The sequence below is a fragment of the Lissotriton vulgaris genome, chromosome 9, assembly GCF_964263255.1.
Source record: "Lissotriton vulgaris chromosome 9, aLisVul1.2, whole genome shotgun sequence".
Lineage (NCBI taxonomy): Eukaryota > Metazoa > Chordata > Amphibia > Caudata > Salamandridae > Lissotriton > Lissotriton vulgaris.
The window spans coordinates 1235930916-1236050854 of NC_141697.1; the positions used below are offsets into that span (position 1 = coordinate 1235930916).

At 47.4% G+C, this 119939-nt stretch overlaps 1 protein-coding gene and 1 pseudogene across 2 annotated transcripts; both read right to left on the reverse strand.

The window, feature by feature from the left end:
• Positions 1-14949: 14949 nt before the first annotated feature.
• LOC147693145 (putative peptidyl-tRNA hydrolase 2) lies at positions 14950-86799 on the reverse strand. Its single transcript, XM_086939393.1, has 7 exons — positions 86721-86799; positions 39187-39309; positions 27231-27308; positions 26947-27024; positions 23786-23883; positions 19453-19567; positions 14950-15973 (listed from the first exon to the last, which is right to left on the reverse strand). The coding sequence occupies exons 2-7, from the start codon at positions 39298-39300 to the stop codon at positions 15884-15886; spliced, it is 573 nt and encodes a 190-aa protein (XP_086795519.1). The 5' UTR covers positions 39301-39309; positions 86721-86799; the 3' UTR covers positions 14950-15883.
• Positions 86800-87773: 974 nt separating this feature from the next.
• LOC147693146 (U2 snRNP-associated SURP motif-containing protein pseudogene) lies at positions 87774-90946 on the reverse strand (annotated as a pseudogene). Its single transcript, XR_015300106.1, has one exon. The product of XR_015300106.1 is annotated as a U2 snRNP-associated SURP motif-containing protein pseudogene (transcript).
• Positions 90947-119939: the final 28993 nt, after the last annotated feature.

Here is a 119939-nt window from a genome sequence, read left to right on the forward strand (position 1 = left end):
CGGGCCAGCCCACTCTGCTCACGCTTACAGGGGGGACGTAACAAGCTACATTTCCGCGAATTTCCCCACTGCCTGGGGTAACATGGTTGCGTCCACTGTTCACTACACTCCAAACACCAGCAGTATGTGTCAACAAGGGCATGTCTGTGGTCTGCATACTGCAGTGTGGCCAGCACATCCACACCACACTTGGCATTGTGTACATTCTCATTCATGTGTCACTTGTCTCCTTCGCACATGCCTGGTTCCCACGTCTCCCCACATTCTGCTATTGTGTGGCTGAGGTGCCATGCCGTTGATGGCTTGTGTACATGGCTGGCCCAGGTTATCACAGTAAGTTGTGCTGCCATGTCTGGTAGGTGGGCATGGTTTTTGGCATGTTGTATGTGAGTTTCTAATGTGTGCATTCCCAGAGTTGTGAGTTGCATGAATGTGGAGTTGAGGAGTGACGTGTGTTCATTTGGTACTTACCAACGAGCAATGCAGTCCCATAGATGCCAGCCTCAAACCGCTGGTTGATGATGGACTGTCAGAAGATGAAGGAATCATGCACACTGCCTGGGTAGTTGTCGACGACATTGGTGAAGAGTCCTAGGTGGTCCACTCTTGCCCGCATAATGATGGAATGCGTCTGCTTTCTGTTGCGGTATGTGTGTGCGGTTTCCACAGGAGGCGTGAAGAGTACATGTGTGCAGTCGATTGCCCCAAACATGTGCGGGAATCAAGCTATAGCGTAGAAGCCTTGCTTGGTCTCCAGCTGTTCCTGCGCAGTGTTAGGGAAGTGAAGGTACTGGGGTACCAGACTGATTATGGCATCCAAGACAGGTGTGGGGAACTTGGCTAGGGCTGGCTGTGAGACTCCTCCGACTCTGGCAGTTGTTGGTTGGAAGGTATCAGAGGGCAACAGGTGCAGCACAGCCAGCAGCTCTGTCTCCGGTGGGATGTTGGTTGTCCGCATTGTTGGTACCGTCAGCCTGTGGGCAATGATGGTCAGGATGTGGAGGAAGGTTGTCCTTTTGAGCCTGTAGTGGGCAATGACATCCTCTGGTGTTCAGTCTGTGAGGCTGGTGCATTTTCTGAAGGTCCGCTGTCTTTGTCTGCGCTGCCTCTGTGGTAGTCCAGGAGGGTCGGGGGAGTGGCGGGCCTGTGGGTGGTGGTGGTGGGTGTTGTGGCCCTCTTGGGTGTCCAAGCGGCATGATCAGTAGCTCCTTGGCATCTGTTGCCTTTCAGGTGTGGCTCTGGGCTGGGCTCCCTTTTCTGGTGCAGGTTTTCGTCCAACTTAACACCAGGTAAGAGCAGGTGTTAAATGCCTGCTGCTAACACGCCTTATCACATGTTTTGTGATCTTATCGCCGATCTGGCTGGTCGTTGAGAATGTTGCGAAGTGGTGTTGTTGCGGCTTTTTGCACTGGAATGCCTACTCTGCATCTCATTAGTGTCAGTTGCCGGTGTCATCCGTAGCAATGTTTTTTGCGGTTGCTATCGCAGGGAAACTGATGATATCGGCTGTTGGCACCTGCTTGTGAATAGGGCGATAGATTTATCGCCACTTTGGCTGTGATGAAGTAACGATAACTCAGCGATAAGTCCTTGAGAATATGGCTCATAGTGCATCGTGCTGCTTGCAGATAAATCTTCGAAGCACCTGACCTGCTTCGCATAAGTGTTTTTTCTCCTCCTTCTACCCCCGCTCTTTCCCCTGGGTTGGTGCCAAACCTTCTCCAGCCCATAACCTGTGGGGATAAGAGGTGCACATCCTGCTTGTTTGTCTGTCCAAGATAGACAGTATGTATAGGTTTGGTACGGCAGCAAGGCAGGCTGTCCAGGGCTGGGCTCATGGGAGGACTGTTGGACGTCTCCTATATTGTCATGAGTTTGCTTCTGTGCCGGGTTTCACAGCCCTCTGGTTTGGGAAGCAGATCCACAGGCTTCACCCTGGCCTCAGGGTCTCCCAGGTGCATCTTCACTGTGCATTCATCCGTCAGCAGCTGCACAAGATTCAGAGGGCGCCAGCGGCAGTGATTGTGTTCCAGCCTTGCGGATCGGCAGTGAAGGGTTTTCCATGGTTTGCACTTGCAGGAGATCTCATTCTGGAGGCTCCGGGTGGTTCGTTTAACTTTAAACTCACCTGCTTGCCCAGCCTTCGCTGATCCGACCTGATGTTGGGACTTTGAAGCCAGAAAAATTTGGGCTGTGGCTGCAGGCTCTTTCTGAAGGCCCAGGCAGTCGTCGAATCTGACCCCTAGGTGCTTCTACACCCACCACGGGGTTTTCTTCATCTCCTGGCAGTTAGCTGCGGGAGTCCTGTTCCTTTCCAGCCCTAGGCCCAGAGTACTGAATCTCTTGCTTGAGGGGTCCCATACAGGCTGGGAGATGGTTACTTTAAAGCAGACTTCTCTAACTAGTCACTCATAGATCTTCAACTACTTGTTAGTAGCTCTCCAGTGTTCAACCCATCCTACTAAATTATGAATTTGTGCTTAGTCTAGTTAATATGTGCATATCAAAATTGAGTATTAAGAGATGAAAATGTATGTATTTTTAGAACGCATGGGTTAATATTTTAGTGATAAAGCATCTGGCATAGGGGAGAAGTATAAATAAGATCACTGTGGTGTCAGTGGCGCTGCAGCATTGCTCTTATGCTTTACCGCCATTGTGGCTTTGTACTTTGACACATCCTTTTTAGGTCTCGGACCGGAAATGCTGGCTTGCCAGCTTCCGGTAGGAGATCTTATGTTTCTTTGCAATGTGGTTTAACCCGCCTCTCTCCTCCATTGGCTGGCTTCCTAAACGGAGGCCAGCCATTGGAGGAGAGAGCCGTCACTCCGATTTAGCCCCGTCTCTTTCGGATTCGGGGGCGTACATTTTGCTGTTCTTTAGCTCGTGACGTCGTCCGTCACTCAGGACAGCAAAACACGCCCCGAATGCGAAAATTACCATGCTTTCTCCGAGGCATTTCTGCTTTGCCTCGGAGAAAGACGGTGGTGGTTTCCAGAGCTGCTCTGCTCGTCCCCCTCCCTCTGCCCGCAGCTCTCCTTCGTCCCGCTCCCCCCCCTCCCTCCGCCCACCCACAGCTCTCCTTAGTCCCGCTCCCCCCCTCCCTCCGCCCGCCCGCAGCTCTCCTTAGTCCCACTCCCCCCCTCCCTCTGCCCGCCGGCAGCTCTCCTTAGTCCCGCTCCGCCCACCCGCAGCTCTCCTGGGACATGTAGTTTTTTGAGGAGATGCTTTGGCTACACAGGCCAAGCGGACCCTTTGAAAGGGCTGTAGCAGTCTGAGGGGCATTGGGGTCATTGCGTAGGCAGCGTGTGGTGCGTACACTACAAAGGAGGCCAGTATCCTCAATATACTTTATTCTGCTAAGCTCATTAAGGCAGAGTGGAGGAAACAACACCCTTCAAGGTCCCACAAGACGAGTAATAGCGCCGATTAGACGCTAAAGCCCGGTTTTTGCAAGGCTAGCAGCGGGAGCGCCCCTCAGCGTCGCCCATAAACGTGCGCCGCCGTGCGCCATTCAGTGTTGTCTACACAGGGGAGGCCCACAAACAGCAGGCACCAGCGGTGCCCCCATCTGTACTGGGAGATGGGGGCATGGGTTGGCGGAGAGCGCCAGGAGCAGGAAGGGGCGATGTAAATAACAGATTAAAAACAATAACTAGCAATTACTAGAATCCCGCACTGGCAATAAACACCGCTCCTGAGTGGGGCGTTCGCTTTAATGCTGGTATTTAGCAGCACGGATCGCTCCCTGCTGATACCTCCATTTTCTGATGTTTTAACACAACGTCAACATTCTCTCTTTGCAGATACAATAGGGTCACTGTGCTGAGCCGTGGCGTCCGCTCCCGCTGCATTCCACGGTTCCTACTCACAGCTCCACCAAGTTACCTCCACCCGGATCCGCGAACCCTTCGCGGACACCAGGGGTCATTGTGTGCTGCGGCGCCCACCCCAGCTGCACTGCGCTGATTCGACACAATACTCTGCCAATCCACCTCAACCCTGGCCTGCGACCCTGCTCCAGCCCACACTGAGACACAGAGAGCAAGAGCACCCACTCCGGCCGCATTCCACTGCCCGACAAAGCTCTGCCAATTCACCCCTACCCTGACCTGCGAACCCCTCTTTCCTCAACACCCAGGGTCAATGTGCAAAGACAATGAGCTCGTTCTGCATTCTGCTGACTTATACCAGGGCCATTGAGATTATGAAATTTTGGGGCAGCAGCTTTGTCCGCATAATGATGGACTTGCCGATGGACAGGAGGCACAGGAAAGCATGGAGAGCCACAAGGAAACAGAGTGTGATAGAAAGCACATGGAGGCACACGGAAGCATGGAGAGTCTGCGTTACGCCCCTGGTGCTACAAGGAAACGCAAGGTGGGCGTGTGCACAGGGCGGCAGTGTGACCAATAATAGTTCACAGAGGCACAGAGAACTACAAGGAAGTCGCGAGAGGTACAAGGACACACGTACAGCGACGAGGTTTTTACTGTCGCCACTCCTAGTATGACTCGCCCCCCCCCGTTCACTTGCCCCATCCCATTGCACCCCCAATGCCCTGTTTATGTACCTCGGGTTATGGTATGCACCACTGAATGAATGAACTGGAGGCTGTGTATGTCCACTCCGGGGGTTCCAAACACTCTGAGCCCTCAGTGCGCATGCGCAGGTTTTCTAGGCGCTCGACGCTCCCGGCTGCGGGTGAGCGGCTGCTCCCAGCCGGGCCAGGCATCAGCTGCCCCCCTCCGCTGGGATGTTTGATTTAATCAACCTCACCCCGGTACACGAGGATTATCCGCTCAGCCTCCTGAGCCATCCGAGGAAACCCCACGCCGCATTAATCGCAGCCGGGGGGGTCTGCCAGGCGCCCGCTGGGGGGCAGCAAGGAGGGCTCTGCTGACGATGAAGTTTAAAGAGTTTCTTTCTTTATTTTTATTGCCATTTATTTTTGTTTATTCACGAGAGGGTGTTAGGCCAGCTGTTCACTGTAGTAACTTCACTCCTTAGTTTCACTAGGGGGTTCCATGGCGCCCCACCCCGTTCAGCCAGTGTGACGGTGGCAGAGCGTGCATTCACGGCTTAATTTGTGAAACACTAAGTGCCGGGGCACAAAGTATTTCTCAGAAGCGCAGTGGTTCTGGTCAAGATATTAAAGGTAATTACCAGCAACCTGACAACGTCACTAGAACCTGTCCCCAGCGCCTCCATCTCACCCTTAGAAACGTTTGGGAAGGGGCACTTTTAGGACAATTCCCTGAATGACCTAGAATAATCTTTACACTGATTACTATCTGTTATTCTTTCTGTCTATTCCCATGTAGCTTCCACTATCCGTGTTTTATCTGAGCTATTGTACTAATTGATTGCAAACTCTACAACCTTGAACTTTATCAAGTACATTGACTTGAACCATCGACTCGGGTAGGAGGTTTTGGGGTTACTACTCTGACAACTGCCTGTAAGTTGTAATCAAACTATCATATGGATTATTGTTTGTGACCCATTTTCTCTGTTTCCCTGCAGCCTGTCATTTTTCTTATTACAACTGAGTTATTTTACTGCCTGAACGAGAACTTTTCAACGTGTGACCCTATTGAACATTTTTACTCGGATAGGAAATTCTTTCTGGTCTCGTGAACTTAGGATTTGGGTCCGGCTTTCTGTAACTGCTCTCTTATTGCTTTTCGCACACAAGGGTGTGTGAAGACTGGTTTTCTCAATTGCGGGGTTCTGTATTTTTATGCTATTTAGCTAAACGGCCTCCTAACTTTGCTATTACAATATTCTATTGTGTTTTATGACAACAGACTCAACTGGGGAACTGGGTGAAGCCTGCTCTTCCCAGAATTTTTGTTGTTGCGCATATCCGACGATTAATTTGAGCCGGGGATGCAGGTGGGTGATGTGAGAGACACAAATCAGTTTGGGGCCTCTTCGCCAGTTACGCCCTCTGTTGTTGATATGATAATATAATGAAATATTTCTAATTATGATATGTTTTCTCTCTGTTTATTTGGTGTTTTTGGAGCATAGAACTAGAAACTCTCTATCAGGTGGTCGTTGATATCATCTGTGTGTGTGTGCGTGGCTCTGTCTGTATGTGTGCGTGGCTCTGTCTGTGAGTGTGTGTGTCTCTGTGTCCGCAAATACTCTCTACTACTCTCTAATGCTCACCTATTGCCATTGTAAATGACAATACCATTTATTTATGTTTTTTAAAATAAAAAATGTCTTGAGCAATGCCAATAGCTCTACCTTTAATAATGCCGAGACCATTGCATTGTAAATGCTTGTTACATTACTGCTGGCAGCCTTGCCTAGTACACTACGGTGATCACTGCTACTAATCTGGCATATATTTGGGCAACCTGGCCACAGCTGGGGGTGGAGAGAGGGGGTGCTAGGATAACGTCTGATGTCCTGTCACACAACTGCTTTGTAAACTGGGTGGTGTACGTCTCTTCCACACTTTACTCTCACGGTAGCGACGGTGAATAAGCAAATGCTTCTCGAGGAGGTACCGTAGTGGGAAAAAACTCAAAAGTAAACAGTCAACCAACAGATCTAATAACATGCGGTCCAGCCCAGAGCTTTTCTTGTAACATGAGAAGTACTTTAATACAACAACGCAACATAATTCTACAACAGGACAGGGGTTCAGTGTCAGGATGCGTAAGGCTCAAGCACCCACCTCTGTCTGGGATTGTAACTCAGAGGCACTAATGCTCATCCCGTTACAGAGACCCGGTACTGTGGCTGTAGCTCTCACTGGTCTAGCGGGACCTCTAACGGTTGAGACAGCTCTATGCGAATACATCATTTGGTTATGCAGGTGATTGTGCAATGCAGGGGACCATAGGCCAGTTCAAACTGCATCTTGCCACAGAGTTTGTAGTGCCGCTCGGGCTGCATTGCAAGATACCATTCTAGGGTAAGACAGAGGACCTCATTTAGATCTCGGCAAAAGGGTTACTCCATCATAACTAAGGCTCCCAGTTTTCAGTTTTTACTGATTTATACAGATAATTACGGACAGAAAACAAAGTGTTTCCTGTCTCTATTTATTTTTGAAAGCGGAAAAATACAGAAAAGTGTGATTCTTGTGGGTGACTCTCCATGCTGTTTTTTCGTGATTACTAAGACAACAACTGAGCAGCTAGGCAGCATGGGAAGTTAAAAATAGGTTGAGATTTCCCTAAATGCAGGAGTATGGTAACATATATGTGTATTATAATGCTCATATTTACATTAAGGTGTAGTGTTTTGCTATATTTGGCTGCTTAATTTGCTAAAACGAGACAGCCAGCCAAGTATGAGTGCAAAATAAATATGGATAAATACCAATAAGATGGACAAAAAATAAAAATGGATAAATACAGACGGAAATGCAAAAAAATATATATACCATACAACCGGGAGCCCTAGTCATAACCGTGACAGATACCCTGTTCACCTAAATATAAATCCCATTATATCCTGTGAGATTTATATTTCAGCGGACGGGATACCTGTCACTGTAGTGAGGGAGTAACATGTCTGCCGAGATCTAAATCAGGCCCAGAGTCTTTCGGACAAGGCCCTGTTTTACCAGTCTGTGCGGTGCGATGCTAAGCAATGCTGTGCTCCTGGGGGTCACACAACAGAGACTCCATTAGTGGATACAGGGCCGCAGGAGAAGCTCCTCCTCTCAGTTCGCGTTGGAGTTGTGGCACAGCAGACCAGAAGGCAGCGGTCATCGTTTCCTTGGCAGCTGTGGCCCGTGGGCCATCTTGGAAGCCCTCTGCTGCCGCGCAGCGGTCTGGATGCACAGCTCAGCGGCAGCAGGCAGGCTACAGTGACATGGCATGTCTGGCAAGGGAAGATGTAGTGACCCAATATGTACGTTTGTGCTAGTAGGATGGTGCCGAACAGTGGTTCTTAACCTGTGGTCCAGGGACCCCTGGGGGTGGTGAGGCCTACTCAAGGGGTCTACGTATGCTTATACAATCAAATAATATTAACAGATTAATAAAGTGTGCATATATAAAGAAGCATACTGTAAACTTTAAAAACCTTAAGTAAATGTGAAGGAATTTGCAACTGAATAATAATAATTAATTTAGCATCCTCGGAATGAGTCTTGGAACAGTGCAAGTGCATCGAACAGAATATAGTATGGATAATCGGCAGACTCCGTTGAATTTAGAAAAGCCCCAACCGTCCTACTGAAAGGAATTTTGTTTTTTGAATATTTGTAAATGAAATAAAATATTCAATTATTTGTATGTTTATTTCATGAACACTTGTTTTTGTATTTTTGTGCATTGTTTTGAGGTTCAAGTCCTCCACATTGCTTAAGCCAAGGCCCCCAGCTTCTAGTGGGGGCCTCCGGAATCAATATTGATTCAGTGCTGGTCCCCAAATTCCAGTAATGATTAAGTGGCGCTCCACAGACGTCAAAAGGTTACGAACCATTGGTGTAGAATGTTGAGTGTGATTGTTGTTAGAATGTGAGTGTGCTGGGGGAAGTCTGGGATTGGAGGAAGGAAGGAGCCCAACAGGACCTCTCAGGCTGAGACTGTAACCTAGGTGTCTCACTGCTGCATCTGATTCTTTGCATGCGAAGACTAGCGCTTCTACTCTTAAATGCATTTGTTGGTTTTTGATATGGAGAGTGAGTGGTATGGTGGAGAGGAAGGAAGAGCTGCTTTCCAGGGTCCTTGTGAATAAAACTGAAATCAACCTGAGTTGCCTTCAGACCTTGATTGAACCTAACACAACACTAACCTGAAATAAAGAACTTACCTCAAATCTAAAAGGCTCCATAATCTTGTGTCCACAGACACGCCGTGGAACTATGGAACCTGCTCGACACCACATCTCCGGACGTCGCCTTCCTCACGGAGACCTGGATGAACGCCTCCTCAGCACCCGACATCGCCATAGCCATCCCGGACGGCTACAAGATCATCCGGAGGGACCGCGTCAACCAGACCGGAGGAGGCATTGCCATCGTCCACAAGAACACCATGAGGATCACGACCAACTCTGACGTCACCCCCACAGCCGCTGAATATCTCCATTTCCAGATACACACGGACCCCAAGACCACACTCAGAGGCACCCTCATCTACCGACCCCCAGGACCCCGCACACAATTCAGCGAAGACATTGCAGACTTCATCAGCCCACACGCCCTCCCCTCTGCCGACTACATCCTCCTAGCGGACCTCAACTTCCACCTGGAGAACAACAACGACAACAACACCACCACCCTTCTGGACAACCTCGCCAACCTCGGACTCACGTAACTGGTGAACACCCCCACCCACTACGCCGGACACACGCTTGACCCAATCTTCTCCTCCAGCAAGCACATCTCCTTCAGCCATTCCACCGGACTCCACTGGTCAGACCACAGCTGCGTCCACTTCAGCTTCAGAAAGACCACAAGTCACCACCTCCCGCAACAGGCTCCCCGCAGGAACTGGAACAAGATCACCACCGAGCAGCTCACCGCATCACTGAATCAGAACCCTCCCACCAGATCAACAGACCCCAACCAAGCAGCCCTCAACCTCGCACAGTGGATCACCAACTGCGCCGACAACCTCGCACCCCTGAAAACCCATCCCAGCAGGCCCGGAAGCAAGAAAGCCCTGTGGTTCAACGACGACCTCTAAAACTCCAAGAAGAACTGCCGCACCCTCGAGAATGCCTGGTGAAAGAACCCGACCACAGACAACATGACCACCCTCAAGCACGCCACCCGCAAACACCACCAGCTGATCCACACCCCCAAGAAGACAGCATTCAAGGAACGACTAGACAACAACGCACACAACAGCAAGGAGCTCTTCAGCATCGTCAAAGAGCTCTCCAACCCCAGCGCTGGAAACAACTACATCACTCCCTCACAAGACCTCTGCTACTCACTCACCACGTTCTTCCACAGCAAGATCGCAGACATACACAACAGCTTCGGCGAACAGACCACGCACCCCACCACGGATCCGACGCCCCCCACCACCACCCTCCGCGACTGGACCCCGGTCAGCACTGAAGACACCACCCGCATGATGAACACCATCCACTCCGGATCACCAACCGACTCATGCCCCCACCACGTCTTCAACAAGGCCGAATCTGTCATCGCACTCCAACTCCGGGACATCATCAACTGCTCCTTCAACACCGCCACCTTCCTGGAGAGCTGGAAACACGCCAAACTCACTGCCCTTCTGAAGAAACCATCAGCAGACCCTACCGACCTCAAGAACTACCGCCCCATCTCGCTCCTCTCGTTTCCTGCCAAAGTCATCGAGAAGACCGTCAACAAACAGCTGGCCGCCTTCCTCGAGACGAACGGATCCCTCAACCACTCACAGTCCGGCTTCCGAGCCAATCACAGCACGGAGACCGCCCTCATTGCAGCCACCGACGACATCCGAACCCTGCTCGACAACGGGGAAACAGCGGCCCTCATCCTCCTGGACCTCTCCGCAGCGTTCGATACTGTCTGCCACCACACCCTAGTACAACGCCTCAGCAACGTCGGAATCCAAGAGAAGGCACTGGAGTGGATCATTTTGTTCCTCACCGGAAGAACCCAGAGAGTCCGCCTCCCCCCGTTCAGATCAGAGGCCACCGAAGTCATCTGCGGCGTACCACAAGGATCATCACTCAGCCCCACCCTCTTCAACGTGTACATGAGCCCGCTCGCAGCCATCGCAACGCCAACACAGCCTCAACATAATATCCTACGCCGACGACACCCAGCTGATCCTCTCCCTCACCAACGACCCCGCCACCACCAGACCCAACCTGCACGAAGGGATGAAAGAAGTAGCAAAGTGGACGAAGAACAGCCGTCTGAAACTGAACTCAGACAAGACGGAAGTCCTCATCCTTGGACCATCACCATCTGCCTGGGACAACTCCAGGTGGCCCCCGGCACTAGGCAGCGCACCAATACCAACGGACCACGCACGCAACCTGGGATTCATCCTGGACTCCTCCCTGTCGATGACCAGACAAGTCAACGCCGTCTCGTCCTCGTGTTTCAACATTCTACGCATGCTCCGAAAGATCTTCCGTTGGATCCCCACCGAAACCAGGAAGACGGTCACCCAGGCACTTGTCACCAGCCGGAAGGACTACGGAAACACCCTCTACACCGGAACCACTGCCAAACTGCAGAAAAGACTCCAACGCATCCAGAACGCCTCCGCACGACTCATTCTGGACATCTCCCGCCACATCTCCGGACACCTGAAAGACCTGCACTGGCTCCCCGTCAGCAAAAGAATCACGTTCCGCCTCCTCACCCACGCACACAAAGCCCTCCACGACCTAGGCCCCAGGTACCTCAACGACCGCCTGACCTTCTACACTCCCACCCGCCAACTATGATCGACCAGCCACGCTCTCGCCGCCTTGCCACGCATCCGAAAAGCCACCATGGGAGGAAGATCCTTTTCCTACCTGGCAGCCAAGACCTGGAACTCCCTCCCCATCAATCTCTGTCTTACTCAAGACCACCTCTCCTTCAGGAAGCAACTCAAGACCTGGCTATTCGAGCAATAACGGACCCCCCGCACCCCCCCAAGCGCCTTGAGACCCTCTGGGTGAGTAGTGCGCTATACAAATTTCTTGATTGATTGATTGATTGTTTGCTAATCCATCCCTTCAATTCCACAGCTTCTCAGGTTACGGTTGTGATGCCCGGTGATACACTGGTACATACATTTGATATTACTCCGGGTGACCACCTCTCAGCTTGGGTTCACACCGGGCACACTCCCAAACACAAATCTGCTTCTCCTGGGTCTTCCACACTCCAGGAACATAGTTGAATTTCCCCTCCCTGATGGTAAATGTAAATCCAGTATTTGTAAAGCGCAAACAGTTACCCGCAGGCATCCGGGCGCTGGGGGCCGTTGGAAAGATTAAGCAAGCTATTGCCCAAAGTCATATGGTGCTGGGCTGACCTGCCGCCGGTGCCGGGGATCGAACCCAGATTCCAGCGTCAGTCGCCCTGGCCGCGGCGCCACACCTCCTCCCCACAGCATGGCAAGGCTCCTCCTGCAGGGTCTTGCCCTTCTGGGCAGGCAGACTAGCAGGCTGCTAAACTCCAGGTAAACCCACAGCTATTCTAGCAATTTGCATAGACTTCAGGTGAGTAGTCATCTCCTGAAGTCTGTGCCGCTGGCTGTAGTCGTAAAACAGCCTTTGAGGAAGGTGATGGCTCACTTAACAGGTAGTGATAATTCTGACTCCAAGCAGAAGTTCCAAGAAAGATGTGCACAGTGAAGGCTGACGTCTCTGAGCCTGGCTGTCAACAGTCTTACTGAAGTATTAATCAGAAGGGGGCTCTACCTAAAGTTCTCCAAACGGCAGTGCTCAGGCAGGACTAATCTGCAATCCCTCATGAAAACGGTCCTTGTAGAACTTCTTAAGGTAGCCCTGTCTCCATCACTTCAGTTCTGGAACTACTGCCCGCAGTCGGGAATGTCGGCACAGCACTTCTTCGGTCTGGGGAAGCTGTATTCATCCTCCCTCTTGTACCGTGCCAAAACAGGGGGGATCTAAAAGGGATCCCACTGGCCCCAGCAATCATACTCTCACGAAACACGCAGTCTTGTTTCCACATGTGTACCGCAGATCACCAAGCAGAGGCGCACTTGACATGTACACAAAATGCCAGCAGAATGGGCTGGGTGTTACATCTCAGAGGAAAGTTATATGAGTAGAGCCGCAAACCCTGTCAAGGAGAATAAAAGTTAGGTTTCTCAGGACTTTGAATCACCAAAGGTGGTATAGTTATCATACTGACTTCACTGCTGTATGCCAACAACTCAGGACGTGGACGATGGTCCCATGTTGTTCCAGAGAGCAAGCTTGGTGTGCCCCTCTGGGTCAAAGAACAGTTTTTGGAACTTGGCTTTACCACGGAGAGGCCGGAGCTTCAACACACTCTGGATCAGTGTACCAGCTGGACTAGAAGCAATTAGGTATATCAGTTTCACAAGCAGTTTGGTCACTAAGGGCAGAGGTACACATTGTTTACCATTTGAGGGACATTCCCTGCGCATCACCTATGCTTTGTTCAGAGAATAGGAGAGCAATGATGTATTTTCTCCCACAGATGTGTGTGCACAAACACACAGCATTACCTGGCAGCACCTGCATGAACTCCACACTGGGCTATGGTTGCAAAGGTCTGTTTCTTTGAAACATTGCCTGCCGTCACCTCTGCCTGTCGCCTCACAGCTAGTATTATGGAGGCAGCCAACTGCAGGGGCTCCTTTTGTATTCGGGTCCTTTTGGCAGACCTGAGCTCTGCTGAAGAGAGCCTGTTGATGAAACAAGGAGCCTCCGCAGTGGGATCACAGACTGCGGACTCCACTAGAAGAAAAACATAATGCCAAGCGGGCGGGCGGCACAGCATCGCCGCACCACGCAGAGGGGCGGTGCGCCTCTAAAGTTAGTCTGAGTCTTTGAGATCTGGTGGCAATGTCCCAACTCTGCTCTTTCTCTGCAAAACTTGATGGTGGGAGAACAATATGAAGGTAACGCCGACTCGTGTGGCGCTGTGGAGCTAGTAAGCATCATAGGGGAGTCCTATTGTGAAACACCCAGGGTTGGAGCTTACAATGTTACAGCCTCTGATAAAGACAAATGATCTTGCAGAGTTAATCAGTAAATAGTAGCCTTCAAAACATCTCTCCCAAAAAAGTACTTATTAAGTCAAATGCTCACTCATCACATTCCAAATAAACAGTTAACTAGCTAACAAGGGGTCCAACAGAACTTGCTAATGTCATCTAATTACCAGTCATCTATTTGTATCTGGCATTGGGCATTGGACCAACCAACAAAATAAGAAATCAATCTGGTACAACCCTTTGGTTTCACCCCACATAACTGAAAATTCCTTAAAACCAGTGCACTCACCCAACAGCTCCACAAAATCAAATTAGACTCAGGTTTGTGATGGAAAGTCTGAAAAGTTTTATCCCAGGACTACTGACATGGGTTGCATTGCCTTTTTAAAGGTGAACTGTGCACTAAAAAAATTCTAATTATGAATAACAATTATGCACATGAATCTAAACAGGTTCATGCTGCAGAGTTTACTGAATGGTACAAAGAGAATTATCTAGCACAAGGTGCATCCTAGATATAACAGTACCTCTCACAGTGGAGGCAGCCGGGACCTTCAATGCACAGGTGCAACTCTCCACATAGCTCTCCCATGCTTCTCTGTTCGCCCTTCAGTGAAGTTCGCAACACCACAAATTCTTTACTGAGCCACTCACAATGTACTTAAAGCAGCGCCCTGTCCACCAAGTACCAATACACAATAATTCTCCATCCTAGGAATCGATTGAGTGGAGAAAAGACCAAAGTAAAAACATTTTAACTTTCTGTTTTTAACACCCATGGTATGAGATAAACTCTCAGAGCTTCATTAGACAGCCACAGTACCTTTTCCTAAACACAAATCATTGGTTGAGGAATACTCAAAAAGCAGGATGGCGCACACACGTTTTTCTTTGGAATATAAAACGATCCAAGCTGACGCCATTGCAAACCCCTTGCTTATTGGATTTTTAAGGAGATCAATTTTTATGTAGCTTCTGTTGAAATATGATAAAAAAGATAGTGAGTGGAGTGAAAAATACAAGAGGAGAGAGAGAGTGAGAGAGTGTGTGTGAGTGTGTGTGTGTGCGCGCGTGTGCTATGCATCAACGTATCATGAGCTTTACGCTTAACACCCGTATGTGAGCAAGGGCCATCTCCCCAGCCATACCACAAAGGGAAGGAACCCTTCAGTTAACTAGTAGGAACTCCACTTTTTAAGTAGCGACTCTAAAGCACAACAGAAAGATTGCATTTTGGGAAGATGAAAATACTGACAAGCACTGAAGTGAAAAGGATATAAAGGAGAAAACGTACATCAAGGCTAAAATATTGACCATGTAATAAAAATGTAATCATCCATCAAAAGTTATATTGTTCACTCTGGCTGCTGAACTCATTTTACAACCATGCATTATTATACAAAAAGAAATACTAGCAACACAGCAGCAGTGAATTCAGTTTAACTCTTTGCCTCAACACAACTGTTCTGTTCCTCGTCCACTCATAAACGACAAGCCGCTGAGCGCCTGGTGAAGATACACAGCAGAAGTGCCGTTAGGACCCCGTACTTTTTTATGCAGGAAACAAACCAAGCGAGGCTCAGGTAGGACTTCCTTTCTGAGGATGTACAAAAGGAAACATTTTATGGAACAAAATGCAGCTCAAACCACCATATTACAATGGGTGATACGTTGGCACTGCTTGGGAAATTTGGGCAAAGTGCCACATCGCTCTTCGAAGATGAAAGTTCCTCGGCTATTTTTTGCACGATACTCCTCCGTGGTCAAGTCACATGAACTGCTGTGTTCTTTAAAATACAACATTTTGTCATTTCTTGGATCTGTGCCTTTTCTTCAGGGTATAATATGGCATATCTACTGAGCAGCTGTTGACACTTCAGGTCCAAGGTTATATGACTTTTGCTCTACAGCTGGGAGACATTTTGGCTTTAAATTCAGAGCTGATTTGTCCCACTATACTTGCAAGGAGTGATGCTCTCCTGCTCACCTGTGCTGAGAGTTCTGCACAAACAAAGGAGCTAGGTATCATTCTGCGCAGGCCACGTCACGTGAAACTGCAAGAATAAGGTCCACGCACTGCCTCCTGTCCAGGATTTGTACACTTGGCTTTGCTTGTCCTTCAGCAGCTCTTGGATCTGGAGGTGGGAGAGTGATGATGGTGCACATACAGTATTAGATGTCAGCACAGAGCTCCTCACAGATGAGAAGAGATGCTTCCCAACGGATGGCTCCCCTCAGTTCAGAAGCTTCAGTCTTCCTGTCACTTTGTTCACCTCTTCTTCTTCTCCCATGATGGAAAGTACAGTCTGCGATCCAGCAGCGATCTGTCATGGAGGGATGCACACGGACATTTATTTGGGCAGCACATTACAAATGTACATTTGCAGATATTTGTACCAATCACGTACAACTAGTACAAACGACTAAACCTTGATTTACAAATACTGCACAGACTACGGAACAATACGATACAGGAATTACACAGGCGTGCTAGAGGTGATCCTTCGACAGACGACTTTGAAAGGCATGGCATCCCAGCCATCAAGCTATTCTGTGCAAAAAAGACTTAACTCTTCACCAGTTGCTAAACATAAGATTTTTGCAGTACTGTTAGTAAAGTAACTGCAACAATTAATTCAGAAACGAAAGCTAATTACATCACCAAAGAAAACCTAAAAGATAAAGAACCTAAAAATAATTCCATAATCAAGCGGTTTAATTTTTAACATTTGATGTACAGTGACATGAATCTCGGATGAGAGCCAGTGCATATCGTGCATTTTCTCCTGCCATTTGTATATTGCGATTTAGTATTTTTGCCACGTCTATCACTGCTTTTGCTTTTTATGGGAAACTGAGCGCAATTCATTGAATCTAGGCTGTGAAGAAGGCCAGTTTGGGTTGAAACGCGTTGCCATTAAAATCCTTTGAAACTGCCATGCTGTGAGTGGGCTGCTTATCTTGTAAATCTGAAGAACCCCCTTTTTTGCATAATTTACACGCCATTCTATGCCTGAAAGGGTTTTGTTTTGACTTATACTGGGTGTTCCCTTGTGTCTGGACAAAGCTATACCTCTCTGAAGAGCTCTAATTAGAGCGAAACACTGTGTCAGGGGTTGCTTTTATTCATTTCAGGTTGGCTTGAGTTGGTATTTTACCAATTCAAAGCTGTAATACTGTGCCTGGAGTGATAAATGGCTTTTGTCATTTTACAGCTCGGCAAGGACAGCACTGTGCTAATCGTATGCTTAAACACTTTGCTGTGGAAATGGCAAAAGACGTTGTACTTTTCTATCTCGTCATGGATGGCACTGTGCTAATCCTATGCTTAAAAACTTTGATAGAAAAACAGACATTTGAGGTGAGCAGGTCTAGAGTGTCGCTGGTGTTGAGAGTGCTCTAACAGGAGCTGCTTTCCACCTAAGCTTGAGAACTACCCAGAGTTCTCTCCTTCTTTTTTGCATAATTTATGCTTCACTCTACGCCTGAAAGGGTTTTGTTTTGACTTATACTGGGTGCTCCCTTGTGTCTGGACAAAGCTATACCTCTCTGAAGAGCTCTAATTCGAGCGAACCACTGTGACAGGGGTTGCTTTTACTCATTTCAGGTTGGCTTGAGTTGGTATTTTACCAATTCAAAGCTGTAATATTGTCCATTGAGTGATAAATGGCTTTTGTCATTTTACAGCTCGGCAAGGGCAGCATTGTGCTAGTCCTATGCTTAAAGACTTTGCTGTATAAATGGCAAAAGACTTTGTCCCTTTCTATCTCGGCGTAGATGGCACTGTGCTAATCCTATGCTTAAAGACTTTGCAGTGGAAATGGCAAAAGACTTTGGGCCATATTATCAAGAAAGGGCGATACATTATCGCCACTTTTATCGGCAGGAAACTCCCGCTAAAGCGGCGAGAATGGGCTTGATAATAGGCCCTTGTGAATTCCCATAGAAGCCCAGGGTATGTGTTAACCTGAGCTTCTATAGGTATATTTTCTCTACTGTTGTTGAGCCTGAAGTGGGAATAGTGAATTCAACTCTTCTGAAGTCCACTGCTTTTCCTACTATTGATTTGACAGGAATGGGAATAGTAAATCTAACTCATCCGAAATTCAACACTGTCCCTACTCATGCTAAGACTGGAGTGAGAATAGTAAATGTACCTCCTGCGAAGTCCAAAACGTTTCGTACTGTAGCTTAAACTGGAGTGGCAATAGTATAGCTAATATTCCTGGAGTCCAACACTTACCTAATATTGGTGAAATAGAACTCCTATTATAATTTGTTTCATTTTTAGCTTTAATATGGTTTGTTTTTATTTTTTCATTTTTTTAACCCCTATAGTGTGTAGTAACCTTCTCCTTTAGCCACTTGGACCTGTGTATATGAAGGACGGTTCTTCCTGCAATACATATTCATTCATAGATGTCCCAGCCGGTTGTTTTAGCAATGCCCACTAATATTGGTTCCTAACCTGGCACAATGTCCACTCATGTCTTTGCCAACACCTATTCCACACCTTCCCCCAGGCAATAGCCTTTAATATTTATTAATTTTAAAAATCTACCCTCAGTTATATCCACCCATGTCTTTGCAAATGCTGCTGCTCTCCAACTAACACAACTCATGCCTGTATATATATAAATTTCTTTATTCGGCTTTTCACATAGGAAAACCATAAAAGGAACATTTAAAAATACATTTACACATATTTACACAAGCATACAATTTACAGTTCATTGTTCCAAAGAAATTCATACAAAGACATTCATAATGATCATTTCAGTTAATGAAGTTAAAACTAATTCCAGGTTCTTTTTTTAAAGATTTCTTCTATGTTTCCTAATACATTTCAGGAAATGTAAAACGATGAAACAGACAGATTCAGAGTCAAGCATTTGGAGGCGGAGCATTGCAGGGCGATATTGCCTAAGACCCCATCGCCTCAATGTTGGTAAAATCCAGATTCTCCTGTGTGGGTGATGAAATTTACAAAACATGATGACATGTATGTTGGATTGTTTCGATTCCCCATCACAAGGACATACAGGGAGAATTTGGTCCCAACTATTACTTTCGGGCAATGTCACCAGTCTAAAAAAATTCTCCAATCTGAATCTTGTTAGTAACATCCTCTCGTATGTAGAGAGCTGGAGAGTTAGGTACGGCTGGATGCCTGTACCAACCCCTGGTATTCACACTAGCAACAGCCACTCATGTTTCAAACTGTTCCTCCCCAGAGTTACTCAGTCATGTTGTTACTAACCATTGTCAGTCTACAGCAAAGCGTGTCTTGAAAGGCTGAATCTATGGCAGATTTCCAGCATAATCCCTGACTTTGTACATGATTTCCATTTAAATTCACTGACCGTAAATTTGTTTTATGTGGAGATCCTGGAACGCCGGCATGGATCCAGTACCACTGGACCTATGTTTGATATCTTCATTACAACTGCAAGGATCTACCCCGACCCTTACAACAACAATGCTCACTCACTCTAGACCAAACCAGTCCCTTTCACAACGAAACCTATTCATGGCTGCGTCTGACAAAATCATGTCAACAATGTCTGGATGCAAGCTTGCTCGATCCACTCCCAACAGACGTGTGTAACACATCCTGTCCTTCCCACAGCAATACCAACTTATGGCTCCCTAAAACCATACCACCCTTTAATTCGCACTCATGCCTGTGCTAAACGCTAATCTTCCTCCAGCACCTTCTACAGATGCCTTGACCAGGCAACCCCTCATCCAAGGCAACAGAGGCCGAAGGAGTGGGTAAGTGGAGTGTTAAGGATGTGCTCACCTGCGTTCTCCCAGCATCCTGGACCATATAACATGGCAGCGCCAGACTCAAGGCGAGGGCGTGTAGCTCCAGTAGATGAGCGGTGCTGGATCCCTGAAGCACAACCTTCTTGGCACTTTAAAACAAAAACACAGCGGGTTAGCAACTGTACAGATCAAGGCTTGCTTTACTTAAGGTAGTCGGCATAAACACCTGACGCTGTTGCTGGAAACCAGGGTTCGAGTCTCAAGGTCGAGTCCACATCCTGTGATTCTGGGCAAATCACTTAATCTCCCCGTGCCTGAATGTGTAATGTAAATACGGTGCTCCAATACCTTCGGGTCGAGTTCGCACTATATAAAATATGCACACAAAAAAACAAGACTGGCTACACATTGAGTCCTGCCACAACATATGGTAAGATGTGATTGGATTCTAACAAAGTAAACACCCTTCAAAATAAGAGTGGCTCTAACGAGTCGCAAAGCAGACTAACGCAGCTCTCCCTTCATTGAAGTTGTGATGTCAGAGTTCCTAGGAATGGGGGTCTCCAGCTGGCTGCTACAATCCGAAAAGTCTGAGCATGCAGAGGCACAAAGAATGCGCTGCATCGTCGCTATATAAGACTCCTCTGTTCCATGTTACAGCCCTGTGGCAGTGCAGTCGAAGATTAGCTTCCCATGAGTAAGGTTTTTTCTCTGAATCCCAGCAACACATCTGTCTGAGTCAAGACACCTGTCAGGCAGCCATGGTGGTTCTTGCAAGCACAACACACCCAGCTATTCTATGAGGTGTGGAATGTGGATCTGCATTATGAATTCAACATTCCTGAATATCAGAGAGACACGCAGCATAATGTCAAAAACAGAATTGTTATTTGCCCTTGCACAATAGGAAAAAACAAGATTAATTTGAATAGAACTGTAGTTGGGCATACTACAACAAATCACACATATGAATACTACAGAAATATCTGTGACAAAGTAGGATTTGAAAATGTAGTGGCGTTTTGGTTTTAGCAGAAGGAAGGTTCCTGCTGGAGTGCCCCAGGGGTGTCCTGCTTTTGGGCCTCACCTTCGTTGATGCTAAACCCTGGACCGCCACTTGATCAGCATACAGTGAAAATCAGGGTAACTCATGGGCACCCAGGGTCCACTTGGCCCCCTTAGGAGTGTTCTGAGCCCTTTCAAATATGAAAAGACCATAAACCATTCTGTAGTGGTCATCTGTTCCTACGCTTGTTGCTGCATTACACTATGAGACAGAGGGGGCTTGATGCTTGGCCCCATGTCCAAGGTCAGCCCTGAAACCCTTGGTCCTAGAAGCCTGTCTGCCTCATGCTCCTTTCCACAATTATCTGGTATTTCTTGTGCCTCTGTCCTGCTGTCTTTTATGCTCGCATGCTCTTTTCAAGAGTGTTGTGAGAGGTCTACTGCCCACACACAGAAGAATTACACACAAATAAATGAATAAATCAGCCCTACAGAAACCAATGGTGTGTGGCACCAATTTGTTTATGTGTTGAGCGATGTCGTAAATAACTCAATGAAGCTTTGTGGACGATATCAATAAACATACACAAGTTGTTACCAATCACGAGTAACAAAACAACTTTGGTGATAATTCATTTTTTCAGCTCTTTCAAGCGGTGTGAATGTCTATCGCAGGCTGCACAAAGAAAAAACACTACAACGTGTCAGATACACTCGCAGTTCAGTATATTTATAAGTGTCTGACGTGGGAAGCTGCCCGAGATGTATTAGGGGTGAGTAATCCTTGTTTTGGGGGAGATTATGTCGGTGTTGATTAGGCCAAGGAAGGAAAGGAAGGAGGGGGAAGCTGCAATCTGCACATGTAGGAAAGGATGATTCTTTTCCTTCTGTTGTTTATCTATGGAAAAAAATGGGCAAAGAAAGTAATAAATGATGGAGGTCAGTAGGTAGGATGAAGTAACGTGAGTGACTTTGGGGTCATCCAGACGTGCGGTCAGGGGCTGAGATACATGCTACTCCCTCAAGTGGGAGGTTTAACGGGGCCCTCATATGAGCAGGTTCTAAGTTTAATGTTAATTGGAGCGAATACAGTAGTAAAGTATCTGGTGTAACTATAGCTGAGGAAACACAGTCAGTTGTAAGGACTGCTCTGGAGCAGGACAAGAGGCACCCCAGAGAGAACCAGCCCACTGGATTAAGGGAACTGACTTTTTTTTATAATTTATTTTTTGACTGAACTTAAAAAAAGATGGATCTAGATGAAAGTCAGAGCACGATTGAAGAGAAAACAAAAAGCAAGATTGTGCCAGTATTACAAAGGCTTTTGTGGTGCAGGTTGAGTAGGCTAATGAAGGCGCGCTAGAGAATGAACCAGGGAACCTGACATCAGCTCGTATTTTTTCTCGGCTGCCTTACATATGAACCATATGTTCTTTTTTTCTTACATGTCAAGGCGTGCAGCCTAGCTGGTGACAAGAAACAGGCATAGAGGAATGCTATAGCTAGTCACTGGATAGAGACCCCAGTGGATGCGCCCGCATTATAAGACAGTGAGGGGGGCTGTGTATCTTCTGGGAGCTCTGCTCCAAAGTTACACAAAATCCGGCCTGTAAAATAACACACTAGATCACCACAACTGATCCCCCATTAGACACACAAGTCCATACAACTCCGTGTATATAAGAGTGAGCGCATTTGTGTGTGCTTGTGCATGTCTGTGCTTGTGATGGCGTTTGCGTGTGCATGTATTTGGGTGTTTTTGCATTAGAGCATGGGATTTTATGTGTGTTTGTGTTCTTGGATGTTTCTGGCTATGTGCTTGTCTATGTGCGTCAGTGCGCATTTGAGAGTGTGTGCTCACATTGGTGTGTGCTTGTGCATGTCTGTGCGTGTGATGGTGTATGCACCCTGGATTTGTTATTTTCTGGCGGCCGCTGTCCTGGATTTTGACTTTAACTGCCTGATGCCTAACCTTAGGATGGCCACCAGAGTACCAGTGTACAGTACAGTCCCCTGCCTGACCCCAAGATCGCTTCCATAGTTTTCCCCTACACGTTGTTTTACTTCCCTGGGTCAACAATTGGACATTGACCAGACCGTGAACCTATCTCCTAACCTGCCTACACATCAGGACTTGGAACCTGCGGAACTTACCCCAGACTATGGAGACCTAGCGATTTAGCTGATACCCGGTAGAGCTACCATATAGCTAAAGAGGAGATGGGTGGTTGACTCCCCCTCCCTGACGTCACCTACCCAGCCGGAACTTGGGCAGATTTTCCCCTCGTCTCTACGTCCTGTCTTCCTCCTACCCCTTTACCCTATCCCCTTACCCTTCCTTGCTCCATTCACCTTGTCCCCTATGTTCTTTAAATGCTTTTCTTGATACTTATGTACTTTTTAACTGATGTAAATTGCAACATTATTGTCCCTCATGTAACGTGCTCTGATTCCATCGGGTCTAGCCAGTGCTATATAATAACTCAATAATTAAATCTGTTCCCATTTAGTACGCTTTCTCTCTTTATCTTCCTCCCTCGCTCCTATCCACTCTCCCCTGAATCTCTCACCTTGCCTGCTAGTCCGCCTAGCCCCCTGTCCTTTGTGCCCTTAGACTAAGCACTCCTTTTCCCCTTGTTGGGGAAAGATCCAATATGTATACTCTGGAGTCTCAGCGTACCCGCTGAGAGTCCACTGCGCCAAGGGAGCCACTCACAGCTGAGGTAGGGTATGGCACCCCTTGCCAAAGCACTCCCTCTCCCCTTTTTGGGGAAGGATCCAGTATGTAGGCATTGGAGTCTCAGAGACCCCTCTGAGAGAGTCCTCTGCGTAAAGGGAGCCTCCCACAACAGAGATAGGGAAGGGATACCGCTTCCCCTGGGATCACAGCTTACTGGACTTTGGACGTTGCTTTGACTCGTCTACCGGTTTGTGTCCCCATCACCCTTCCCCTCCTCTTTCCAAGCAATGACCTTTACCCTCCCCTTCTCTTTCCCGCCTTCATTACCTGTCTACTTTCCCAGCTCCTTCCCCCTCCCCTGAATCTTTCCCCTTTCCTGCCTTTCCCCTTACGTATTTCTGCTTATTGTTTTATCTCGACCTTACAATATTCCTATGTTGCCATGCTCTAATAACTGTGTAACCTTTGTAACGATGTAACCTGTAACTATATTATGATGCTCATGTAAAGCGCTCTGATACCTCCGGGTCTAGCCAGCGCTATATAAAACCGTTAAAATAAAATAAATAAATAAATAAAATCAGCCAGTAGACCTTTTTCCAAAGGCCTAATTCTACCCCCTCTCAGAGATGCGTGCAAGACATGGGCTCCGTTCCTGATAGTAGCTCTGACCTCAACTTACCCGTGTTCGTCCCATCTGCACACTATCTCTCGATGCTTGGCTTCTCCCTGCATTAGCTGGTACAGGCCGACGGCAGCGTGCCCCACCTGAGCTGCTATCTGAAACAGAGTACAGAAAGGAAGTCAGCTAAGCTTGGCATGAAGTGGCCTGAAGAATGAAGATGGGCTGCAACACGTGACTCAGATACTGTGCCCAGTACATAATGTCTATCATCTTAGCTCAATAGTTTCGGCTTTGTCACATAGCACAATAACTTTTTTGGTAATGGACCCTTTGTGGAAATATACTACAGGCAGTGTCTCAGAAGCCTCAGAAAAATTCCAACCTAGAAGGCTAAGATGCCAGTTCAAAAGACCTAGGTCTTGAGTGGAAAGCAGCCAAGAACTGCTTGCCACATCTCAATACTGCTTGTTGCATCCCAATACTGCTTGCAGTATCGCAATACTTCTTGCCTCATTGCAATACTGCTTGCAGCATCGCAATACTGCTTGCAGTATCGCAATACTTCTTGCCGCATTGCAATACTGCTTGCAGCATCGCAATACTGCTTGCAGTATCGCAATACTTCTTGCCGCATTGCAATACTGCTTGCAGTATCGCAATACTTCTTGCCGCATTGCAATACTGCTTGCAGTATCGCAATACTTCTTGCCGCATTGCAATACTGCTTGCAGTATCGCGATACTTCTTGCCGCATTGCAATACTGCTTGCAGTATCGCAATACTTCTTGCCGCATTGCAATACTGCTTGCAGTATCGTAATACTTCTTGCAGCATTGCAATACTGCTTGCCACATCTCAATACTGCTTGTTGCATCGCAATACTGCTTGCAGTATCGCAATACTTCTTGCCGCATTGCAATACTGCTTGCAGTATCGCAATACTTCTTGCAGCATTGCAATACTGCTTGCCACATCTCAATACTGCTTGTTGCATCGCAATACTGCTTGCAGTATCGCAATACTTCTTGCCGCATTGCAATACTGCTTGCAGTATCGCAATACTTCTTGCCGCATTGCAATACTGCTTGCAGTATCGCAATACTTCTTGCCGCATTGCAATACTGCTTGCAGTATCGCAATACTTCTTGCCGCATTGCAATACTGCTTGCAGTATCGCAATACTTCTTGCAGCATTGCAATACTGCTTGCCACATCTCAATACTGCTTGTTGCATCGCAATACTGCTTGCAGTATCGCAATACTTCTTGCCGCATTGCAATACTGCTTGCAGTCTTGCAATGCTGCTTGCAATATCGAAATACTGCTTGCAGTATCACAATACTGCTTGCCGCACCGCAACACTGCTTGCCGCACCGCAACACTGCTTGCCGCACCGCAACACTGCTTGCCGCACCGCAACACTGCTTGCCGCACCGCAACACTGCTTGCCGCACCGCAATACTGCTTGCCGCACCGCAATACTGCTTGCCGCACCGCAACACTGCTTGCCGCACCGCAACACTGCTTGCCGCACCGCAATACTGCTTGCCGCACCGCAATACTGCTTGCAGAATCACAATACTGCTTGCCGCACGGCAATACTGCTTGCAGAATCACAATACTGCTTGCCGCACGGCAATACTGCTTGCAGAATCACAATACTGCTTGCAGAATCACGATACTGCTTGCAGCATCGCAAAACTGCTTGCAGCATTGAAGTGCTGCTTGCATTATCACAATACTGCTTGCTGCACCGCAACACTGCTTGCAGAATCACAATACTGCTTGTAGTTATTAGCCATGGGATCACTGGAGGGCAGGATGGAAGAGAAATGACATGATTTGACTTGTCATTAATCAAAAAGAACCAAGGGGAATACAATAAAAAGAACAATGTAGAAAAAATCTATTTAAAGGCAAGTTTACACTAGAAAATACACATCCCAGATGAACCACCACGATTAAAGCTATCTAGGCGCAGCAACACAGCCTCTGGACTGCACATTCAAAGTAAGCTTCTGCTGGAGATTTAGGGGCTCATCTATGGGATTTTGGCATAGGGCAGGACAGCAACGCACCTTGCAGCGCTGCCCTATGCCAAAGTGAAAGGGCAGGAATAAACAGTATTTAAACAATACAGTGCATTCCTGTCCATTCTCACGGTGCCTCTGCCGTTTCGCCAGCCTACAGTGAACGTAGGCACCCTTGCACCATGGCTGCCTCTGTTGCATGCAGGATTGGTTTTGTGCAGGAAGGGACACATTCCTACACAAAACCAATCCTGAGAGGCTTTTTCCTCTTTCTATGTGTGCTGCAGAATGCAACACACATAGAAAGAGGAAACAACAAGGAGATATAAACACATTCCTCGGGAGGCGTACGGATTTGGCCCTTCGACAGGTTTATATCACTTTGTAAATCTGGGACATTTCAAATTCCATAGTTGTTAAGTGGGAAAACCAACCGCAACGCCCATGGAGTGCCACCCGGGCTCAAAGGAAGGTGACGCATCGATGTTGCCCTCAGTCGCTTTACTTGTGATTCATGAGGCCACTCAAAGGCACACAGGGGGGCTTTGCATGGCTTCATAAATCAAAATGAGACGCCTGCGACACGCATATACCATCCTACCTGGAGCAAAAGCGACGCAGAGCTCTCCTAAATAAGCCCCTTAGTTCTTTGTTGGTGAATTTCAAAATTTGTTTAGCCATGTTGCATGCAAATATAGAGCGCAGCTGTAATGGGCGAGAACCCTGCTCCTCAGCACAGACGTGTGCTAGCACTGTGGGTTAGAACTTGTGATGAATTACTTTCTTAAGTGATGTGTTCCTAAGTAGCCCCATGGTAACTTGCAGTTACAGGATATGCTATCTAAGCAGCTTTTCCACAAAGACACAGATGCAAGTTCTGCAGGGACACCAACCCTCTCCAAAGCCCCTGGGGCTCAGGCAGTGCTAGGAAAGAGTCACTGACAAGTCAGAACACAGAAAGGGCGTGCAGAACAGCAAAGCAGTGGGCAGAGTCAGCCAGATATGTCTATGTGTGTTTAAATCTCAGAAAGCTACTTTTATTTCATGAAGTCTTTGACCAGCCTTTGGGGAATACAAATGTGTAACTTTTCCAGCAACAGCTTTGCCATTCCGGTACGCTTCCTAGGAAGGCTCAATCTGGAAGATTAGCTATTTGTGTCAACCTTTCAGACAGACAAACACTCTTACCTTGCCAACCCCCATCGAGAGCTCCATGTTCACCACAAACACCATTTTGTAATAGCGTTCATCCTCCTCCTCGTCTTCCTGCAAAGACACACGAAAGGTGAAAGAATGAGCTGTGGAGCTTCTGACCTCAGAGGCTTGCATGCACAAGAAACCTTTAAGCATCCTATTGACAATGACACCCTGAGGTCAGCAGTGCAGATACACAGTTGACACAAAGAGGGGACGTGGAGGGTTCATGTGCCTTATAATCTGTGGCAAGATCTTCTCAGCAGGAGTTGTCTTACCACATTCTGGTTTTCTAAGCTGTCGAAGTAGAATATAGCGGCCTCCTCTGCAGACACGTTTCCTGTCAGAATCAAGGCCTGTGGGGCAAACAAAGCAAAAACGACTGATCAGCGAAATGAAAGAGAGGCTGAGCAGACAATCTACTTCTTCCATGTCTTTCAAACACACTAAAAGAAGTTTACTCTATGGTCACTCTTGGCCCCAGGCTGGCCCCTACTGCTGTGTGTGGCCATCATCAGTACAGTGGTGAAATTGTAACCTTAATGTAAAAGATGTTGGGGTGCCGCTCGCAGGCTTGGACTTTGTGCTGTGTGCCCTTCCCTCCCTTCACGGAGCAGCTGACAGGGGAAAGGACTCTCTAACGCAAGACGGAGGAAAGCAATTTCAAGGGGATACTCGGCTCGTGACTGCGAGGTCCAGCGGGCCTTGTGCTGAGATCATTGGCCGCAGCTGGGGCCTCTTCCCGATCCCTCCCACGACCGCACATTACGCCTCGCGGCCCCCGCTTCGCCGAAGCCGCTCGCAGGCTTGGACTTTGTGCTGTGTGCCCTTCCTTCCCTTCACGGAGCAGCTGACAGGGGAAAGGACTCTCTAACGCAAGACGGAGGAAAGCAATTTCAAGGGGATACTCGGCTCGGGACTGCGAGGTCCAGCGGGCCTTGCACTTAGATCATTGGCCGTAGCTGGGGCCTCTTCCTGTATCCCTCCCACCAACTATTTTAGAGACGCCCTTCGACGTGCTAGCGGAACGCAAGCAGGACGAAGCCCGGGCCAAGGGCGGGCCCGTTTGAGCCCATTCGAGCACGGGCGAGACCGACCGGGCCACCCCTCTTGGTCTGTGCCTAGTTCACCTGGAGGATTCTTAACCTCTTTTACAGACCCGGCTGGGATTTCCGTAACGAATAAGGACAATGCCTTCGAGGGAAACGAGAAGTAAAGCCATGGCAACAACTTCCATGGTTGCAGGTACTTTGGACAGTTTCCTCATTAGAGCGAACAACTATTTAACTGTTTTGGAAAGACGGCTCTCAGATGGCATTGAAAGCGCTAGACGATCCCCTTTGGGTCTAATCGCGAATGCTAGAACCCCTGAAAAGGTTGACGATTCGCATACAGCTCTTTTGGACAGTATTGACCAAACGATTGAGTCTGTTTTGCAAGAGCTAAGGTCTACCTCATCCTCACACCGAGACTCACTCCAGACCATACCTGAGGTTGCATCTGCTTTGATAACTGAGGCAGTACAGATCTCCGATGAGGGGAGTGACCCAAATATATCTCATTTACGAGGACTGAGGGGCTGTCCCGAAAAGGAAAAGAGGGAGGCAGTTTAATGGAGGAAAGAGGGCCAAATTAGATCCACCACTTAATAACTCTGAGAATACAATCCATACAGTGGAGTGTGCCCCCCCTCCTACTGTTAATGCTAATGACACTTTTATCAAGCTATCACAAATATAGGCGTCAGCGCTGCCTACCTCTTTTATCTTCGGGGAGGGATCTTCTGTTGGTGGAGAACAGCTTACCCATGCTCTCACTAATGTTTTGAAGAACTTATTAGATCCCCTGTTGGCCAGACTCGACCGTATTGAAACAAGGTTACAAGTAATAGAAACGGTCACCGGGGGTATTGAGGACCATCTGAGAAGTATGGGTAGTACCCAAAGAGTGCCTCTGACGAATGGAGGGGCCCCCTCTTCTAGCTAATTCATCTATTCTGCCAACCGCCAAAAAAATCAATCCCCCCATTCCAGCAACTGTACCTCCATCCAATTTACCTACTCCTATCTTAGTACCTTCCCCCAGGCAATTAGTCCCTCTGCCCTTAGCACAGAAATCCAACTTGGCAGTCACAAAGAACTCAACTAGGCCGGTAAGGATCCCCACTGAGATGGGTGACCGTTCTACCCAGGTCTCAAGTAATTTAAGTTGGAAAAATGTAGTTAATCTACCCCCAGAGGCGGCACCCCACGTAGTAATTCTAAGTGGTGTGCCCGAGCTTACCAACTCTGCACTAGAAACTTTTGATTCCTTAAAAAATAAAGTGATCAGTTGGTTGAACATCCTCAGGCCCCTTCCCCCCCAACATGAGAAGTGAACTGCTGATGGCTGGGAGGGTTACATGAGTGGGAAGCACCACGAAGAAAATCAAAGGTGATTGCATCCTGGTAAACTTTAGGAATCCACAGATCGTTTCTCATATCTGCAATTGGCTGGATAGTTCGGGTAACACAACCATTCAACCGTTGCCATTATCCTTCTTCTATCCACCTTCAAATACCAGATTGCATCCAGGGATTGATGAAGGATGGACAAGGGTGGGAACAGGTTTTCAAGGTAGAAGGCACAGGCCTATCTGTTATGATGCACCTACCCCAGGGGATTATTCGTATATTAACAGGTATAGCTGCCTTGATCAGGTAGATTGACCACAATGGGACGCAGGCTCAGGGGGAAGAGAAGGTGGGCGGGCCCAAATAAATCTCTGTAATAACCATGAAATAGTCCGGGCTGTCCCAGCTTCACTGGGGACAGTGGCGGATATTCCTGATATTGGTCACCTCTCCCGAGAACACTCTCTACCTGGCCCGGTGAGCACTATCATTATCAACGATGAACCCGTTGCGCAACCTCCTGGCGGTCCCTCTAGCTCTTCTGTATTAAAAATCCTTTCCTGGAATGTAGCGGGCCTTTGTAACAAACTGGCCTGCCCTGACTGGGGAACATTTATAGACCTGAAGGACATCGGTCTGTTCCAGGAAACATGGGCGGGGGAGGAGCAATTCGGCTTGGGATACGCCTCATTTTCAGTCCCCGCAAGGTGGGCGGGAAAAAGCAGACCCTCGGGGGGTTTAACAATCTGGATAGCAACCCATCTGGGCTTGCAGTGCTAGAATTATGGACACAGCATCAGAGGACGTGCAATGTGTGATTCTAGAGTGGCAGTATGGCTACAGACTCGCACTAGTCAATATCTATTCGAGACCTGTGAGTCCCACTTCTGTGTCGGGAGCCATTGAAGACTTATCCTCCTTCTTAACTAAGATTCCTGAGGGAGCCATGCTTGTGGTGGGAGGAGATCTTAACTCCCACTTCGAACCACTTGAGGGTTTGCTGGATAGTGTAAATCAGGAGGAGGATGATGCCTGGAAAATTCCTCAAGTGGCAGGCCCTTCGGCAAGGTCATGGGCTCCCCTGGCCGTCCAAATTACCTCCCTGACATTGACACATTCTATCAGGGCATGTAATGGCCGTATGAAGTCTGACATCCCGCCTATGCCCACCTTTAACAAACCAGGGAGGGAGGCTCGACTCGATTATATTTTTGTTGAGTGCAGCGCTTGGGGAGAGAGTGATCACAACCCTTTGATTCTGGATTTCTCCGTGCCGGGCACCTACGAGGACAGTTCATCTTTACAGCCCGGCACACCTAACAAGGCCATCCTGACAAGTAACAGACGTAGGATAAGATGGGACAAGCTGGTCAATACTTCAGATGGAGTAGGTGAATTGTATGCCCAGGTTTACCCAGTATTAGTGGACGTAGCTGCTCTTATCGAACAGCAACTTACCCATGATTTCTACGAAAGGCTAGAAGATCTTAACAAGGTATTACTTAACAGTCTTTCAGATATTTTAAACCCCCCGGGTTTGAGTGGGAGAAGGGTCGGAAGGAAGCCAACCTGGTATAATAGGGCCTGCAGATTGGCAAAAAGAGAACTCCTTGACGCATTGAAACAGAATAACAACAGGGAACTTATAAAGCGCAGGAGACAAGAATACCGGCAGCTAATCCACCATGCTAAGATCGAGTGGGGGAATGAAAACTGGGCGAAGTTAACATCTGCCCTAGTGGTTAAAGATGCACGGAGGTTCTGGCAGATTGTGACCACTGGTTCGGTGGAACCAGAGCTTGCAGTAGGGCCGAACATCGCAGCTGAGGTATCGGAGGAACACTTTAGTACCCTCTATAAGGGGGACAATTCCCAAACGGGGCTCCTCCAAGGTGACATATTGAACAGTTCTGTCCCTGGCCCATCCGAGATTAGGTTCACCCTAGGCGAGGTCCGGGCTGCTATATCTAAGCTCCCCGGGGGTAAAGCTCCTGGGTTGGATAAGGTTCCGGTCGACCTTTATAAACATGAACCCGGGATCTGGGCTCCCTATCTACTAATGATTTTTAATGCAATCCTTGGAGGTATGACAGTCCCAAGTACTTGGCTGGGAGCAGAGTTGGTCCCTATATTCAAGAAGGGGTCGCCTCTGCTCCCAGCCAACTACAGGCCAATCAGCCTAATAGATGTATCGCACAAACTTTTTTCAAGGCTGATTTTGGACCGCCTTTTGGACTGGATAGAGGACTTTGACATTTTAAGCCCGTATCAGGCAGGCTTTAGGAAGAACGTATCCACCACAGACCAGATTTTCAGACTAACTATGTGTAGGAAGGTAGATCCTGACTATGGTTGCCCCCAACTTTTTGCCCTGTGTTTTAGCTGGTTTTTGACATAGTTGGCCTGGGACCCTGCCAATCAGGACCCCAGGCCTACTGCTCTCTCTGTAAAATGGATTCCATGTACCTTAGGTGCATTTACCAATTGGTACTGGGCCACCTTATCAGACCCCGTAACTCAGGGCATAGGTGTACCCAGGGCCTACCAGGGGCTGCAGCATGTATTATGCCACCCCTGGCTGGCCATCTAAATCTGGCACAACTGGCTGCACGACAGCTGGGGCAAGGTGGTGTAATCACCCTTTGCTGTAGATATAGTATTCCTATATCTAACCCTAAAATGGACACATGTATTCCTATCAGTCACTCCTATGGCAGGCCTTAACAATCCTGAAGGCAGAGTGCTTGGAATTATGTGAGATGGTGCTCTGGCATGAGCTGAGCCCGTCTGCAGCTTGCGGATCCAAGTCCTAATAGCTGTTCTATGATAATGCGTACCATATACTCTTAAGTGCATTATAATCCTCGCGGTTATTTGCCAACTTTGGCATCGCTTTATCAAAACATGTCGAGTAAGGTGTCATACGAATTGGAATACTAACCCCTCGCCAATTCTGGCGACGGGGTTAGCATTCCACCCTTCTAGAGGGACACGACATGTATGTAACTGTGAACCCCGGTTAAAGTTAACTCAAGCCTCAGCATCACAAAATGGATGCTGCCACCACAGACACAAGTCTGACCTCCTGCTGCTGGGAGTCCTTCCAGCGAGGGAGGCTTGGACAAAGGGTTTCCTGTCAGGGGCGGTGCTAGCACCATCCCAGACAGGGTTTTGTGTATCCTAGGTAGGCAGGGCTGAATAGGAAGGTGACTGCGAGTGGCACCCCGGTGCTCACTGTGCATCTGCCAGTTTGAACCAGTTCCAGGGGCACACCAGCCCCTGAGCTGGGGAAAGTCCGGCATGGGAGAGGGGTGTAACCACCCCCCTTCCTGGTCCCACCCATGGGCAGGACCTAGTCCCGCACCAGCCCCTTTCTTTAGTATAAAGGTGGGAGCGGGGACCCTTCCAAATTAGATCATCTTTGAATCCTGAAACTACTTTCTACGAAAGGAACTCAAGACTTCTTCTCAAGATTTCTCCCTTGTGACTAAGGAGTAGTCACCCTGCATCTGCGGGCACCAACTAAGAACACTGCGGTTTGCTGCACGTCCTTCCTCCGGAATCCGACTAACCAGCACGACGAGACCCGGCTTCCCTGGCACCTCTGACCTCTACCTACATCATCAGCTCAGCAGAGATCCGTGGGTGTGACGAGACCTCGAGGGACCGGCCATCTTCAGAACTGCACGACGCTTATCCAGCACGACTGCCGAGGGATCCTCGAGTGAGTGCTTTGGGGTTTGAGAAGCCCTAACCCTGAGCAGCTCCAGCACCGAAGTACAGCCCCCCAGCATCCACGAGATCGGCGTGGGGCCCTTCTGCTCTTTGCTGCTCTCCGCGTTGTCCGGCTACTTGCCTGCTGGCTTGTAGCCCTCTTGACGACGCACCACGACGACATCACCGCTGGTCTGGTTGCTCCAGACAGGCCCTTGCTCCCCTCAAACAGAGGAGCACCCCGGACCCTCCTGGTCCACTCTAGACGCCATTTTGAGTCCACCGCGTGGGCTTGCATTTGCCAAGACTTGTTGCCCCAATCCTGGGTCCAGCGACGTCGACAGCAGATACCATTGTGGGACAGCTCGCACCTCCATCCTGGTCGCCGACAACGCCTCCTGGTCCGAGGGACTGCAGAGCCCAGCGTCGCCCACTCACCTGGTCGAGGTGACTTCGTCCGGTGCCATCCTGGTGCCCATCTAATCACTGGCTAGTGATTCAGAACTTGGTCCCCTCTGCTTACAGGTATCCATCTTCACCGATCCAGGCTTGGGTCGCATTGAAGTTCATCACTGGTCGCCTGCCAGCAAATTCTTCTTTCAGGCTCCATAGACTGCAACGAGGATTCCCGACGTCTTTTCAGACCTATGCAGCCGCAGCCCCTGGGCTAGGTAACCTGAGCATTTTGGTGCTCCAGCATAGCTTAACTATCTAAGTGTCCAGATCCTTTTTCGTTTCAGCTCTACCTAGTCGGATTCGTCCGATAACACTAACTTTACGAAATCTAGCATCCATAGACTTTGTCCCGCATCCCGCGTGAGAGTGCATACTCTGCACCCGATCTCCCTAGGCCTCCTGCTCGTAATCTGAAGGTTCAGTAGTCCAGTCCTAGCGATCCTAAAGCCTATTAGAGTAGTACTTACCTGCTAGTAATTTCGCATTCCACTTTTAGAATATATGGTTTTCCGTGCCCCTCGGGCATTTGCGTAAATTGTGCGACTTTCAGAAATTCTTTAAGAGCTTTGCATTGTGCTTAGCCCCCTGTCCTCATAAAGAGTCCAGGGCTGTTGTGTTCTAAATAAATATACTTTTATTTTCATAACAACTTGTGTGGTGTCCTTTCACTTGGTGTTCAAGGGGTATATGTGATGGTATAACAGCTGGCTTAACACACCCTCTAGAGTTTAGACTAAAGACTGCTCTTGTCCATGCTACTAGGATAGCTGGTCTAAAGGTTGACTTACAACCAATCATCAATAAGGGTCGTTTGGAATGATACACAGTGATCACTAGAATAGTGAGCACTACATATCAGGCCAACTTCTCACACTATGCTCTTATGGAAAACGGTCAAGGTAGAGGGCGGCTCATTATACACTGTTTTCGTAGACCTTCGTGCGGCCTTTGATCTGGTCCCACGTTGGAAACTCTGGAGCGTTCTAGGGGACTGAGGCATCCCGGCCCCCTTTTAAACATCATAATACGACTTCATACTCAGAATTTCGCAAGGGTCAGGTGCGGGAGAGAAGGCAATTTGTCATCTAGCTTCTCCGTTGAAAGGGGTGTAAGGCAGGGTTGCGTTCTCGCGCCTACCCTGTATTGCCTCTACATCAACGGAGTAATCCCCCATCTGAATGCGGTCCCCAATAGAGATGCCCCAAGGCTCATTGGGTCGGGGATCTCTGCGATTATGTTTGCAGATGATACCCTGCTACTCTCTAAGACTCCGATGGGTATTCAGCGAGTCTTGGATGGCTTTGTTACCTTTTGCCATGACCGGGGGCTGGAAATAAATACATCTAAAACGAAATTCATGATTTTTAATCCTCCAAAAACATCACGCCCAAACCCTGCTATAGGAGGTGTTCGGCTTGAAAGAGTGCAGACGTTCGAGTATCTGGGTCTGACTCTCAATGAAAAGATGACCTGGGTTGAACATCAGATTATGGGCTAGATGTAGGTAATTCCTATTTACCTACTCTTAAATACCGAATTTTACTGATACTGTATTTAAGAGTGGGTAAATAGGAAGGGGGCAGATGTAGGTAATTCTTATTTTAGAATTACCGAATCTGTATGATTCGGTAATTACCGATTCTGTAATTACAGAATCGTATTTGCCATTGATTCCTATGGGCATTGAAGCCCATAGGAATCAATGGCAAATACCGATTCTGTAATTACAGAATCGGTAAAATTACCGAATTTGCAAGGGTGACAGGGTGTCACTTTGACACCCTGTTGCACCCCTGTTTCTGGCTTGTGTGCCATGTGACACACAGACATGCCCTTAGGGCATGTATGTGTGCCACATGGCACAGGTGTACATGCACAGATGTGCATGTACACTGGAATTCATTATTTACCATGGAATAGTATTCCATGGTAAATAACGATTCGGTAAGGGTCTGTGGCACTGATTACAGTGCCACCTACATCTTGATTTACAGAATCGGTAAATTTACCGATTCAGTATTTTACCGATTCTGTAAATTTACCGAATCGGTAAATATACCGATTCTGTAAATAAAATGCCCCCTACATGCCAAATTCCAAATACCGGTCGGTAACGGCCGAAATCGGCCGTTAACGGCCGGAAAATGGCGACCTACATCTGGCCCTCAATCTCAACTAAAGCTCTCTCAAAAGGCTGGGGGCATTCTTAAATTGCTAAATAAATCCACGCTAAAACCTATTGGCCCACCTCTTGAAATTTATAAAATGCAGGCCTGTGGGGCGGTAATCTATGGTGGCGAGTTGTGGGGCCAACAGTGTGCCCTGCAATTACCGTCACGGAAAACAAGTTTCTTAGGCAGTTGGTATCTTTGCCTACAAGTACACCTCTGCTCCCCCTAAGGCTTGATTTGGGACTGAGACCATTGAAAGAGGAATTGGGCCTTAAGCCTTTGACTTTTTGGAGGCGACTCTGGGTAACCCCAGAACTCGCCACTTATAGGTAAGAACTAGCGGAGCTGTTAAATCTCCCGAATGCACGGAAACTTCCCTGGCTAAAATACATAAGGCAGGAATTTGAGAGGCCAGGTTGCCCCCTATTGTGGACTAACCCGGAACAAGCGTGTAGAAGCACATCCCGTATAGAGCTGGTTAACTTGTACTATGATCACAATCTGTCTGTCTGCTTATTGAATGCCCAAATGGGGACACTGTCGAGCACATTCTTAGCAAGGAAAGACTATTACAAAATGGAGACCGTTCTTGATGATATCAGTCCTACTGGTCTTAGGAAGCTGTATCTGCAATGGAGACATGACTCTCTGCCAACTAGAGCCCTTACTAGTCGTTGGTCCCCACCTACTTCTAAAAATTGTCCCGCCTGTACCGCGGAGCTAGAAAATGATGTGCATGTATTGTTCTTTTGCCCGGCATATCGGACACCCAGGAAGAACTGGATTGTTCCAATTTGCAAAAACCTGGGGATTAGGCAGTGTTTTCAATCCTACTGAATACTAAAAACTGATTTATCTCCAGTAATTGTTTTTGCTGTAACTACATTTTTAGCTAATATGTGGAACATCAGAAGGAAATTTATTGTAAAATGAGATCCAGTCTATTTGTATAGCTTCAGGGTGCCGGAAGGTTATTAGCGAGGGTAGGGATTTGAGTCAATTTTCCTTTTAACTTTCTCATAATGTTTTTCTATTTTAGTATGATGAAATAGTTTTATGGGTACGATGTATCTCTGGTCTTTTTATTGTTAAAATGTAATGTTTCCAGTGGAAATTTTATTGTTGATGCATTGTGACCTCTTTGATGACATTCATGTCGAAATAAAGATGATAAAGAAAGAAAAAGATGGTGGAACAAAGCTGTGAGCCAACTTGTTTCAGGCACGCATGTGGTATGCATGTGCAAGGCTACACAGTTACTATGTTCTGCCGACATGACAGACTGAGAGGAGGTTTGGGGATGTAAGTGGGAGGAGAGATCCTTCAAGAAGGGTTTGTACTCGTGACAGGAGAGATCTTGAGAGAAGGGTGGGTACTTGTGACAGGAGAGACCCGAGCCTAAAAGTACAGATGACACTATAGAGGGATTTCACTTCTAAATGTGAGACTCTCCTTTACTACTGGATCCTTCCGCAAAAAGGGGAGAGGGAGTGCTTTGGCAAGGGGTGCCATACCATACCTCAGCTGTGAGTGGCTCCCTAGGCGCTGTGGACTCTTTCAGAGGGATCACCGAGACTCCAGAGTATAAATATTGGATCTTTACCCAACAAGGGGAGAAAGAGTGCTTAGTCAAGTGCACAAGGGACAGGGGGTTTGGCGGCGTTGCAGGCAAGGGGAGAGATTCAGGGGAGAGGGGATAGGAGCAGAGGAAGTAGACAAAGAATGAAAGAGGGAAAGCAGGGGGGGGGAGAGACAGAGCATGAAAGAGGAGGGGGGAGGGTGAAGGGGGCGCAAACCGGTAGACGAGTAAAAGCGCGTCCAAGGTCCGGAAAGCTGTGATCGTAGAGGAAGTGGTATCATTCCCACATTTCCGTTGCGAGGGACTCCCTTTACGCAGTGGACTCCCTCAAAGGGGCTCCGAGACTCCAAGGCCTACATACTGGATGCTACCCCAACAAGGGGAGAGGGAGTGCTTTGGTAAAGAGCGCAAAACAAACATCGGTTCTGAGTCTTACCAAGAATACTAAAAGGAGGAGAGTGGAATTAACTCACCCACATCTTGTCTTTTCAGGCCATGCTTCTAACAAAGCCTCCTTTCCTCCCTTTACTCAACTGATTAGTGAAATGAAGGAAAGGCTGAGCAGCCAATTTACTTTTTCCAGATCTTTTGAATCCACCAATAGAAGATTCCTCTATGGTAACTCTTGAGAAACCATGATGCCTTGTCCGGAAACAGGGTTTATCAACCTTTTAGCCTTTTTAGATTGCCCAATCAGCCACTGACTAGTTAGGAGCAGCCAAGCCTGCAAAGACAGATTCCCAATGATTAACACTCCATTTAGACAGGCTGGTGTATCTGCGGTTTAGAGAGCAGGCAAGATTACATTCTCAGTGTTACATAAGTAAAGAAATAGCTATCATGGATAGGATAGACTGACAGAGGACCAGTCGGAAACATTTTGAGATATTTCATAGCTCTAGGAAGTACATAAATAACCATGAGATGACCTCTGCGGGATGCAGTATTAACTTTAAAAGGACCTCTTAGATCTCATATGGCAGAAATACAACTGTCCCAGTGAAGTCCATCAGGTGCAATGTCTCACAGGACTACAGAAATGGATCAAACATTGTACACTGAAAATTAACCTTTTTGACACAAAGTCTGCCAACGTACTTACTCTTAAACTACTTGAACTAGAAGGCTCACACGTCCAGATTGCCCACAGTTGTGAAGAGGAGTTGTTGGCGAGCTGCCAGCTTCGCCACCCCTTTCTCTGGCATGTCAAACTTGTTGTGTCTCATTGTTATTTTTTTAATGAATGATGAATGTTTTTTACATTCTTGAAAGCTGGAAAAGGGAAAGCTCATATCTACAAGAGATGCGTTAGCCGCATAGAGTTTGGGATTTTAGAGGTACATAGTTATATGTGCTTTCTGTGACACGTAAGCCTGAAACTGGAGGACTGACAGAAGATTTTTAGAGTCCTCTTGCAAAACTTTGTGTACTCAGATGCTGCTACTTGTAATCTTTGAAACAGCTTTGAGGATAATCTACGTAAGCATGCCTGAAGTACAAATAAAACCGGCCCATGAAATGAATGCTCAATTTCCAAGGGTCTTACTGTTGTACCAAACATATTTGCCTTCAATCAAAGTCACCTCTCGCTGAACCTCACAATTTTGGGGAATTCATTTTTTCCATCGGGAAGCCTTCCATCGTGACTGTTGTGGTTTTTAAGTGAAACCCCATTAAAGAGGTGAGTAACTTATTTTTTCCAGTCATGCTAACAATAAAAGTATGCGGTACTGGTCATTTGTACTCTTTAAGCCTATTGACGATCAACTCAAAGCAGACAAGGCGTGCAGATGTGCTCAGAAGAGAAGAAAAAGAAGGACCAGGAGCGGACAAGAAAGAGGGCATCGGTGATGAGCCTTGGGGATATTTTTAAATGCCCTGCAAAGAAGCAGCAACAACACAAATACATCGGATTTCATACCTTCTTTGCTTCTTCTTCTGGGATATCCAAGTCCTTCAACTGTTGGAGGTACTCTGGGTTTGCCCCAGTCCTTGTGGGACCCTCCGCGGTGGCGGTCGGACTGCACGGATCCATGGCCAACACCTGGAGAGGGGAAGGAGAACTTAAGAGTCGGACCACTTTGGACTCTCACCTTGAGGTTTGAGGAAGTAGTTCTTTGCCATTCCACACAAAACACTTCAATAAAAGGTGTGTTGTTCCAGGACACAGAATGTCATGGATGCAAAAGAAGAAATCAAGGGAAACTGGTTTACAACACACAGGGAATGAGTAAAATCAGATCCACTCACACATACACTGCTTATAGCCACGACAAGGAGGAAGATACATGTGACCTTGGCCAATACTTCTGAAACATTCTCTCCTTATTTTCTGGGAACATTTCCGCAGCCCTTGGGGAAGGGGCAGTCAGAAGCTTGTCCTGAGACCACGCTCGTGCTCCTGCCTTGTTATGATGCTGGATGAGCCGGGTCCATTATTAGAATGGACACAAAGCTAGGACTACCTGTTCGGTCAATACAGAGTCCGTATGATAACAGCAAGTAAATAGTTTCGAACATATGATTTTACATTGCACAAGGAATTATCGCCGTGGCCCCAGCATGCAGACACCGCAACACCACCCCCACAGAAAAATTGTTGCGGGCTGACTACTCGTCGCCAAACTGAACTGAAGACCAGGCCCACTTGAGTTAGCAGGTAGCCGTTATCCTGGGACCCTTCAACAGGGTAGAGTCCCCACCGCAGCCAGGAGTAACGGACTCCACAGGGAACACCCAGACTGAACATCTCATTGGCAACATGATGGAATGTGCAAGACAATCCATCCCTTCAGGGGTAACACATCAGGCTTTATACGCTAGGTCTTATGGTACCAATCATGAGTGAATTGTTAGTTGAAGCTGGGCACTGGAATATGAGGAGCCCCATATGTTTTTGTTTTCTTTAGTTTGAATGTGGCTGATACCACAGTGTCTCTTTGATTCCTGCTCTGCCTTGCATCTTCCAGTGATGTCCAGGTTCATATTTCACCGATGTCTACCGGCATAGTTCAAGTGATTTACCGGGGACCCAGATGCTTGCTTGCTACTGATGCCAAGCTGTGTCTCCTTGTGATGGTCCAGCATGAGTTCCTGAGAGCCACATCTTTCCGTCAATGCCAGGCATGAGAATGGGGCAACCACTCACAGAATAAAAATGTAATGATGAACATTTAAAATTATTACAATAAAAGGGAAAAAACAATGACACTCGATCCACTACTTTTTTTAAACAGCAGACGGGTATCTATAGATTCATTATTGTGTGTCAGATGGTTTCTATGAGACCGCCGTATGTTACAGAACATGCATACATTTTAATCAGACCCCGAAACATGATATTTCACAACACAAAATATACCAGAGTGCAAAGAATCGTTCTGGAGCTTGGTGACATATTTTAGTAAGTTTCAGTGGGTGCCATGTATAACAAAAGATAAAAATGTATTACAGAAACTAAGTTATTATAACATAGATTCCATCCGAGCTGAATAACAAAACTACTCCGCTGTGCACTATTTTATTAATGTACATGAATGACGATAAGAGTTCCCCGTCTTCTTCTAATCCAATGAATAAATGATCAATAAATGTATTTAATCTTTGAATAACAAACCTGTCAGTCCCAAATACACATCGCCGTAGCGCTTCTTTAATCATTCAAAGGACTGACTGTCAGAAAAGCTGCATCAAAAGTCCAATACGTTCTGCTCCGATCCATGCGCAAGTCCATGTCAGATGTGGTATTTATTCCGCTCTGCCGCCATAAAACCGACGCTTTAATATATAATATTTTCGCCAAGCTGCCCTAATATTGGCTACGAAGCAACAGGCGTAGAAACTGCATAAACTTATATTTCAAGGCCCTTTTAGCCGTCTTAGAAGAAAAACCATAGACTTCGAAGCCTTGAGATACAGAGTCTACTCATTTCCCCACGGAACATTTCGATGTTGCTCAAAATGAGAAGTCACCAAATTTCAAAGTACATGTTTTAAGGGCGGAGGTCTTCCAGTTGAGTTCATCGTGTGTCAGTGAGGGAATGTCAGCGAGTGAATGTCAGCGAGTGAATGTCAGCGAGTGAATGTCAGCGAGTGAATGTCAGCGAGTGAATGTCAGTGAGTGAATGTCAGTGAGTGTGAAAAAATGCCACACCTGGCACCACCGGGTCAATACTGATATACAAAAGTCGAAGTCAGCCCTAGACGGCTGCTCGCCCAGCCGACTCGCCACTCTAGTCTGACGGAGTGCAAGAGGAGAGCTCTCCACCACCCGGCCCAGGGGCTGTTGTTCTGGGGGTCAGTACAAGTGCGGACACAAGACACAGGTAGGAGGGAGTCTGGTACCCCAGCAGTGCCCCTCCTCCTCTGTCACACAACTAACAGCCTGTGTTTGAATTCCCATTCAAAGACTTCCAAGGACTTTCTACTTGAAGTGCAGTCCAAGCATCATCTATGTATGATTTGTCCCACGCGTTGGCTGCACCACGGCTTGACCTCACCTCGGACGCAGCACCTCCAGTGATGGGTTGGATGACGAACACTGCACCAGTCCAACACCTTCAGTGGTGCGCTCTGACAGGGCAGCCGTGGAGGTTGATATTGGTACATTTTGCAAACAAGCATTTGCAGTGTAATAGGTCTCGTATTTGCGAGAGTTTAAGCTATTGCCATGGTATCTGACAATGCCTTTTATTTATCTGTTTTGATAATTAACACTTACATATTTTATTTACAATGCCAAGAGCTCAAACTCTTGCAAATGTGAGATCTATTTCACTTCAAAGAAGCAGCCGCCTTTGTCCCGGGCTGCTTGGAAAGTGAAAGCGCGCATGGTGTTCTGAATTCTGCAGGAAAGCATGTCGTGCCAGCAGGTGGAGAAACTCAGTAAAGGAAAGAGAGCTTACAGACTTAAAAAAACATACTGTGTAACAACCAAAGTAAAAGGGCCAGTCCTCATGGGAGGTTAGAAATGAACACAAGGCGGTACTAAAGAGGGAGTAACAAGCCTATTAACGAATCAGAAGCCAGCATTTACGAAGGACAATGACACAAGCCAAGGACAAATATGAGCGGAGAGTGGGCGGGGCTTCAAGTCTATACTCTAATATAGCATGCCACGCAGAGCAGCGCATGCGCTGCTCAGGCTCGACCTAAAAACGGGAGATTTAGACTGAGTTCAGTGCAGTAAAATGCAGCAGCTTCCGCAGAATTAAGACCGGTGGGGCCGCGGGGGGAAGGGTGGGGGGGAGTTGGGGGAGATTTTGAGAGACGACCACGAGAGAAAATTAATTCTTTATTTATTTTTCTCTTACGTCGTCTCTCGAAATCCCCCTCAGTCGGCCCCACTGCGCTTACTTGCAGCAACCGCGGCTGGTAAAATGCCTGTTTCCTTACAGTTTATTATGAGGTGCTCTCTTTGTTAGAAACCCCACCAAGCGAGTCTTTTCTCACTGCAACTATGAGAGTTCTTGTTCTCTTTCAACACTCAGGCAGAAATACTTCAGGTCTTGCCAGGTAGTTTAATCTGCAGGAACAATTGATTGCACGTGTAATCAGAGAGCAGTGGTGAACCCTCAAAGAGCCATGGAAATGGAAAAATGTTTTAACTACAATATAAAGCAATAACACTGCCCCCAACCACCCTGAAATAAAGCGACGTATTCCTTCAAATGAGATATGGAATACTTCTGGAGTTTTTCCAGAGTAACTCAACGTAAGTGCTTCTTTTCAAGCCTAACAACCATGTCTTCTTCGTGACGAGCAAAAGCCAGCATTATACCTCGTTCCTCATTGTCGAGTCACCCATGATATATTATTCAGACTTAGTTTTGAAAAAGCTGGCAGATAATATTGTTTTAGTGAGAACTGAGGGGCACCAAGGCTTCAGAGAGATCTCAGTCGCATCGTTTCCAAATTTAAAAATGGATTGGATATGCCTAGACAATAATGGGCCAGTATTTATTTGCTGTCTACAACCAGTCCCATGTTTATTTCTAATTAGAGGTCACAGTTTATTCGGGGAGTACTCCCCCGATCAGGCTTTTACACATGAGTTGCAGGCTCTTCTCTGTTCACTTTAGAATCTCTCAATCCTTCTGAAGAGAAGTGTTTTTTTTAAATAATCTACTGGTCCATGGGCCTAAATGCTGCAATAATCTACATGTTGGGTACAGAAAACCCCCTGTCCCACCTATTCTTTATATAATGTGTATTAGAGCAGAAACACTAACATATATTTATTTCATTTTGATGAAACAACATTTTTTCTCCCAACAACACTAAAATATAAGGTCTTCTCATTATTCACTCAAAAGTACTGTTAGGTGTTTCTTTTGCTTGCCCTCCACAGCGCCGCGGCCACCGCGATTGCGCCGAGACCCTAAAACACAGCCCTATCCTGTTTTACAATATTTCGAAAATGTTTATCTTTTTCAAGTGAGTGGGAGAAGAGTACATGTGCCCCCGGCACTAATGTTGAGAAAGTTGCCTTTTCTCCAAATGTTTAGTCAATGACCTGGCCTGGTGGCCACCATTTCTAGGCTGATAGAGGGAACGCTTTCACAGGGACGTAACCCGGGTAATGCGGTGTGGGGGGACCCCCAAACATTCAAGATGGCCACAGGCAGCCCAGGGCCAATGAATATCTGTAAGAAATGGGCCCCTGGAGGGAGGGGGTTGCCATCACTCTGTACATGGTTTTGCTTTCATAGAGCACTTCCTGCCTTTTAAGCTTTCTTCAGGTATGACACTACTTCCTGTGCTTTGGACTACAGAGGTGATTCTTCTAAAACAACTCTTGGGCAATTCAAGTTCCGTGAATGACAGGTTTCACTATGAGCCAGTCATAAGTGGCTAATCTGAGACACATTTGAAGAATAAGAGGGTTCTCTTCGCCTCACCCACTCTGAATTTGTAAGCGTTATCCAAGTTACTGTGGGATCTCAGGTGTAGGGAAAGGATAACATAGAAGTAGAAACACAAAGATTCAGTAGCCAAGACAGCTTGGCTACCGAGAGCTCAGTGAATGACAGCCTTTTCCCTCAATGCAGGTTCTCGCCTGCGGGTCGGTCCAATAACTCGGGTTCAGGGCTTTTAACAACCCTTATAGCTGGAGGCCGAAGGGCCACGGTGCTGACAGAGCCCCCCACCCAGTCAGGGAGGCAGGTGGTAAAATAAACAGACAGGAACAGAAAGGCACGAAGGTTCGTCGGGGAGAACTGTGATTATTTTGAGAATAATGACGAGTTTCATAAGAAAGACAGGGCAGACACGTTAATGACATATAGGCAGATACATGCTTTCCGCTATTGGTGCAGAGACTGCCACCGAAGGAGCAATTCGAATATGCTTTATTAGTTGGTGTACATTTGTGTTTCTAAAATGTTAGTGCATTGGAGGTGGTCAAGAATTACAACACACCCCAGCATCAGCGGCAGAGAATAGGGTCGCGCGTGAGGAAGAGCCATACAGAAAGCAAGCCCATTGGCCATCAGGTCCTACACAGAGGCTGAGTTGTAAAGCAAATATTACAACAAGGAGCATGCAACAGGAGAGGGGCTGTTGTCCATGCAGAGATGGACGCGGCCGTCAGATGTCCCTAGAACATGAGGTTGGGGTCAAGTAGACGCATGTGTGTCCAAAGTGTCGCAGCAGTATATAGGATCCTCCGTCCACTCTTTCTCGGAAGGAAAAGGCCCGCCTTAGAGTAAGACTCCTTCGTGAGGAGGCGAGCTGAGGCTCTGGATCTACGCAAGTTAATGGGCTGCCTTTAATACAACTCAACGAGGCTTGATTCAGAGACGGGGTCCTCTGTATCCACATCTCACACAGGATGTTAAGATATTCTTTCTCTGCCCCCAGCGCCTTGAGACCCTCACGGGTGAGTAGTGCGCTTCACAAATCCCTGATTGATTGAGGATGCAAATCCACGCTCGATGGAAATAGCCTTGTGGGGTATGGGAATCTAGGGCACGCATAGAGGACTGCAAGTCCTCTGGCTCTCAGGACAGATGGGGTGTGGTCACTTGCAGTAAGCTTTGCCCGCTGTTGAAGGATACCTGTGGGGTGTGCATGCTGCAACATCACCCACTGCCATCTGCTAGTGGTTCCCCTACCTCTGTTCTCCTTTAATTCTAGCCTGCAGCTCGTGGGTTTTCGACGCCTCTGACATTGCATTGTACTATATCAGTCCCTGAGGGAGTGTAGAGACCGAGGTAAGGCTGAGGGACAGAAGAGTGTGGGATGTGGCTGGAAAATTTGGAAACTGTGCCTTTAGAGTTTCTTAACTCTGCAAGATAAATTGGCCAGCTATATAAAATCAAAAATCACACAAGATCTTAAGCCCCATCTTGTCCTTTGCCTCTGGGCCTTCCTTTATAGCAAAGAGGGGGTACAGGGTTGCAGCACTTGGAAAGCCAAAATGAAAAAAATCCTGAATTACCGCCGCATGCCAGTTAGTGTCAGCGTATCTTCTGCATGTAACTACATCTAAGCGCATCGGGCCATGCTCTTTACCCAGCAAAAAAATGATCAATGGCTTATTCCCAGCCATATCTTGTTCAATTTGATATGCCTATAGTTTGAATTCAGGATGTATCCACTTATAGGTATACGGCTTGTGCTACCAGTCATGGTGTTCTAGATAAAGCGCAGGAAATCCTGCTCTGGCATAAGGGAGCGTCAGGGTTGCGCATCTAACCCTACGGTGTTTTGCGACTTGCAAAAGCTCAAGAAAATAAAGCATAGTGTTGATAGAAGCTCTAGTAAGGAGTAAGGATGCGTTAATGAATAAATAAAGTAGCCGGGGTAATAATCACCTTCTGAGCAGTAATTCATCCTGCTGATGTCATTGGGGGGGCCCACGGCCCACCACCACCAGTCCTAGGAGCCTGATGCCCACCCCTAAGAGCACGCCGCCCACCCCTAGGAGCTTTACACCCACCCCCATCCCTAGGAGCCCTACACCCAATCCCACCTCCACCCATAGGAGCCCAATGCCCACTCCTATGAGCACACCGAACACCCCTACCCATAGAAGCCCTCCACCCACCCACACCCCTAGGAGCCTGCCGCTCACCCCTAGGAACCCTCCTCTCACCTGCACCCCTAGCAGCCGTCCACTAGGAGTCAAACACCCACCCCTAGGAGCCCTACGCCCAACCCCACCCCTAGGAGCCCTACGCCCAACCCCACCCCTAGGACCCCTACGCCCAACCCCACCCCTAGGACCCCTACGCCCAACCCCACCCCTAGGAGCCCTACGCCCAACCCCACCCCTAGGAGCCCTACGCCCACATCTACCACAATGTGTTTCAAACATATATGTCCAGGATAGGGAATCCGAGGCCTCCTGTTCATACAGAAGCCCCGTCGTGAAGAGAAGCTCAGCTTCCATCTGTTGGAAAAGTGCAAAGAAGGAGCAGAGATGGTATAATGACCTGCCACGCATGAACCGGACTGCTCGGGTGAGACCATACCTCTGATTTGCGCTTGGATTTTTTTACCTATCATTTTCGCAAGGATTTTATTATCAGGATTGATTAACGATAAGAGACGGTATGGTGAGAAATCCTTGGTAGGCTTTCCTGGGTTCAGTAGTTCCGTGATACCGGCCTTCCTTCCTTAAAGATGGGGGAAGTTTACCCAACTTCACAACCTCATCATAAACTTCTAAAAAGAAAGGCATGCGTTAAAATCTTGCAGTAGATGTTCAAATCTGACGGGGGTCGGGTATGAAACATCATGAATTGGGGAACAATGTTGGTGCTTGCTGGCTTAACCCTTTTATCCGATCTATGGGAATGACTTGTGCCAATCTCCTCCCGATATTTGTCTTCAACGCTGTATGTGATGACTATGCAATGTGCGTTTCTTTAAACGAAAATGAGAAATAAAGTTGTTTAAGAAAACATCAGAGCAGAAGGTCTCTGCCAAGGGTTACTGACCTGGAGCTTCTTTGTCTTAAATGGAGTTCTCAACATTCCAGTGTTCTAATATAGCCTTACTGCCCTCTGCCCAGGGCTGCACTGGGTGTTAAAGGCCCCGAGGCTTCCATTGGCACAAGCATCAATGCCTCGTTACAGATACCCTACTTCCACCCAGGGGGCAGCGGAGGTTAAAGGCCTAACCAGGTCTGTGTTACTTTACAACCCCCTGAAAGCAATGCTCGAGGCGCTACAACCTGCTTCTACAGCACACCCAACATTGCAGTCACCACAGAACACTGCTCAGCTCTCAGCTTTAACCCATTGCAATCCACTGCTGGGCTCTGCCTGGCTGTTCATTCACCCGTCAGCAAATGCTCCTCAGAGGTGTGGACACCGAGGGGAGTTTAGGCCTGTGCTCTATTCCTAATAGCAAGTGCGTTGACAATGAAAATTGGAGACACAAATGGTGTTATTCTACTGAGATGCAGCGAATGGTATATTTTGTTATGTTACAGCGCCACCTAGTGGACCCGTATATGAACGAATTAACAATCTACAGCCCTTTCCAAAAGACGTATTAAATTTAAAATGTTTGTGTCTGTTACATCAATTGTTGAGTTGTACCAAAAAATGAAGGCGAAATAAACACTGGAGAAATTGCAGGAGGAGACGCAGACGGACAGACAGACACACCCCTATTAGGAGTCCATGAGCTGAGAGGAGGGAGGAAGAGACACACAAGTCAAGTCAAGTCAAGTCAAGTCAATACATTTATATAGCGCGCTACATACCCAGAGGTTCTCAAGGCGCTTGAAGAAGGGTGGGGAATTACTTGTCAAATATCCACGTTTTAAGTTGCTTTCTGAATGCTAGGTGGTTCTGAGTAAGGCGAAGGTGAGTGGGAAGTGAGTTCCAGGTTTTAGCTGCCAGGTAAGAGAAGGATCTGCCTCCCATGGTGGTTTTGTTGATGCGGGGTACAGTAGCAAGGGCTTGGTTGGAGGATCGTAGCTGGCGGGAGGGGGTGTAGAAGGACAGTCGTGTGTTGAGGCATTCGGGTCCGATTTTGTAGAGTGCTTTGTGTGCGTGGGTCAGGAGCCGGAAAGTAATCCTCTTATTGATGGGGAGCCAGTGGAGGTTTTTCAGGTGACCAGAGATGTGTTCTTTACGCGGGATGTCTAATATGAGCCTGGCTGAGGCGTTCTGGATTCGTTGGAGTTTTTTCTGGAGTTTTGCGGTGGTACCGGCGTAGAGGGTGTTTCCGTAGTCCAGTCGGCTCGTGACCAGAGCGTGGGTGACCGTTTTTCTAGTTAAGGTGGGGATCCAACGAAATGTTTTTTTGAGCATGCGAAGAATGTTGAAGCAAGATGAAGAAACGGCGTTGACTTGTCTGTTCATCGAGAGGGAGGAGTCCAGGATGACGCCCAGGTTCCGTGCGTGGTCCGTCGGGATGGGTGCTTTTCCAAGGGCCTCTGGCCACCAAGAGTCATCCCAGGCGGAGGGGGAGGTGCCTAGGATGAGGACTTCTGTTTTGTCTGAGTTCAGTTTCAGACGGCTGTGCTTCATCCAGTCGGCTACTTCTTTCATTCCTTCATGCAGGTTGGTTTTGGCAGTGTTAGGGTCTCTGGTGAGAGATAGGATCAGTTGAGTGTCACAGCACCAGGAGTCCAACGGTAGGTGGCCGAGGGATGGCGGGGGGGGGGGGGGGGGGGGTCGACCAAGAGGAGTCACTGGAGAGAAGAAGTGTAGGTGGGCGAACCAGAGACTGCAGGAGACCCCAAGCAGCCACTGGAGCGATGGAAGGGCAAGCCACACAGAACACTCAGTGTCCACGAGCAACCCATGGAGCAATAATAGAGGATCCCAAAGAGACCTCCCAGAGTCCACAAGCAGCCAGGGAAGAGAGGCCCTCACAGAGACCCCACGAGTCCATGGTCAGCCACGGGAGACCACCGTGATCCACGGGCAGCGCATGGAGAGTTGTCTAGATGGGTGATCTGGAGACCGACAAGAGTCCACAATCAGACACTGGACTAATGTGAGAGAGGGCCATGCAGAGATCAGCAGCAGTCTACAAGCAGCCTCTGCAGAGGCGACAGCGTGGGTGATGGGGGTCTCTCATGCAGCCAGTCGAGTAGAGTGGGGACATTGCAGAGTGGGCCACAGGAAGGCTGCCAGGTATTCTTGCGCAGTCTGTGCAGGGGCAGCACTGTGAGTCGGTTGGAACCACCAGGAGTTCATCCAGAGGAGGGACACAAGATTGGGCCACTTAGAAATAGCCTTGAGTTCATGGCAGGGTGGGCTGCATGGACTTCTGTTGTCATTCAAAATAAACAGGAACAGGCTGGAAGCAAACATAAGATTTTATTCCAGAACAACATTCATATCCAATCTCAACGGGTACATCCAACTGTCAACATTCCAATTGGTGGCGGAAAGGGTAAGAAGAAAGGGGGGGAGGGACACACAATGTAGCACTGGGAATATATACGTATGTATATACACACAAATGTACAGTATAATATACCAACAAGCATTTGCAATGCAATAGGTCTCGCAGCATTTAAGTTTGAGTTACTGGCATTGTAAATGACAATGCTTTGCATAATTTTTGTTTTTTGGTGTCTGTGTGTGCATGGCAGTGGTGGTGTCCGTGTGTGTATGGGAGGGGTGGTGTCCGTGTGTGTATGGGAGGGGTGGTGTCTGTGTGTACATGGCAAAGGTGGTGTCCGTGTGTGTGTATGGCAATGGTGGTGTCCGTGCATGCATGGCAGTGGTGGTTTCCCTGTGTGTATGCCAGTGGTGGTGTCCGTGTGTGCATGGCAGTGGTGGTGTCTGTGTGTGTATGGCAGTGGTGGTGTCTGTGTGTGTATGGCAGTGGTGGTGTCTGATATGTGTATGGCAGTGGTGGTTTCCCTGTGTGTATGGCAGTGGTGGTGTCCCTGTGTGCATGGCAGTGATGGTGTCCGTGTGTGTATGGCAGTGGTGCTACGTATATAAATGTGCTTGGCCTGTGGCCATAGATTAGACTAAGGGTGTGATCAGAGTGTGTGAGTGTTTTGTTTGAGGGGGCAAGTGTGCGTTTCTGTGAGTAGAAAGTGAAGTACGCAGTGTTGTGAATAGGCATGAACATTCGTTCATTTGAAAATACATTTTAAGCCTTGCAGGCATGATTCATCAGCCATGAGTTAAATAAGGCAATCAGTAATGAAGTGCCTTTTCAGCCATTTTATCAAATTGGCAAAATCGGATATTTGAGATCAATAACTTTAATTGAACTCCGATGGCCCATTTTTGATGGATTTGGTGGTTTCTCTGTGAAAGTGAGCACCACTACCATGAAACTGTGTGTGTGTGTGTGTGTGTGTGTGTGTGTGTGTGTGCGCGTGCATGTGTGTGAACACGCATGTGTGTGTGCCCATGTGTGTGTGTGTGTGGGGGTCTGTGTGTACATGTGCGTATGTGTGCGTGAGAATGGGTGCACACAAAAGTACTGGTAAAAAGATCACTTTATTGTTAATGGGCTATGAAGGGGGGCAGCGTGGTGCCGTGGGGTATTGTGGCTTGATGAATAAGCTTGTGCCGCACAGACGTTTGCGAAGGACACACTCATGTGCACTCCTACAAGGTGCTCAAAGAAAATAAATAGTTTGCTGATGTGAGCCATGGAAGGATACAAGTCATCAACTGAATATGAAGATAAAAAAGCCATGCTGCAGGGGCGGGACAAACCCAATAGTGATGAAAGCCAACAAAACAAAAAAACAAGCCATTGTAATAGACATTGGTGAGACCTATTTGCATTGCCAAAGCTTGTTTAATATATGTCCTCCTACTGCAAAACAATTAAAAACTGAAAAAAGTATGGTAGATATATGTAACCACTACGTTTCCTGCTGATGCAAAAGCGAGGGCTACTGCATGTTTCTGCCCTAGGATTCTACTTACTAAATAGTGCATTCTGGGACTTGTAGTCTCAATGTGGTTCAATAGACAATAGCACCTGAAAAACAATTAATTGCAAAAGGAAAGGGCGAAGACTATAAATGCTGAGGCACTGAGTCACAGAAAACAAAGCAGCAGCGACTCTTCAGATGTGGGTACGGGGCACAATGAGGTACGGGTTGTTCTGTAGATCTAAAACAATATGGACTCCCAATCAGAACAGTAAAGTGAGACCGTTTCCTTTAGAAATGTGCAGAGTATGATTTTCATTAAAAGTGAAAATATTTACACCAGAAAGTGCAGCCGCAATCAAACATGTCGGAAGGTTTAAAGCTATGTCAGCACGGAAACAACAGGACACGTAAACAAGAAAAACAGAAGACGGAAAGAATCCACGGACGGAATACACGGAGGACAGAGAAATCAGCAGCAGCATCCTAAATGCCCCCGGAAGTCCGCCGCTGCCGCCCCGGAAGTCAGGCACGGTCGCCTGTGACGGGGGCGGGGCCACGTCCAGACCGGAAGAGGAGGCAGGCGGAGTCGATGCGTCTCGCGGCCCGGGGCTCCTGTGAGCGGTGTGGAGACCCGGGGCCGCGCTAGCAGGAGGTTGGGCGCCGCGTGCTGAGAGAAGAGTCCCCGACATTGCCCAGGTAAGTTTCAAAAGGCTTGGGGGGCTTGGTGCACTTGTGTGTGTGTGTGCGTGTTTGCTCGTGTGTGTATGCGACGGTGACGGCGGGGGAGGGGGGGCCTCAGTGCACTTGTGTGTTTCTGTGTGCGCGCGCGCGTGTGTGTATGTGTCAGGGGTGTGTCTCTGTATGTATGTATGTATGTATGTGCGTGCATGGGCGCTTGTGTGTGTGTATGCGCATGCGTGTGTGGTGCTTGCGCTTCCCAGGAGACAGCGCCTGGCCACAGCGCGCGTTCCCGTTTCAAATCCACTCCAAGGATGCGCGCGGCCGAAACTGTCTCCTGGGAAGCACACTCGCTAACAAAAGATCTCTAGCGGAGACACAGCGCTGACGCGCTGTGTTCGCTACGAGACCTAAAAATAGAGAACATGTCAATTAATTCAGAAAGGAAACAAGATACAGCACATCTCCTTCCCATAGAAGAAACAAACATGCTATAACAATATAAGAACAATGACACTAACATAAGTCTCTACATTTAAAATAATGAATGGACTGCTAAAAAAGCTGAAATTATGTAAACAGCTAGCTCAACATATAAGCCTTGTGCCATACAGGTATTTTGCATCGTTTACGTAAAACAGACTTCTTACAATTAGGTTTGTAATACATTTCTTCTGCAATTACATGTTCCCTTTCAACATACCTATCTCTTACAATTTTGTCGATAGTCCAAATTTGATCATTGTAGAAAAAAACATTTCTCATGACTTTTCAGATTTTCCTAGGAAAGGAAAACTTAGAAGATCTAGCTTGAGCGGATCTAAGCAACTTGACTCACTACATCTCCTACATTTACATTGTCCATAATACTCTTTATTTACATTTGATTTACTTCCAGTTAACCACTGAGAGGCTGGATTTAATTTAAGGATAAAAATGGAGAAACCCCTGTGCCTGAGTGGGGCGTGATACGATACAACCATATCACGTCATCTAATGCTTTCTTAAGAGTGGTAGCATTGGCCAGATTGAGATGAAAACATTCCTTGCTCAATCTGTTAATGCACTCAACGAAACCATTTGCTCAAGGGCAGTTTGCAAATGCTTTATAGATAGACTGCTGAGAAAATTGAGAGCCAGGAACCAGAATCGAGAAAACCTCCTGGAACATGCAGAGAAGATCACGGATGACAACATCCTAACGTATGTTACCATGTACTACACAACCTCCAACATCAATAAAAAAAGGATAAACAAACATTGAAGCATTATAACATCAGGCAACCTCAGGTGGTCAAAGCTCAGATTTGCCCAAAAGAGGAGCAGAAATGTGATAATTACACTAGTGTTCATGTTGTCCATCTACTTTGGTCACACCCACTTGGAAAGATGATCAATTAAGCTCAAGATAAACCTTCCTCCTAGACTAACTCAGTTCATTGGCCCAATGATGTCTAAGGCAATTGTATTCCAAGGGGTAGATGGTGCTTCTACTACCAATATAGGATTTTTCTTGACTTGTTTACTTTTGTCACAGTATGCAAAGCTTATACACTCCTTTATGTTGTTTTTAATCAATGAATCCATACGAGGCCACCAATAATGGAATCTCGCCTTGTTCTTGGTCAAACTGCAGCCTAAGTGACCTTTGTGTGCTACGATACGTTTCCCATACAACATTACTAGTGGAATTAACTTTTCCCCCCTCTATACAGATTCCCATCATTAATATACAGTTAATTACAAATGTCCTAAAATTCCTTCACAGATTTGTCTAGTTCTGAACATATTTTAGGCCATTCTTTTATTACCAGCTTTATGACCCTGCGTAATACCGGATCTGATTACATATTTGACCTTTCATTTATTTAGATTAGGCCCATCAATGATAGGTGTCACTACCAGTTCTTCTGCAGTCTTTCTCTCCACCCTTATCAGAAAGAGGCAAACTAGAAAGACAGTCTGGTGCTACATTTATACACCAGGAATGTAAAATATTCTTAAATTAAATCCTTACAACCCCTGGAAATCCTCAGTGTGGTTCTTTCAATGCTTTTAAAGGAAAATGGAGAAATCAATGGTTTGTGGTCTATCCTTAAGATAAAAAGGATGCCCCAAAGAATTTTTTTGTTAATGATGCACTGCCCGATAACACGGCAGGGCCTTTCTTTCAACAACCAAATACATATACTCTGCACCAGACAATGCTCACGAGGCAAATGCAAAAATTATTTCTTACCCATCCACTATTTGACTGAGGGTGGCTCCTATCCCTTTGGTGCTAGAGCATCAGTAGTCAGTTTAACATTTCTCTTGATCTCAAAATCCAAACAAAGCAAAGGCTTCTTGACACTCTGTGCACCAAATTTATCTTTTTTTAAGGTATAAAGATCAGCAAAATTCTTCACAAATGTCAAGTAATATTCTGAGCCCTAAAAATTATTTGACTTCCTTCTTGCCATTGGGAGATGGAGCCAATCTTATGGAATCAAAGAAATTATGGTTAGGGTTTATCCCTTTCTTTGATAGCAAATGTCCTGATTATGTAACTGATCCCACCCCAATTTGGCACTTCTCCTTCTTTAAAGTAAGCCCAGCTTCTTTTAGTTTATTGAATACGGTGCAGAGTACTGTATTATGCTTCTCTTCGTTTCTCCATAAATCAACAGATCATCCTGGAAACCTAATACATTTTCAACTCCTATCAAAATTTGCTGCATCACCCTTTGGAATACTGTAACAGTAGGTGCAAAAGAAAAGACATCCAGCAGAACCTATATGCTCCAAAAACCGGTACAGACTGAGTCAAAGATCTACTATGTGGATGTACCTCAACCTGGTGGTATGCAGAAGAGAGATCAATTACAGTAAAGAGTTCTGCCTCACCTATCACACTTAGCATTTCGTTAATATTTGGTAGAGGGAGACGATCTACCCAAATGTTAGCATTAAGGTCCCTCAAATCTACACACAGGCGAATAGAGCTGCCTTTTGACTTGGATGCTAGGACTATAGGGGAGACCAATTCTGCACACTCTATAGGTTCAATTACTACTAGTATTGTCAACTTTTCCAGTACTTGAATTAAAGGTTTCTCCATCATGAGGGGTATTGTTCGGCATTTAAGTACCACAGGTTTGGCATTATCTTTTCGTTTTATTTTATGTTGAAAGTTACGGGTTCAGCTGATGTGGAATATCATTTGATTCCTAGATCCCTTTGATGCTTCCATCCCAAAAGATTGGAACCCCTTTTTCCCACATATATCCTTTCTACAGTACTTCTATTTTCAAAGGAAATCTTCATGGTTACCATTCCCTCAAGAGGAATGGGATATTTATTGTAACCCACATTAGGTTTCTGAATTACATATGTATATCAAAATCGGCATGGAAAGTATCACAGTCATCAATGTTGTCATTCAATTGGAAAACATACTTCTTCTGATCTTTCTCAGTATCTAAAACACAACTGACCCAATTATTACCTAGGTCGCTACATACTCTGGCAAAATGACCTCTGCGATTACACTTCCTACACATAGCTGTTCTTGCTATACAATTCATACTATTAGCTAAAAGCCCTGAACTTTCACATCTGAAACATTTCATTTTGTACTTTTGATTATATTTCTCTTTGTGAATCTCTTTGAGTCTCCCTTTGTTATCTTCTGAAACGTTATTATAATCTCGGACTTGATTTAGGATCTCTCATTAGATAACTGTATCTCCTTAATACAATCTGCTGTGTGTGTTACATATTTTTGCTATATCTATGGCATCTTTTAAATTAAGGGTCCCCATCTAAACATTTCTCCCATATCTTAAAATTATTCTTTCAGCGCACCAATTGATCTCTAATAAGGTAATCAGGTAATTCATGGATCACAAGTTCTCGGCTAAACCTCGAAGTACAGCAATGTAATTAGCTACTGTCTCATTATTCCCTTGAGACCTGCCAAAATAGTATGTCTCTCAAGGACATTTACCTTTTCTCCAAATCGTTGCTCTAACTTGTTAATTGTACATATATTTACAACAGTATACCCAAAACCACCATCATGGTCATCAGGTTCAGGAAAACTTTCAAAAACTTTCCTAACCTCAATGCCATGGTTGTGTAATAATATGTGTTGTTTCCTGACAGCCGAAACTTTAGCACAACCAATAGCAATTAAATAAGACTTGAAATATTGTATTAATCTTTTCCACTGTAATATAGGTTCACATGTGTCAGATAGAAATGAAGGAGGTTGATTCATACTTGCTGCAGACATGAAAGAGTAATCATATAGACTTGGAGAAATCAAAAGAAGATACAAATAAATGAAATAAAACAGTATATGAATCACCATTCTCAACTTTTTAGACAGTAACAATAAATAAATAATAGTTCTATGAATATCATTCATAACTATACACCAAACACAGAATTGCTGACTCATGATAATTCTGAATGAAATACTGTAAATGTGAATATCATCAGCAATCACTATTTGTCCAAATGCAATGGAGAAGGTTCATGAGTAAAAGTGAACAACTTTCCCCTAAACGAGCGTAGCAAATCAGCGAGGTGGCAGGGAACAGGAAAAGCGTCCAATGTAAAACGGTACAGGTGCTGCAGACGTCGGAAACAACTGATGAGAGACTCACAGCAAATCCGCTGCAGGCAATCACATCAGAAAGGCAAGAAGTTTGATCGGAAAGCGGCTGTTGTCCGTGCCCGTCGATTCTCAATGCCTGACTAAAAGGAGTGTCAGTGAGAAGGACTATGCCACAAGAACGCTTGCAACACGGATGTTTTCCTTCAAATACCACAATATTGTATAATGTACCAAAATGATGAAAAGCAGCATACTGAAAACGATGCAAAGAGTTGGCTTTTTATTTGCTATATGACAATATTGTGTGGAGAGTGCTGAAATAAAAGAACTCCACAACATCAGTCAGGACAAGCAGATGAAATTAAAGTCAGGCACCATAATTGAAGTGATAAATCCCCTTAGCCAACGTTGACGAAGGTGTTTCTTCTTCCTGCATCTTGAGGATCTGATGAAAGGAAAGATGCCTCAGTGGGGAATGTTGTTATAAAGTTGTTGTCGATATTCAACATTCCAATGGGTGACAGAAAGGGTTAGAGCAAAGGGGCGGGGGGGGGCGGAGCACATGATGTGACACTAGGAATATATAGGTTTGCAAATATACAAAATGATATTCCAAAAATAGAGAACATGGCAATTAATTTAGACCGGAAACAAGATAGAACAACTTCACCAAGAGTTCATGTGTGCCAGTGGAATGGATGGCAGGGTTGGCACCATGGAGTTCACCAACAATCCATATGCAACAGCGGAATGGACGGCAGGGTGGGCTGCATGGAGTTCAAACAGTCCACGCGCGCCAGCAGAATCGATGGCAGGGTGGGCCACATGGGGTTCACCAAGTGTTCATGTGCACCAGTGGAATGATGGCAGAGTGGGCTGCATAGCGCTCACAACGAGTTCATATGCACTAGCGGAATGGATGGCAGAGTGGCCTGCAGGGAGTTCATCAAGTGTTCATGTGCACCAGTGGAATGAAAGACAGAGCGGGACGCATGGAGTTCCCCATGGGTTAATATGCACTAGTGGAATGGATGGCATGGTGGGCCACATGGAGTTTCACGCCATCCTCACCATGATATTGAACAACTCTTTCACCACTGCCTTATACCACCATCCTACCTCTCCTTCATTGGACCAAAAAACACTAGCAAACCAAGACTCGAGAAATCCACTCACTATGGAGAGTCCGATTTTATCAAGGTGATCTATTTTTTGGGACTATGGGACTGGTCTGGCAAGAGACTCCAGTTGACAAAGGACAAGTGTTCTGTTCATTCAGAAAGTGAGATACCTTTAATTCTTGTACTATATTTGCTGTGTTCAGACAGAAGTCAGTAAAACTGCACGTCAATGGGAAAGCCTGTGGCCATTTCAATGGGAGTGTGCTGTCTGTAAATTACAGTGCACCATCACATCATGCTTTAGTAATATATTTATTCAAAGTGAGCTTTTAAATGTGAACTGAGAACCATTCCTGCCCAGGGATAGAGAGATTTCAAGGGTAGCCATAGAAATCTACCTCTTATGAGTTTGTTTTGTGTAGACAGATTTGGTTTTGGAGCCAACAAAGTGAAGGTTGCCGGGAGCAGCTGAGCTCTTGATAGCTTTCCAAGAGCCTCTAGGTATTTCCTAAACAAAAGGACCGTAGCAGTTATAACAACTATTATTTTAAAATGGTGGTAAGCTGTTGTTTTCTGTCAATATTCTCAGAGCTGTAGTTCTTTTTGTTTTTTATCCAGGGCTCGAGTTGGGGTACCACGCGGGTGGACGGCGTCCCCCCACTTATTTTACCAGTTGGACGCCGCCCCCCCTGCTCAAAAGCTGGCCGTATTGAGGGCTTCACCAACGTGATTGGGCTGTATGGAAAGATTGCCGAGGCTTTCAAGATTCCCCTCTCGGAGGTGCGTATACTTTTACCACTAAGTATGGTGGGTCATGAATTACACTGGGAAGGAGTATGGCAGCTGCCAGGAGGCACATGGTGGTAGCGGGTGTACTAGGCTACAAGAAGGCGCCTTAGGAGAGAGTGAACTGTGGTGTTACTTGCCCACACTGCCGCCCCGACGATCTCCCAAGTACAGGTCCGGCTGTCAATCTTGTGTAGCGCACGAATGCGCTACCTACCAAAATTCTGCTTTGCCCTTGAACCTGCCCCATCACCTTTCGTGACGTCACTTCCTGTTGTGATGTCACTTCCTGTGACACCACCTAACTTGGAGCACCCCCCCACTTCTTATTTTAGGACTTGTGCCCTGTTTTTATCCAAATACAATGTACCATTACTGGAGTGAGTTTTGGGAGAATCTGCTAGCTCTTTCCATAAAAAAATATTTGGTCTCTCGTCGGTTGCAATATTAACAAGCATTTGCAATGCAATAGGTCTCGCATTTACGAGACTTTAAGCTATTGGCATTGTAAATGACAATGCGTTTTATTTAGGTTTAAAAAAACAAAACATAAATAAAAGGCATTGTCATTTACATTGCCAATAGCTCAAACTCATGTAAATGCGAGACCTGTTGCATTACAAATGCTTGTTGAATGCAGGAATCGGGAGTCAAGAGACTAGTCTTTTAATCGGTAGTCTCACGACTGAATCGGGGCGGTTGTCATGTACCATATTTCAAGGCTTCTTCCTGTCTCTGCGCTTCTGCAACCCACATATACATGCGTGTTTCCTCAGATGTGATGATCTCATGTGCACCCTGCTTACCTAGCGATCCCTGTGCGCATCCATTAAGCTTATATGTTTTATAACATGGGCAACAAGATGGCTCAGTGAGTTGACCGCTTAATCATACAGTGATCTGCAGGTTACAAGTTTGAATCCCAGCAAGACTGACTCAACCTTCTATCTATCTGAAGGTCAGCTAATTGAGTACAACTTAATGAAAGTGTAGCAATGCTTGCTAATTACAGTGCCTGGAAGTATGCAGTGCTACATAAAAATACATTATTATTATGTCCCATAATTCAATGTTCTCCACTTCCCCATTTTCCCTTTCTGATAATTTCTTCCTTCATCTCAACATTCCAAGTCGAGAGGTAATTCTGTTTTAGGCAAGAACTCGTGAATTACAAATTGGTGTATTTTACTGCACCTGGAATTACCAAGTGCAGTAAAGCCAGAGCACAGTTCAACCTTCCTCATTTGTCTGCCCATCATTTGGGGTAGACATGCAGAAACAGTTCAGGGGATTCAACATCTGGCAAGTTATTCCTCATTGCGGGCCAAAAACTCATAATTGCACAGGAACGTTGAAGTGATAATGCACGGAAATTGTAATTACGGGTGCAGATTTGCCTCACACACCATCATGTTCAATGCGTGATGGGCCCTACGAAGGTTTAAAGTTCACACCCAGCTCCAGGGTGTGAACCTCACTCAAAGATACACAAACACAGCCTGCCTAATGAAACAGGGAATTTTCTTTACAGTATAGCAACACATAGCATTGTTAAACAATGAATAAAAATGCTTGTTATTTATCTGAATAAGTTCTGTCTAGTACTCCGCAGTGACAGCCTTGGAAATGTATCAAGATATTAGCTGGTTTTGTGATTTGCGACAGTTTTTATTTAAACACCAGGTCCGTAGAATAAATGCATGTTTTCGCAAACCCCAAACCCTTTAGATTGTTCCTTTAGTTTATTGCATTTGTAGATTGCAGCATTCACTTTAAAATCCTCGTGGAGCTGAACAGTCTCAATAAACCAACACAGTGCACCAGGCTCTTCTACAGGATCTTAATTAATGAAAAAATGTTTTTAGTACTTGCATAAAGGCAGCATGAACTTCCTGCTGCGGGATGCCAATAGAAATATAATTCACCAGGCCGCCAGGTGTTCGCATAGTAAAGGATATGCCACCTAGCCGAGATTTCTGAAACCGTGGGCCTGAAATAGCAAGAACACATACGAAGATGGAAGGTTCGCTTGGCAGAGGAAGAGTGGGCAGCCATTCAGAAAAGCTTGTGCGTCACGCTTCATGCAGAGGATTATGAACTCAATATCTTGTGAATCTCATTAACACCTGGGTAAATGGCAGCCAATTACCGCTTCGGCCATGGAAGAGGGCCGTTTTTACCTGTCCTTAATATTCGTGTGTATCTGTGCTCGCTGCATCAAGTGCTCCCAAAGACGATTCCTTGCATCTAAAGCCAACACATTTGGAGGCTGGAGGGTGCACGGCAAGCCTGGAAGCATTGCGTTGCGTGGTTGTGGGAACGGCGCGGAGGAATAACAAGGGAAAGTGCACCCTAGCGCTGTAGGCATGGCGTGAGCGTGCACGTCGGCGTGACATGGAGCTCGTGACCGTGGTAGCGCTTGACTAGGTCTAGGTGCTGCACGGCTGGTGCGGCGTAGGGAGGGTGCCATCAAAGCGCCTAAAGCAAAAAAAGAGCGGGCCGAGCCAGAGAGCGTGGGCTAAGGACTGTGCATCAGAAGGGCACTCAGGTAAGAGCGTGGCCTGAAACACCGGGAGGGAAAGCGGGGGGGGGGGTGTTTGAGTGAGATAAGTACGGGTGCACTGGCTGGGGGCGGCTGGTGCGTGTGTATTTCTTGCCGCATGCAGCTGCCTTGCCTAGACTGAAGGGGGACAGGAGATGTGCAACGCAGTGAACACGCGCGTCCCGATCCGAATAGCCTGCGCGTGCCCATCTCCTGTCCCCCTTTAAGCCCTTGAAAGCATAGCAGGCGACTATAGGTCTCACTGCAACAGCGCTTCGCGCTGCGTTGCAGGAGCGAGACCTAAAAACATTGTACTGCACAAGTGCAACTGCCATAGAAACGTGCCTGCTGCCAGTATGAAAGTGGACAGCATCAGGGTTCGCTATTGATCGTACTTTTGGTACTTTGTTTCACAAATAGACATGGTGGGACATGTAGATGAAAAAACTAAAAAGGGTCTAATTTGGAAATGACCAAGACAAGACCTAAAGGGTAGATATACATCTGGTTTTGTTATATCTCCATTTTGCACCAAATAAAGTGGACAGCTTTTCCTTTGCTGACTCTTGGGAGTGCTGATCCCTGCTAACTTTCTTGGAAAACAAAGGTAACATACTGCCTTGAGCCGGCACCAGCTGAGAAAGCGTATCACAAATTGAGACTGCATTACGTTACATATACAGGCCCTAGCCTTCTGGCTCGCAACTGGAATAAAGCAGATCACAATCGCTTCCTCACCTCTTTAACTTCCTCGGCTCCGTCCTGCCTAGGCTCCATAGAATCTCAAGAATCCGCATTAACTGAATGGTTAGAATCTGCCAGCGACATGGTCGCTCCCCTCAAACTAGTCAGAGCCAAGCGTCCCCATGACGCACATCAGTGGTTCTCAGATAGCCTCAAATCCCTTAAACTGGGACTTCGCCAAGCTGAACGTCATTGGCGTAGAAACTACGATCCTTTAGAGAAACTTCATTTTCTAAAACTATCTGGAGAATATAAACAGGCTATTTCAGCAGCTAAAACCACCTACTTCTCCTCAAAAATTCTCAGCTCTGTGCAAAAATCCAAAGAAATTTTTGCCATTGTGGAAGAGCTTTCACATCCGGATAGGGTGACTATCAAACCCCTTCCGTCCCAGGCCCTCTGCGACTCCCTCAACTGTTTTTTTATAGAAAAAAATCAGTAAAATCAAAAACAGTATATCTTCCGGACCGCCGGCCCTCTCTGAGGTCACCCCCTCCTTTAACCCCCACTCCCTCACTCAGCTCCCCCCCATACCAGAGGAAGACTTTCTCTCCCTACTTAATAAAGTTTCATCTGGTTCCCCCACAGATTGTTGCCCTCCTACGATTCTCCGGGCCGCCTTCTCGGCTTGCCCCGCCCCTCCGCTGGCCCTCCTGAACAACTCTCTACTGCTCGGCCAGGTTCCCAGCAAGTTTAAGAACGCTGAGGTGGTTCCTATATTAAAAAAAACCAACGCTGATCCCGGGGTTCTGGGCAATTTCCGCCCCATTTCCCTGCTCCCTTACTTGAGTAAGGTACTTGAGTCTCACGTGACCAGCGTCCTCAGTTCCTTCATCGAAGACTCCAACTTCCTTGATTCCCAGCAAGCCGGGTTTAGACCTGCCCACTCGACCGAGGTGGTTATCCTCTCTGTCATGGAGGAACTCCGTAGAGGCGCTGACTCCAACATCAGCCAAGCCTTGGTCCTTCTGGATCTGTCGGCTGCCTTTGACACGGTCGACCACACCATCTTAGTCGACCGTGTCAAAGAAGCGGGCATCGGTGGGACGGCCCTTAACTGGGTCCGTTCCTTTCTGACGAATCGCCACCAATCTGTCCGACTCTCCCAGTTTTCGGCTGACAGGAGGATGCTTACCTGTGATGTTCCACAGGGTTCGTCCTTGTCACCACTTCTTTTTAACCTGTATCTCACCCCCCTGATCCGTTCCCTCCGGGGTAGGAATGTCTCTGCATTTAATTATGCAGACGACATTCAGCTTGTTTTCAACCTTGACTCCTCTGACGATGCGGCCCAAAATCTCCAATCCACCCTCTGCCATATCAGCAATTGGATGGGCGCCCACCATCTCAAACTTAATCCCGACAAGACGGAGCTTGTTCTTGTCGGAGGCCCATCCAACCCTTGGAACTCCACCTTCTGGCCCCTCTCACTTGGCCCCCCTCCCCATCCTGCTGACAAAGTGAAAAGCCTAGGGGTTTACATCTCCCACGATCTCTCTATGATACATCAGGTCAATGCCACTGTGTCCTCTTGCTTTTTTCAGCTTAGGAAGATCCGGAAAATAGCCCACTTCCTGACCACCGAAGCCCTCACTCTGGCATTGCTGGCCCTAGTCATCTCTCGGATCGACTACGCTAACGCTTTGTATGTAGGAATCCCTCAATATCAGATCAAACGATTGCAGTTGATACAAAACCAGGCAGCCCGCCTAATTTATCATCAACCCAAACATCATCACGGCCACCCTCTGCTCAAAACCCTTCATTGGCTTCCTGTATCAGAACGCTGCAAGTTCAAACTTGGCTGTCTTACTCATAAATCTTTGGCCGGCATCGGCCCTTCCTTCATCTCTTCCCTCCTACATCGCTATGTCCCCTCCAGGCACCTCCGATCCTCTGACCAAGCACTCCTCCAGGCACCCAGATACAGGCGCAAAAAACATGGAGGTCTCAGATTTTCTTTTCTGGCCCCCTCATTTTGGAACTCTCTCCCATTGGAACTTAGACTCTCTCGCTCCCATCTTCAATTTAGGTCTCTCCTTAAAACCCACCTCTTCCGCAGTGCCTATTCATAGGCTTTTCTCACCCCCCCCCCTCTGCCTCCCACCGAATATAGTGAACAGCGCCAAGAAACCGTCCGGTGTATGCTGCGCTTTATAAGTAATTTTTACATTACATTACATACATATATATTTACTGAAAATAACAAAGGTTAAAGTGGAGTTATTGAGGAACGTAGTAAGATTTTAACTTATGTTTAAAAGAACCTTTTGTCTCCCAGTAGATTTGTAGAGCACTTCGTGTCACCCGTGAAGGTATCCAGGCACTGACAGGGTTCAGTTGATTCGCTAGAAAGTCAGGTCTTCAGGGACTTCCGGAACTCTGGAAGAGATGGGGAAGTCAGTTTATGAAAGGGTAGCTTGTTCCATGTCTTCGTTGTTAGTAGAAAGGGCAACCATATGCATTTGGTACATTGGATGCCGGGGTGAGAATTACAGAAAGGAGGTGCCTGGTGGGCTGATGGCAGTTCAGGTGGTGGTTAAAGAAGGCGGGTCCGCAGTTGTGTAGGGTCTTTTATGCATGGGTTAGGAACTTGAACTGGCATCTTTTCTGTACATGGAGTCAGAGGAGTTCCCTTAGCTAGGGGGTGATGTGGGCTTGTGTAGGGAGATCCAGGAGGAGTCTGGCTGCGGCGATCTGAAGTCATCAATGGTGATCTGCAATCCATGCGAAGAGTGCATTGCCGCAGACCAATTAACTGGAGAGGAGGGCCTAAGTGATAGGGCGTCTTGAGCTTTGTGGTAGCCAAGTGAATATGTGGAATATAAAATAACAAGCATGAACATTGCCGGTGCCATCTTGCCGAGCAAGAGCCTCTGCGTGCGCGTAAATGGCAACCATTTTAGACATCACGGCCATTTCATACTCTGCTGGTCAACTGTCACACTGACCTCGCTATCATCCCCCAGTGATCTGACTAAGCCTGAACAAATGTACTGGGGTTGTAAAACCTTGTCATCATGACAAAGCCCGGAGTCACTACCCATGCCAAACCAGTTTGTCCTTTCATCCTCCATACACAGGCAAGCCCCTTTGATAACCTCCTTCCCTGCACCTGGCCACTCAATCCGGTCCCAGGCACTAACCAACCCCTGTGGACAATGTTTATTAACTACACACGGCATGGCTTGTTTCACCAACAAAGGGGCCTGACTTAATCAATAACCCAAACCCTTAGATCTGACCGATCCCACGGGTTTTTAGATCCTGTCTGAATGCCCAGCTGCGAGATAGCGATCATCTGTTACATCTGGGTAGGTGATGATTGCTGCTAGGTTTGTGTGGGAACTAGCCTAAGGCAGGGATTCCAAAGATGTTTTACCATGCAATAAACTGATGCAAATGTATATAAAAGGCCGAACCACAGAGGTGCAGTTAGAGCACCTCCTGGCGATAGCCCCGGTGTCTGAAGCGATGTGTTCTCCTCTAGAGTAATAAACCTGTTCTGCTCCTTCCAGTCCCAGCACCTGCCTCGTTATTTTTGATAGCTAATCTTAAAGGTGAATAAGAGGTGGTTTGTAACGAGCGGCATCGAACGTCTTGGGAGTCATGCTGCTTTTCATCAATATCTTCCGAAGCATGTGGAGGATGAAGAAGCAGGGGATGGCGTTGACCAGAGTTGTGATAGTTATCTTGTCTAGAATGATGCCCGGGTTCCCGGCATGGGAAGGGGGAAGGAATAGGTCCCAGTTCTAAGGGCCGATAGGATGCGTCTCATGGGAAGCTTTAGAAATTGAATTAAAAAAGCACTATTTCAAAAGAAAGAAAAAATAGTGACATTTGTCAGTTATACGAAACTGACATAAGCATTACTTGCTCTGCCATAGGTTTTAGATGTTATCAATGATGTAACATGTGAGGTCATAAGAAGAGTAGCACAGCAGTGCAAGCCCTTATAGGTAGCCAAACTGCACCTCCTCAAGCCTCATAACACCTCCCCCCAGGCCGAGACTCCCTGCAAGCAGCAAACAAGCAACAAGCCCAAACCCCTAATTTTAATTTCTTAATGTTTGTTGGGTCCTATAAGACTCCCACTGGGGCTGCCGGCCTCCCACAGGCCCACAGCAAGCCAGAAGTCCATCTAGGACCCCACCCAAAGGTCTAAGAGGGCAGGGTATCCCTACCATGGCCCCTTATATGTTTGTTTTTTTAAAGGTGGCTGCAAAATTTGTCCTCATGTTGCAGGTACCAATCACATTGTGCAGTCCCACAGGCCTGACCAATCAGATTGCACGGTTTGAAGTGTCCCCCCGCAGGATTGCTGCAGCAACCGATATCTAACTTTAATTTCTCAAAAATGCCTGCACAGAAGTACACCAAATCACTAAAAGCACTCTTTTGGGCTAAATATCTGGATTTCTGCAAAATTTGGTGTAATTCTTTTCAGCTGTTTTTTCTGTACCATTGTCTTATTTTTCCCATGCAAAATGCAAGGGAAAAAATAGTTTTGGGCCACCCCCTTTTTCTCAGCTCTGCTTGACAGATCACGCCGAACCTTTCCAGGAAGGACCGGAGGTGAATGACCTGAATATCTATTTTTTTTTTTTGATTTTTGTGAAGATTTGTCAAATGAAGCCAAAGTTATTAGTAAAACAAAAACAACTCTTGCTATAGAGACTCTGTCTCACGTGTAACTACACAGGGGCTACAGCTAATGCATTATATATTGCATGCTTGTGCACTTGTTTTTTTATATTGAAGGATCAAGTGTTGCTTGCCCTCGTAGACTGGTCAACAAAATAGAAAACGGCACCTTCCTCATTACAGGAGAACGCATGCTGCACCATTGCGTCTTTCTTTTTTGTTGATGCTGCATAGCATCAGCTAAAAGCATTGTTCTAATTTACTGATACTGCTCAGCATTGCCAGAAAGCACTGACAAAACCAGTAGGGTTCAAAGGTGGGACCTATGGTCTTTGCCAATGCTTGTTTTACCATTCCAAGATGGCCATTGCAGTACCCTAAAGGTAGCACGTATTTGGAAATTTACAACAATACACTTGCTACAGCACCATAACAAAAGGGGCACCCACTACTAGGGCTAACTTTTTATTTTTATATGCAAGCAATGCCAGGCACATTTGGGTGCGACTTGTTTCCCTTTTCTTCAAATTTATCTTCCATATGCTTGCTGAGATTGTGTGTCCGTTTTATTGCAGATGGATAATTGGGTGATTAAGTATGTGGCTGGTTAATGGCTGTATCAATGCAAGGATCAGTGAGAGTATGCATGCATTTTGCCTTATTCAATTCCTAAAATCAGTGACTGAAAAGGACTTCCAGTTATAAACCAGACCTTTTGGCACTGCCAATGCTTGTAGCCTTATGTATAGAGACTATGAAGAGCATCCATCCAGTGAAAATCTGCATTGAAACAGCAATAACTTAGTGAGAAGCCACCCTACAACAGGAGATGGCCTCAAAGCAGATTTCATTGCCCTGTAGTTGCACAGATGGTGTTGTATACCTCTGATTTTGGCGGTGGGGACCTAAATAAACAAGTATTAGCAATGCAATAGGTCTCACATTAGGAAAGTTTGAGCTATTGGTCTTGTAAATGACAATTTTTTTTATTTATGTGTTGGTTTTGAAAATAGCTCAATTAATAGCTTTGTCGTTTACAATGCCAATAGTTATAACTTTCGCAAATGTGACACCTATAACCTGGGGTTCCGCGGAGTGATGCTGTGATGGTGCCGAGTGGTGCTGAGTGATGATGTGGTGGTGCAGAGTGGCGCTGTGGTGGTGCAGAGTGGCGCTGTGGTGGTGCAGAGTGGCGCTGTGGTGGTGCAGAGTGGCGCTGTGGTGGTGCAGTGGCGCTGTAGAGTGGTGCTGTGGTGGTGCTGTGGTGGTGCAGAGTGGTGCTGTGGTGGTGCAGCCTGGTGCTGTGGTGGTGCAGAGTGGTGCTGTGGTGGTGCAGAGTGGTGCTGTGGTGGTGCAGAGTGGTGCTGTGGTGGTGCAGAGTGGTGCTGTGGTGGTGCTGTGGTGGTGCAGTGGTGGTGCAGTGGTGGTGCAGAGTGGTGGTGCAGAGTGGTGCTGTGGCGGTGCAGAGTGGTGCTGTGGTGGTGCTGAGTGATAATGTGGTGGTGCCGAGTGATAATGTGGTGGCACCGAGTGATGATGTGGTGGCACCGAGTGATAATGTGGTGGCGCTGAGTGATAATGTGGTGGCGCTGAGTGATAATGTGGTGACGCTGAGTGATGATATGGTGCTGCTGAGTGGTGCTGTGGTAGTGCCGAGTGGTGCTGTGGTGGTGCTGAGTGATGCTGTGGTGGTTCTTCTACAAATCAAAGGTCCTACACAGTGCATTGACCTAGGGGCATGCATAAGGTAATGTACGTTCCTAGCTCGTCATTCCTACAACATCCTCGGATCTAAAACAAGCATTTACAATGCAATGGTCTCGGCATTATTAAAGGTAGAGCTATTGGCATTGCTCATTACTTTTTTTTATCATAAATAAATAGCATTGTCATTTACATTGCCAATAGCTTAATCGTTAAATAAATGGCATTGTCATTTACAATGCCAATAGCTTAATTGCTCGTATATGCATGAGCAATTGCATTTGCACCCACAGAGCCACCCACACACACATATAGAGCCACCCACACAGAGTCATTCACATAGAGCCACCCACACACACCGAGCCACCCTCACACAGACAGAGCCACCCACAAAAAAAGCTATCCACACAGAGCCACACACATACACAGAGCCACACACATACACAGAGCCACACACACACAGAGAGCCACACACAGACAGAGCCACACACAGACAGACAGAGCCACACACACAGACAGAGCCACACACACACAGACAGAGCCACACACACACACAGACAGAGCCACACACAGACAGAGCCACACACACAGACAGAGCCACACACACAGACAGAGCCACACACACAGACAGAGCCCTGCACACCACTCCTGATGCTGTGTCACACCCGCCAACCTAGGTTATTCTGCAGGGACGCATGTATGCACCAGTGCAACGGAGTCCTCGACCTAAAAAGGGGGCACACACACGAGAATTCATTATTCCAGCCAGTTTAATGAGGTTAGGTCCCACCACACTCTGCCGAAAAATCACTGAGACGTGTTTCGGCTGTGAACAGCCTTTATCAATCAGCGAGTCATCAGATTAAACACTGCTTTTAAAACCACCCTGATCATGAAAATAGAAACCGTACTAACATTGATTTCACCGAAAGAAAATAATGAACAGGAGGTGTAAAAATGTATACACTTTGCAATCGTGCGGATAAACATTTTGCCCTGCATGTATATTGGAATACTGATTTTGAGCCACAGTGACCTTTCAATGAAATACCGTTGCCTAACGTGTAGCGCAATTGCAATAAACTCAATCCTGCCAATACTACAGTCCAAATGATCTAGATATATACAAACGGAAGATTTGTCATTAGTCTGTTCGTGTGGCGTGTTCCACCAAAATTTGAAAAGTATTTAACACATATTTGCGCTCTTTCAAATGAACGTTTCTGTTGCGTGAAACGCAAGTTACACAAGCACTTCTTAGTACCTCTGCATTGAAGCGCTATGTGGGAATAACTGAGTAGCATAATGTTGCCACATTGTTGCCAATAGGATGTGAAGTTCTCAGAGAACACCAAATGCTGATCACAGCACAGCAAAGGAACAAACAGTAATATGTGGCATATGGTCTAACAGGAAGGGAGCTATTGAAGTCGTATGCCGGGCATGGAGGCACAGTCACCAACAGTATCGAAGCTGTGAATCCTCACCGTCAATCAACAATGTAGCACGTTGCCCAGCACCAGGGAATCCTCTGCACTTTAGAGTGAGGCAGCCAGCTCATAGTGGGAGGCAGGAACTCCGCGCTGAAAACCTCCAGGGTTTCCTCACGCTCAGTGTATATATTATATATATATATGTGTATATACACACACGCATGCACGCACGCGCACACACACACACACACGCACTAATATCAAAATACAAAACGGTTGTTTGTCAATATCGCGTAATGAATAAAGAGAACATGCGAGCAGAACTGTGACTTTTTAAATACAAATCACACTGCATGATACTAAACCTGAATAAGCACTTTCAATAAATTAGTTGCGTGACTACTAGACAAATCACTTGATAGAAAAGCATTATTCAGTGTGACTAGCGCGAATAATAAAGATCTGCAGGAAGACTTTGAAACATCATCCTAATAATGCAGTCACTATTGTGATCCTAACTAACGCCCCTAACTAAAACAAACGCGAGAATACAATCAAAGACAAGCGTTTTGAAAGTGCCAATAATACAGAGAATTTGAACCAAATAAGAACTGAACTGTGACTATTAGGAAATACAAATTCCAGAATGCACTTCACTGGTTGCAATGATAAACACTATTTAAGGGTGAAAAAGAACAGACTCATGAAACCGTGATAAAGAACATTTCTTGTTCGAAGTGTTGGTGGGTGGTGGATGGTGGGGGAATTTATGCTTGAATAAACAAGCTTCTTAAACATTTATCTTTTCTGGAGTGCAATGTTTTTTTGCTTGTTTGGAAAATTAACTACGAGGCATGGTCTGACCTCGACACTGGCACCCGCTACAAATGAGTGCACCAGCTGCAGACTGTTTGTTTTTTAAATATTAATTATGCTGGTAGCACCCGATGTCCTGGAAAGTCTGTGACAGATTGAAAACTACAAAGGGAACTGGGAAATTACAAAGTGTGGGGGCTTGTGTTACCGGCTCCAACTCTACTGGAATACTCAAAGAGAGAGCAACGTTTCTCTTCGCTGAAAGAAGCTGCATGAACAGAACATCAGGGATCTGGGAAATTACAAAGTGTGGGGGCTTGTGTTACCGGCTCCAACTCTCACCCAGACTGGTGTCTGTAACCCGTAGGTCGCAGAGTCAAAGCAAGGGAGACAGGCCAAACTCTGCCCAGAGGAGAGACCGGGATGCAAGGGGAATGCACCCCCATCCCCACAAACCACTATAACTGGTGTAGAGTGGGCCCCTCCAGCCCTGGTGCCACTGCCCCCTTGCCTTTGTCCCATCTTAGATCTACGTATAGTAAGTGTCTCGGAGCTCAAGACTAGACTCAAGTGGCAGAGACAGTGTGTGCAGAGGGCATTGTTGGAAGGGGAAGCGGTGGGGTAAGTCAACATCTGGAAGGGAATGAGTTACAGAAGTGTGCACACAGAGGTATTAATAGAGTACTGTAAGAGAAGTGGGAACGGGGCGGGAGGGATACTGGCGAGTCTGGGGGAGCCCCATGCGATGGAAAGCCGGACTGGGGAGTGCAGAGGGGGGAGGTACAGGGGGGGGGGGGGCTGCAGAGTGGGGTGCCTGGGACAGGACTCAAGGGATAGGCTATGAGCCCAGCCCCTTCGGCACTTCACAGCCAGTGGAGGGGCAGCTCTCTCGGCTTAGGGTGCTTCAGGCATGCACTAGGGCCATCTGCCCCCTTTGAGGCTGCCTGACATGAGGCTGCCCCGCCCCAGCACTACCGGCCGGCCAGCGTGCCGCTCACGGTCCTCATGCTATAAGGACATATTGACAGGGCACACCGACCTCCTATTTCATAGACCTCGGACTGCATTTCCCAGAAGGCCTTTCGGGCCGCGCCCTGGATCTCGTGCTCCGATATCTTGTGCTACGGGTAACACAGCCCTGTGAAAGCCGGAGCTTCCGGTCTGCCACATGTTCTTTGCATGTCCCTCTTGCATGTAAAGAGCTCCGCCGTCCTATGTAGGGGACCTAAAGCGCTTTATCATGAATCTTATACTTAAACACACAAAGTCCTGCTCGACCCTCTCACAAAGCTGGCAGTACTCCGGCAGGTTTTTATTTTGTTTTTCAAACTCTTTGCTCTGATCTCCTCGCGCTCTGTGCGGCGTGTTTGTGGTCCATTTCTGGGGCCCGACCGCTGTTCGTGGCCCTCCAGTCCTAAGCACACACAAATGTTTGCCTGCTCTGAGTACATTTTAGATTTTTGTTATGATGGGGCGGGCGTGCAATGCTGGAAAAGATTGTATTCCATGAATACCGGGAAACAAAAACAAACAAGGGTATGCCTTCCATGGCTCCAAGAGACCGTGCACATGAAAATAGTTGGCCTGGTGTAAATAATGCAAAGTGGAGTTGCGTCCGGAGGGGGAGGGGGGGGAACGAAGGAGAGCTGCAGGCGGAGGGAGGGGGGTGAACAAGACGAAGGAGAATTGCGGAGGGAGGGGGATGAGCAAGACAAAGGAGAATTGCGGCGGGCGGAGGGAGGGGGGGAGCGGGACGAAGGAGAGATGCGGGCGGCACGGGACAAAGGAGAGCTGCGGGCGGAGGGAAGGGGGGCAGAGCAGGACGAAGGAGAGCTGAGGGACAAGCAGAGCAGCTCTGGAAACCACCACCGTCTTTCTCCGAGGCAAAGCAGAAATGCCTCGGAGAAACCAGGGTCATTTTTCGGATTGGGGGCGTGTTCGGTGTTCTCAGAATGGGCGTGGCCTAAAAGTGGAAAGAAGATTACCGAACACACCTCCAAATCCGAAAAAGACGGAGCCTATTCGGAGGGACTGCTCTCTCCTCCAATGGCTGGCCTCCGTTTAGGAAGCCAGCCAATGGGAGAGAGGCAAAAACAGAGGCGGGACAAATAGTCCACTCTAAGAAACATAAAATCTCGGTACTTCCGGTTCTGCCTTCGGCAGACGGGATATTACCTCGACCTAAAAATGAACTGGCTGCTTAACAGGGATATAAACAGACGAGGAAAAAGGAGTAACATCTGAACATGGTGTTGTAGTGAGGAGATTTTAACCAACCATCCGTCTCTAAATGCTTTCAGCCCTCTAGGAATCCCAATAGCTACAGTGGCGGCAGGGGCTAAGGGGAAAGGAAAGGAGCGGGTGACAGGGGTGGGGGCGTGCCACGGAGTGAAAGGGAGTGGGAAAAGGGTGGGAGAGAGGAAGGGAGATAAATGAAGTAAAGAGGTGGGGTAAAAATGAATATGGCGATGTGAGAAGGAGGAGGGGTGGATCCGAAGAAAGAGGAGAGAATGAAAAGCGAGAGCTGGGGAAAATAGTGAGTGTGGTGAACTGGGGGGCCGCGGGGGGAGGGGGGTATACAATGAGAGAGAGTGGGGCTGGTCGAGTGTGGACAGGGATAGTGAGGCAGGGGACCAAAGCCAATGCTAATGGAAAGTTGGAATGCAGATGGGATTCTAACTGTATACCTATTGAGGAAAAAAAATGGCATTCTGTGAAAAGGCCGAAAGCGCTGTTTTGACATCTGACAAAGGTAATGAGAGCTGAATGGCGCGCAGGCAGTGCCAGAGGTGACGGCGGCTGGGGTGCTGAAGCAAATGGGCGCGTGAATGGGAAGAGCGGCCGTGGGAGGGGAAGTAGGAGAGTGCGATGTGCAGGCGGGGGCGGGGAGCGGAGTCTTTGAAGTGCGATGTGAGGCACTGGCAGACCAATGGTGGTTTGTGGCGTAGCTGGTTTGTGCAGGTCCATCTTTAAAAGCTATGCACTGCAGTATACTCGCACAAGTGAATAGTACACCTTAAATTACAGGTGGGAAACAGTTAGTGGAATGTACTTGTTAAAAGTATAGCATGCCATTTCTAAACGGTCATTCAATTAGGTCTATAGTTTGACCGAATAGGTATGCCATGTAATTTTTTTATTTTACGGAGTTTTATATAGCGCGAACTTGACCCGACAATTGTAAATTGTTCCTAAATTATAGATCTACAAAAGTAGACATTATGCAGCCTAAACCAGAACAGAATATCCAATGAATTGCAGTAGGCAGCCAAGATTCCATAATGGACGTTTGACCAAGTCACTTTGTTTGAGCGAACGGCGATATTTCTCGGTACCGAATAGTTTAAGTCTAGTTTGATTGTGACCAACGCCTGACAAGATGGTTTAAGTACTGTGTTCATAATTTAAGATGTTTGTTTTTTAGCTTTAATAATATATTTTAAACAAGCATTAGAAATGCAATAGGTCTCGCAGCATTAGAGTTAGTGCTTTTAGAATTGTTTATGGGTTTTTTTGTAAATCTTTAGCATTTTTGTTTCCTGTAGCCAATGCTAAAGAATTTAAAAAAAAAAGCCATAAACATTTCTAAAAGCTCTAACTCAAATGCTCCGAGACCTATTGCATTGGAAATGCAATAGGTCTCGCAGTAGGAAAGTTTGAGCTATAGGTGTTATTTATTTTTTTGTTTTTTATTTATGTGTTGTTTTTTCTAAATAGCTAAATTAATAGCTTTCTTCTTTACAAAGCCAATAGTTATAATTTTTGTAAATGTGACACCTCTAGCATTTGTAAAGCAACATGTTTTGTATTAACGGGACTTATATGTGACTTATATGTATTGATATTAAAAAAATCAATGGCTTTAAAAAACAATCAATAATTAATAAGTAAATAAAATGGATTTTATTTTATATTGCCAATAGCTTAAAGTTTATTACATATATTTAGTGAAGATGCTGTGGTTGCGCTGAGTGAGGGTGAGTGAGGGTGAGGGTGAGTGAGGGTGAGGGTGAGTGATGGTGAGTGAGGGTGAGTGAGGGTGAGTGAGGGTGAGTGAGGGTGAGTGAGGGTGAGTGAGGGCGAGTGAGGGCGAGTGAGGGTGAGTGAGGGCGAGTGAGGGTGAGTGAGTGAGGGTGAGTGAGTGAGGGTGAGTGAGTGAGGGTGAGTGAGTGAGGGTGAGTGAGTGAGGGTGAGTGAGTGTGAGTGAGGGTGAGGGGGTGAGGGGTTGAGGGTGAGTGAGGGTGAGGGGGTGAGGGGTTGAGGGTGAGGGTGAGGGGTTGAGGGTGAGTGAGGGTGAGGTGTTGAGGGTGAGTGATGGTGAGGGTGAGTGAGGGTGAGGTGTTGAGGGTGAGTGAGGGTGAGGCGTTGAGGGTGAGGTGTTGAGGGTGAGGCGTTGAGGGTGAGGCGTTGAGGGTGAGGCGTTGAGGGTGAGTGAGGGTGAGTGAGGGTGAGTGAGGGTGAGTGAGGGTGAGGGGTTGAGGGTGAGTGAGGGTGAGTGAGGGTGAGGGGTTGAGGGTGAGTGAGGGTGTGGCTGAGGGGTTGAGGGTGAGTGAGGGTGAGTGAGAGTGAGGGTGAGTGAGGGGTTGAGGGTGAGGGGGTGAGTGGGGGTGAGGGTGAGTGAGGGTGAGTGAGGGTGAAGGTGAGTGAGGGTGAGGGTGAGTAAGGGTGAGGGTGAGTGAGGGTGGGTGAGTGTGAGTGTGAGTGAGGGTGAGTGAAGGTGAGTGTGGGTGAGTGTGGGTGAGTGTGGGTGAGTGAGGGTGAGTGAGGGTGAGGGATTGAGGGTGAGGGGTTGAGGGTGAGTGAGGGTGAGGGGTTGAGGGTGAGTGAGGGTGAGGGGTTGAGGGTGAGTGAGGGTGAGTGAGGGTGAGTGAGGGTGAGGGGTTGAGGGTGAGGGGTTGAGGGTGAGTGGGGGTGAGTGAGGGTGAGGGTGAGTGAGGGTGAGGGGTTGAGGGTGAGTGAGGGTGAGGGTGAGGGGTTGAGGGTGAGTGAGGGTGAGGGTGAGTGAGGGTGAGTGAGGGTGGGTGAAGGTGAGTGAGGGTGGGTGAAGGTGAGTGAGGGTGGGTGAGTGTGAGTGAGGGTGAGTGAGGGTGAGTGTGGGTGAGTGTGGGTGAGGGTGAGTGAGGGTGAGGGATTGAGGGTGAGTGGTTGAGGGTGAGTGAGGGTGAGGGGTTGAGGGTGAGTGAGGGTGAGGGTGAGTGAGGTTGAGGGTGAGTGGGGGTGAGTGAGGGTGAGGGGTTGAGGGTGGGTGAGGGGTTGAGGGTGAGTGAGGATGAGGGGTTGAGGGTGGGTGAGGGTGAGGGTGAGTGAGGGTGAGTGAGGGTGGGTGAGGGTGTTCTCTCCCTTCTCCCTGCCCGTGTCCTCTCCCTTCTCCCTGCCCGTGCCCTCTCCCTTCTCCCTGCCCGTGTTCTCTCCCTTCTCCCTGCCCGAGGGTGAGTGAGGGTGAGGGGTTGAGGGTGAGTGAGGGTGAGGGTGAGTGAGGGTGAGGGGTTGAGGGTGAGTGGGGGTGAGTGAGGGTGAGGGTGAGGGGTTGAGGGTGAGTGAGGGTGAGGGGTTGAGGGTGAGTGAGGATGAGGGGTTGAGGGTGGGTGAGGGTGAGTGAGGGTGAGTGAGGGTGAGGGTGAGTGAGGGTGAGTGAGGGTGAGGGTGAGTGAAGGTGGGTGAGGGTGAGGGGTTGAGGGTGATTGAGGGTGAGGCGTTGAGGGTGAGTGAGGGTGAGGGGTTGAGGGTGAGTGAAGGTGAGGGTGAGTGAGGGTGAGGGGTTGAGGGTGGATGAGGGTGAGTGAGGGTGAGGGTGAGTGAGGGTGAGGGGTTGAGGGTGAGTGAGGATGAGTGAGAGTGAGGGTGAGTGAGGGGTTGAGGGTGAGGGGTTGAGGGTGAGTGAGGGTGAGGGGTTGAGTGAGGGTGAGTGAGGGTGTGGGATGAGTGAGGGTGAGTGAGTGAGTGAGTTTACTACCTTAAAAATGTATGATTTTACTACAAATGTACGTAAGTGAGCTTTTGGGTGTCAGGGTTGCCCCTGTGTTTGTGCATATGGTCTGTGCTCGAGAGGATGAAACACAGCTGTACGGCCTCGTTGAGCGCTAGATTGCAGTATTCCCGAGACGCTAGTGCACAAAGCTTTTGGCGCCAACATGTCTAAATGAACTGAGTGCCGTATTTATGACGTCACACCTATTAACCCGCAGTCGCTCCAATGAATAGAACGTAGGGATCGTTTCCTCTAAGGGCACTATACAGATGTTTTCATTTATCTACTATGCTTAGTGCCTGGAAACTTCCCTGGCAATGTGAGATATATATCGACGAGCAGATCCCGTCACTGCGAGTGGAATGGTTCACTACGAGTGTGGGGATGGAGACAAGCGCTGGGGGACTGTGGTCACTGCGAGTCGTGATGCAGGTTGGGGAAGGAAGAAAGTGATTAATTGGAAGCGGTGTGCAGCTTCCCACAAGAGAGAGGTTAGTAAAGCAATCTAATGCTAGGGGAGCAGATACACAGGAGGTTTCAGATAAAAACCTACCTTGAACCATCAAAGAGACTCCTTGAAGTGCGCGAGCCTCCCTGCAAGTTGCCTGTGGTGCTGCAAACGTCCATTGCTCTTGTCTGCTGAGAAGCGAAATCTGCCATGTCGCTAAGCAACAGCCACATGGAGACAGCAGCACGAGCACACTGTGGTCCGTCCAAGGAATCCAGCTTACGTCATGGGCCAGAGAGGGGGTGTGTTCATGGCGCTCTAGTCACACCGTAACATCCAAGTGCGTTCACCGGGAGAGAGGCGGCCACAGCTTCGAAACACGGCCTTGACGGGGCGACTGTGGGCTGGAAGAAGACGGCATGGGCTGGGAAGGCGGGCGGGGGATTGGGGTGGGGTGGGGGGGTGAGGTGGGGAGAGGCAGACCGGAAGAGGATAACACAGCCCGTGAGTAGCAAATATATGCCAGGGGAGAACAAGACGGAGGGAAGAGAGGGGAGGGGGGAGGAGAAATGCGACAGAGTCGGTTCCGGCAAGAGCTGCAATGCCCCGCACTGCATGGAGCCACGCCTGGGAATCAACCCTGAGCCGGGGGCCTGACTCGGCGTTACAATAGCAACAAAAGAACACACGCCCGGGGCGTAGTCAGCACTTTAGATCCAGCACAGATTGGCCACTTTGGAGTTTGCGGCGGAACGGAACATTCCTCTCTTGCGAGGTCCTAGAGCCTGTCTACTTTGGCGAACTTTCCAGCTGGAACAGATTTTAAATGGTCCGTACCTACTTTGTTTATAATTTTTGGAACAGTCTGTCCATACTTTGATTCACAATTTTAAATCTGTCCTAGCGAACATCTTCGACTGCACTCGGATAAACGAGGCCTGCGTTCTATCATGCATTAATAGTCAGAAACGTATATATAATATAATATTTTTTTAGAAAGTCTTCAATGTTAGAACGGGTAGCGCTTGTTTTGTATTTCTTTTTAGAGGGGGCAGAGAGAGTGAGGGGGCGGAGCGGGGGTGTGGGAGGAGTGCGGGAACAGACGGGAGAAGAGTAGGAGGAGTAGGGGAGGCACGGCCTAGCGGCCGTGCAATCAAAAAGTGAGGGGGCGGGAGAGTAGGCAAGGCAGGCGGCTGGGGCCATGTGCACGCGCTTTTAAGCTCAATGCGCATGCGCATTGAGCTTAAAAGTCACGGGCACTGCAAGGAATCGCCACGATTCCTTGCAAGTTAGATAAAGAGTCGATGAGCCCCCATAGTCTCGCTTGCTCGATGCGCATGCGCATCGACAGGTGAGACCTAAAAACGTATATTGCTTTTACATGTGGGAGCTTTGACATTAATAAGGGCATTACGGCACGGCTTGAGAAGCACTTATTTAAAGTGACAGCTTTGCACAGCTGGTATTCACAACTCATACTCGAGAGGGCTTTCATGTGTGATAATGAAGAAAAAAAAGAGGGGGTGAAATAAAATATCTGCCTAAGATCATACAATGTAAGCAGAGAAGCTGTGATTTATCCTGGTTTCCTGGGTTCACCGTATGCAGATTAGCCTGTAAATAGGCATTCATCCGTCTTTTCTCATGTTGAGGCTTTGCTTTTACCTCTCAGTGCATTCTTCTGCAGTTTTTTTTTAAATAAAGTGTGAACTCAACTCAAACCTAGTGAAGCGCTTTGTATAAGCACCAGTTACATTGCACAAGGCCCCGTGCATTGTTCAAGGCATCGGAGATGAAGGGATTTGCCCAGAATCACAAAATGTTGAGCAGACGCCGAAACTCGACCCTGCTTCCCGACTTTCAAAGACAGCAGCTCTGGCCGTTTGGAGTAAGTGCGGCAGGAGCCACAATAAAGCTCGGCTAGTTATGGGCTCGGGGTCCCAAGAGGCCCTCGAGCTGAGGAGAAGCCGGGCTTCAGGCTCGAGCCCGGCTTGGGCTTCAGAGGCTCGCCCCCTCTGCTAGACACGACTATTAGTGACTATTACTGATACCTCTTTGCATGCAAACAGCAGGATGTTCAGTGCCTGATGCTGCGAGAGTCGCTGTGCGCAGAGTGTACAGTGTGTGCTTAAACCCACGGTCGGTGCTAGGGAGGTGCGACTGGTGCAGCTGCACCTGGTGCTGGCTTTGGTGGGGGCGGTGTGTTTCAAAATAACAAGTGTTTCAAAGCACTTGAACTTCCTTGTGCGTGGAGCCGTTTCAGGCAGCAATAAAAAATGTCAAGATAACTGCTGATTAATGTTACTGCTGGTAAGAGATCGGACTTCTGTGTAGTGCCAGTTTTGATGGCTCATAAAGTGGCGCAGAGGGATACTGTGCCTCCTGCGGAGAACGAGTATGCAGATCACAGAAATGAGTGAACTATGAGTACCACTTTAAACATTTGAAATGTATGACATGGAGAGACTATGGGGAGATGAGGCGCACAGCTGGAGTGTAGTGGTGAAGAGAATCATGGTCATGGGGAGGCGCCAAGAAAGACCGTCGCAGGGTCGGAGTCAGCGCTACAGCCGGCCCTGCTTAAACCTCCCTGGCTCCTGCAGCAAACAAGCAGTATCCGAAGTCCGTCCCATCTGTGGGACATTCACTCCTAAGACTCAATGAAAGAGAAGGCTCCGGCCTCGGAGCCTCGACTGCCGAAGCCCCTGACAGAGGCAAGCGCTGCTCGGACACATCAGTGGCGACGAAGAAACACAAGCGCTGGCAAAGTTCCTTGCCGAAAACGTGCAGGCGAGGTGCGACACGGCAGGACGGAAGGAAGAGAGGGGAGGGGGAGGAGAAATGCGACACGGCGGGAGGGGGCGGGCAGGGGAGGGGGCGGAGAGGGGAGAGGTGCGACACGACGGAAGGAAGAGAGGGGAGGGGGAGGAGAAATGCGACACGGCGGGAGGGGGCGGAGGGGTAAACAAAGACGGACGTGCACGCGCCCGTGACTTTTAAGGTCAATGCGCATGCGCATAAGCTTAATGCGCATGCGCATTGACCTTAAAACTCACGGGCACTGCAAGGAATCGCCACGATTCCTTGCAGTGCAGATAAAGTGTGGATAACTCGCAATAGTCTCGCTTTGCTCGATGCGCATGCGCATCGACAACAGGCGAGACCTAAAAAAGGCCCGTTTGGTAGGACACAAAAAGAAGCACGTAAATTGATACGGGACAGCAGTCGAGCGTTGTAGTCCACTAGATGAGTCAAAATTCATAAATAAATTGCACCCTAATCCAAAAGGAGAAGATTAACAAGGCTATGAAGTTTGGGACTGCGGGGCATGTCAAAAGTGAATGTGTTTGATAGCTTGAAGGGGGAACAAGGAGGCGCTTGATGAACCGAAAACGACCTGGGATTGCGATGGGCAGAAATAAAAGTACACTGGGAGGGTGGGGAGAAATGCGAGACACGGCCTGGCAGCCGTGAAAGTACAGCCGGCGGCAGCAACAGCAGGGGTGAATAGTTAGGGAGGAGGAGAAATGCCTGAGGCCGAGCGCACGCTGGGGGAAGCTTCAGATGCCTGTGGGAGGGAGGCTGATGGCTTTGATGTGGACGCGCTTTCCGCTCCAGTGCTCCACACGAACTGTAAGAAATCCACATGGTTTCAAACCTTGGTTTAGCCTCTATGTCTCTCGCCAGCAATGCGCAAGCGCATTGGCAGGCTAGATCTGAAAATTCTAAATCGGCCAGGCCCGTCGACCCTCTGGCTGACTACTAGTCATAGTGACTGACCTGTGTCATACCCACATCCAAGCAGCAACCTGTACCACTGCAAGGGACATGCCTGCAAAATGAGAATGTGTGTTTGCAGAGTGCAAGTGTCAGCAGAGCCTGTGTGTTTGTTTGCTGTCTCTACAACCACACACGTCTGTAGTGTGTGTGCGTTTCTCAGGAAAGTCTGATTGCAGTGTGAAAGAGAACTTGTTACACAACACTAGGGTTATGGGCATTTGCCTTGACACTAGGGTTATGGGCATTTGCCTTGACACTATCGAGGAAGATCTAGCATGGGCCATAAAATAAAAAAATAAATAAAAAGGAGGCCAAAACTAACATATGAGTATATGTTAGAGTTTGTTTGGTTGTCTTTCAATGCCATGCCTCTAGGAAAGAAGCATCTAAGAAGGATTAAATGAAAGAAAAACAAACCACTTGTTATCTGAAAAAGAAAGAATGCTACTTTCGAGGCAGATATAGTATTCACTGGGAGAGAAGCAAAATGGGAGGGCGGGGATAAAAATTGCTAGGGTACGTAAGTTGAGAAGCAGATTTGCCCATCTTCGTGGTACTGTTGACCAATGGTCATTTCAGTATAGATTGAGATGAGAAAAAAAACTACAACTGCAACACTAACAATCTTGGTAAAAAATGATGCAGGAACTTATTTTATCAGATTAACCAAACACCAGAATTATATTCTGCAAACATATTTTATTCAGGGGTGAATGGTCAACAATTTAGCACAGTGTCTCTTCTTTATCTGTATAGCTTGAGTTTATCCATCTTTTCAAAATAACATTTTAGCTCATGCTAATGTTATTTTACAGTCAACCTTTTATTGCTTTCACCTACACCCAAGGTTTCCTGGCACTTGGTATGCAGAGAAAGGAAGCCCCAATTATTGTAGCAAGAAAGAACAAGCCAATGTTTCAACTGCTTCAAGCAGGAGAAAAGATTGGTTAAGCGGAGAAGGAAAACTGTTCTACTAAAAAGAAGTTAGGATAATAAAGGATCGCCATTTATTCCTTTGAACACAAAAATACAATGCCAGGAGTAAAACCTGGTTGGCTGAACACAAGGTAAGTCTGAGCATATAACTTATCAGTCCAATTTAACTAACCTAATATGTAATCCAGGGTACACTAAAACAAATTAAAAGCTATGACCCCAAGTCAGTGGTGCTTTTGTAGAACGGGGATGACCAGAACAAATTTGTTCGCACCCACCACAATTTGAGCAGCAGATTTGTCACACCGGAAGGCCCAACAGAAGCCCTTAGCAATGACAATCTATCCTATTACTGCAATCTCTCCCAAGCCTATAACTGCGACTGCAGAAAGCCCCCCAAGTCCCAACACAATCCTGAGAACAGTTCTAGTTGAAATAAAGAGGCTGGGAATATGGCGCAGTTCAGTGACATCAATTTAAGATCAATGTCAGTCTAAAAGCAAGTTTTTAACTGAATGTACAGGCTTACAACAGATGCTTAACTTTTTGGCCAGGAGTTAAGCCACAGAGGTTCACATTAGGGCCAAGTTCCATTGCTTCAGTTTTAAAGGAATTCCAATTGAGCCAATGGCTGCCCATCCAGTTCCAGCATTTCATCATAAACTGTCTAAATAGCTGCTCAGGAAACCATTGAGATCACAAATCACATGATAAATTACAGGTCTAGTTCGAGAGCATTTGAGCCTGGCATGGAGCGAGCAGGGAACTCAATTTGAGTGTAACATGCTAGTCTTAAACTGCTGACAATACAGGAGATAAAATTCATAGAAATGGTGGTGTCAAGATACAAGCCGTGAGAAACCTATTCATCCACTTGCTTTGACGAGTTAGATTTTTCAGGTCGACCTGCTTTTAAGGCCTACTGACCCGTTCTGATGAGCTGATATAGAACAGTGATTTTGTACACCCAGAAAGTAAATAAGCAATAAAGATTAATTTAAATCCTGTTTTTATCTTGTCATATTTGCTCTGCATTCAGAGACAGAAGCGAAAAGTCGACTTACGTCTTCTTACAATTTGCTCCTTATTTTATCCTGATGGTTGGTGTTTACATTTATTTCTCTGACTGCAAAGGAAGAGGATTTTATATAGTGAACTGTCTGACTATCGTACTGTACAAAGAGTGAAATGAAAGTCTGTAGGAGGTCAGGTTTTTTTGCAAAAACAATATTGAAATAGTCTGTAAGTGAACTCTACAAACATTTAAAAATATATTTCAGTAGTTATGATTTTTTTGTAATTCTTTGTGATAAAAAGGGATTTTATTGAGATGAAGACAACTCAGAACACTTTCATTGGGGATGTGCAAATGATACATAGTTTTGCGGATGAAGTAGTGTGGCTCACTGGTTAGAGGCGGCAGACCCGAGAGCAGAGGACGGCCCGGGACCAGGGTTCGATTCCCGGCGCGGCAGGTTTCTGGACCAGGGTCAGCGGACTCGATAATTCTCTCGCCTCGGTGCCCACTCTGATCAGCGATCACACTCGGCAACTCTGGGCATTAGCTTGCCTCATCTTCACTAACGGCCCCACCAGACCGCCGGGGATGCCTGGTCTCACCCTGGAGATACCCATTAAGGGACCATCTCTCAGGGAAGCCAGGAAGGGGTTCGCAGCGGTTTGGGACCCTCCGGGTAAGTAGTGCGCTATATAAATGCCTATACATACATTTCCATACATCATCATTGGTGCGCTATAGTTTTCAGTAAAACTGCATGTTAGTGGAAAAGTCTGTGCCAACTTCAATAGGAAAGGTGCTCTCTATAAATGACAGAGTGCTACCACATCATGCTTTAGTACTATTTATTGAAGGTGAGTTTTTAAAAATGAACTGAGACACATTCCTGCCCTCGCTCTGATGACAATGCTATTAGTGAACATGTGTATCCTATATGTGCAAATGAATTCATATTTAAAGGTGCTCTCATATGTAATAATGAACACAAATGTACCTAGGATCATACAATTTGAGACCAGTTTGTGCGTGAAGTACGCTACAGTTAGGTTGGGTAGATTATTCAAGTTACTAGACTTGCAGATCTGGTAACATTTATATGATTTTTCAGAGCCTATTTAGAGAAAAGGGTTAATGGTTCTTGCAGGAATAGAAAGTTTAATCTACAACTAAAAAAGTTCTTCATTCTGTGTATCAGTTAAATAATTTACATAAGTTATGACACGGAAAATGTGACCATGAACACGCGCACACACGCATGATCTGCTTTATGCTCAACTTGCAAAGCTTCCCTTTTTTTTATTTACATTATACAACAGCATACAAGTGTTTTAAGAGTCCCATTGTCATGACTGACTGATACAGTCAGTGTCACTATAATGATTCTTAAAGCAGAACTTGTGTACGCAAATAGGCTGCAACTTGAGTTAAGGAGAAAAACTGCAGAACCGTAAGTTAATTATTCAAGAGCTTTTTTGTTTCACAGTAACTATAATACATCATATTGATAGTTAAAGAAAAAAACAGCATCAATACAAAAAAAATGTGAAAAGAGACAATATCTAAACGGTGGCCCATTATAAATTATGAACCAGGTTGTGTAATCATATCAAGGCCTTAACAGTTCTTCTAACAAAACAGGTATATATTTTATGAATCCACCAATGAAAATATCACTGGAACCAAAATACTGTCCAGTCAAGTGCACACGCAAAAAAGATCCATCTGCAATTACTGCACTCCTCCCATTCCATTTGCCGAGGTCATAGTATTCAAAAGTATTCTTTGCTATTGTAATGTTTCCCTCCAAAAAATACACAAAAAGTCTTGAAGAAAGATTATATCTTTAAAGGTGGGGAGGGGCCAAGGAGTATTGTGTTACTTCTTCAAATGTAAATAATATTAGTCACTCAGGATTGGATAATACATCGGTCAATCAAAGAACCTTAATTTTACAGCAGTGGATTTTCAGAAGAACTACCGCTGTAGTCCAAAGCATAAGTAGTTTTAATTTGTATGTTGGATAAACATAGTTGAAGGATGCTCAAAAGGCAAGAAATGCTGCATGAAAGGACTCAGAGTTTCCTGGCTATAACAGCGCCCTTGGACAGCAATGGTTTTGTGAACACTGGGGCACGCAATTTACTAATAGAATTCTATTCCTGAAATGTCTTGGGAAAGTGCAACCTTCCCTCAAACAGTGCAGGGAGTAGATTTACACCATACCCAGTTCTCCAATATTTTTGGGAAACTAAAACATTTTCAATGTATTGTAAAACAAAGGGGAAATATACTTAAGCGTCTGAGAGCAATCTTGGCCGTTGCTACTTTGTGGGAGCTGATGAGCGCAAAAACTAGAAATCCTAAACAACGTGCATGACTGGCTAAAATATACAGAGAAACAAACAAGAAAGCAAAGGCAAGAAACAGTGGTATTTAGTCAAAAAAGTACCAACATTAAAATAGCCACTAGATTTATCCTGGGAGTCTTTCAAGCATAACCGGAGAAGAACCATAAATAATACATCTGAAAACTCTAACACACCAACATATCAGATATATTTCTTTAATAGTTAGGCTTTTAGAAATGGTTTCCAGTTATACTCATGTAATTTTTATTAACCCAGTATCAATCAAGCAAGGGATGCTTAGTATATGCATACAACAGTGATTGAAGGTATTTCTAAAACAGGAAGAAAGAGGGTCAGAGAAAGACAGACTCTGGATCGGTGACATACACCAAACTGTACTTGACCTTCCTTGCTCCACCACCCTGTCAAAGGCACACCTCAATAAGTCAACACTCTGGGCTCATTTGGGGCCCTGCAGTCTGGAGTGTTCAGCTGCAGCAGCGTGTGTACCCACCTGGCGTGACTTTTCTGTATGTGAGGGAAGCTTGCACAGCTGCCACCTGCCCATTCTGTGCATGAAGCAAACTAGCACTGCTGTTGCCTGCCACTTCTGTGGACGAAGAAAGCTTGCCCTGCTGCTGCCTGCTCATTCTGCCGACGAAGGAAGCTTGCACTGATGCTGCCCACCCCTTCTGAGAATGAATGAAGCTTGGACTAATGCCTGCTACTATGAATGAAGGATGCTTGGACTGATACCGCCTGCCCCTACTATGGATGGAGAAAGCTTGCACTGCTGCCGTCTGCCCCTTCTATGAATAAAGGAAGCTTGGACTGATGCAGCCTGCCTGTGCTACGAATGAAGGAAGCTTGCACTGCTGCTTCCTGCTCCATCTGTGGGTGAAGAAGCTTGGACTGATGCTGCCTGACCCTTTTATGAATGAAGGACGTTGGGACTGATGTGCAGCCTGCCTGTGCTATGAATGAAGGAAGCTTGCATTGGTGCCTGCTCCTTCTGTGATTGAAGAAGCGTGCACTGCTGCCTGCTCCTTCTATGGATGAAGGAAGCTAGATTGCTGCCTACTCCAATGGATGAAGGAAGCTTGCATTGCTGCCTGCTCCTATGGATGAAGGAAGCTTGCATTGCTGCCTACTCCAATGGATGAAGGAAGCTTGCATTGCTGCCTGCTCCTATGGATGAAGGAAGCTTGCATTGCTGCCTACTCCAATGGATGAAGGAAGCTTGCATTGCTGCTTACTCCAATGGATGAAGGAAGCTTGCATTGCTGCTTACTCCAATGGATGAAGGAAGCTTGCATTGCTGCCTGCTCCTATGGATGAAGGAAGCTTGCATTGCTGCCTACTCCAATGGATGAAGGAAGCTTGCATTGCTGCTTACTCCAATGGATGAAGGAAGCTTGCATTGCTGCTTACTCCAATGGATGAAGGAAGCTTGCATTGCTGCCTGTTCCTATGGATGAAGGAAGCTTGCATTGCTGCCTGCTCCTATGGATGAAGGAAGCTTGCATTGCTGCTTACTCCAATGGATGAAGGAAGCTTGCATTGCTGCCTACTCCAATGGATGAAGGAAGCTTGCATTGGATGAAGGAAGCTTGCATTGCTGCCTACTCCAATGGATGAAGGAAGCTTGCATTGGATGAAGGAAGCTTGCATTGCTGCCTGCTCCTATGGATGAAGGAAGCTTGATTGCTGCCTGCTCCTATGGATGAAGGAAGCTTGATTGCTGCCTGCTCCTATGGATGAAGGAAGCTTGCATTGCTGCCATACCTAATCTGTGTATAAAGCACACTCGAGACCAGTCTAAATCTAGAAACCCTGCGATTCTACGGCAGTATCGAGTCCTTGGGCCAGGCTAACAATGGAAGCACCACTATAGTATTTGAAGCGACGCCGATGGCCGTCGGTGCACGGCTCCGCAGCCCCTCGGGCTGGGGCTACGGTGGCACGGAGGGCGCGCATTGAATGCGGCGGGTGCGGCCCGAGGGACACTGACCCGCCCAGGCCCCGCACACACAGCAGAGGAGCCGGTGCGCTCTCGGTCCTTACCGTGCAGGGCGCGCTCCAGCTCCGAAGCTCCGCCGTCACTCTGCGTATGCGCCGCGCCGCAGGACGCACCCGCGCAGCATCTCGGGATAGCGCAACGAAAGAAAAGAGGGACTCACTCAGCAGGCTGCAGACTGTCGGGCGCAAACACGGCGGCCATCTTGGAACGGAGCGCTGGTCACTTAGGCGGTCGGCCCATCCAGGGGGCCGCAGCAGATCCTTTCTTCACTGCCACTTTGGTCTCGTCGCCAACCATGCCCCCGGTTACATCAAGCTCGGAACTACATCCAATACCACCGAAAAACCAAACCATTCACTTTTACCTGAAATAGAATGTTGTGCTGCAACACTTCCTAGAGATCAGCGACACATTCGACTCCGAAGTGATAGCTATACTTTCACACTCACTCCATATGCCCATTTAGATAAGAGAAAGTCTGTACATTCCTGGCACTCAAACACCTATTTTGCAGTTACAAAAGGAATGTCACGCAGGTGTAATATGTGAATGAATGATCAACCGTCGGTTGCGTTTAACGAGTCGAAAAGTAGCTACAATAAAATTAATTTGATTGTTTAAACACTCACTATGCTTTGAAAAACAACGAATCTGAAGTCAAGTACATCAACAGAACAATAAGGCACGAAGACTATATAAGGTACAAGAGTGTATATGTTATAGTGAAGATAAAGCAGTTCGCCTAGCTCAACAATCCTCATCAAGTACTGATATGGTAAAAGGCAGACAAAACAAAGTTACTGCAAACGGATTGTATTTCACTAGGTCTGTAGTTTGGCATATGCTTCTACCATACTACCAATTAATGTTTATAACAAGTCAAATACATTCAAGCCAAAATGCTGTTTAGCTGCACTCAGCACAAGCAAACTTGCACAGTCAAATACCTTAAAATTGCAACTTTACCTAATGGTCTTGGAAAGCTATTATTTTAAGATCTAATGCCACACTAACACCATGGTTAATGGTTCACAGATACTATTAGGTATTTTTTTCTATGACACGTTAAAAAAAAATAGGACTCAGTTAAAGCAAAGTGAGATTTCTAACATGACATTTTACTAAAGGTATTTTCACAAATATAAATCAATCTAAATAATCAATATTAATATGACGGTTGTACAGATGTACAATAGTTACTGACAAGTATGGAAGTATGGAAGTGCATTCACCCAAAAATGTCTGGAATGCTTTTAATTGTTTTTTAATGCACTCTTAAGGTACAAAAAAGGAAAAAAGAAAAAAACATTTCCAGTAAGACAGCCTTGTTTTTAAAAAAGTCAATGTTTTGTCAGTGTTTGCTTTTCTTTGACTTCTTGTGAGGTCTGTGTGGAGATCGTGATGGGGACCTGGACTTTTTAGGGGTCCGGGACCGTGACCGTCGCGATCTTTTGGGCGTTCTGGAACAAGATGGCGATCTCGTGAGTTTTTTACTGACATCTCTTGGAGAGTCTTTGTGAGAGGACCTGGAACGGGAACTCTCTTTGTGAGATCGCTCAGAGCGCTCTGATTTTGGAGAGGGGGATTTTGCTCGCCTACCACTGCTGCTACGAGAAGGGCTCGGAGATAAACTGTGTCTCCTTTTCTTTTCTTTCCTTGGTGGTGGGGTGTCATCCTTTTCCTTCTTGTCTTTAAATCTGGCTTCCAGTTTCTCTTTCTCCTTCTGATCCCTTTCTCTTTCCAACTCCTTTTCCCTCTGAAGCAGTTTGTCTCTATAGTGTTCAACTTGCTCCTGTATGCTCAGACCAGATTTCTTAGGACGCTTTCCAGATTCTAACTCGTCCTGAAACTTTATCACTTTCAGTTCAATTTCCCGCAGTTTGGCACGCTTCTCTTCAATCATTTCGGTAAACTTGATATAGGATTTGGTTTCATTCACATCATCCTTCACCGGATTGGAATAGTATTGCTCATCAGACTTCGAGCTCTGAGAGTCATCCTCATCATCATCTTCTTCACTTTCTTCTTTTTGATTATGATTTTCTTTTTCTTCTTCAGACTCTTCCTGCTGGTCAAATAGTTCCCACTTAGATGTTGTCACAGCTTGCGATTCCAATTCAGTTTCATCAACAGCTTCCCACTTTGATGGTGCAACTTTGAACATGGACTCATTCTTCTTGGGCTCCTCTGGAATATCCAAAGGCATTCCATCCAGATCATCATCAAGCATCTTAATAGGAACACCGTCAATATCATCAATGGGGATACCGTCCACATCGTCCAATGGTGCCCCATCTAGCTCATCCTCAATAGGAGCACCATCAATGTCATCCGGCAATTCCTCTGGTTCTTTACCATCTACAACATTTACAAGGCCTAAGAAAACATTCTGCAACTTTATCAGGTAAGGCTCAGGGTAAATAGTCCAGTCTTCCCATGCTCTAAAACAAGTCATTACCCGCTGTTTAAAGTTTTCAGATTGTAAATGACCTGGTATTGCTCGGTAAGCAGCATGAAGATCAGCAAATATCTGACAGAGTTTTGCTTCAAAAAATCTTCTGAAGTATGAAGCATTGGCAACTTTAGCGCAAGAGTTGTATAGCACATCTGAGACCAAATACAGTCTAGCTATCTTTTTAGGAAGTGGAGTCTTAAGAATGGACAACGATTCAGTGATACAATCTACAATTTCTTCAGCAGCTTCTGCATGATTAAGACAAAAAACCATGGCTTCGCCAATATCCTTTTTCCGTGGTGCCAATCCACGCAGAATTTCCTCCAACTTGTCCCTCTGATCTTCTCTAAGAGCACCCTTTTTGTTGGGCTCTTCAATAAACTCCTCTGCTTCCTCCTTCTCCTCAGATGCCCCACGAAGGTATGGGTGTAAAGGCGGAGGCCTCCATAAGGAACCATTTTTGAACATGCGAAAGTCATCAGTCCGCCATTTGGTTGCAGTATCTCCCTGCAAAATCGTAAAGAGTTTCCATCTATAATACACATGGGCTGGTGTTTGGTTTTCAAATAGAAAACTGAACATGGGATTGTTTAACTCTCTATTCATGATCATGGCTTCAAACATGGGCCCTTCACGTACCACAAACTCGATCATTCGGTGAACGAGAGCAAGTAAATTCCTTTTTGTTGGGATGACTACTTTGACAATGGCCTGCGACAGAGTCTTCTCAAAATCCTCCTTGTTCTTGGGCGGTGGCAGTAAGGGCGCGGTGGGATTCTTCAACCTCTCACGGGGTTGGGCATTGAACGGCAATCCTGAAGGCGGTGGTGGGAGCGTGTGCTCCATCATTGACGGTGGGATGTAGTATGGATGCGGAGGGATATGTATGGCTTTCCCCCAGCCCAGTTTCATTTCGAAGTTTTGTATCAGCTTCCCATTGAGGTTCTTCAGCGCCCTCTCTGCGTCTTTCCTGTTCATGAAGGCCACAAAGCCACAGTGCCTGTCCCTGGCCCTTTCCTGGTCTGTTCTTGGCCACATGATCTTGACACTGGCCAGGGGCCCGAAGCGCCCGAACTCCTGGCACAGCATCTTCTCGTTCATCTGGGGGTTGATGTTGCCCAGGTAGAGGTTGGTGGTGGTGGAGTCGACGGCGTCGTGCGTGCCCGGGGAGTAGATGTCGAGCACCCCCGAGGCCTTGTTCTTGCGGGAGGGGCGCTGCCCGTCGGCCTCGGCCCCCGGGGGGGGCTCGAAGCGGCTGGTGCGCCCCTTGGTCTTCCAGCGCTCGTCTCTCTCCTCCTGGATCTGCTTCAGCTCCTCCTTGAAGAGCTCCAGGTTGCTCTTCTCCTTCTCCTTCTCGCCCTTCTTCAGGGGGGGCTTCTTGGAGGAGCCCCCCACCGCGGCGGGCGCCAGGAGCGGGGGGGCCCTGTCACTGCTCGGGGGCGGGGCCTTGGTCTCCGCGGGGCGGGAGGGGGGCGTGTACAGCTTGCCTCGCCTCTGGTCCGCCTCCAGCTCCTCCTTGGCCGCGTTCACGACGCCCCCCCGCACGAAGGTCTTGACTTTGCTGGCGTCGCCCCCCTCGAAGGCGGCCAGGAACTCCTCGTAGATCTCGGCGGCCGCCTCCTCGTCCTCCTTGCGCTTCAGCTCCTCCTGCTCCTTCTTGCTCAGGGTGCGCTTGCCGGCGCTCACCTTGCCGGCCGGGTCGGGCTTGGCCTCCGGCGCGGCCCCCTTGGCGGCCTCCCTGGCGGAGGAGCCGCCACCGCCGCGTCTGCCGCCGTCCGACATTTTGATTCAGTTGGACAGAATCGAGCGCCGAGCGAGCGACGGCGCAGGAGCTAAAGAGAGCCAGGGAGGGATGGCCGAGCAACCGATGGGACGCCGCTGCGTGACATGACGACGGCACGGCGTTCGTGCGTGGCTGGAGCGACTGACGTCTCAGCCGCAAGCGTCTACGGACAGGCAAAACCGCCAGAGTCCTGCGCGTTTCCCTGCCTCGCGCGTCCGTAGAGCAGCTTTGCCTTTTCGCCTGATTCTGTCATGGCCGCCGCTCTGACGCAGTCATTTAAGACAGTAGTGTGCGTTTAATGTTTACGTGCAGATGACGCTGTCAAACATTACACCATAAAACGACTAGACCGCACTCTTGTATTATTGATAGCAGCAGCTTGGGAGCCATCATGGGCGGGGCTTGTACCTTCACTGTACCCTGGTGGACCTGTGGGAAGAGCAATAGGCATTGGCGCAGGCTGTCTGGGAGCGAACGCTGATGCTCCCAGCACAGTCCTCTTTAGGACCACTACTCTTGAGTATTGCAGCTTACTGTTTTGTTTAACTCTTACATATTGTGTAAAAGGTATTGAAACGGTCTGTTACTTGTCGGTAATCTCCATAGTGGAGGCACCCCCCACCTGGTCCCCCTCCCCAGATCCCCCCCAAAAACTCATACCACACCAATTTCACGCTATGGCAGAATTGAGGCAGCGGTTTTTTAAGCAGTTTTAAACTTTCAAGTGATCTTTCAACACCCATTACTTTATTTGTTCGGCAAGCCTGTGACCTCTGCACCGTAGCCAGAAGCACTGTACCCTACATTTAGTGCCGGCAGCATTCACTTCCATTCTGGGCAAGAGTCTGCTTCCAGACCCAACTGGGTGACCTTTAACTTCCAGTGCCACTACAACTTTCATTCCAGGTAAGCGCCTGCTTCCAACCTGACCGAGTGACCTCTCGCTTCTGGTATTGCCATACTTTTCCTTCCGGGGAAGTATCTGCTTCCAACCCGACCCGGTGACCTTATACTTCCAGTGCCAACACACCTAGAAACTTCTTCCTGGCCACAGGCGCTGCCCTTTACTTTTTTCTTCTGGGTCAACCCCCAAGAAATGAAATGAAATGAAAGGGGTTTTGTAAAGCGCGACTGCTGCCCTTGGGCGTCCAAGCGCTATTGTAACGGAGAGTGCTATGAGGAGGGGAGCTGGGGTAGGTTAGTTGCTGAAAAGGAAGGTTTTAAGATCCTTGCGAAAAGGATGCTAGGTTGGGGTTCGATCTGAGGTTTAGGGGTAGGGAGTTCCACAGCCTAGCGGCGTTGAGCGTGAAGGACCTTCCTCCTGCTCTTGACCTCTTGATCCTGGGGGTTACTGCTAGGAATGTGTTAGTGGATCGAAGTTGTTTGCCGGGGGAGAGCAGGGAGTGGTTGATTTTGGGCCGGTTCTCCAGAATGCTTGGTGGGATATGCACCTGGCTTTTAATTTTATTCTCTCCCTGACAGGGAGACAGTGTAGGGTCCTCAATCCAGGTGCCACAGAATCTCTGCGTGGAATCTGGAGCAGCGTGCGTGCAGCGTAATTCTGGGTCCGTTGGAGTTTTTGCAGCACATATTCTGTTGCCCCTAGGTAAAGCGCGTTGTTGAAGTCCAATCGTTATTGGATTACTACTGTGCCATAGTCGATCGATGTTGGACAAAGCTGGGCGGCCGAGCAGCATGAGCTCGGTTTTGTCACCATTGAGTTTGAGGGAGGATGCTGTCATCCAACTCCTGATCTCTTCCATACAGGTCGTTAGGTTGGCCTGAGCCGGTTCACTGTTCTTCTGTGCAAGAGAGACCACCAGCTGAGTGTCGTCGGCATATGTAACAATCTTAATGCCATATGGACGCACGATCTCAGCCAGCGGCCTCATGTACACATTGAACAATGTGGGGCTTAGTGATGAGCCCTGCGGTACCCCACAGTCCAGTGGTGTGCTTCCGGAGATAGCGTCTTCGTCAAAGACTTGAAAAGTCCTTTCGCTCAGGAATGATCCTAGCCATGCTAGAGTGTTTCCTGACACTCCTAGGTCGAAAAGTCGACGTAATAGGGTTTTGTGGCATACCGTGTCAAACGCGGCTCTTAGATCGAGGAGGATGACTGCCCCTAATCCCCCTCGATCCAGGATCTGCCTGGTTTCTTCTGTTATGGCTAGCAGCGCCGTTTCCGTTCCATGTCTGGGCCGGAACCCTGTCTGCGAGGTGTCGAGTAGGAGGTTGGACTCGAGGAACCTTGTGAGATGGAGATTGATGTGTTTCTCCAGGATCTTGCTCACCCACGGCAGAAGGGAGATGGGGCGGTAGTTGTTGTGATCGTTGGGGTCCAGATTAGGTTTTTTAAGGAGAGCCCTCACCATTGCCTGTTTCCAGGTTGGGGGCACGCTACCTTTTGTCAGGGAGTTGTTAAGCAGCTCCTGAGGGTCGGGAAAATGATGTGGCTGGCGGCGGTCATAGCGCTGGGTGGAACTGGGTCGTTTGGGGAGCCTGACTTAACCTGTAGTGTTAAAGGTTACAGTGACTCTAAGTCTACTAGGGGGAAGTGATCCAGGGCTGTCTGCTCTTGTACGGAGCTGGAGTTCAGCCATGGGGGGTTCTGAGGTTGAAGCTGTAAATGCTGCGTAGATTTTATTTACTTTCTGATAGAAGAATTCCGCTAGGCCATTACAGTGCGCGATGGGGTTGTCATTTGGGGCTGTGTGTGGGGTGGGGGGGGGTAGTTTAGTGAGTGTTTTTACTATTTGGAGAATCTCTCTTGGTTTAGATCTGACCTTAGTGATTTTTTCGCCGAAGTAAGAGGACTGTGCTGTTTTTATTTCTGTTTTGTAGGCTCTGATGGCTTCCCTGTACATGATTATGTCATTAGTGGCATACCCAAGACGCCACTTTCTCTCAAATTTCCTACACGTTCGTTTTTATTCTCTAAGTTCATCTGAGTACCAGGGGGCTGTTTCCCGCGCTCTTTTTCAGGTAGTATTGCGAGGGGGGAGAATGGAGTCGATAGATTCCCAAATCCAATTGTCAAATTCCCTGCTGTCTGACGAGGGATTCTGGGAGAATGTGGGTCTTGAGTCTGGGGGGGGTGAGGGTGGGGGGGGGAGGAGAGTGCGGGATGGCGGATTTGGGATAGACCAAGTGAGATGAATTAGAGAGTGGTCGGACCATAGGAGAGGAGTGATGGGGCCTACCTTGAAGTTATGGCAGTTGCTGAATACAGAGTCCAGCAAGTGTCCTTTGTTGTGTGTGGGGGCTTGGACTAGTTGCTCCAGTTGTACTGCGGCCAGACTTGCGGTTAGATCGTTTGCTATATTATCTGATTTATTGTCAAAGTGGATGTTGAGGTCACCCAACAGGGTGAAGTTGGAAGGGGACATAGCTAGGTCTGCTACTCTGGAAGGTAGGGTTGTGTGGAATTGAAGCAGTGGTCCTGGGGGGCGATAGACGAGAGCTCCAGTGAAGCTGTCATTAGGGGAGAGTTTTAGGGAGAGGGACATGCTTTCGCAGTCTGGGATAGGATCCAGGATGCAGTGGCACTGGTATAGGGATTTATAAATAATTGCAAGACCTCCGCCTTTCCCCTGTGTGCGGTCCCTGCGTGAGACTTGATAGCCATGGGGTAGTGCTTGTATCAGGTCCGGCTCGGACTCCGGGGTAAGCCAGGTTTCGGTTAGGAACACTACGTCTGGCGTTAGTTCGTTGATTGTTCGGAAGATTTCCGTACTATGTTTTTGGGAGGGATCTGCAATTTAAGAGAAGCATAGTGTAGGTCTGTAAGTCATTTTCCTGTTGGAAAGTGTTAAACCTGGTATTTCAGTTTGGGCAGCGGGAAGGAAGGTCTAGGGGATGGTAAAGGTGACCGCAGCTGGTTTTATGAGGGGGTCTTAAGTTGTGGAGGAGCCCAGCGTTATACGTCTTCCTCGATGTTGGTGGGGGACCAGGGGGTGTAGCCTGCCAGTACCCTCTGTGTCCTGACTGTCACCTGTTTGTGGCCTGTTCCCCTTCAACAAATGTTATGTTTATGTAGGATCGATTTCTAAGTACTGCCAAGCCTTGCTGGGAGCTTACGCTGCCAGGAAGCCCCCCTTTACCATAGCTGCACCATAATTCATCTAATACACCAACAACCCCTTGCATTCAATGTTGCCCATATGTTCCGTAGAAGTACATCCGTATCAATGTCAGACACGTGTCCCTCATCCAGAGTGTAATATTATTGTTGACGCAAGTTATGATGTTTATTGTTGTATCTGACAACTGTATACTCAGCTTTGGGATGGAGCCCCTGCCAGGGACCTCCCGGGAATAATCTCAGAGTATCCCACTTCTGTGTTACACATGCTCCTAGCCAAGTTAGTGAGGTCTTTCTTACCAATGTGAAACAATTCGCCCCTTCCTATAGCTGGGAAGTTGTCTTCTCCCTAAGTGGATGATCAAAAAATTAGCGTTTCTTGACCGGGTACGGCATGCTCGAATATTTAAAGCAGTGCACCGCTGTACATTGAAAGAGGAATGCTGATTTCCCCCTCATTGCTGCCAGCTCTGTCTGCAGCCCTCTAAAGGTAACCATGTCCATTCACCCACACCGCTCTTCCCTCTGTGAAGTAGAACACAAACACTGCAATGGTGAACAATAAGATCTTAGTAATATCCTATCAACATTTATGTCCACCCTCAGCCAATTTCCTATGCTTAAATGTGTGGCTGCGCTGAACCTAGTTTCCTAATCTGCTAATCAGTAACTTCCCTACCTTCATTCCCCCTTACCCTGCCCATTACAGCCCAGGTTCTGCTCCCGGGTGTTGGTCTCTACTAAGACCCCCAATCCAGCCACACCCCCCTCCCTTCGGGGGCAGTTGGGCAAACCAAGGGGCATTATTGTTAGTCCTACTTACCCCAGTTGTAGTGACCAGCTGGTCACTGTTCTAGTGTATTTACCAGCCACTCCCTGATGGCTGGCTTCCACCTCCTGATGGCTGGTGTCTACCATCACCCCACACCCATCGATCACAGGTGTCACAGGTCGTTTGATCCTGTCAACAAAAAGGTCCGGTTGCTTGTACCCTGGGCCAGTTCTAGATACTATACCACTGTGTCTGCGTAGTCTTTGTTACTGCATGGGGGTCTAGGGCCCGATCCTTACATTGTCGATGAGCGGGCTGGACCCGCACATGTAGATGTGACAGCCTAGAGGTTGGCTGAATGTAAGTGTAACCTGTGTCTGGCTTCTACCACCAAGAAGAGGTAGGTGTGGAAGTTGGTGCCCACCTGTGCACAACCCTGCAGCGGCTTACTGCCCTGAGCCTGCACCAGCGCAGAGAGTAATGTCCCTGGAGACAAGGATGGAAGTGCAACCCCAGTGAGGCTGCTGAGGAGCAGGCAAGGTACCGGATGACCCAGTGGACGTGAGGTGAGCCCACTGGGTGAATGAGGTACTTCTGGTTAAATAAGGGTTGGAGTGCCAGGTCTTGTGCGAGGGCCTTGAGTGGAAGAGCAGACCGGGAGCCTGCCCCACATCAGAAGTGGAAGCTGGGTAGGAGAAGCGGGGGAGGTGCCCTCGAGTGAGAGGAGCGACGTGAGGCGGCACTTGACAGTGAAGTGAGAGACTGGTTGCAAGGTGGCGATGCAAGGCACTGAGTCTGCTGTAAGTAGCCTGTGGGTTATGAAGTCAAGGACTGCCTACCTGAAGCAGCAAAAGCATAGACTGTCTCCCGCGATGTTCCAGTGAGCACCGGACAATCTAGTAAAGCATGTAGTGGCTGCTCTCAGGAGTCTGTGTCCTCGCCTCATCTGCATGCAGTGCACCATATGGTGCTGGAGGGACGTGGGGCGGCCTGGTGGGAGGTAGCCCTGTGCACTGCCGTATACCAGCCCTTGCTGGCGGAGGAGTGGACCGTGGCCAGCGAGATCAGGGAGGCAGTGCTGGATGGGTCGGGCCATTGATGGAGACGTGGACCAGAGTGAGTTGGATTCGGGTCCACACTGCGTTGTTTCCAAGCAGCAGCATGTCCTTATGGCAGGATGCCAATCCCCCAGGGGAGGAGTGAGGGTGAGCAGCGTCAGTAAGCGTGTCTGCTGCTGTGGAGATGAGCGCCCTCCGGTTTAACTGAAGAAGTGAAGATTGTTTCCCACAATGGCCACAGTGAGCGCAGTGTATATTTCCAGAGAAGCACAGAGTGGCTGCACTCCCACTGCCATTATCCCCACCCTTCTCTTTCTCCGCCTCACCCATGTGCGGTGCATTACACGGGGCCTGCGGGAGGTTGGGCAACCTGAGGGGAAGTGCTCCTGTGAGCTGCCAGCTCTTGTTGGTAGAAGAGTGGAGTGTGGCCAGCAGCATTGAGGAGGCAGCACTGGATGGGCCCAGCACTCTGCTGGTAATTGAGGTGCGGCCTCTGCAGGAGTGGGCCTCTTTGGGAGCCATGCAGAGATGTCCCTAGGCTGCACCGTGTCTGGGCAGCAGAGTGCCTAGTTAACCGAAGGAGGAAAGCCCCATCAGAGAAAGAGAGGAAGCGAAGTGGCCCACAGCAGACGAAAGCTGCTGGGCCCTAGGAATGATGCTGCAGTGCCACCTAATAGCCATGGCGGTCACTGCAGCAGCTAAGGACATTTTGTACAGAGGCATGACTACAAACAGGAGAAGGCTGTCGGGATCCCAATGCCAGTAGAGGTAGCAGCCAAGAGCATTAGCTGTGAAGAGAGAGGAAGACGGTGAACCCCTGCAGTGTGAACATACCAAGGAGCATACGGCTCCCCTAGCCAAGAACCAGCAGTACCCCAAGGGTAGACTACAGTGCAAGCCACTAATGCGCCATAGCAAGTGCCTAAGGATGGGATGAGGCAAGAAGGTGTTCCTGAAGAGAAAGGACTGAGAGCGCAAGGCGCCAGGGTAGAGTGCCAAGAAAGAAAAAGACAAAGCCTGAGATCAGAAGGGGGCAGTGAGCTGTGTCTGTAGATCAGACAGCAAAGGCAGGTGCCCAGGAGTGAAAGCCCTGTGAGGAAGAGGGACCAATGTTGTCACAGGATGCACAAGACCCTGCAAAGCCTGCCTGAGTGAAGGTAAAAGAGAGTGCTACGACAGCATAGCCTTAAGGTGCAAGTACGCAGCTTCATGTGAAGGAGACAAGGCCTGTGAGATGTTGATGAAGAGACCTGTGAGAGGTCGACGGAGAGATGACCTGTGAGAGGTTGATGAAGAGACTTGTGAGAAGTCGAGGAGAAGACCTGTGAGAGGTCGAAGAAGAGATCTGTGAGAGGTCGATGACGAGATGGTCTGTGAGAGGCCCACGAAGACCTGTGAGAGGTCATGAAAAGAAAAAGGTCATGGCGAGACGTCTGGTCAGTAGACAAGGAAAAGGCTCAGTCCTATGGGTAGGATATGGCCAGGGAGACCCATATGAAGTGCCAATTACATGGAGAGGCCGTGTCAAAAGAAAGAAGAGTAAGGCCCAATGGCACCACACTGCGTGATGAAGAAGATGAAAGTGTAGAAGTGGCACGAGGTCACAAGTTTAAATCACAAGAAAGAGGAAAAGAAGAAGAAGAGAACTGTGTGGAGTAGACACCCGGCACACCACAAAGTACTGAATAATAACTTTGAGTGTTATTGAAATAAAGTGCATCCCTAAGAACATCCAAGGAGCCTGGAACATCTAGAGTGGAGACCTGTACTTACGTAACACCCTGGGGTCAATGAGGCATAATTTGCACCATGAGAGGCGCGCCGCCCAGAAATCTTCGGTTACACCAAGGGAACCGGAAGCCTGCTGAAGAGAGCATACTGGACCATTTGTACCATCCACCTTTGGGGTTGCACGTGAGACTTGGTTCTGGTCCTGTTCAGACGTCCTGAGTGACCTCTGTCTTGGGGCCTAAAAGAAGATCCGAGCAATCCACATCGGCCCATGGCAATCTGGGGGCAAGAGCCACAGGGATTGCCTGTGAGAGAGGAATCCCGACATAAGAGATGTCTGCAGCAGCTTCCCAGCAGGTACCAGGCAGCCCGAAGGTCTTGGTCGGAGTATGGCTACCCCAAAGACTATCCAACTATCCTGTGCACCAGAGTCAGGATGGCAGGAGTACTCGACTTGGAAACAACTACCCTTGAGGAGGCGCTAGTGACTTGAAGGCGGGACTCGTAGCGATCCCTCCATGGGCCTATATTATGGAATCGGAGAGACAGGGCATAGTACACACAGTCCCGTGGAATCCCGGTGAGGAGGACCTCAGGGGATTTCAGTCAGAGTAAAATTCTGGTTAGAGAGGTGGATTCCTGGTGAGATAGTAAAGCCAGAGCTTGCTCCACCACCTGGCAGCTGAAAGCACTGCGGCATCTGAGGGAGACTCGTCAACAGTCGCCCGGACGTCATCAGTCATTGGAGGCTTGCTATCCTTGGAGCCAAGGCGTCTCTGGAAATGTCTCAGCAACAGACTTCATTATTGCTCCAAATGCACCCTCACAGCAAGCATTCTATATAGACTTACACATAGTAAGGCCAGGTGGGACAGGACCCCCAGTACCCAGCTGGATTGTGGCAATATGGACTGGTGAGCGAGAAATCCAGATTTCATCTGCACTGTCATTCATGCCCAGAGTATTCTGGTTAAAATAACGGAGGCGTGCCGTAATGCCTGGTGCTCCCAGCTGCACCTGTCCACTCATCCTGTCCAGGAAAACAACCTGAATAGACTCGGTGGAGTTTTGGTGTACCCTTTTGTTCACTCCCACATGTTGGACTTATTGTCCCGTTTTCATTAAAGTTTGGGAGGGATGTACCAACCGGCTGGTCTCTGTTCTAGTGTTTATCATTGTATATATTTACCAGCCACTCCCTGAGGGCTGACTTCCATCATCACCCCACACCCATCCATCACAGGTGTCACATGTCATATGACCTTGTCAATAAAAGGGCTGGGAGCACGTACTGTGGGCCAGTTCTAGATACTATACCACTGTGTCTGCGTAGTCTTTGTTACTGCATGGGGGCCTAGAGCCCCGACCCTTACACCAGTAATCACTTAATGAGTTTTGCCACAAGTGCAGGACTGGAAACAAAAGCAGGAAATGCTAGTCATAACCACACTCACCCCTACCTATAAAAAAGAGAAGAATTTGCTAGCATTCGCTCAAGGACACGGAGGCAAGGATTATGCTTCTCTTCAGCAGCCAATAAAGAACGTTTTAATATCAAACTACATTGCCCATGATTCTCCACCAATCACGGTCAACCTGTCTCCTGAAATAGGGCGAACACCATCTTGACTGCCTCTTTCTTTGTGAATCATCCATCCATAAGAAAATGTTCACAGCCGGAACTGAAACTTCTGTTAGGCCATCTCCTTTATGTCTCTCTGGCAACAAATCTGTTGGACTTGGCCCTTCCGGCAGGTTCACCCCTGAACTTTTTGCTTTTAATTATGAGCTGGTGCTAGTGATTTTTGGCTTCTGCGCATTTTACCACTGTGTCCCAGGGTAAAGTGCGTGCGTGTAGTGAGGTTGGCCTGCCCTCCCATAGGATTGCAGGGGGAATGTATGTCCCTAGCCTGGCCAGTGAATGAGAAGGGCTGAGCACACCAGAGTGCTTCAAAACCAGCTGCCACTGGTTTTTCCCTCACCCTGCAGACACAGACAAAGGGAAAATGTGTATAAAAGAGGGGCTGTGACCCCATGAAAATGTTCTCTTTCCTGATCCTAACTTGAGGGGCGCCTGCTGCTGCTGGGCGCCAGGAGGACCGCCACTGGGGACTGACTCCCTGCCTAGAGGGCCCTGTGAGCTGGCCCCTGGCCCCAGCCTTTGCCCCCCCTGTCTTCCTAGGACTTTGCCTGGAACTGGTGACTTTGTCTGCCAAGCGCCTGGGAGGCGCTTTATTTCTGCGTCCTGAGAGCACCTTGTTTTCCCCTTTTCTGAAGCCCTGTACTTCTGACCCCAGGAGAAGTGGAGCAAGTTTGGCCTTCGCAGCGCGGAGCTGCATTTCCTCAGGAGGGAATCCTGGGCGAGGGGATCCCCCACCCCTCCTCTTGTGCCTCGCGGGTGCCCACCCCGCTTTATTGTGGAGTTGTGGTGCGCAGGTGCCCACCCTGCGTCTTGGCGTACTATTTGCACCTTGCACGGGTGCCCACCCCGTCTTGTTGTGACGAACCGAGGAGAAGAACCGAAGCCGGCGCCAGCGCCTGGCGGTGGGCGGGGCCGACCGGGACAGAGATAGGAGCCTCCAGGGTTCCATTTCCGCTTCCCCCGGCTGGCAGGAAGCTGAATCCGGCCGGAGGAGAGCCCCGCGAGCACAGCTGTGCATTGTCGGCGCCTTCCACAGGAGACCAAGGAGAGGATCAGTGCGAGACGCCGCAGCGCCGAAGAGGAGCCGCGCCACAGGTCCCGGTGAGTGGGGCCCCTGTGTTCCTTGATGGAGAGGGGGGGTTTCGGGGCACGTTTCCAGTGCCCACCCCCCTCAGTGGTGGTAGCTTCGTCTTTGGGGCATTGCGGAGGGTAGAGCGGCCCCGGGAGGCAGCGGGCCGCTCCACCTTTACTCGCAACCTCAGGGGACCTTTTTCTTATCTCGAGCCTGTCGAGGCTCCAACGACCCCGGGGGCATTATTTTAGTACGAGTCCCCCGAGAGGGACTCCAACGAAGCAGGCATTTTTTATTCTAGCCCGAGAGGCTCCTGGGGGCATTGATTTGATTTTGAGTCCCCCGAGAGGGACTCCAACAATTAAGTGGCATTTAGGGTGGTAGAGCGGCCCCGGCTGGCAGCGGGCCGCTCCCCCCAGTGTAGGCAGCATCTCTTCTCGAGCCCACGAGGCTCCAAGGGGCATCTTGTTTCTCACGTGGTTGGGGCACAGCTGTACCAGAGCCCAGGAGGCTCCCACGTTGTTCTTGGGCCCTACTATTCCAGAAAGCCCAGAGAAGATCCCCATCTGCCCAGCACTTAGTGGGCAGCTGCTCCGTTTAGGCCTGAACCTTTGTGCACCCTGTAGTGTAGTTCCTATTTTCCCAATAGGCCCTGCGCATTGGAATAACATAAACAGTAGTATCGATGTAGCAGTGCGGATCTTCCAGGCCTCTACTGACTATGCTAAACTTAATTGGGTTTGTTACCAACTAGCTCAGAGGTCACTGGAAACTTTCTTGACTGAATAGGAAGTGATCAGCTTCCCTGGCACAGCCAAGAAGGGATTCAGTTTTCTAACAACCGTGCAACATGACAACTTTGCTCCTCAGATCAAGAGTCAATCTCTAGAGTCGTGTGAACAATAGACAGTTATTTTACTCAGTCAGTTGTTGTGCAGTTTACTTTCACGATATGTAGAGAATAGAGAGACGGGCGTTGTCAATAAAGGGTAACATTTATTGAACAGTCTTTCTTCTCATACAAGAGAAATGAATTGCCACAATTGCAAGACTTGTTATTATAAAAAGTACGTACAGTAAGATGAGTATTGCGAAATAATACTGTAAAAGCATTGATATGGTTTCTTAGCCATACAATGGTTAAAATGAATAAAACATATATACATTCATATATACATTAGGCTAAAATACTCAACTGGTGCTTCTAACTACGCCTACCCCAGTGTACCTGACCTAAGCCTAATACTTGGGAGGGGAGTAAGTAAGTAGCTTTAAGTTAAGTTGGTTTTGCCAAGGTTTGCTTCAAGAATTCTCTCTAAGGGTTTAGTCAACACCATACCTCCGGAATAGAATGATGGAGGTCTGGTATCTCCTTCAGGGGGTCGATATCCCAGTCACCCGCAAGGGTAGACTAGAAACGCCGGAGCTGGATTTCTCTGCAGGAGAAAAGACAGCGTCTCTCTCAGCGCGTCGAGGAGGAGGAGGGGCAGCGTCCGCGGGCAGCTTGCATCTGCTGGGCTCTTGCAGGGGGACGGCTGTTCAGCTCCCAAGTTCACCACACCATCATTCGCTAGTTAGCAGCGATAGCAGTAGCGATAGCAGCTATGGTATCATCAGCATAACAGCAACTTCAGCATCAGCGAGACAGCGTTTCCTTAAGGCAATGTTGGTAATATTTATACCTGAAAGATGCCTTGTTTGACGTAAGTTTTTGGACATAAGACGTCAATAAAGATGTCACTAGGAAGTGATCGTCTATTAGTGCTCATTAGAGTTCTATTACTAATCAAAACACAGCAAGCCGGGATTTCCAGGTTGCTGAGTTTTCATCTTGTTGAAGAACTCGGAGTGTTAATCTAGGAATCTCAGATTGTAACTTCTGCTATGTCATTGCACTAATTGGTTGCAAAGGAAGTGGCAGAAAGAGCGATTCTGAAATGTGGCTCTGTTCGTGTGAGGCCAGAGACGAGTTTCTGAATATTGCACTTGAACGGTTATGCCAATATAGGGAATAAATGGATTTATAGCCGAATAGGGGCATAAGGTCACAGTATCGATCAGGGTCCTAGATTAGAACGCTACACCCACTCCACGAATTCATGTCCATCAAATTATTAAAACTAGAGCAATAAGATGCATGTGTAACATTGCCCACCCCAAAATACATATATGCATTTGAAATAGGCGTATTTGTAATACGTGAAAATTTAGGTACTGTACATTTTTGAAGCATAGAAATCATTCAAAAATTATAGCATATGAAATCAATGAACGATTATGCAAAAAGAATTACACATGAAATATCTCTGAAACAGAAGAAGGGCGAGATGATTTCATCACATATAAATGCATTGCAATAAAATGTGCTAGAGGCTGGTGTAAAGTTATTATGTCTCTAGATGTATTTAGAAATAGAAGTTGAAGCTTCTGTTCTCTATAAATAGTTTTACCTCAAGCAAAGAATTTTTCGTGCCAAAAAAAGGTGAATATTAAAAAGTGTTCAATTCAAAAGAATTAATGCTTGAACGGGGAAATTAGAGTTCCAACGCTTTTAGCAGTTTTTGTTGTTCAAAACTGAAGGCCGAATTCAGAGTTCATGGGAACGCTGTGTGTCGGAATGCTTCTCTAAAGTTATTGTTTCTGTTCGGGTGAGAACATCATATCAGACAGGCTCTCAAAGAATTGGTCTACAAAATCAGGTGACAGTTCGACCAAATTCGATAGTTCTGTAACTTGGCAGGTGTGAGAATGATTGCTGCCATCAAAGGCTGGATCAGCACTGCTCAAAGAAGGTCGTACCTGGGTGATGTTGCTTTTGTCACTCGCTCCACTGTTACCACCTAGTCGTAGCACAGGAGTCTCAACGAATGCCGTCATCAGGATTGGTAGCCGCTGGGGACAACACAATGCGTGAGCCGTTATCGGACTTAGCAAAGTATCGATATCCATTGGTACTGCTGATGGAAGTGAAAGACAAGTGTCCAACACGCACTCATCTCCGCATAGCATACATCGAAGTACAGGTAAGATGCAATTTTGCCATATCGGTCTGAATGAAAGGAACCAGGTCATGTTTAGATCTTTCAGCCTGGCCAATCCAAGGACTCTAGTTATTCTGTCCCGGTAGCGCATTGCTAGGATTGTTTCTTCCATTCCCATAGGAGTCATGTCTGAGCTGTGGCTTGCCATAACGAAGCAGGAGGGTCAAAAATAAAATCCCTGCTACAAGTCCCAAAAATAGGGGTATACCGCCAAAAACAGAGTTGACAAAATTTGGAACGATTCCCAGGATTGCTTGAAATGGTGTTAGCAGTCCCGTAAAAATCGTCTTAAATATGCCTGGGATGCCTGTGGCACTAGACATGTTAAGAAGTTGGCTCAACATTTCTACGAAATGCACGGGGCAATTTGTTGATAAAAGGTCATGAACCTCCGTAGCTGTCCTTGCAACTAGGAGATCATCCGTCTCTTTTGATGACGTTATGGGCACTGTTGTCTGCAAAAGCACAGACTTCATTTTGCTTAAAGTATCAATTCGTATAGAATAGAGATTCAGACGAGGCCAGATGGGAGTCTCTATGTCTCCAGGCCCGCTCGGGAACAATGCTTGCATACAGCATTTGACCATGGAAGTTACGCTTACGAGATAACTTTTCCCTGGCACAAGGCCACAACATCTGTGATCCGTTCTTAGAATGTAACTCCCATTCGCGAGTTGCATAAAGAAGGGCTCTATTTGTGTTGCAGGTGTGACAAGCTGGTGGCATGAAAGGTTGTTAGAATTACCTTCACAGGCTCCGTGTAAATTAATACCCTGGCACAAAGGTATACAGCTTAGTGAACGTTTACAGTTTTCACCACTAAGAAATACATTTTTGTCGCTGTCACTATAGCATGAATGTGTGTATGGTAATTTCCATGCTGATTTCACATAACCTTTACCCAATTGTTCATACTGGCCAGTAGGTATGTATTCAAGGCACTTTTTAAATCGGAAAGTTGTTATCGGAATAGTGATAATTCCGTGTGTTATCCATTCAATGACAGGACTTTCTGACATTGTCCACGGTAATCTCTCAAGTTTTTCGATGCTCAGGATTGTATAGTCTGCTCCTTTCTGTGCCAAGCTGATTTGTTTATCAGTAAGGTTAAAAATGGAAAATAATGACGTTGTGTTGATTAAACGCCACGGCACATAGCCTGAATGAAGATTTTGCAGCGTCCAGCCCAATTGTACAATAGAACGTAATTGCGACTGGCCATGCTGTAACATTAGCAAGTCTCTGTCTATTATATCAAAGGCAGAAGATACAATATTGTCCAACGAATATATTCTGGAGGACAGAGTCATTAACCCATTGCCCACTACAGAAAGTGATTTTTCCAAATTAATACGATCAATTTCTTGTATTTTCTCTGCTGTTTCAATTTGTGTGACTTTCCAAGCCTCGTTGTACGCAGCATAGATGCTGGCCGCTACGAAACGCTTTTGACGCTGTTTGCGTGGTCCAAGAATGAAATCGCGCAAATCAGCACCATCTTTAAGTAAAGATAAGTGTTGCTTAATTTCAGCCAGTGTGGATGTTCCTAGCCATTCGAGGCAGAGTTTCCCTACACTGTATGTTGTTGCTATCCCTGGATGTTGTCTCTGGGAGTATCTAGGGTCTTGTCTGGTCATTGGTAACCCCTGTGTTTTGTTCAGGAATCTATCTTGACAGTTGTTTGTGTCAGTAGGCCAGATTAATCACTTTTTCCAATCAGGATGTGTTCTGTTTAAATGTAAAAATTTAGTTACGTCTATCTCAATATCTGTTGTTGCATTATCAGGTATTGGCTTCGGAATAGACAGTTTGTTTAGGTCTTTGATTTTAGCTAGGCCAAGACAGGATGTTTGGTGAATTGTGTCATTTAAAAACATCATTTGTTCTGGTATCATGCAGGTTCTGAATAGTGCTTATAGACCTTGTACCTGCCAATCTTTCGTACCCCAAATGGTTTTTGTTTCAATGTTATTTTTCCAATAATCAAAACCAAATGTCATCATTTTTTCATAAAATGCTTCTGAATATATTAATTTAGTGTTTGTCAGCATTGTTTTCATTCCTGTTTTATCTAACAGTTTGTAATAAAACGTTTCTGCATCACTGGTGTTAAACCCTGAGAAGTACTTGAATTTCTCAAAGAATGTTTTAGAACTGCTTTTAGGTGGTGTAGCACAATGTTCCCATTGATTATACTTAAAAACATTTCTAGGCTGTGCCGATTTATGCAAATAATGATCGCCATAATGTGTAAAACAGAACAACTGTTCATAACTAGACGAACCTTGTAAATAATCATGTTCTGTGAATCTAGCTCACATTACTAAATCAGACATCATGTCATTAATACTGTTAAAGTCCTAATCATCAGAGAATGTACTAGGTTTTACAAAGTCACTTAAGGAAACCTTCAGTTGATGAGGATACTTCAGGATTTCGACCGGACCATAGATCTCATAGTCAGTTTTCTCCCATACTACCCCACCAGGTATTGGAATGGCTGTGACATTTACTGTTGACAGTTCTCTTTTCTTCACGTGGGATGATCTGTGTGGTTTGAGGACTAAGTTGATGTTCTGACTTGCTGTGTCCATTGTACTATATTTTCCCTCAATTAATTTTCCCAAACAAAGTACCATGATGAGCCAAAGCAGGAGGAAAAATACACCTAAACCGAACCAGAACTCTAACCAAGGGGAAATAAGGTAGATTTCCTTCAGTTGACGAAAGAGTTCCGTTGCTTTTTCCTTAAAAGTCTTTTTTGTTTCTGGCATCACTTCGGGGTTACTTTGATCTTCGGAAAAGTTGTCGAAGTTGATGAAATAACCAGAGGCAGTTCTGTCAATTGTTGGGATTTTTCTTTCAATCTGTCTTTCGGTAGCACTTTCTGATGCCACATTATTGTAGACTGGTGTTTCTTGACGAACTGTTTCAATCTGTGTCTCAAGAGGCACGAGTTCCATGGCATTATTGCATAGTCCTTCTCTGTGCACTGCAGGCTGATCGAATGTGATTAGTCTTTCAGTTTGAACCTCTTGGATTGTTGCAAGTTTGGGTATTCTGTTGTTTCTTGGGAGTCCACTGGGCCTACTGTTGATTATAGGCCACATGCTTGTGGTTTTACCAGGTCGATAGATACAACTCTGTTCTCCTTTTTACCAGCAAGGGGCGGTAGTACTACTGATCTTGTTCCGGTGACTGCCAAGACAGGTACTGCTTTTCTGTAAGAAGGCCCAAATTCCTTCTTCACCACGATTTTTTCTCTGACTAGATCCCCAATCTTTGGAATCCAGACAGGGCTTGCTGGGGCTGTTGCGGGTGGTGCCTCGTCAGTGGTATCTGGCTGTTGCTTTAACTTTATGTTGCTTAAGTATTTTCTTGTTTCATTCAAGTCCTGTAAAACAGCCAAACGATCTTTGATGTCAAAGTCTGTTTTCTTATCTTGTACCACTGATAATTGACTATCTAAGTCCTGAATTCTCATTCTAATTCCGAACAATAGTTCGTATGGGCTGAAACCTTTTAGAGAATTTCTTGGCAAATTGTTAAGACTGGTTTGGACACTTATTAAATGTTTGACCCACCCAGCGCCTGAACCTAATACCTTCGCTGTTATAGATCCCTTTATGTCCCGGTTTTTTCTTTCTACCACACTATTCCCTTCGGGGTGTGACGGACAAGAATACCGCAACCCAATTCCCATGCTGGCCATGGCCTCCTTATAAGCTCGAGAGCTGAAAGCAGGACCCTGGTCAGAATGGAACGTGGCAATTGCGTATGTGCCGATAAAGACTCGCAGATCTTTTATAACCGTTCTGGTGTCAGCCGAGCGCTGGAGGCCACACTTTTTTAAGTGTGTTTAGCCTTAATGATGTACAATGGGATTCTCTTTTTTGATAGCGCGGATAGATTGCCTGATGCTTTCTATTAGGGCTTCTGACACTGCACTGGCCGGTTCTCCACTGCGATCTCTGTTGCAGTCTTCACAGTTTTTTGCAAACTCATGAATGCATTCACTCATTTCCGGCCACCAGTACTCTGATTCTAACTCTCTCAGAGAGTCCCTGATTGTTTGGTGTCTCAGACCCAATCCCATGTGTGCTTCCTGTAATAAGAAGCCCCTCCGGTCCCTGTTTGGAATTACCCTATCCCCCACTCCAGGGATTTGAGCAAAAGGAACGGAGTTTGCATCGATTACGTATGCATAAATGAGTGGATAGTTCATGGTTAGTGCTGCACAGTCGCCTTTTACGGTCATTTTTACTGCCAGCATGGTTTCCCCGTCTATGTATTTTTCTGCACGCTTTTTTGTGGCTACGGAAGCCGGTTTAGTTGCTTCGGCTATGGCTGTGTTAGCCAATGAATTCCCTGCAACGTGAATGCAATCACGTTGAAGACTCTGTGCGTGTATCACGTGAGTCTTTTGTAGTTCTTTCTGTAAAAGAGCTACCTGTTTCCAGAGCAATTTATGCTTTATTGTGGCACCTGTGTCATCTTTGTAATCGTTTTTAATCCAGCTCTGCAACTTATTATTGTAAGAGTTGACGCAAAAATGAGAATCACACACAATTAGTGTGGGGAATTCACATTCTGCATTTTCGAGCGCCATCTTTAAAGATCTGATTTCAGCTCTCTGAGCCGAACAGTTTCTTACTGATTCAGTTTTTGTTACTTTCGGTCTGAATTTACCGCTCAGCCAACGACCTTTAACAATCGCACAGGCTGCATCGTAGGATTTGCTCTCTACGTTGAAATGCTGTACAAATCTATCTGTATAGATTATACAGGCGTATTGTGGGAGAGGCAGAAGTTCGATTGGCAGAGGATATTCTTCTTCATATTCTAAATCATTCAGTTCTTCGAATTGCGGGGCGAAATAGTATTTCACATCTTCCGCTCCTATAGAATCTACACACTGTATCCATTTCGGATCCAGTGACACTGTAGGCAGGTTTACTGGGCTGAATAGCGCCTCGAAGGCGGATTCCGCTGTGAGGATATTAATCCATTTGCCGTGTGCTAATTCTCGTTCATTTGCTAATGCAATTTGCACTGCTTTCACAGTTCTTTCTGTGTGACTGAATGTTTTTTCTACTTGTGTGTACAAGTGAAATTTAATTGAAATTGATACCTTTTCTCCCTCATTAGAGGTCAGGTACGTGAATCCGCATCCTCCTGGGATGACTCGGATTACAAGATCGCGTGTGTTGTCACGTGTATCTAATTTTGTTTTTGCTAACATGTCTGTTTGCAGTGATCTCAAAATTTCTGTGTGTTTTTGAGTCCAATTGATTTGTTTAAAATCAGGTTTTATTAGTCCGTAGAGAGGTTTAACCCTCTCTGCGTAATTTAGAATGTAAGTTCTTCCGAAATTCAGAAAACCTAGTATGGATTGTAAATTCTTCAGCGTTTTTGGAGCTTGGAGTACAGCGCACTTCTCTAAGAAGTTGTCCGCTAGGCTTTTTCCTTCACTTGATAATTCGTATCCTAAGAATAGTACTGTCAGATGGGCAATTCGAGACCCTTTAAAGTTGAATTTGTAACCCTCTGCTGCGAACCCAAGTATAATGGTGTTCACTCTTTTCAAGTGAGTATCCAAGTCGTCGTCTGTGAGATAGATATCATCTACGTAAGATAATGCCTCATCATCATATATTTGTAGTAACTCTGTTACCCTAGCTGAGAATAGTCCTGGGCTGTTCTTGAACCCTTGTGGGAGTCGACAGAAATTTTTCTGAGACCCCATTACGGAGAAAGCGGTCAAATACCTGCTTTCTGGTGCAATGTTTTGACAAAAGAAACCATTTGATATGTCTAATGTCGTTTTATATTTTTTCCTAACTATGTTATTCATTAGGGCTGCACTATGCGAGTTTTGTACTGCAAAAGTTTTGCAACATGCATTAAGGTGTCTGTAGTCCAAAACTAGACAATATGAATTGTCTGGCTTGGAGATAGGAAACAAAGGATTGTTCATTTGAGAGGTGTATGTTTCAATCACCCCCTGGTATTCAAGTTGATCTAAGATCTCCCTGACTTGTTTTTTAGCTTCTTGCTTAATTTGATACTGCCGTTGGGCAGTTGGTTCACTTTTTAACTGGATTTTGTGAGGAGGTGAGTCCTCATCCCATCCTACATGATTTTTATATAATGCCGGTGCTTGTGCTACTGCCCATTTCCTTGCATATGTATATTTTTTGTGAATCGGAATGTGATTCGAGAAGGCAGGCATAATCATTTCTTCGCCACGAGGGCACTCCCTGACAAACTCTGGGGGCCAATCTTTTTCAGCTAACAGAATACCATAGCCTTTTGAGAGCTTATCCCAAAATAGAACCTTTATTTTCCTAGTCTTATCACCCTCTATACGCAATGTTATTTCGTATATCTTATGGGGCTCGCTAAGTCTGGTGTCGGCAGTTTCAACCTGAATGTATTCATTCGTGTCCACTGTCTCCAGATGACTCATCAAGATCTTGCGGGCTATACTGATTTCTGCTGCACTGTCTAACATTGTCTGTGCCCACTCCCCGTTTTTAGGTCTCGGACCGGAAATGCTGGCTTGCCAGCTTCCGGGAGGAGATCTTATGTTTCTTAGTAGGGTTGTTTAACCCTCCTCTCTCCTTCATTGGCTGGCTTCCTAAACAGAGGCCAGCCATTGGAGGAGAGAGCCATCACTCTGATTTAGCCCCGTCTCTTTCATATTCGGGGGCGTACATTTTGCTGTTCTTTAGCTCGTGACGTTGGCCGTCACTCAGGACAGAAAAACACGCCCTCGAATCCGAAAATGGCCGTGTGTTTCTCCGAGGCATTTCTGCTTTGCCTGCCTCGGAGAAGCGTGGTCATTTGGAGCGCTCCTCTCTCACCGAAGCACGAGGCACGGACGCGGTACTGGCTGAAGGCTGCAGGTGAGTCACGCAGCTTCAAGCAGCTCTTTGTGTCTGGTGCAGCAATCTACAGGGCCCTGTTGGTGAAGACGGGGCACGCACACATCTGCCGGTGCCCTCCTAGTACAGACGGCTGCAGCCGGCAGCGGGCCTGATCCCCTGTGTACAAGCAATGGCGAGCTGAGTGCGCCGAGATTAACCTCTTAAGTGGCGAACATGGGCCTCTGCCATCCGATCTCACAGAGCAGGAGTGGGCGACTGCTGAGACAGCAGCCTGTCCACGGTACGTGTGCCCGAGTCCATGCCTATCCGTGGTCTCAGAGCGAGCCCCGCACACCCACAGCCCCGAGCAGGGGGGAGAGCAGGCAGGGCGCGGCGTTGTTAGTGGAGAGATCCTCGGAGCTCCGCTGTCTAGGAATAGCGCCTAGAAGGCTGCGCTCTACCACAGCCGAAAACAGGGAGGGGGGGTTAGGGCGGGCAATTTACTGTGTGCAGGGATATCGGGGGTTACGGGCGCATAGAATCGGAAAAGCGTCCAATGCGGTGCTCACCGAAGCAGCGAGCAGGCGATGTGAGAGGGAAGGCATCTAACATCCACCCCTCACCACAAATATATAGCACCAAAAAAAGTTTCGGCTTTTCATCAGTGACCACCGAATAATTATCAGACGAGGATGAAAGCGGAGCCTGGAAGCTCGTGACCTGCCTCTCTTACCGCAGGGTATTAAGACACAGAGGTGGGGGGGGGGAGTGAGACAGCGAGCGGGGGCAGAGTAGAAAAGAAAAAGAAACGAGAAGGAGAAGGGAGTGAGAGGGATAGGAAGAGAAGTGAGTGTGACAGAGAGATACACGGAGAAAAAGAGAAAAGGCGACAGCCAGGAAAGGGAAGGAAAGAAGAGACTGCGAAAGAGAGAAAGTGTGGGATGGGCAGAGAGGTACACCAAGCAAGGAATGAGACGGAGAAAACGAAGGCGAGCACGAAGTGCAGAGGAAGGAGGGCGGGATGGAGCAAGTGGAGCTAAGGGGGATGAAAATAGCGGAAGGAAGAAATGGGAGAGGGGAGATGGAGAAATGGTTGAAAGCGAGAAGTGCTGAGGAGAGGGAAGCGACGGACGCAGGGGCCCGTCAAGGGAGCGCGCCAAGCCCTCCGGGTTAGAACCGCAGAAGAAACAGGAGACTCCGAAAAATCGAGGAATATTAAGCTGCGATCCTGGCACTGGGGGGTTCGGAGGGTTTGTGAGCAGAGGGCTGCCTTTTGCTGCCTGTTCTCTGCAGCCGGTGAAATCCAACCCCGAAAAACTACTTAACATGGTGCCCTGAATCCTTTCTGCAAGCCTGGACGTGGGGCACTGGTTATCAGAGCATGGGGCCCTGAAACTCCATGTGTGCCAGGGCGTGGGACCCCTGTGGCCGTCCCTGCGAGGCTGGCGCCCACCCGTACTCTGTGCTTGGGCCCACAGGACAGGCGGCCCGGTCCTCCTCCTGTGACGGAATATACTGCGGAGGGCCGGGCCATTCCCCGCACCAGGCCTCACATTCCTGCTCAAGAACTTTTGCCTATTTTAGTAAAAGAAGGTCTCGGCCGAGAGGGTAAGGGAGAGAGAAATATGATTAAAGAGACGGGAAAAACAACAGGGAGCGAGAGAAACTGAATGGGACTCGGAGAAGGGTGCAAAAGGCATAGAAAGAAACAACATGAGAGGCAGAAAGGACAGGACTGTATAGCGCCACGAAGGGAGAACTATGGTTGAGAGTGGAGCGGGAGAAAACGAAACGCACTTCTCAGAGCTCCATTGGTCTCACATTGTACATCTTCCTCACTAAGACCCCATCAATCCCACCACGTACATTTCAGATCTCACCAATCCGCAGCCTGTACATGCCCTTGCACCCGGCATCTTCCTGCCCCACACACAGCATGTGCATCACAGACCTCCATCATTCGCGGAGTTTATCACTGATGCCACGGGTCACATCCTGTACATCTCTCCAGTGCTTCTCTTGTACAAGAGTACGCAGGGCCCAAAGCTGTGCTCACGGAGCCCTCAGCTGTAGGGTGACCAACCGTCCGTAAATTTCACGGACAGTCCGTAATTTCGGCCGTCTGTCCGTTGTCCGTGAAGGATCCTTTAACGGATGCCATTTGTCCGTAATTTTAACAGGGCACAGCTTCCACCCACCTCCCGTCTTAACTCCGAGGCTGTTCCAGAGCTCAGATGCCCAGCAGCATTGGAGAGGCACAGCAGGATGGCCTCACACCTCCAGCCCTTGATGAGCTGTTAAGAGGTGCTCGAAGGTGACAGAGGGAAGGGCTGTGGCTTCAGGAGCAGGGGCCTCTATTCAGATGCAAACAGCCCTGAATGCGTCTCTGCAATTTAGAGGGGCCGCCGCCTCACACATTTCCTTTCTGCCAGGGCCCCAAACATCCTAGAACCGGCCCTGATTGCAGCACTGGTTCTCTTCACAGAGCGGTTCTTCAAACATGCAGCCTATAATGTAATAAAGTAAAGAAATGCCACAATCGCACCCACACTGATTAACAAAGTATGGAGGACAATCACTTAAATCAGTTCTCTTGGAGTATCTTCTTTAAGTACTGTACATCACAAAGGGGGATGGCAAAACTAACATTTTGGAAAGAGAGCCTGTCTTCTCGTTGTCTTGTCCAGGAGGGGGTGAGGAGCCCTACCCCACCCTGGAAGAGACAGGATGATAATAGAATACTGCATACCCACCCCTGCCAGTGATGGCTCCTGCCCCCCTCCTGTGGTGGATCCTGTCTCTGCCCTGGGTGACTTCTGCCTCACTCCTTGAAAGACTCCTGCAGCGAGGGTGAAGTTCTTGTCGGGCATCTTCTCAGAAAGGCTCAGCTCAAAATTCATATGAAAAGGTGGGCGAGTGAGTAAGTAAAGGGATGGGTGGATAGCTGGATGAATTAGTGAAAGATGAGTGGATGAATGAAAGATTGAATGGAAAGATAATGAGAGAGGATGGTTGGTTTATTGAGTGAGTGGAAGGATGGAAGAGAGAAAAGGTAAATAGCTGGATGTATGGGTGGAAGGGTAGCAGGTTGCGTAAAAGGTTGGATGGATCAGTAAAATGATGGCTGGATGAGTGAAAGCGTGGATGGTGAGTGAGTTGATGGATGAGTGAAATGATAGATGATTGATAAACTGATAAGTGCCAGGGTGAATGGATGGACAGATGAGCGAAAGGGTGGATGCAAGGACGGATGAGTGAGTGAAAGGGAGGGTAGATGGACAAAAGGATGAATAGATGAGTGATAGAGTGAAAGGATAAATGGATGAGAGAAAGGATGGATGCGTGATAGGGTCAATGGATTGATTCATGAGTGGATGAGTAGATGGGTGGGTGGATGGATGGAAGGAAGGATTGCTAAGTGAAAGGGTCGATGGAGAGAGAAAGGGAGGATGGATGGATGACTGAAAGGATGGATGGTTGGAAGGATGAGTGACTGGGTGGATGGATAGTAAGTGAAAGAAAGGCTGGATGGGCGAAAGGGTAAATGGCTGAATGGATGAGTGAATGAATGGATGGATGGGTAGAAGAGAGGATGGATGAGTGTTCAGATGGATAGGGTGAAAGGGTGGATGGATGGATGATAGATAAGTGAAAGGATGAATGAAGGGATGGATGAGTGAAATGATAGATGGACGGATACATGATGAATAGGTTTGCAAATGGTTGAATATGTTTGGATATGGCTGGGCTTACATATATACTATTGCTCGACCTCTGATGTGTCTGTAAAACGTATCCAATTGTCCTGAAGTTTTGTCCTGAATTTTGACCTACTGTCCTGAATTTGTGTCCTGAATTTTTACCCTTTGTCCTGAATTTTTACAGTCACCGTCCTGAATTTGCACCCATAACAGTTGGTCACCCTACTCGGCTGGCGTCATTGAACGTCTGGGTGCCAGAACCAAGGCTTTTTAGTCTTGAATTCACCTCAACCCTCTTTCTTAACCAGGCACTCCCGCCTCTTTATCTCACTCTTGAATGTTCTTTTTGACCCCTGCCTTCCATCTTTGTCACTGTTTTCCAAGCATTCTCTTCTTCCCCCTTTTGTTTTTCTTTCTCTTGCTATTACCTTCGTCTGTTGAGGAAAAATAAGTCCCTGTCTCCAAATATGAGTGCCAATGGGTACCAAAATGCAACCTCAGACCAAATCCAGAGGCAAATGTATGAATGAGGCAATTCTCAGAGCATTGAATAGACCTTTTAATCTGAGGAATACTATGTCATATTTACCTCCGTAACGGGCCATGTTGGTCTGTTGGGGATATTAATGGAGCCTAGTGTGGCGGGACGTTCATGAATGTGCTGGGTCTATGGGGCGATATTATGCATGTAAATGATGGCCATAAGATCCATAGATGTGAACACTCAGGGAGTTTGGAATTAACTCTATCTCCCAGCCTCGCAGACAAAAACATGAATGTTTGTGTGTGTGAGCGTGCCTGGGCGTGTGTGTGCATCTGTGTATGTGTACATGCCTGTGTGTGGTTGCCTTTGTATGTGAATGCATGTCTGTGTGTGTGCGCGTGCCTGTGTGTGCGCATCTGTGTATGTGCGCCTGTGTGTATGTTTGTGCATCTGTGTGGGTGCGTGCCTGGGCGCAAGTGCGTATCAGTGTGTGCATCTGTGTGTGTGTGTGCGCGTGTCTGGTCGTGTGTGCGCATCTCTGTGTGTGTGTGTACATCTGTGTGTGTGCGCATCTGTGTGTGTGTGCATCTCTGTGTGTGTGCGCGCGTGCCTGGGCGTGTGTGCGCAACTGTGTATGTGTGTTTGCCTCTGTGTGTGTGTTAGCCTGTGTATGTAAAAGCATTTGTGCGTGAGTGTGTGTGCCTGTGGGTGTGTGCGAGTCCAGGGCAATGCAATCCTTCACTTCTTTCAAGATTAACATAAAAATGAATGTTCTGTTTGTACCACATGTGCCGTTGTCAGAATGAAATGACTGCGGATGTGGCCAGGCCTCGCCTCCACATGGGGTTCTGATTAGGTCTTTCCCGCCAGCCTGACGTGTTTTTACAGTTAGGCGGAGCTCACCTTCTTGCCGGGCCTGGGCTCCCGCGGCGTTGAATATGTGCGGTGTTATCTAGGAGTCTCCCCATATCCTGTAAAGTGAGTAAAGCAGGGTGCAGTAGTGTTGGGGTGCAGAGAGAGTGGAGGACCAATAGAAGAACTTTGAGTTAGAAGTTTTAGGTAATTCACAGAAATATTCACATACATTTTCCCTTCTCTCCCCCTCCGATTCCCTGCCCCCTGGCTGTGCTTGCTTCCCTGCCCCCTGGCTGTGCTTGCTTCCCTGCCCCCTGGCTGTGCTTGCTTCCCTGCCCCCTGGCTGTGCTTGCTTCCCTGGCTGTGCTTGCTTCCCTGGCTGTGCTTGCTTCCCTGGCTGTGCTTGCTTCCCTGGCTGTGCTTGCTTCCCTGCCCCCTGGCTGTGCTTGCTTCCCTGCCCCCTGGCTGTGCTTGCTTCCCTGCCCCCTGGCTGTGCTTGCTTCCCTGGCTGTGCTTGCTTCCCTGGCTGTGCTTGCTTCCCTGGCTGTGCTTGCTTCCCTGGCTGTGCTTGCTTCCCTGCCCCCTGGCTGTGCTTGCTTCCCTGCCCCCTGGCTGTGCTTGCTTCCCTGCCCCCTGGCTGTGCTTGCTTCCCTGCCCCCTGGCTGTGCTTGCTTCCCTGCACCCTGGCTGTGCTTGCTTCCCTGCTCCCCTGGCTGTGCTTGCTCCCCTGCTCCCCTGGCTGTGCTTGCTCCCCTGGCTGTGCTTGCTCCCCTGTCCCCTGGCTATGCTTGCTCTCCTGTGTGTATTTGTGGCTCTGTGTGTGTGTGTGGCTCTGTGTGTGTGTGTGGCTCTGTGTGTGGTGGGGGGGGGGGCTCTGTGGGTGTGTGGGGGGGCTCTGTGGGTGTGTGTGGGGGGGCTCTGTGTGTGTGTGTGGGGGGGGGCTCTGTGGGTGTGGGTGTGTGTGTGGGGGGGGGGCTCTTTGGGTGTGGGTGTGTGGGGCTCTGTGGGTGTGTGGGGCTCTGTGGGGCTCTGTGGGTGTGTGGGGCTCTGTGGGTGTGTGTGTGTGTGGGGCTCTGTGGGTGTGTGTGTGTGTAGGGCTCTGTGGGTGTGTGTGTGTGGTGCTCTGTGGGTGGGTGTGTGTGGGGCTCTGTGTGTGGGGGGCTCTGCGGGTGTGTGTGTGGGGGGCTCTGTGGGTGTGTGTGGGGCTCTGTGGGTGGCTCTGTATGTGTGTGTGGGTGGCTTTGTGTGGGTGGCTCTGTGTGGGTGTAAATGCAATAGGTCATGCATTTGCAAGCGATTAACCTATTGGCATTATAAATGACAATGACATTTATTTAACGATTAAGCTATTGGCAATGTTAATGACAATGCCATTTATTTAAGATTAAAAAAAATGTCATGAGCAATGCCAATAGCTCTACCTTTAATAATGCCGAGACCATTGCATTGTAAATGCTTGTTCAACTGTGTCCTCAGTATTCTCGGCATGGTTGATTACTCTAATACTGGCTACCTTCTTTTTTGGAAATTGAGATTTTTTACTCTGAGCAGGTTCCTTGTCTTTGGACTTGGTGTGCTCTCCTGGATCTGACCGTCCTCTTCTTTCCGATTTCTGCGAAAAAGATCGAGAGGGACGTGTATCAATACTTTGATATCTATCAGGTTTTTTCAAATTATCCCTATTTCTAAGGTTATATCTTTTCTCAGAGGGCTCCCTCTGGGGAGACTGGTGTTCTCGAGTCGGAGTTCTTTCCCTCCGTCGAGGAGACCTTCCTCTGGATTGGAAAACTTTTTCCTTGGGAGTGGATTGTTTATTTCCATCCCAGCTCTTTTTAGGAGTGTTTGAATTATTTTTAATAAATAATTTTTCAGGATTTTCGAGCAGTTGGGGCTTAACTGGTTTTCCACCCAAGCTGTCTCTACCTAATTCTTCATAGCATTTTTCTATGATTCTGGCAAGCTCAATTGGCTGATCTGTTATATCTGTTTCCTTCAACCTCTGGCGGATCGCCACAGATGCTGCTTCTCCCTTTATATTGGCTAATAATATAGCCGAGACCTGCTTGAAGTCTTTCAGTAATTTCATACCAAGAGTTAAAGCAGGTTCTGGACCGTATTCATTTTGAATCTGTCTTAGTACATCTGGTATTACCGCCATAGACGGAACACCATGTGTTTTTGTGTAAATGGAAGCAAAGACTGTACCCCAAGTGTCACAGTCCTCCACGTGTGGTGCGATTCCCATAGGAAGGCAGATGGTCAAGATTCTGTGTTTCTCGATAGGGGTAGTATTCGGAAATACTGCCTCTATTTGAGTGATTTTCTGCACTAACCAGAAAGGTATTTGTTCCCGTTTTATGGGTGTTTTACCAAGACATGACTGTATGTTCTGTGGTGTAATTTTATTAGTGTTCCCCTGATGGGGGGTCAGCTGTGGTACATTAACAGCTGGTTGGACTGTTGCAGTCCGCATTACATATTGGACTAATTGCCTATGTATTTTTATAAGTGTTTTTAGCTGTACTAACAGCTCTTCCTTTGGCATTTTTTCAATGTCCGGATGTGGTGTGTAGCTGGCTAGAACCGGCCACGTTGCTCCTGGTCTACCTAGTGGACCGAGCCTGGTAATATGATCATTATGTTTTAGGGCACCATTAAACCAGAGCAGGTGCTCTTGGAATTTTAGTGGGATTTCAGTCTCCTCGAAAGGAGCGTACTCATCCGGAGGTTTCTCTATTTTGTAATAGTGAAACTCTTTTGTTCTAGCGTTTGCCGCTGGAAAGTTTATCCATGAATAGAATAACTCTGTCTGCCGATATTCGTGTGCCTCTATCACGAAAATTACTGTACCACCGTGTGGCATCAGTCCGTTTTCTATAAGTTTTAAAATTATAGACTTTCTTAAGTGGACCGGGATGTCGATAGCATCCGGGTCAGTCTGTAGGAGACTCGAGTCTTCCTCTATTAGTAGGGTTGCCAGCCTAGCTGTTTCCCTTTCTTCTTCACTTTCTGACATTTTATAAATGCAGGCTTTGCAGAGTAGGTCTCCAAGGAGACAAAGATTAGGTGCACAATATTATGGAACACTGTATCCTTCAACGTTGAATAAACCAGAGCTTTACATAGGAATCTCTTCCTACTAAGGTCGGGCGGATTTTAACCTTTCACCCACTCCAGACATCTATTGGAGTATTTACGGGAGAAAGGGGTCTGTGTGAAAAATGCACGACTGAGTTACTCTAACGTCTTGCGTTAGTTTATCGCCTTACCAAACGTTTGGGCGCCATGTAGTGTAGTTCCTATTTTCCCAATAGGCCCTGCGCATTGGAATAACATAAAAAGTAGTATCGACGTAGCAGTGCGGATCTTCCAGGCCTCTACTGACTATGCTAAACTTAATTGGGTTTGTTACCAACTAGCTCAGAGGTCACTGGAAACCTTTTTGACTGAATAGAAAGTGATCAGCTTCCCTGGCACAGCCAAGAAGGGATTCAGTTTTCCAACAACCGTGCAACATGACAACTTTGCTCCTCAGATCAAGAGTCAATCTCTAGAGTTGTGTGAACAATAGACAGTTATTTTACTCAGTCAGTTGTTGTGCAGTTTACTTTCACAATATGTAGAGAATAGAGAGACGGGCGTTGTCAATAAAGGGTAACATTTATTGAACAGTCTTTCTTCTCATACAAGAGAAATGAATTGCCACAATTGCAAGA

Coding starts and splice junctions, on each gene's coding strand:
- LOC147693145 (XM_086939393.1), bottom strand. CDS start 39,300: ATGGATCCGTGCAGTCCGACCGCCACCGCGGAGGGTCCCACAAGGACT. Junction 27,309..39,186: donor CAGAAGAAGAAGCAAAGAAG/GTATGAAATCCG, acceptor TTTGCCCCACAG/GCCTTGATTCTGACAGGAAA. Junction 19,568..23,785: donor TGCAGATGGGACGAACACGG/GTAAGTTGAGGT, acceptor TTTGTTTTAAAG/TGCCAAGAAGGTTGTGCTTC.